The 144,179-nt window shown below is 36.8% G+C and overlaps 6 protein-coding genes across 9 annotated transcripts; 2 read left to right on the top strand and 4 right to left on the bottom strand.

The window, feature by feature from the left end:
* Nucleotides 1–4,736: 4,736 nt before the first annotated feature.
* On the top strand, nucleotides 4,737–6,726 carry LOC306876049 (transcription factor Sp9; the record flags this gene model as incomplete). Its single annotated transcript, XM_079426947.1, has 2 exons — nucleotides 4,737–4,757; nucleotides 5,428–6,726. The coding sequence occupies 2 exons, from the start codon at nucleotides 4,737–4,739 to the stop codon at nucleotides 6,724–6,726; spliced, it is 1,320 nt and encodes a 439-aa protein (XP_079283073.1).
* A 3,328-nt stretch (nucleotides 6,727–10,054) lies between these two features.
* LOC306876149 (corepressor interacting with RBPJ 1-like) lies at nucleotides 10,055–16,518 on the bottom strand. 2 transcript variants are annotated; one of them, XM_079427123.1, is made up of 10 exons: nucleotides 16,326–16,504; nucleotides 15,964–16,058; nucleotides 15,739–15,812; nucleotides 15,456–15,469; nucleotides 15,075–15,127; nucleotides 14,953–15,001; nucleotides 14,710–14,827; nucleotides 12,831–12,937; nucleotides 12,453–12,538; nucleotides 10,055–11,202 (listed from the first exon to the last, which is right to left on the bottom strand). In XM_079427123.1, exons 1-10 carry the CDS (start codon nucleotides 16,395–16,397, stop codon nucleotides 10,521–10,523), a joined length of 1,350 nt encoding a protein of 449 aa, XP_079283249.1. In that variant the 5' UTR covers nucleotides 16,398–16,504; the 3' UTR covers nucleotides 10,055–10,520. The 2 variants fall into 2 exon arrangements, with proteins under 2 accessions (XP_079283249.1, XP_079283250.1); XM_079427124.1 differs by lacking the exon at nucleotides 15,456–15,469 and having other exon boundaries at nucleotides 16,326–16,518.
* A 591-nt stretch (nucleotides 16,519–17,109) lies between these two features.
* Nucleotides 17,110–24,654, top strand: LOC306876148 (secernin-3). The gene is made up of 8 exons (XM_079427122.1): nucleotides 17,110–17,327; nucleotides 17,879–18,035; nucleotides 18,173–18,354; nucleotides 19,893–20,092; nucleotides 20,180–20,392; nucleotides 21,880–22,042; nucleotides 22,944–23,124; nucleotides 23,406–24,654. Exons 2-8 carry the CDS (start codon nucleotides 17,880–17,882, stop codon nucleotides 23,565–23,567), a joined length of 1,257 nt encoding a protein of 418 aa, XP_079283248.1. The 5' UTR covers nucleotides 17,110–17,327; nucleotide 17,879; the 3' UTR covers nucleotides 23,568–24,654.
* Nucleotides 24,655–25,127: 473 nt separating this feature from the next.
* LOC306875694 (lysosomal cholesterol signaling protein-like) lies at nucleotides 25,128–45,400 on the bottom strand. 2 transcript variants are annotated; one of them, XM_079426375.1, is made up of 16 exons: nucleotides 45,197–45,400; nucleotides 43,127–43,621; nucleotides 41,195–41,594; nucleotides 39,269–39,437; nucleotides 38,559–38,714; nucleotides 36,048–36,131; nucleotides 35,758–35,878; nucleotides 34,794–34,878; nucleotides 34,178–34,268; nucleotides 32,257–32,446; nucleotides 30,648–30,728; nucleotides 29,623–29,762; nucleotides 29,143–29,238; nucleotides 28,985–29,049; nucleotides 26,547–26,681; nucleotides 25,128–26,252 (listed from the first exon to the last, which is right to left on the bottom strand). In XM_079426375.1, the coding sequence occupies exons 2-16, from the start codon at nucleotides 43,551–43,553 to the stop codon at nucleotides 26,246–26,248; spliced, it is 2,247 nt and encodes a 748-aa protein (XP_079282501.1). In that variant the 5' UTR covers nucleotides 43,554–43,621; nucleotides 45,197–45,400; the 3' UTR covers nucleotides 25,128–26,245. The 2 variants fall into 2 exon arrangements, with proteins under 2 accessions (XP_079282501.1, XP_079282500.1); XM_079426374.1 differs by having other exon boundaries at nucleotides 25,128–26,226; nucleotides 45,197–45,390.
* A 1,549-nt stretch (nucleotides 45,401–46,949) lies between these two features.
* On the bottom strand, nucleotides 46,950–56,221 carry LOC306876048 (WAS/WASL-interacting protein family member 1-like). Of its 2 annotated transcripts, none has more exons than XM_079426945.1 (8): nucleotides 56,037–56,221; nucleotides 53,692–53,776; nucleotides 52,512–52,641; nucleotides 50,609–50,743; nucleotides 49,173–49,841; nucleotides 48,158–48,343; nucleotides 47,396–47,500; nucleotides 46,950–47,203 (listed from the first exon to the last, which is right to left on the bottom strand). In XM_079426945.1, the coding sequence occupies exons 2-8, from the start codon at nucleotides 53,743–53,745 to the stop codon at nucleotides 47,157–47,159; spliced, it is 1,326 nt and encodes a 441-aa protein (XP_079283071.1). In that variant the 5' UTR covers nucleotides 53,746–53,776; nucleotides 56,037–56,221; the 3' UTR covers nucleotides 46,950–47,156. The 2 variants fall into 2 exon arrangements, with proteins under 2 accessions (XP_079283071.1, XP_079283072.1); XM_079426946.1 differs by having other exon boundaries at nucleotides 49,173–49,838.
* Nucleotides 56,222–76,948: 20,727 nt separating this feature from the next.
* Nucleotides 76,949–141,875, bottom strand: LOC306875693 (N-chimaerin-like). Its single transcript, XM_079426373.1, has 13 exons — nucleotides 141,504–141,875; nucleotides 138,278–138,316; nucleotides 133,616–133,671; nucleotides 120,040–120,071; nucleotides 119,786–119,899; nucleotides 107,727–108,015; nucleotides 91,921–91,998; nucleotides 89,270–89,354; nucleotides 83,678–83,851; nucleotides 83,052–83,129; nucleotides 81,215–81,352; nucleotides 80,635–80,740; nucleotides 76,949–78,754 (listed from the first exon to the last, which is right to left on the bottom strand). Exons 1-13 carry the CDS (start codon nucleotides 141,520–141,522, stop codon nucleotides 78,583–78,585), a joined length of 1,380 nt encoding a protein of 459 aa, XP_079282499.1. The 5' UTR covers nucleotides 141,523–141,875; the 3' UTR covers nucleotides 76,949–78,582.
* Nucleotides 141,876–144,179: the final 2,304 nt, after the last annotated feature.

The following is a 144,179-nucleotide window of genomic DNA, read 5'->3' as shown; positions in this document are numbered from 1 at the left end:
GCTGCCTTGGAGAGCATAAGACACTTCTTATGAAAAAAAACAAAAACATGATACCTTTGCAAATAAAGTACTGTGTTTGTACCATGCTTCATTGATGGTATCAGATGGAAATGCCATGGATTTTCATATACTACTAAAACAGTACTTAAAAAGGTCCTTAAAGAAAATTTAAAAACAGAATTGCCTTTGCCGAGGTAGCATAGCCTACATCTTAATGGCAATACATGGCGCTGTGATGCAGCAACAGCACCTTAGCATCCTCATACACCATGATATTTAAATCGTAACACCACAGTATCATGACAGTGCTCTGTATTTGTAAGGCCTAAGTAAGCAGTTTAATTACATCTTTCTATTTGTAACAATTTCATAGCAAACCGCTCGCGTGTCACGAGATCTCAGACGAGTCCAAACTCAATTGGACAGAGCCGTCAGTCACACGGTCACTACAGAGATGAGCAGTGGTGGACCGCAGCACTTCTCCGCACAACCCATCCCTCTGCGCCAGAAATTACAGGCGACAGCCTCGTCGTGTAGAGTTTGAGCCGCGGCAGCGCCGTGAACCGAGGGATTTTCACTAGTCACCTGTTGGCGCGTGTGTTTATCTGAGCTGGATCCTGACAGAACCAGTAGCCTCTCTTGATTGTGACTGCAATGACAGACACGTTTCAACTCAGAAACGCGACCTAACGTGCTAAATGCATTGCTTGGGGATTTTTTTCTTTCTTATGTTTTGGTAAAGCTACTAATAAAAAAATGCATTTTAAAACAATATTTAAATTCAATATATTTTTTAAATTATTTTAAAAAGAATAAAACTATACTATATAATCTAATTAAAAAATAGCAAGATAGTATCCCGCTGTTACATATCCCAAGACGCCATTAACATTAACAAACACAACAGTAAAAAAATCATATGGCATACATATGCAAATTTCCTAGAAATAGTCGTGCATTAATGTGCGCAGTGTCACTGTTGCTCTATTGTGACAGGCGGAGAATAGCAGATAACATTCACTGGCCACTTAGAACAAACACGACATCCCTCGCCATGACCTGAGCGCGATCCTCCACAGGCTCTTTGTCTGTGAGCAAATTATGAAATCATAATGTGCACGGATAAGATCACTATGTTTGGATACTGAAATGGCCACAGAAGGCTGTAACCCTAGTGATCTGTTCCTCCTGTTTTTAAGATGAAATAATGCTGGGTGATGAGAGAGAGAGAGAGAGAGAGAGAGAGAGAGAGAGAGAGAGAGAGAGAGAGGGATGTGACTAAAACTGTGGGCCCCTAAAATGCACCTGACACTTGACTTCATCTGAAAGTACAGTTTATAAACAATGACCAATTTGACAAGTGTTAGTTTAATACGCGACTGTTTTTTTTTTTTTTGGTTTAATTGCGCAGTGTCAACAGCTAATAGCTGTCATGCACTAAAATCCGACGTCCAGAGGAATTGCAGGTTTACTTGGAAGCGAATGTCACGGCGATCACTTGTTATGCCGGTGACCTGTGCGCTTTCACATCTGCCTAAAAACAATGGCCACGTATCCAACAGAGATGTGTTGTATGAATAAATTAGCGAATTTATTATATGAAGAATCTGCAAATCGAAAACCCACCCATGATTTAATCTGTGTCTTCGTTTGTCTAAATCTACGAACTGAAATAATTGAGGAAAAAATGTTCTGCTTGGAAGCACAAAGGCGTTTCTCTTCACTGCGCTTTGTTTTGCGCCACCAGCGTCAAGACCTTCACAAACCCCTCGTCCTTTTATACGGGTTTATTAAAAAAATAACACAGTTGCACAGATGAAGACTTAGTCCTCAGTGTTTGGTTAGAGCCTCGAATCACAGTGAGCTCATTGAACATGCTTGAACCTGTCTACGGACATAACATGCGTTTGTTTTATTGTCAAAATCATAAAGTGCACAAACACAGGAAATTTTGCTGTTGGCCCCAGAAGAGTTTTTCCAAATAGAGACATTTAATCACAAAACCAACCTGCGAGGTGCTTCGAGAAGTGACATTATTTGCGAAAAAAAGCAACTGAGATGTGAGTTAATATTTGTTGTGACTCTCTTTGAATTGCCAGAGGGAGGAAACCAGGCTGTTTGGGGTGATCAAGTGAAGGACCTGTAGTAGAGAGGGATTTTAAAATGAGCCAGATTAGTTAATTATCCACAAATGCGCTTTTCCTCTTAAGGGTGGGGACAAATTAATCCCAGCGGCAACCGACAAAAATTCTCCTCTGAAAAGCCCTCTCTCCCTGCTTCTGTACGAATGCAGGGCTTCTGGAGCGGGCCAGACCCTTTTAATGAATAGGTCCGGATTAATCATTCATCTTGTGGTGTTTAACGCTTTGATGGATGTATATCGTCACTCAGGCTCAAGACAATAGATGCACAGCGTTTTGTTCTCACCAAATAAATCACTCGCATTGTTTAAGGTACATTGATCAATCTAATGACTTGTAATAGGCTTCTAATTACCACAGAAAAGTGCTCGCAAGCCACCAGCCGGACTGTGCTTTTTTAATACAATTCGAGTTTTAATTTAAATATGCAGAGTGTAAGGTCTGGTTCGTTTTGGTGATCAGAATTACACTGAATTCAAATGATCATAGTATTAATTGACATCTAACTTGCTTCTACTTTAAAACGAAAGACCTGATTTAATTTTTTCTTCTAAAAAACAAACAAAAATAAATTTGGTTTTAACAAATTACAAAACATTTTATATATATATTAAATGTGCCGTTTAATGCTTATTTTCTTTCTGTCTTTATTATAAAATGCAGTTTTCAATAGCTACATTTAGCCTATTTGACACATAAAAGCTGACAGGCGTAATCAATCCACAAATGAAAAGAAACCACTCAAAGTGAATATATGAATTCATATATTAATTGCGAGTAGTCTGTTTAATGGCCTGTTTTCATCAGCGTCTCATATTGGACACATTTCGCCTGACTGGTAAGAAATCCACATCAGATGCCCCAATTTTATTTCATTGGCAGCAGCAGCATCAGCAGCAGTGTGAATAGACATGCAGTACATGCGCATACATACATATCTAAATATGTAACCTAAACATCTCCGAGCCTCAGGCCAATTTGTTTATGCTGAACAGACGTTTAATAGTGTTAATTGTTCCTCCGTCAATTTGCAGTGATTGCGGAAATCAAGCGATTTTCGAGACTCCACCACTTGGATTTGAATAAATTGTTTTATATTCCCTTGCTCTCTCCATAGGAGGGAATTTAAAGCAAAGCGCTTTGGAGTAAATTGCATCCAGCCTGACTGGCAGCGTTCAACCGCTATAATGGAGCATTATTTGGTCATTTTGAATACAGTAATGCACAACGTTTCGGCGGGGCCATTCTCAAGAAAATTGCTTTAACTTTTAAAAGGAGGCGATTCACTCCAAAGCAGGCAATTGTTACATTATGTCATTAGCCTTAAATGTTTTATCAAGCAGCGCAAGACACTGCTATAATGCATTGATCTTTATATATAAAAAAGAATTACTGAGAAAAAATTGTCATAATTAATTATTTGATCTGTTATTTATATATATCCAAAAGGTTTGTATTTATTTTATATTCAATAATTTTTTTTATTTAATTCTACATAATTTAGCGCTCAAACTTTGCATTAAGAATTCATATAGGCCTAAATTATAAGAATAAATATTTTTAACGATTTTCTACGGTTTTTGAGTCATGTGCTCGCGTGTTGTTCTGAAGGCATTTAAAGGAAGCGCGAGGGTGAGCGCGCGCGCGCATTAACACCCCAAACCCTAACATGCGCCCCCCAACATCCCTCCCTCTTTTTCTCTCTCACACTCTCAACAAAAGTCTAACACACCTGTTGTGGGATCAGTGGTGCCCCTGCGTCCTCTTCCTCCAAGATGCATTCTTGCATTTCACCGACTGGTTCTAATTTGAAAGTTCGACATGTTTTTAATATTTGGAATTTTCAAAAAAGTCAAAGCATGACTAAAACATTCTTAAATTTGAAAAAATATACTATTAATAAATAAAAAGAAAAAAAAGAAAATGACTCTGACGTTGCATGATACTTATGATTTTGTATCCTCTCAAAACATGGCTGCGTAATGTCACCTTATAACAACGCTAACGAGACTAAACAGAAATATCGTTATGGTTTTAATCCCTACATCAAATCACAATATAACTACCTACAAAATAGCCAATATAATTAAAATAATATCGGGATTACAGCTGCAAACGGTTACGCGTGTGAACCTTTAATTTTAAGCTCATCCGTTTGCACATCGACACACAAAACAGATATGGATATCATGCATAAAATCAAGATGAGCCGCTTACCATCGGAGGATGCCTATTAAATACCAATATGAGCCGAGCACTATAGTGTGTGCAGATTCTGCGCCTTGATGGCCATATATATATAAAAAAAACGATGAAAAATAGCTGATGGCTTATTGCTTGACAGTGGGATCAGTACCCCAGTCATTGATTGACGTGCAGCTTTAGTATTTCTGTCATGGTCGCGTCGCTTATTGGTCGGACGCGGCCCGTCGCGCGCTCAGATTGGCTGAGTATTGCAGCCAGCTGTACTTCAAAGCACGCGCTCACTATACAACTCGAGTAGAGAGAGTAAAGCTTCAGCGCACTGTCCCTCAGTCACACTGGAACACTGAGTCATTGTTCTCTTCAACTAGCTGTCTAGGAAAGGCCCTGGATATGGCTACGTCTATACTTGGGGTAAGTAAGCACTTCTTTATTTTAATTCGACCTATTTTTTGTTCTTTTAGTTGCATTAATTCCTCTGGTAGTATTGACATTTCAGTGTTGCTTGCTTGCATTCAAACTTTTCAATGGCTTTTATTTACGTTCTTAAAACGAACGATGCCACAAGAGAACCTTTTCGACTTTCACAGAGAGATTTTAATTCTCTAGTTTATATATATATATATATATATATATATATATATATATATATATATACTAGTACTGGTGCTTTAAATTAAGGCTGAAAGCATGCGCTGATCCGAAGAAGATATAATAAAACATTGGAAACTTGAAAACCACGTTCAGCGAAACGATACTTTCTGGAAATAACAGCCTAATAATAAAACATAAAGGAATTAATTTATAATAGTGTATTGATATTCCTTTAGTTAGCCTATTAAAAATGATAATACTACCGTAATGTAAACGTGGAATTCTTTAAGGACTTTAAGACATGACAACTCGTACAACTATTTTGAAAAAAAAAAAAAAATCACAAGTGAAGTAACTAATTTTCGCGCTTGACTCAGTGTTTTGGTTTGATTCGGGCGTTTGGTTTAGACTTGCTGGATTGTTTGATTTTCAAAACAGCCCAACTATGTTTTACAGTCTAATAAAGAGCATAAACTTCTCATCCAAACAGGAAGAGCCGCGGTTTGGAACTACCCCTTTAGCGATGCTGGCTGCAACCTGCAACAAAATTGGCAACACCAGTCCCCTCACGACTCTCCCCGACTCCAGCGCGTTTTCCAAAGGCGGATTTCATCCCTGGAAGAGATCGTCGTCGAGCTGCAACCTGGGCTCCAGCCTGCCCGGATTCACCGTCGCCACAAGCCGCAGCACCTCGGGACTATCGACCAACACCGGCTCGGCAAACAGCGCTTTCTGCCTGGCCTCGACCTCGCCGACCTCCTCCGCGTTCTCCGCCGAATACAGCAGCTTGTTCTCCAACACGGCGAGCGTTTCCTCGCAGGAGTCAGGACAGTCCGCCTTCATTTCCAAAGTGCACTCGTCTGCAGAGACCCTATATCCGCGGGTCGGCATGGCGCACCCGTACGAATCGTGGTACAAGTCCGGCTTTCACTCCACCATCTCTGGCGAAGTGGCCAACGGCGCGTCAACGTGGTGGGACGTGCACACGAACCCAGGCTCGTGGCTCGAGGTGCAAAACCCAGCCGGCAGTTTGCAAAGTTCACTGCACTCCGGAACCCCCCAAGCCATCCACTCGCAGCTTAGCAGCTATAACCCAGACTTCTCCACCCTTACGCACTCCGCGTTCAGCTCCACCGGCATCAGCCCCACTGCGTCCCATCTCCTGTCCACCAGCCAGCACCTGTTGACGCAGGAAGGATTCAAAACCGTGATCCCCACTTACACTGACGCGTCGGCCACAAACGCTATGATCTCCGGCGCCAGCTCGGGCATAGGGACCTCTTCCAGATCCTCCAGGAGATACTCCGGACGCGCCACATGCGACTGCCCAAACTGCCAAGAGGCGGAGCGGCTGGGGCCCGCGGGGGCCAGCCTGCGGAGGAAAGGACTCCATAGCTGTCACATCCCAGGCTGCGGTAAAGTCTACGGGAAAACGTCTCACCTCAAAGCGCACCTGAGGTGGCACACTGGCGAGAGGCCCTTTGTGTGCAACTGGCTTTTTTGCGGCAAACGGTTCACCAGGTCAGACGAGCTCCAGAGGCACCTGCGCACTCACACCGGCGAGAAGCGGTTTGCTTGCCCGGTGTGCAACAAGCGCTTCATGAGGAGCGACCACCTGAGCAAACACATCAAAACGCACACCGCTGGAGGCGGAGGCAAAAAGGGCAGCGACAGTGACACCGACACCAGCAACCTGGAGACGCCCAGGTCCGAGTCGCCCGAACTGATTTTAGAGGGTGTAAACCCACGGGTCACGGTCAAAGATCAGTCTCCGCACCACGAGTCCTGAGCTTGACCTCGAAGGCATTTTCCTCTTTTAGGTGAATCGAGAAAAGGAAACGGGTCTGGAGTATGCGACAAACTCTGACATTGCATTGGAAAGAGCACTTTCAGTGCAACACTGGCTTTTTCTGCTGCGCACAGGCGAACGCTTTTCCTCAGCTTTCAGGACGATGAAGTCTCGTCGAGGCTCAGTGTTTTTAACAGTGGACATTTGCTGCAGAATCGCTGCGGGAACTAAATAACCACGGCAGCCGATTGAGCTAATTGTGTACATATATTCACAAAAAGAACATGTTATTTTTCCTTGTAAATGTTACTTATGATTGTTTTGTGGTGGATCCTGAAATTCAGGGAATTTTCTTTTCCTTTCGACGCACTTTGTGGATGTCAGTATGTATGTTACACAGCTATTTAAAATTCATTTAACCTTTCCTTTACCTTGCTAAAAATATATAAATGTTTAATTGTACAAAGTCACGCTTATAAGGCTTTCATTTTGTAATTAAAGGGATTTAAAATCGAAAGATTGGGTTGTCTGGTGCAAATGTTTTCATCCGGTTCAACCGAGGCTTTGCTAGTCTCAGCTGTGATCGTTTAAAGACCGCGCGTAATTATTACGCACATTTATTTACATTTTGGAAAAATTGAAACACTGCAGACTAAACATCCATGATGTTGCGCTAATGTAGACTCGTTTTCCCCAGTGGGATAAATCAATAGTTAATGCCCCGGAAAGGCATTTTTGTCCAAATGAAAATCTTGTTAAATAGTATTAATTATGACTTGGAGCACATCGCAGCCCCATGTGCCTTGTATTGGCGATTAGGGATTCGTGTCTTATCAAATATCTAATTACTCTCCGAGACATCATTTGTTCAGAAGCTCTTTATCGCACATTTTCCGAGGGGATTCAGTGACAAAGGGCCTCTGAATATTTATTTGAATTGCTCAAATTAACTGCTTAAATTTGCATGTCAAACGGAAAATGTCCATCCAAGAGAGGGCTGAAGGCATAAAGCATCGTTTAGCTTTTATAAAACGCTACACTTGATTTGGTGTTATGGGAACAGTTTCCCCCCCTCTCTTTCTTTCTTGCCTGCCTTTTCTGGATGCCACTTTTGAAAGGGGAAATGGGGAGAGGCCTTATGCAAATGTTGAATTTAAAACGCTCTCGCAGTCAAATGGTCTCTGACTGTTATTTGAATATCAGTGGCCCTGTACTGAAAAGGTTCAAGGATGCTCTCTGACTTCTTTGTGTTTATCCAGTGCAGCGTCCGATCCCACAGAAAACCCGGCGGAATAATTACAGCTCGAGCCCTGCCTGGGAACTCGTTAGGGCTGCGCGTCTGCTCCACGCGCTTTCTGTGCTACAAGGTAAATTGACCAGAAGGCAATAGACTAAAATTATTTTCATTTCCTTTTGTGTGCTGGTGGCCGGTGCAGTACAGGCGGTAGCCTATTCAGGAAAAAAATAATAATAAAAAAAGCACAAATATAGAAAACGGTCCATTATGATTTAATGAAAAACTAATGACACTTTGCAAATAACGAATAAAAAATATTTAATAATAGCCTACTGGTCAAATATCCAAGGTTTTAAATAAGCCTACAACAAAAGGCAATTTCCGTTTTACACCAATTTAGGCAAGTGTTTTCTTCAAATAGGCTAGCAGGTGAACAGAATACAGTTCTCGGTCTTTTAAAAGTTAATGTAGGATGCAACGATTTTATGGCACACAATTCAAAATTTGTGTTACGGAAATGAGCGCTATTTGGGCATGAAGGCATTCACGAGCACGCTTTACAATTATATGGTTCTATTAAGATTTACAAACGGGAGCTTTTACATGGACAAGATCTAAATCCTTTTCAGTCTTTTGGAGGGGAATGATGCGCCTGGGGTGGCGGACAGTGGCGCTGTCACTCACGGCCTTTTGTTCGCGTTTTTCTGGAATGCCCTCTGACTGAGCGCGAGGCAGAAGTCAGCTTTGTTTGCGCGCGGTAATAAAAGAGAGATCAAAGAGGAGCGCCGCTCCGGCCGCGGCGCGGGAAACTCAGCCGTGACGGTAGTGTGAGTTTCCCGCGCTCCTCTTTCATCTCCACTTTAGTCAGAAAATGTCCATCAAGCGCAGATCGTGTTTACAAATTAAATGCTCATTATTATTAATAATAAATCAACCAATTCACTTCAGCGAATGGTAGATGATGTTTCACGGTCACATTCAGCCTTTCATTGGGTTATGTTTTTCTGTGACATACAAAAACAGTAAAGTAGTTAGTATTTGTTCCTGTAATATTAAAAACAAACCGAACTGCAATTAAATCGACTTTTACACAGTACTTCAGCGCCACCCTTGGGTTGGCTTTATTTGAATATTGCTAAATAGGCAACTGAGAGTTATTTCGTGCGAGTTTGTTAATATGGTTATATGCTCGTATTTCAGGCATTAACGTTGATCATTTATGCATATAAATGCGCTCTGAATGAAAAACATTTCGTGCTGGGAATATTTTTGTTGCCGCTTTTCACATGTAGGCCTAACACTTCAACATGAGGAGATGAATCAGTGGATTGTGTATTGATTTATATTAATATATTCAATTACAGTTCAGTTCTGTTGCTTATACTAGAAACTTAAAAAAAAAAATCATTGCACCTAAACACAATAAATAGCCTAATAAAGTCACCCTGAATTTAAATCAAGATACAACAAACTACCAAAATAAAACTCCAAAATTAGTGTAAAAATCATGTAAACAACCATTTTCAGTCGTCTTTGAGATGAAAAATGTTGTATGTGGTTGAGGCTGAAGAGCAACTGAAGTTTTGTGTCACATTCATTATAAATTTATTTGACATATTTTTGAATTTACAAGGACATTTAAGGTGAGGAAGAAGCTAAAAAAAATAAAAAGTTAAATGAACTTGGAACAGGCTGCAAAATAAATCACTGAAGTTATTATGTGAGGAATATATACCCTCTTGTAAAAAGACTCAAAGAGTCAAACAAACGTTACATTTTGGATGGGCTAAACGCTAAAATAAAAGGCAACAAGGACTACAGCAAATTTTGAAAACAATGAATGAGTCAAACATTTTAATCGTGCTCTATAACAGGCTCCATTTCTATATTCTCAGAGCATTCTCTTCTGGAGAAATCCTCAGAGCTGCCTGTAAATGAGCAACACGGAAAATTTCAGATTCCCTCATCATGTATCATCATCATCATCCCTCATGCCGGTCCAAACCCTTATGCATTTAGGAAAGGAAATTAAAAAAATATATACATTTAAACAGCTAATATTTCCACACAACAGCAGTTGTGACATCTATGAAGCTCCAAAATGAAGGAAAAAAAAAACAATTTTGTACTCCGAGTCTTCTGAATATAACTTTATTTGACAAACAGAACACTTTTAAAGTTAATATTCACTGAAAATCTTCCCCTTTCCTGCTCTCAGTACCAATTATTATCAAATGTCAATGGTTCTCAGGTGACCAAGAGATGTTTTAATGAAAGGGGGGAATTTACATGAATAATGACTTGAACTTTGGTTTGTTTGTCACATAAAAAGTATTATATGACTCCAGAAGACGTCTAATACAAGACAAGAACCACAAAGACTCGTCATTTTTGTGTCTTCATTATGATTATTAAAAAAAAAGTAGACCAAAGTATAAAAAAAAAAGAAAAAAAAAAACTCACAGTGTTTAGGGTTTGGAACAACATGAGGGTGAGAAAATTATGTACTGAGTTTGATTTGAAATAATCCTTTAATCAGAGATAAGACAGTGTCCGGCTATTTCCCTCTGCTGTGTTCTGTCCTCTTCTCTGCATCTCTGCTATCACTTCTGCTGCGTTTTTCACTGCCCTTCCCTCGTTCCCGACTGACACTCCTCCTCCTGACATTTCTATCAGAGTTTCTTTCTCTTTCCCGACTTCTGCTTCTTTCCCTCTTGCCCTTGTCACGTTCTCTGCTCCTGTCTCTTCTCTCTCTCCCTCTCTCCCTGCTCGTGCTCCTGTATCTCTCCTTACCTCTCTCTTTCTCATCTCTCCGTCGCTGAGGGCTCCTGCTTTGTTCTCTCCTCCTCTCCCTACTCCTGTGTCTATCTTTACCTTTCTCTTTGTCGTCCCTCCATCTCTCTCTGCTGTGCTTGTTGTCTGGTGACCTCTGAACTCTGTGCTCATTGTGTTTTGAATGTGCGTGTTTGGAGTCCAGACTGTGGGTGCGTTCTTTCTCCTGCTCTCTCTCAGAGCTGCTGTCACTGGTTGAGTTCCTTCTTCTCTTGCTCTTCTTCTTGGCTTTCTTTCCGGAGGGTTTCTCATCCTCAGAGTCACTGCTGCTGTCACTGCTGTCTGATGAGCTGCTGGATGAACTCTCACTCTTGGCTTGTTTCTTTTTCTGCTTCTTTTTGCTCTTCTTTTTCTCCTTTTTACTCTTTTTCTTCTTCTCCTTTTTCTTTTCAAGACGGTCAAGTTTCCTAAAAAGAAGAAGAGGATGAGATTAAACAGACTGCAGACTGATTGGTCATTGTTATAGTATGTTGTGGGCATTTTCCATTTTTTTTTCAAAGCGTTTAAAAGTTTTGGATCAGTAAGTTATTTATTTATTTAAACAAATGAACACTTTTATTCAGCAAGGATGCATAAAATTGTCCAAATGTGACAGTAAAGTCATTTATAATGTTGCAAAAGATTTCTATTTCATATAAATGCTGTTCTTTTGAACTTTACATTCATCAAAGAATCCTGAAATAAAAAAATGAATCATGGTTTCCACAAAAATATTAAGCAGGACACCTGTTTTCAACATTGATAATAATCAGAAATGTTTCTCGAGCAGCGAATCAGTATATTAGAAGGATTTCTGAAGGACTGGAGTAATGATGCTGAAAACAGCTTTGCATCACAGGAATAAATTACATTTTAAAATATATAAAAAAAATGGTTATTTTAAATTAAAATAAGATTAAAGTTAATAAAATCTCACAATATTACTGTATTTACTGTCTTTTTGAACAAATAAGTACAGCCTTGGTGAGCATAATAGACATCTTTCAAAATATTTATTTCAAACTCCAAATATTTCAACTGTAGTATATAACGTGTATATATGACCAATGTGCATTTTGGGCCTTCTTACTTTTTTTGTGTGTGTGTTAATAAATTATTGCAACACAAAAGGAAGGCTAATGCATATTTATGTTAAACAGCTACTTGCTTGCACTGAAATTAGTTTATAAAGAATTTGAAAAAATACAGATATTCTACTTTTCAATCTCCAAAAAAGTTAATAAATAAAAATAAACAATAATAATAATAAAATGTGAAACTAATAATATTACTAACTTTATTTTTCTTTCTATTTCATCTTATTGGTAACACTTTATTTTAAGTTCTCACTATAAACTTGTTGCTTATTAGCATGCATATTACTAGCATTTTGGCTCTTATTAGCACTTATAAATGTTTTATTCTGCACCACCATATTCTAGATCCTTTAATCCACCCCATACCTAAACTTTATAACTGCCTTACTAACTAATAATAGGCAGCAAATTAGTATTTTATTGAGGCAAAGTCGTAGTTAATAGTTAATAGTGAGAAATCGTCCCTAAACTAAAGTGTGACCATTTTATTTATAACGATTTATGTTAATAGTTATTAGACGATCAATTGGATTATTATGAAGACAGCTGGTTGTGTACGTGCAATAAATAATTACTCATACCTAAGCAGTTTCTGCTTTTGTTTAGTAGTCAGAGACTTCAGGAACTCCACCTCAGGGTCATCCTCTTCCTCACTGGCCACAAGCTCCTAAAGCACAAACACAAACACACACACAATCACTAGATCCACTCTCTGACCATACATATACAAGAGGCCAATCAGAAAGGCACTTTTGTGTAGAAGCTCAGTGTGAAATCCAGCATGTCTCATCTCTCTTGCAATTGTAGTTGTTGGTCTCATTAGTTCTAGTCTAACCCTTCAACCGACAGGAATCGCTCATGAGCCATCCGTTCAATAATTGGACGTTTTCCTGCAATCACACGCTGAGCTCCAGACATGGATATCATGGGTCATATTTGGGCAGGGACCTGGAGATTACCTGTGCTGGATCACTCATGGTGCTGTCCCTCCCAAGGACACATTTCTTCAGCGCAAACCCACTGTTTCGCATCTCTGCCATTAACTCGGAGGGGTGCATTGACGGACCTGTTAGGACAAATCACTCTTTCAGAACAAATAATGTGTGATCATGCCCCCCCTCTGAGAGATGTACTCTAGCGGCTTTGTTAACACAAAGACACATCAAACTCCCTCGTCTCCCAGCTGGGTAAGGCGTACACAGTATCATTCGGCAGAAGCAGAGGTTTCATCCAATCAAAACAACAAATAATAACATTTTCCCACCAACACAAGAGTAGTGTCTATCTCCGCTCTGCTGCAACATACATATATTACTGTACTGACTCTCTCAGGAGACACTGCCGCCACATTGCTTTATTTGAATAATAGAAACACAACAACACAAACTGAGAGAAAAGTATCAAAGTACACCACACTTCCTCTACCAACTCTAAGTTAAAGGGACACTTCAGCCAAAAATGAAAATTTTGTGCTTATTTTCCACTTTATGTTGTTTATTATGTCCACTATGGTTTATGTCCACTTTATGATATTTCTCACTATTTTGAGAAATATCAGTGGTTTATTTGTCAAATTCTGTTCAAGTCAGGGTTGTTTGGTTCCCTATGTTCTTAAAAAAAAAAAAAAAACATCTATTTTGCTTTGCTGAATTTCGAAAGAAAGAAGATGTAGCCTAAATGATGAAAGATTATTATTTCTGCTTAAATTTTGGGTGAAGCATCAATGCAATTTTGATTTTATTCTGGAATCAGTGTTATTTTAGAATCACTGACATACTATTATAGATCTTGTTATTATTTCTTTTTTAAAAATTCACTTTGTTTCACTTTAATTGTAATTAAAGTTTTGATTTTGTTGCGTGTTTTTGTCATGTTCATTATTTTTTTTTAAATAGTCTATTTCATTTTAATTTTATTAATAGATATTTATTTGCTTTAGCTCATTTAGTTTTAGTTATTTTAGTACTTCAAGGTAAACTAAATGAAAATTAGAAATGTTGCCTTTTTTTTTGTTTTAATTTGAGTAAAACTATAATAACCCTGTCTGGATTTGAGTTGACATGTTTGGGTAATGATAGTAGTTTGGTGTATGAAATATTCCATCATATTTTTCAAAAGAAATTAAGGCCATCTCATCAAGATTTTTCAGGTTTGTTTGTCAGGTTAGCCTACATAAAAATAAAAATACTTTACCAGCATCACATAAACAAATTAGATTATAGTAGATCATCTAAAATCTTAAAAACATGATATGCACTTATATTTTTGCCTGACTGCCTCAGCTCAGGACAGTCACTACTGAAGGTTAGGGACTGTGTGGGTTCTAATGTCCAAACAGTGTTGTCCTGACATCTGCTTCATATGATGCCATTAGTCACATCATGGCATTGGCTTAAAAACACCTGTATTCAGAACTTATTAACTTGATATGAATGGGAATGTTTTGTCCTGGTATTGTAGAATTTCTAGGTGTATTATTAGACACTACCGCCATCTACAGGTTTGAAAGTGTATATCAGCTCTAATGTAAGAACAGCAAACCTGCATTGGACACTATCCCCCGGTTTCACAGACAAGGTTTAAGCCTTGTCCCAGACCAAAATGTAAGTCTGAGCTGTTTCAACTGAAAGAAACTTGCACCGACTGATCTTAAAATATAGCAATGCCTTTGTTTTGTCTCAAGAGGGACACCAGTAATGTTTTTTTTTTTCCTAAGGCACTTTATAAAAGTTACTTAAATGTCCTAATTCACTATGGCCTAATCCTGGCTTAGTCTAAACCCTGTCTGTGAAACCAGGCCTATATATCATATATTGTATAAGGAAAGAGCACGTTTACCTGCTTCATCACTGGTCATAGAGCTGGCGTTGATTCCTGACAGGCCAAAGAGGGGACACTCACGATCAGTGTTCACGTGACCCCATTTATGACACTTAATGCAGCGCACATTCCGCACCTAAAACAATGGAAGAACATGAAAACAAGCACAATGCCCACATTCACTGCATTTAGACATTTGTGGATAAGCAAACATTGTTAATCTGCATATATGAAAGTGTAGAGCACAGAATGAAACGCCACCTGAATGCCAAAAGGCTGATCTCGAATATTCATGTCATCCTTTGCATACCTGAGAAGATAGAAAATAACCGTAAGAAATGCATGAATGTGCAAATCTGAGAAGTGATGACTAGTGAACTTACTTTTCACGAGGAGCTACTTTCTGCCACTCAAACTTGTACTCAGATTCTCCTTCCTAAGAAGAAGAAAGCGCAAGGTCATTTTAGGTGACAATGTAACTATAAGAAAATAAAAAAATCCACAACTCTGTAAAGCCTAAAAAATTTAAAAATTAAATATGAAATGAAACATTTTACAATTTACACGTTTAGACAAAATTTTAAGTTTTTCAGTAAATGTTTGATCGTGTTGATGATTAAGATGCCTTCAAAAAATTGTGTATCAAATACAATAAATGGGGTTAAACATACTTGACAAGTTTAATATTCATATTTTAAAAGTTTGACAGAGCACAGTCACTAATAATCAACAACAAACTTTAACGTAATGTAAATGAACATTACCTCTTTAGTCTCCTCTAGAGGAAGTTGGTGATGATATAAATAAAAGAAAACAAAACAGGTGAATACATACACTTTCGTTTAGCAATTTTTTCTAACACTTTGAATTTGATCAAAAATCGTATATGTTTTTATGTTCGTGTCATGATTTGGACACAAATGATCAGTTATCATCAGTTACATTCATTTAATGACTTATTCTACAGATTTTTTATTTGATTTTTTTTTTTGGTCCACAACAACATTAAGAATACATGAAGAATGTGGTGAAAAGCAAGATTATAACCTTTAGACGCTCCTGGAGGTGCTTCATACATGAAATTAAGGCCATTCTTCACACGATCATCTCCCATCAGAAGTCTGGAATATAATACATACAAGAGACAAAGTTACAGACCTGATCATTTCCGTAAAATCAGAGGAAACCCTGACTCTTGAGGTTTTCAAAAGCATATTTAATTGAATGAACACATGTGACTGCTGGATCCAGTCCTGTGTCCTCTCCTCTCACCTGTTGTTGTATGTGTCCTGCTCCTTCACGTAAGCCTGCATCAGTTCCTCCTGCTTCTTCTTATCGAAGGTTAATTTTTGCTCTGCGATCCATACCTGAGAATCAGGGTTTAGGAGTTTAACTTAGTAGTTTCTCTCTCAACACACACATTAATGACTGTCTTCATCTGACATTACACTCTGCTTTCTATATGATTAACGTTAGCTGATCAAACTGAAAAAAAAAAACATTATATCATTACAACTATATGATGTGTTTGTGACTAAATATATTTGCGTATCCATTTAGAAAAACAAGTAAAGATCTGAACTAATGTTTACACCATAGCAACAGTAGCTTGCTAGCTAAAACCTCCCGTTTACCTTCTTTATGTTGGATTTTGATGCAGGATGAAAATCTTTCTTGCACATGAAATTAGCAAAAGATTTCCCCATGTTTGACCACCAGCGTAACGATCAAATTGTTATTAAAAACTGTTATTAAAACCGTTTCCGCCAAACGACATCAAAACACCATCAGCGGCGCCTCTCTATGACGCAATAATGACAGCGACGCAAAAAAGCACATCCGGGGTTTGCCATACTGAAATAAAATCAAAACAAGGGTCGAACTGTACCTACAGTATACTATTATACTGCTGTCTGATTAAGCCAAATAACTGCTATGCGTAGATGTAAAGATATAAGTTCAACAATAGCTAAAAACATTATTAGATAAAAAAATGGGAAAGCTGTAAAATGAGCTAATATGTATTTATTTATTATACATACATCCTAGCTGTATTTGTAAATCTTAATAATAATAATATTAAAAAACATATATTAAAAACGTGTTTTTAATACTTTTATTTTAATTTCAAAACGTACAGCGCATGTAGTAATACATCATAATATTTCTTAAATAAACAACAACTGTCAAATCATCTGAATACATTATTATACAAGCGGTTAATTTTATTTTTATCGATTTTCATTATTTTATTTAATTGTGTTTGCACTCCTGTGATGTTTGTTATTTATATTATACGTTTTATATTATGATGATTTATTTGATATGTTCAATGATTTTGCAGTGTTTGCGACAGCGAAATCAAATGCCAATCAGAAACGCTACTGTACAACCATGTGACTGATGCGCTGTTGCCCCGCCCTTTTCCGCTGCTGATTAAACACACACGTGGATCGACTAGACTCACGTGTCAGACAGTTACTGCGGATTGTTTGATTAGTTATGAATCAGATAGCCGTGCATGCGTATTTGTGTCAAAGTCTGAGCGCAGTTTTGTTTATGGAGAAAGGAAAAGGAAAGTAAACACGTTTAATCTCTTCGTATCTGGTATTTGTATATACGCTGAGTTGGACAAGGTAAATCAAATTATTTAAGGCATATTGTAGACGAATGTAACAATTACTGCTAATATTTGGATCAGCTTAAAAGCTACCATATTAGTGCTATAGAATGTTTCATGCAAAGGTCTGTATTAAGAGTTCATGCACGCTGTTGATGTGGTATATTTTGTGTTGAAAAAAAATGACCTATTGTTTCAAGGTCAGTGTTTTGTTATGAATCAATGATTGCCATGTCATCAGTGCATAAATAGAGATCTTGGTTTCATTAATCATATAATAGTTTTTCAGCACATGAACACTGGATGTTATTGGGCAAAAAACTGAGAAATAATTTCCACTTGAATGTTACTGCTTACCAGTGTTGGGAAGCTTACTTTGGAAATGTAATAGGTTACAGATTACAAATTACCCTGTTCAAAATGTAATGCATAGTGTAACTATTTCAATGACTTTATTAAAGTAATGTAACAGATTACAGTTACATTTATGTTGTAATTAAATTACGTAATTCTGCTACATGTAACTAGTTAGTCCCCAACACTGCTGTTTACATCTTTTTATTTCAGGATGTACCCAACCTCCTGCGACACATTTGTAGCCTTGCCTCCATCTACAGAGGGTCAGCGGATAGTCTTCGGGAAGAACTCAGACAGACCCTGCGATGAAGTTCAAGAGGTAGTCTACTTCCCTGCCAAAGACCATGAACCAGAAGAAAAAGTTGAGGTATCTCGAGAACTTCTGATACAGCTGTTTTTTCTTCCACAGGCTTCAAATGAGTGTAGTGATTGGGCTGATTATTAAACATAAAAGCCCCCTGTCTGAGATGGACTATTCATTTATTCTCTTTATCATGTGATCAGTGTACATACATAGAGATAGAGCAGGTGCCTCAGACATATGCAGTGGTTCTGAGTCGTCCCGCCTGGCTGTGGGGGGCAGAGATGGGGGCAAACGAGCATCAGGTGTGCATCGGGAACGAGGCGGTGTGGGGGAAAGAGAGTGTGGATGGTGAAGAGGCTCTACTGGGCATGGATCTCGTCAGGTAATCCAAGAAACTATTTTTCAATTAAGTATTTCATATTCAGAGTTAACTGATATTATTCAACTAGTATAATTCAAATTATGTTGCCTGGTAATTAAAAAAAAAAAGTGTTTTTACGGCACAAACTGGATGTTACATCTCTTTTTTACACATCCTAAAAGTCTATATTAAGTTTGATCAAATTTAAGAGCATAAAAAGTTAATAACCATAAATGGTATATACAAAATGCCTTAATTATAATTTCAGGAGGTCTTAAATTTGGAGACAGAAAAACAGGAATCGTCATACAACCTAATGTCATTATTAAATTCCAAAAGGCTGTGATTTATAGATTTTCTCAGCTGCTTTGTTACGTTTGTCAGATCACAAATGAAATTCTCAAAACGTCAGCATCATCTAGTCACTTGTATACATCATAAATGCAATTTCTCATTATTTTGAACAAACTGCCAATGCAAAGGATGCATTAATGCATTTACATTTAGTCATTTAGCAGACACTTTTATCCAAGGCGACTTACAAATGAGGACAATAGAAGCAATCAAAACCAACAATAGAGCAATAATGCAAATGATGATGTACAGTTGGTGGCTGTTTCCTGCACTTATTTTACTGGTTCTCTGTTGAATATTCTCAAAATGACTAGGCAAAAGAATTAGAAACTGCTTCTATGATGTGTACAAATGACTAGAAGATGATTAAAGAAGCAGTTTTAAGAATTTCAGTTGTGATCTGACAAATGTACTGTAACAAATGAGAAAAACGGTAAAATAAGAGGCCCAGAGCACTTCAGGCTTATTTATAATTAAAAGTATTGCATTATGATGCATTATGTTTATAATTTTTGTTTTGGGGGGGGGTATTATTGGTATTTTGTTACACTGTAAATTGCATTTGGCAATTAATTCAACATAAATTAGTATCAGCACAATAATATGTTCATTTCCTTTCTCTAAACACATTATTATCGTGTCAGTAAAATCTAATAACAATCAGCCTCTAATTTGTGTGTATTTATATATTAGTGCATAAAAAATGGTTACAATACATATGTTGAATAAAATGTGATTTGAGTATTTTAAAATTGCACTTAATCTGTTTTGCAGTAGAATATGGGCCCAATATTTTTAATGAAGTAAAAGAACCCAAGATTGTATGGACTTGTTCTGCATGGTTATACAGTGTTAATTTTATTTGTGCAGGTCTTTAAAAACGTATTGAAGGAATGGTCCACCCGAAAATAAAACAGTCCACCATCATTTACTCATGTTTTTCCAAACTTGCATGACTTACTTTCTTGTGTGAAATGTAGAAGATCTTTTGAAAAATGTTGGTAACCAAACTGTTTTAGTTCCCATTTACTTTCATTGTATGGAAAAAAAAATGACAATGAAAGTCAATGAGAACTAAAACTGTTTGGTTACCAACATTTTTCAAAATATCGTCTTTATCTTCCTCAAAAGAAAGGAACTTGGGTAAACTATGCTTTTAAATGCAATTTTAAACAAAGTGTGGAATGTTGTTTGTCTGTATGTAGGCTGGCTCTGGAGAGGGCCGACACTGCTCAGCGGGCTGTAGATGTGATAACAGATCTGCTGGAGAAATACGGCCAGGGAGGGAACTGTATGGAGGATGAGTGTGGATTCACCTACCATAACAGCTTCCTCATATCAGACCGCACGGAGGCCTGGGTCCTGGAGACTGCTGGGAAATACTGGGCAGCAGAGAGAGTGGAGGGTAAATCCTGAGTCATGCAACATTACAGCTTTAAACTGAAATCAATCAAAGCGTTTAAAAGGTCTGCTGCTGTTTCTCTCTCTTAAGGCGGCTATCGGAACATCTCCAATGAGTACTCCATCACTACTAAGATCAATAGGGAGCACCCGGAGTTGAGGACGTATGCAGAGAAGCAGCGCTGGTGGAACGGAAAGGCTGAGTTCAACTTTGCTAAGGTTTACTCCTACTCCAATACAGCCCGGATTGAGGCCGCAGAGGGCCGCTACTGTGAGGGCCGCAAACTACTGCAGAAGAGCAAAGGTGGCTGTCAGTTTGGTGATAGAAAGTGATCTGCAAATTCATGCAAAGATAATAATATTGCCTTTTTTTTTTACAAATTATAATTTAATGTTTTGGTCTCGGTAAATATGGGAATTCCTTCAGTCTAGACAAATATATATTTTTTAATTTTGATTCATTAGTTGTTTTTTTGTGTAATTTTGACTTTTGATTGACTTCATTTAGAATGAAAATAGTTTATGATTAATTGGATTTATTTGGTTTAAGAATCTGGACAAAGAAGCTGAAAATTAAAGGGGTGGTTGATTGCGATTTCACTTTTTTAACTTTAGTTAGTGTGTAATGTTACTGTTTGAGCATAAACAATATCTGCAAAGTTACGACGCTGAAAGTTCATAATAATAATAATAATAAATTATTCATATATGAATCGTGATTCTGTCTTCTAATGATACTAATGGATTCACAAGTTTCAAAATCAGTGTTCTAAAGCAGCGGTTCTCAATCCTGTTCCTCGCACCCCCTGCTCTGCTCAGCATCTCTCTGTCTATCTCATTCAGATCATCAGCTCCATCAATGAACTGTGTTCCAATAATACACTATATAGACAGACACATATTTTTCGCATAGCTACGAGAAGCGTTAAATATGGCACGCACTTGCCGTGGTAGCGAGCAATACTTGCTGGCAAACGCTTCTTACTGGTACAAAGTAAACAATTACCTTACAAAAATACTACAACGCAATCATGTATTCTGCTGTATTAAAGCTTTAATCAGGATAAAACCGTATATTAGAAGCTAACATAGGCAGTAGCATTTACAAATAACAGCATATCTAAAAGTATGAGACAACAACAAACAAAGAAATGTGCTTGCACTATCCTTTTCACTAATATTCTCTGCGTCTCAATCGGGCTCAAATTCATAAGCAATATTGACGATGCCATTGTTTTCAATACAACCGGAGCGCATTCTGAAGTGAGGACATTTAGACGTGCACTGACGGTTTAGCCAAACACAACACACTGGACCAGCTAACCAATCTGAGCCCATCGCGTATTTCTGAGGGAGGGGCTTCATAAAAACAGGAAGTCATCGGGGACAGAGCGGTGTAGAATGAAGATAAATTATGTGAAAAATAATGTTTTTTTTTAAACGAAGCATTAACACATTTTAGACTGGAACCCATAAACACAATCAAGCCTAAAAAAAAAAAAAACAGCCAACCACCTCTTTAAGAGAATTGATAATTTTGAATGAGCCATGAGTTCCATATATCCCTTTGTGATATTTCATAGTTTTAATGACTTTACTTTTATTTTAATGTAGAAAATGATAATAAAGAACAAATAGATTTGTCTAACTTTTGACTAGTACAGTACCTCGCTGTTAATTGCTATTTATGATTGTAAAGTAGATTATTTATTTTGCATAGATTATTTATGGACCTTTTATAGAATTCTAAACTTGTTAGACAAGTTGTTCTGTCATTATAATGTCTTACAGGCCACATCACAGCAGAGAAAATGATGGAAATTTTGAGAAATAAGGAAAGCGGAATCAACATGGAGGGAATGTTCATGACTACAGGAAGCATGGTGTCTGTAGTCCCAAAAGACCTAAATTTACCCGGCGTCCACTTCTTCACTGCTACTCCAGACCCTGACCGGTACAGTACACCAGAGTCACTGATATTCACAAGAAACAGACCTGCATCAGTGTTTCGTGCTTTATAGGCATGTCACATAACTGCAGATTAGACAAAAGCAATTCTCAAATATTTCCTATGATAATTAAAAATAGTGTATGTATAGTGTAGTGGACAGTGTGCCAACAGATGATGCTATTGCGCTAAGGACGTCACCTCCCCCCCCCCCCCCCCCCCCCCCCCCACTTCACTTCCTGTCTCCTCTGCACTGTCCTAACGTAATAAAGGCAGAAAAACGCCAAAAATAGAACTTTAAAAAAATCATACTTGTATAGTGTGTACACACACACTCACACATATATATGTATAATGGATTTCCATAGTTTAAGATCTAATCTTGTAACACTTTATAAATGGTTCTCATTAGTTAACATTTCTTAATGCATTAATTAACATCAACAATTATTTATTCATCTTTGTTAACATTAGTTAATAAAAATAGAACTAAATACATTGTTAGTTCATATTAGCTCAGGTTCATATTTTAGTAATGTATTTATAAATGTTAAAATTAACATGAAATAAGATTAATACTTAATACTTTACATTGTTAACTAATGTGAAAAATGGAACCTTATTGTAAACGGTTACATTAAATCCTAATATTACTCAAGATTAAACATGATATTTAAGATAAATGATCAATTATTTCCTGTTATGATTTTTAAATATACTTATTAGTTAATAAGTTAATACATTATGACTAAACCTAGTGGCAAACATCACTTTTATTATTGCTTTAAATGTAAATTTATTTGCTATTTTTGCCTGGTGGACAATACAACATTGAATTATAAATTCAAAATTGAATTATGTAAACTGTAACTGTAAACCTGCATAAGTCTTGTTCTTTTGTCTACAGGTCAGTCTTCAAGCCGTTTATTTTTGTAGTGGACATAAAGCAGCTGAAGCATACGTGTTCTCCGTGTTTTGGAGAGGAGGATCCTGTGAAGAAGAAACCCCGTTTCCAGAGCAAACCCAACCGCAAACACCCTCTGTTTCTGAAACACGAGGTGGCCGCCGCCATCATCGACAGCTCCGGGGTGAGCCACAAAATATTACAAAGCACAAAGTGTTTTAATACTGGCAGTATTTATTAAGTAAGCTCTGCTACTAAGTCTGCATGCAGAGAGGTAAGCCAATCATAACAAAGGTCATTAGCATGGAAATCTTAAAGGTACAGGAGCCAAAACTGTTTTAGAGAGAAGGTTATCTTAAAAAACTGAATTACAAATTTAGATTTGTGCAAGAAAAAATGCAGGGAATTTTTAATTTATCTCAAATAATGCTAAACATTTATTATAATTATTGTTTGTTTGTTCAGGAGAGAGGACAGAAGATCGAAGAGACAATGAGAGCTCTGGAGAAGCAGAAGTTGGCAGAGATGGAGGAATATCTAACTAAGGGGATTGAAGATGCAACGCTGCTGGTTCATCTCTTCACAGACACTGTAGATGAGGAGCTTAATATTTATAACAACGCCTGAGACTTAGTTTACAATTAAAAAACATGAGTAGAGTTAATTGGATTGTTGGGTGTTTCTTCAACAATGGGCACTTTTGGACCTGTGGACCCTTAATTACTTTGTCACTAGTTACTAATTGACTGGAGTGGAGGCATAATAAAAATATTCAGCTCACAAGTGATGTGAACAGAATATTCTGACACATCATATGTCTCAAAAATGAAATTTCTAGCTCTTCATTGATGCTAATTGTATTTTATACTGACACTAAACTATATTTATATAACATAAGTCCCTTTTTTCTGATATAATCATAGTTTACCATGTAATTACTCATGGTTTTATAAAGGATTTCCATTGTTTAAGTTTATTCAGTCTGGTAACACTTTACAATAAGGTCCCATTAGTTAATGCATTAGTGTAAAACTAAAATCTATACATATAAACAAATATAAATGAAGGCATGGTTAAGAGTTTTAATGACCTTCATACAGCTTCATATTTAAAAACCTTTCAACCCCTCAGACATAAAAGTCCCCAAAGTTAAATAAACACCCTTATAATGTTGCCAAGAGCTAGTTGGAGATGTCATTCGCACAATCATTTAGGCACTTACTGTATGTTTGGATATTATTTGAAATGATTGTACAGAAGGCAGTAATATATTTGAACTTGTTAATGGTTTAGTCTCGTTGTTCTCATTACTTAAATGTTACTAAAGTTAAACTAATGGTATGGTTTTACCGTTTTATAGTTTATGTCAAAGATCTCAAATGGGAGGTTTAAGTTGTGTCTTTCAAGCCTTATGTCCATGTGTCATGAAATCCAGTGTCGATTACAGTCCTTTTAATTATAGAATGTCTCTATGATGCACAGATATCCTATGCACTCAACAAACACTTAAAGCTAACTAATTAATCCCAAAAGGAGTCGCTTTGAGAAATGTTTGATTGTGTGAACATTAGGTTTCCAGGACCATTAGGTTTCCAGGACCTACTAACTCACCGCTCTATTAAAGTAGATCTATTTAGAAAAGGATCAACACTCAATAAAGTTCACACCACATGCACAATGAGCAAGTCTTTATTATTGTTACGTGGAATTCTGGGCCCGGTTGCATGAAAACCCTTAAGATAAGAAAACCCTTAATTATAAGGTTAAGGACATACTAAGTACTAGAATATTATACATTTGCTGAATTAAATCTAGGGTGTACACATTTCTGCAATCCTTCATTTAAACAAAATTGGCTAATTTACTTATCTTACAGAAAAATATTGGCATATATTTAGTTGTTTTTATTAAGTATATGTTTATTACATTTCAATTTTACCATGTTTCCATGAATAATATCAGTGATCATTAAGAAAATACATATTTTTTATTTATTCAGAGGGGGTGCACTCATTTATCATTTATTAAGATAATGAATCATTTGGAATGAAGCCTATTTGGACAACCACATAAACTACAACAATAATGGAGATGTGACTGCATTTTGACACATTTAGTCTTTGGTATTGTTCACACTTGTACTATTTGTAAAAAAAAAAAGAAGAAAAAAAGACAAGACGCAATAATCACATTATATAATTGTGTTTATTAAATGGGTTGCACATTATTTTACAGTATATGCACTTACCAAATAAAATACTGGTAAGTTCAAATAAGTTCAGGGTTAGTAACTCTTTATTTCCCCAAGTATTACACTATAATGTACTACTACAATAAGTACATAATATGTACAAACAGAACAAGACTGCAAAATAAAGGGCTACCATTACTGAAATAAGATATAGTACATTCAATGAAAGGATAAGCGCAAATGTTTTTTGGGTATTAAACAATATTAATCTCTGAATTATAAAAAAAAATATTTTTATAAAATTGTATCTAAAAAAAATACTAAATGTATGAAGCACGGATATCCCATGCAGTCAAAAAACACTTTCATTGAAGTGCTTTGTAAAGTTAAACAATCCAGAAGCATTCATCTGGAGAAATGTTTTATTGTGGAAACTGTAAGTTGGCAGGACTTAAACATGAAAATAACTCACCAACTGTCCACAAAATAATAATAACATAAAAAAGAAAAATAATCTCATTACAAAACTGCAACAACAGCCAGTGTGGTGCAGAATCAGCTGTAAACCTTAGACTTTACATTCAACTCAATTCTATCTGTTATGGATAAATAAAATTGTGAAATGAATATGTCAGGCAGTTCAATAACAATAATGTGAAAATAATAATAAAATAAACAAAAAACACCAAGAGAAATAAAAGCAGATAAGCAGGATTTCCAGTTACCCCTTTGCCATCCTGTATGTGTGTGAGGTAGCTAAAGTGTTCAAGACCTCATTATAAACAACTACTTTCACATCTGGTTATTGCTATTAGTATGGGTAGAATAAATAATTCACTGAAATGTGCGCTGTGTCATCGGCTAAAATGTGCGTCTGCCAGCCTTAGAAGCGATTGGCTCCTTTATGTGAAGCGGTAGTGCAGAGCTTCATCCTGGAAGCCGTGCTCAAGAGTGATGTGTTGAATGACTCCTCCCTCCAGCAGACGCGAGCCGTACGCCAGAGCCTCCCCTGCGTCGCTGGCCAATCCCACGCTCTGCAGCCATTGCACCATATCACTGCCCAGAAACGTCTCTGTGGTGCTTCTCTGTCCACACCTGCACAGCAGAGCATGCGTCACCGACTACACCCAACCCAATCCAGACCAGACAGACAAGACACAGAGAGACAGGCAGGCAGGCAAGGGTAGCAAGTGGCAGATAAGACAGGAAATGATTAGAAAACAAAAGGAAGAGGTTTGAAAAAATAAATCCAAATTTCATGCTTTAAAACATATTTGCATGAATCTTATGATTTTTTTTTTTTAATGAACATGCAAACATGATGTAACATGCAAAATTAGTCTATCATTTCAAAAAATGCATGCAAATGAATGGTTAATTCAGTGCAAAAAAAACAGGGAGAGCAGTGGAGTCACCTTTTCTTGTGAACGATGTCTCTGACACACTGCTCCTTATGATATGTGAGGAACTGAGTACAGGTCAGTCTGATCTCCTCAGACGCTGCAGAGCCTGTGACCTCCTGACCCCAACCCTGCCACAAGCTCGCTAACCTTTACCAACATACAGAAGAACACCTAATCAGTTTATGTTTATTATTATGCATATTGCATGTGTTATACTTTACTTTTAATTCACATTAAAGAAATAGTTCCCCTGAAAATGAAAACATGCTCACCCTCAGGCCATCCAAGATGTAGATGAGTTTGTTTCTTCACCTGATCAGATTTGGAGAAATGTAGCATTACATCACTTGCTCACCAATGGATCCTCTGCAGTGAATGGGTGCCGTCAGAATAAGAGTCCAAACAGCTGATTAAAACATCACAATAATCCACAAGTAATCTCCAGTACATCAATTAACATCTTGTGAAGTGAAAAGCTGCATTTATGATAAATTCATCATCAAAGTTTTTAACTTCAAACTGCTGCTTCTGGCCAAAATACCAGTCCATAATCCATAATACCGCTTCTTCCAGTGAAACAGTCCATCCCCTGTTTTCCCTCATAAAAAATGTACCCACATATTTGTTTAGAACTGTTTTGGACTCTTTTTGCTCATAAACAGTGTTTGATCTGTACATATTTATCTCCTAATTCAGACGAGACAATGTTTTGACTGGAGAAAGCAATATTATGTATAGAAGATTTCTATATTTAGCCAGAAGCAATGGTTTGAAGTTAAAAACTTCTTAATGATGGATTTGTTTTTTACAAATACACAGCTTTTCACTTCACAAGATATTAATTGATGGATTGAAGTGGTGTGAAGTGGTCCAGCTCTTTGGACTCTCATTCTGACGGCACCCATTCACTGCATAGGATTAATTGCTGAGCAAGTGATGTAATGCTGCATTTCTCCAAATCTGATGAAGAAACAAACTCATCTACATCTTGGATGGCCTGAGGATGAGCACATTTACAGCTATTTTTCATTTTTGGGTGAACTATTAAAAATTATTTTTCTACCTCTTTATAAATAAAAGCTCCTTCCTCTATTCAGACCATTTATTGAAGTTTTCAAAACTGTTTTTGGAAGAAACTTTAACATTACAATGGCATCAAACCAGTAATTTGACTACAAACGCTACAAAAATGTGGATTATGGACATTCAATTGTTTATTAATTTTCCCATATGCCATATGTGCATGCACAATCAGAGACAGCATTTCGCTGCACTGTAAATCTGTGGGATTTCTGTCAGCATTAAAGTTGTTTTTAAATGCTCCATCCTTCAACAACAGCCTTTTTTGCAAAGCTGCATTACACTGTAACAGGATCACAAAGCAATCCTAACTGAAATGTGCCGCTCAAACTATTAGAGGTCAGGGGATCTTGTTCGTCGCTCCAGCCACTGTAATGTTGGGAACTGTCTGCAGAGCAGCAGGTGTAACACACAGCCAGAAACAACACACATTTTACTATTATCATTAGTTCTAGCCATTTAAGTATATACAGCGGGTAAAGTAAGTATTGAACACGTCACCATTTTTCTCAGTAAATATATTTCTAAAGGTGCTGTTGATTTTCATCTTCTATGAACTCTGAGCAATGCACGCGACTAGTTTCTCCATACAGGAGACGTCTTGAAGATGTCATTACCAACAAAGGCTAAAGATAAGTATTAAATACATTTCAGTAGTTCAATACTTTTTCCCTGTCTCATTCCATTTTATTACATATAACTTAATTTGAGAAGTTATTCGGTTTGTTTTCTTTGTATGGATGGATTACTTGGGTTGTTACCGACATCTGGTGAAAATTTCAGGTCAACAGCACCTATTCTTATATTGCCTAACTGTGACTTGGCAGCAGGTAGGTAAAAAGAGGATATGCAATGCATTTATAATGTGCTATTAGCAGTCTTAAAACCTACTTTGACTTGATTGGCCATCTCAATCATTTTGACGAGCACTGTTGGACCCGTGAGGCAAAACAGCCTAAAAAAAGTAACTTTTTGCCATCCTAACAACAAACAGTGCCGCATAATGGAGTGCAGCAGATCAGTGAAAAAGCTTCAAATATTAGAGGTGTACATTTTGGCCCATAAACTAATCATGGAATATCCATTGAACCAAGAACATTTTTGGTATCAAAGCAAGTTAGAAGAATAATTGCATGTATTGTCACGTGTTGATAATGCATTCACATTAATTAATTTGCTCTAAGTTGTGGAAGAAGTATGACACAAGCCATTTTTCAGCTTAATCTCAATAAATGCTCTTCTAGGACTGGAGAGGAAGTTGTAATTTCAGAAAATAACAGTATGCTTTCATAATTTCTCAAAAGATTACGGAAAATTTGATTCATCATCATATGATCCTTTTGATAAAGCTTAAAATTGAGTTTAGTTACCTCTTTTTGAACGGAGAAATAATCAAATGCTTGTCAAGGCCAAAAAACGCAAATGAAATGAGACCCTGCAAGTGGAAAAAGACAATAAGAGACATGTGTTTCAGTAAAAGTTATAGTTAGACTTCAGTACAAGACATGTGACAGGCACACAGATTTACCTGCCCAAAGTTGGCCACAACACAGAAGAACTGCAGCTCCAGATACAGCCGCCCTGGATCTGTATTAAAGAGCCACCACAGACAGCTGGAGAGATTCTACAAAACACACACACGCACAATAAATTCACAGAAGAATGGCTAGACTCTGAATAATAGTGAAACCCCACCCATAGAAAAGAGTGTCATGCATATTGAAATGAGCCAATGTGGTATCATATACAAAGCAAACAAAAACCCCACTTTTATCACTTTTTATGTGGCACAAAAGTATCATGTTCATCATAAAAGAGGTATATTTAAGTCATTGTTTTTGTCCAGATCTATTCATTTTTTCAAATATGAATTAATACAGTACATTGAGACAAAGATTCATCACAATATTGACCCTCATACATTTTTCAAGTAATACCATGGTACTTTTTGTAACAGGTATAATCTCAAAGTCTAAGTTACATGTGCATGCTAAATGACTGTACTCACAGCGAGCAGACTGACGGTCAGTAACAGACACACAAGCACATGTCTCGTCAACTGTATATCTGTGCTCTGACTATCTGCCACTTTCTGTTCCTCTTCGACCAGCAGACAGCTTGTAGATGTACACTGCTGGCTACATTGACCTAAAAACAGCATTCAATATTATGCATATTTTAATGTACATTTGTTCCTTTCAAAATGTATTCCATTGATTTTCAGTGATGTTTTATTGAAGCAGAAGTCATTAAAGAAAGAGTTCATGTCATAATGAAAATTAGATCATAACAGGCACCCAATTTCATTTAAAACTCAGTTTACACAAATTTTCAAGCAACTTTTCCATACATATAATATCATTCATATTATAAAGTACATTTGACCTTGTCTGCTCTGCTCAAAAGGTCTTAAAAGTATCAAAAAAGTGGCCCACATATGAGGAACAGATATCAATTATATCAAAAACGCTTTTCATTCTTCATTTGCAGATGATATTTCAGACATGCTGATGTTCAAGACTGAAACGGACTTCGCATCTGCATTTCATCGCACAATTAACAGAGTTCAAATCTGACATCTGAACATGCACAAAGACCAGAAAGAGATGCTGTAACCACACTGTTAAATTTCTGTGTATAAAGATGAGCCAATGATTGAGAACATGATAAGACAAACTGAGAACTGTGAGATCTGTTTTCAGATATAGTGAGCATGTGAACTAAATATTAATTTCATATAGTGGGCTGGATCAATCTTCTAGATTGACCTAGATTCTTTGAAAGTAATCTTTATAATCAGTTTACCAGCAAACAGTGTGTTTAAAATGTTGATGTGAGCAATTACGAGGAAGATTATTCACTGGATTGGCCAGTTTCAATTTTTTTTTAGGAAATATTAGGAAAACTTACTTATCCATACATCTGCTGTATGTTCTGTTGAGCTCTAGATACAGTAATGCCTCTAAGGAGGACAATGAAGCCATCTCTTATATATCTAGAGTGAGTGAACAGGAACTGAAAGAAAGAGCGAACCTGTTTGGATGGTTGCTTCCTCTTTGCTGCTTGTCATGTCAGGCACAGACTGCAGACGACCACACTCGCACGTCTGACAGTCTGACAAACACACACAAACATCAGTCAAATTCTCTCACAGACTTTATCTTTAGTTATTTTACATGCATTGTTTTTGCAGGCTCTGAATGGCATATACTACCTACTACTTTAGTATTTTCATTCTCAAAGTAGTATGCATTCGGTGTTCACTATGAACATTTCCTGTATTTATGAAACAACTAGATGAACCTAAAATGAGCCGCTTACAACCAGAGCACAGTGTGTGGATAACTTTATCCTGCACTGCAGTACGCGTGAGTTCCATTTCTAATGTCCTGACTGTGTCTTATCTCCTTAACTCAAATGTTCCTAGAAAATTAAATTCAAAATTATTTATTTTTCTGAGATGATATCTGGGTGCCAATTGCTGAACTAAATGTGACATAATGAGATCATGCAACATACTTTTTGGAACATCATTTCACTATAAAATACAGTACTTCATATAGTGTGTATATATATATATATATACACAGTATGGGATAAACAGTATGCTATTATGTATTCAAGTGTCAGATTCACTAAATTCTTCTTGACTACAATTATCCTCTTATTTTCTAACTTTATTCCCAAAACTTTTCTCAAGAATGTTTATATGCATTTATAAGATTGTTCTAAAGACAAAACTTAAGACTATTTGGAATTCCTGAAAATAATGTTCTTAAAAATCACCACATATAACCTCTTAAAGACAGGATAACCTCTAACTTGTCTTAAATACCCAAAGGTAAGATGATGAATTTATTGGGTTGTTTCAAATAGTAAACAAAATATTACAACACAGATAACATAATATAATACATATTACTATTACTAGGGATGTGCACCAATACTCTGAAGTGACACCAGTGATCGATAAATTTAACAATCGGTGAGTTTCTGCTGAAATCGAAATTTGCAAACAAAAACAGATGAGAGAGCACAAATAAAAGCAGCATGCGCTTTAAAATACATGCCACATTTTCTTCTTAAGAAAAAAAAAAAAACATTAAGAAAACGTTCTTTTGAGAACTGCACTTAGGAGCAGTCTTGTGAACGTCTTAGAATCCTGCATGAAAAAATACTATAGTAATTTATAGTAAATACTATAGTGTTTTTTTGGACCATACTATAGTAAAGTACTTGAATTAATTTGTTGTGGTAATTCTATAGTTGCTATGGTAATATAACATCTATAGTAATATAAACAAATTACTTTACCCAATACTGTACTAAGTGTTCTACAACTATAGGGTATATTATACTACAATACACTAGAGTTTACTATAGTAAAAACTAAAGTACACCACAGTATTTATTACAGTTTATCAGTTCACTATAGTTAATAGTACAATATGCTGTAGCATTCATTAACATAGTGTTGTAAATACTATAATACATAAAGTATAATACACTTTTATGGGTCAAAAACACTATAGTATTTTTTTCATGTGGGATCTATTTTCGGAAATTTCTTATCTTCTTTTGTAAGATTTCCATGATTCTCTGTACCCATAGTTTTACAAAGGATGAGTAGTGAGTGTCACACCTGTGTTGATGCTGCCGACAGCACTGGGCTGCTCTGTGTGTGTGTTGTAGGGAAGATCCACGTCCTCCTCGCTGTTAGACAGTGATCCAGGTTCAAGGCTGTGATAGTCTTGAGTTCGTCTGCTGAGTAGTGTGAGCGAGACGCCACACAGAACAATACTCACAAATAACACCACAGATGTGCACATCACCTACAACACACAAACAACCACCAAAACATTACAACAATATTTCAGTACAAATACACTCTGACAGTAAACACATGGTTTATCTATTCTTATTACACGGCTCTCTGGAATGCTTGATTCTGATTGGTCAGTTGAGACATTTGCAGGTACGTTCTTTTCAAATAATAACCGCTCCAAAGTAATAACGCATAGCCGGTACTACTTGTATGTTTAAAATCCCTCCGCGCCAACAAAGATTGCCGTTTGGCGCCATAATTAATGGAAATGTGCAATTTAATACTTGTAAATAAATAAAATACTTATATATATATATTCATATGTAGGTGTTATAAATTGTCTTACTAACGTACATTCGTTTGAATGTTAGTCACGTGGTACTATATCGTTTCGAGGAAGGATAAAAATGTTAATTTAAAAGTGAAGTGACATACGGCCAAGTATGGTGACCCATACTCAGAATTCGTGCCCTGCATTTATCCCATCCAAAGTGCACACACACAGCAGTGAACACACACACACCGTGAACACACACCCGGAGCAGTGGGCAGCCATTTATGCTGCGGCGCCCAGGGAGCAGTTGGGGGTTCGGTGCCTTGCTCAAGGGCACCTCAGTCGTGGTATTGAGGGTGGAGAGAGCGCTGGACATTCACTCCCTCCACCTACAATCCCTGCCGGCCCGAGACTCAAACCCGCAACCTTTGGATTACGAGTCCAACTCTCTAACCATTAGGCCACGACTTCCCACAAACAAATATACCAATAAAATGTTTCAAATTCATATTCATGTCCAGTTTTTTTTTCCTTATGTGGCAAGTAGTCGTGTAATATGTGGGATAATGTACAGGCAGCCTGTAGTTATCGCGAAATAAGCCCCTTCAGTGTGATACAAGACCCTCCGCTTCGCGTCGGGTCCTGATCACACTGTCGGGGCTTATTTCGCGATAACTACCGGCTGCCTGTACATTATCCCTTACAGGATGAATACAGGTCCATTTTCCTAGTTGTTTCAGTTTTTAGGATAACACTAGATGAAAACTGAAATACTAAACATCACAAAACCATTTTGCTCTCAAACATGCAAATGCATGTTATATAAGAGGACTATTTCAAAGTCCATTGTACGTAACACACTCCTGCTGCCAGTTGGAGGCACAACAACACCAACTTGATCTACATAAAGGGGAACACTAGATTAAAATATTTACAAAAAACTTGAAAGATTAATAATTATTAAATATGATAGGCAGAATTAGATAAAACTACACATAGTTCTAGTGTTGTTGTCATTTTTGGGCCTAGTTCACACCGATAGCCCAGTTTTTGTTGCCTGAACACCTACAAAATGTAATGAAATCTGTTTTGTTTTTTGTTTTCTTGCATTTTCGCTACCAGTTCAAGTCATATTAATATGTGGTTTGAAATCCAATAAACATTAGACTGTGTTTGAGTCGGACTATAAAGGTGGAATGGACTTTGTTTTGATCATGAGGACAGATTGTGAATTCAGAGTCACGGACAGTAGTATCTTATGCATAGTTTATGTGATTTTGTGACTTCATGATCAGAGGCAAAACTTCTTTCCATTCTGCACATTTGAACTCGAGAAGAAAGTATCCTGTTTTCATGCTACCTTTACACCATTACTGATCAACCAACTCTGACTGTTTTATCTGAACAGACAGAGCAGACTTGCAAAATAAGAGTGCACAGGGCTTTCTTTCGTCAGTTTTGTACCTGTGTCTTTCCATAAAAGAACGCAGAGTCAATAGTGTTCGGCAATCTTTCCCCTGTCAGGAGGAGGGCACTGACCGCCAGAACAGGGACACTGCAAGAGACAGAGAGAAACAACAGCAGACGTCAGTGTTTTTGGCTTAGAAAGACTCATTTCAGTTGTCTAATAGAGCACAACAGTGACTGCCTGCTTTTTTTAGCAGCCTTGGTTCCAGAAGTATCTTCAGAATTTCTTCAATTAAAAGTTATAAGAACCAAATCATTTAGATCCAAGGCAAAAATCACAATATTACAAAGTCAGAGAGACAATGGTAAAAGCCTGTGTAATTAAATCACTGATTAGAAAATATGTATATTCATTTAATGGGGCTGCTTTCAATTACAACACAACAACAACTTCTCTGACTGGATTATGGGTAATGTCGTTTGACATTATGATCAAATTAATTTTTATTTGTAATAACTAACCAATATATTGACTAACAGTCTCAGACCTCATAGTCAGTTTATACTGCAGTATGTATGCAACATATTATTGAGCATCAATTGATTCTGCCATGTTCATCATATACAGTAACGCAGTTGGTCATTATGTAACTGCGTTAAATGTGCCACTCACCCCCAGCCAGTGATCACAGTGAGCCCTGGCCTGAAGTTCACCTCCTCGTGTTTCCTCATGAGGAGCAGAGACAGAGCGATCAGACCTTCACAACACAATAAATAACATTATTCAAACACAAGTCTGTTACTTTGGAAGAAAATCGAATGAGAGTCTGTTTTTATCATAGTTCTGTCATGACAACTCTTGGAGAGTTTAGCACGGTAATATGCAGGGCAACGTTAATGTGTTTGGTCTTGGTGGAATAGATCTGCTACGCTGCTGCTGCGGCAGAGCAAGTACCAAGACTTGCTACTGCCAACACATCCACAGACATGCTGCTGTGAGCATGTAGGAAATACTGCTGCTGCACATATAACATATATGAAATAACTCCCATATGTAACATACTGTACATAACATTCCACCATGATCTTTACAGGTGGAGCTGGGGGAAGGTGGAGGGTTTCTGAAGCGCACTGCAACTGCTACAGCAAGCACTAGCTAAGTATTTGAATGTTAAGCAGCAAGCCCATTGGCTGCTGATGTGAAAGACCAGTCTGCTGCGCCATGTTAATAATGAGGTAATTAAATCCGATTGAGTTAGAATCGGCCTGCGGCATCTAGAGTTTCATGACAGAACTTTGGCTTAATCCACGTACTAACATAAGAAATGTTTAATTGCTTACATTACAGTTTATTTCTTGTCAGCAGATCTACAATAGATACATCGCATACCCAAACCTGATTAAACTACTGTAAACAAGCCCACTTTCCATTTTTCATGTCCCCAGTTTTTTTTTAATGTTAAATGTTTTGTTTTGTTTTTTGATAGATATTTTTTTCATTTGTAAAAAGTGTCCCAAGTTTTGTTTTTGTTTTTAATGCTGTTGTGTGGACCAGGTAGTGTTTAATGGCGTTGAACCAGATGTTTTGGAACAGGTGATGTTTAGTGATTTTTCAAAGACAAACTCAAATGACTCACCGGGCCAAATATAGGTGCTGTACAGCGAGCCGTACAGTAGAGTAAAGGTCAACACCTGACCCAGGAAGTTATCCTGCTCTGCCACGAAGTTCCACGCTATCATCCCAACACAGGCTAATAGCTACAAACACAGAGCAGTATTAGTTTATACAGAATGTGCAGTGGAAAAATCATCAGGTTGCATTTTGACTGCACTTTAATGTTAACTGAAAGGTTCGGAAACATATTTGTGATATTAATGGAACAGTACAGTGTCTCTAAAACCAAGGAACTACTAATTTTAAGCTCACCTGCGCCACAAAGAGGTTAATGGTGAAAATGTGAGGACTTCTGTGAAACTTTCTGCTCAGTAGCATGACTACAATACTCCACACCTGCAGGGACAGGAAGAAACAAAGCATTTCAGAGAAGTGCAGGCCAGAGTTTGAATACTTTTAGCACAACGTTTTTCCATCCCCTCCACGGCAATGTGAGTTCATAGAGTCTGTATATGCTTGTATGCTTTCATAATTTTGGCTCTGTGTGCCACCAGAATATAATTAAAATGAAACAATCAAGATGAAACTGAAGTGCAGTGTTTAAGCTTTTATTCAAGGGGTTGAATAAAAATATAACAAAATGCTTAGGAATTGCAACCATTTTTATACACAGTCCCCCCATTTTCTGGTTGTCCTCACTGGACGTCCAGGCCTTTTTATGTTGCTGAGCTCACCAGTGCAGAGCTCTCATAATGTACCAAACTGCTGATTTGGCCACTAATGTTCCTGCAATCTCTTTGATGGATTTCCTTTGTTTTTGAAGCTTAACAATTGTCTGTTTACTTGTATGGAGAGATCCTTTGACCGCATGATGTGGGTTCACAGCAACAGCTTTCAAATGCAAATGGCACACTTAGAATCAACTCCAGACCTTTTACCTGCTTTTACCTAATTGATGTAGAAATAACGAAGGAATAACTCACATATAAGGAATACCCTCAAATTAAAGCTCAGAGTATGCACTTTAAGCCCATATTCATTTATATAACTGTAACTTGAATATGTTTTTGTCAGCAGCTAAAATAATGAAAAAAAAATTGTGCCTGTGTCCAAATATATGGACCTAATTGTATAAGCAAAGTTTCTTTTTTCTCTCTCAAACTGAACACAAAGAGGAAGGAAGTGTCAACACAGCTGCATCTAACAACAGCATGACACAATCTGAGATTGGAAACATTGCGTGTCTAGTGAAGATGTTGGTTGCAAACACAGGACCTGCTTGAACCTGGAATGAAGTGTGTAAATTTCAATGATCATAACAACTTAAGATGAAAATGAGTGTTTACATGCATCTTACAATGATTATGCTTAATAACCTGATAACATGTACAGTATGATCATGCAAAAACCAGCAGTTCTTTTCTGATCTGTGCACATTAATTGTTGCCCTTTACCCAAGTTCACTTTGCATGTAAACACTTTTATTGGCATTCTGGTTTGTTTATTCAATGTGTGCATCTTTTGTGCACACGTTTGTTCAAAACCAAAGAAAACGATTGATGTGAAAACAAAAGAAAAATCCACTGTCGATTTTTTTTAAAGTTATATTTTAAAGGATTTTTAATGAGACAGGATAGTGGAGAGCTGACAGGAAAGCATTGGATGAAGAGAGGGGAGTGGGATCGGCAAAGGACCTCGAGACGGGAATCGAACTCAAGCCGCTGTATGTCGGCGCACTAACCACAAGGCTATCGGCGTCATTCACTGTCGATTTCATTTTATAGCTGAATGAACTCTATTTCAGTTTTGATTTATCAGATTTTTCCCTAAATAATCCTGATATGGATTTATTTTATCTGAAATGACAAATAAGGGCATTTAAGACAACAAAAAGGAAAAATCTTTTAATAAAAAGCCAAAAAATTTACTCTCCGTATTCATTTTTGTGTCGCATGGTTTTGAAAAACATTTATGCCGTTTTCAACAAAAGTTAAAATTTAATGACTATGTTTTTCGTGGAATAACCAAGTAATGAAACTTTATTATTTTTTGATTATTTTATATATTTTTTTATTTTTTGCACACATCTTATTCATTATTATTTATTACCTATTTTAAAGCTTTTAAATAATTGTAGAAAAGTATAAATTTTTCCAATATATTTACAAATATCATGAAGTATTATTTAAATTATTTAATAAATTGTGTCACATGACATTTTACAGCTTGAACTAACTTAAAACGGTAAAGATTATGACAAAATTTTGAGATTTTTTTTAAAGAATTTTTATTTTGCTTTTATTTTTAAGAATATTTCTTTTTGATATTCATTATGATACCAGGACAGTTGTACTGTACCACCCTGTACCACTCTCCAACCATTTTTTATTAATTTTAAGTCAGAAAATAAAATCTAGCTAATATATTGCTAGAGTTTTAATACATTTGATGATTTAATAAATTAAAATGTATTTTGAATACATTTATAGACCCAGACAAAAATATGTACACCATATCATTAAATCTTTTTCTCAGTTACCCAAAAAACACAACACAAAACATTATTTTACTTCATTTCAGATTCCCCACAACATGTCCATTAAAATCCATTTAATTCCTGGTTTCCATGGCATCTCCAGCAATACTGATAATAACATGGATTTACCTTCATCTCATAATAATCACCTGCATGAGAGCAGAAGCAAAACCGGTCTCTCACCACCAACAGCAAAACCAACACACTGTTTATGTCTTTAAGAGGAAGCAAAACCAGACAAATTTGGAAGATTGAAAGAAAGAGAAATGAAAACTCTCAACACTCACCAATGCAAAGAGGCTGATAATGCTGATGTTGAAGCTGACGTGCTGCAGCGCTGACGCTAGTGGATCCGAGTCCATCCATGGAATGGTCAACAGCCAGGCAGACACATACATGATGGGAGCAGACAGAAACGTGCCGATCACCATCCCTGAGGTCACCTGAGCGGGACAAATGTTCATCACAAAAATACTGTGACGGTACTTTGATAAACTACATGAGTCAATCGAAATGTAACTAATTAAATAAGGTTCAAATTAAATTAAGTGTGCCATGGGAGTGGTGTCAGGTAAAAAAAAAGATGCAAATGTAGAATAAAATTTCTAATATGCAGACACATACAACCTAAACGGGAAAATTCAAATTCAGCTGGATGTGGATTGAATGACATCAAAAGTTTGAGGTCTATACATTTTTTCTTAAAGTAAAAGGCTTACATTCACCAAGAATACAGTAATGTTTTAGAAAAATGATTACAATCTGAAATAACTGTTTTATGTATTAATATATTTTAAAATGTCATTTATTCCTATTATGCAAAGCTGAATTTTCAGCATTATTACTCCAGTCTTTAGTGTCACATAATCCTTCACAAATCATTGTAATATGCTGATTTAGTGCTCAAAGACTTTACGGTCACTTTTGATCAATTTATTGATTTTTATAAATAAATGAATAAATAAAGGTGCAAAACACATCTGCACAATACACATACCACTTCCAGCTCCATGTTGTAATGTGATGCATATATGGCCACACTGGGGGCAGTGGGAAAGGCTCCATACAGGAAAGCATAGTTTGACAGACTGGTGTGGTTCATCGAGCTTCTGCTTCCACTGTCCAAAACCTCAACCATCCCTCTACAGATCAGAGGCATCACCAGTCTAAAGAGGCCACAGATGAACAGAGTTCTGTGTTATTCAATGAAACCATTAGGAAACCAAGAACTCCAGATTACAGGAACCATTTTTAGCACGGTCAACAACATTGTGTTTAACCTTACTCATCAGTACAAGTAAGAAGAACAGAAAAAGAGTCTGGGAGTTAACTAAATATACAGGACAAACATGAGCAGGTCAAACAGATCACTTGTCATAGACAGTGTTTCTGTCCTCTAACTAAGCTTGTGCGTTTAAAGCAGATGGACGCTCTGAGAAACATTCCCATTGGATCAACACAGTGTTGTACTGCATATTTACAGTTTTCTCACCTTAGTACAACACGCAAAGATCACTCCAAATAATATGGGTGAAGATAAATGTAATCTGATACGCTACTGATGTACAGTTCATCCAAAATTTGGGTTTATTCCTCAGACAAAGCTATCGTATGATTTCAGAAGACTTGGAATTAGTTTTGATTTTGATTTCGGCCTTCAATGATTATAAAAATACAATAGTCAAGATAAAACATTGTGCCCCATTCTGCCCCAACGGTGCGCTTTCGCTCCTCCATAAAAATCCAGTTTCACGTGCAAATCAGTAAAATCATGTAACATGAATTTCGCAAAATGGGACATGCTTGGTTTTATTAAAGTTTATTAGATTGATTCATATTCTTAAAAGCTTGAAATATAATTTGTACTGTGAACATATGTGTAAACTGGATCCGTGCGGCTCTTAAAGAGACAGCGGGCTAATATTCCTGCAACCGACTGTGTGCTTAATATTAATAAAACGACAAAATACAAAGACGTAAACACTCACTGCTCCTGACTGAAGGACTTTTGTAGCTTTAATAAGAAACAAAGCAAGTTTAATTCCTAAAGTGAAGACTATGCTGTTTTATTTTACATTCGATTACTACATTTCTGTAGTAGGCTGTTAGCTGAACACTTTAGACTTGCAAAAAAACTTAAATCACCGTTTAATTTTTTTAATCTTTTTTTTTTTGTCCTTTCCTTGTTTTTTATTGTATTACTGACTGTATAATTATTTTCAATAATTTTTTGAGGATTTTACTTATACGAGTTACCCTAGTAATCTGCTGTGGTGTTGAGAATTGTGAAATGTCGCTGGTATATAAGATGTAGACGGACACCATAGTAACCTTATTTAAAGAAAAAATATATTTGATATATATATTGAAATCTTTAAATAAATCACTCATATAAAGTTTTGGTCATGCGGTCCACTCATAACTGTTTTAAATAATTGTGATTACAATATTGACTAAAATAACGTGATTATGATTTTTGCCATAATTGACCAGCACTAGATTGCACACAAGCCATATGGACTATTGTTATGGTGCTCTTTTGGTCCATTTAGAAGATTAAAGGGATAGTTTGCCTTAAATTTTACATTTTGACATCATTTACTCACCCAAACTTATATGAATTTTCTTCTTAGAAAAAAATACTGTGGAAGTCAACAGCTACCAGCATTCTTCGAAATATCTTCTTTTGCGTTTAACAGAAGAAAGAAATTCATACAGATTTGGAGCAATATGAGGGCAAGTAAATGATTTTTGTTTTTGGGTGAATTGTCCCTTTAACAGTTTGAATGGAAAAGAGCAGCATGGACATTCTGTTAAACTTCTTATCCTGTGTTCGACAGATGAAAGAAAATGAAATTTGGAACCACGAATGATGAAAGAATAGTCCAACTATTACTACTAACAATTTGCATGGTAGACTTACAGTTTTGCTGTGATGAGAAGAATAAGTGCTACCACAGTGGAGCGGGTAAGCTTTTTCAGCTGACCCACCATGGTTAGACCCAGATAAAACAGCGCTGCTCCTCCAAATGAGTTTGCCAGACCATCTACAAACTCCTCCATGAAAGCCGGGATCTTTTGGCACAGCAGGAAGTGAGAAATGACCCCGATCACCACCATAAAGACAATGGGGTTCTTGACCACCTGAAGGATCACCAAACCCAGCACTTTCAGCTTACTCTGCTGGTGAGGTTCTCCAGTCCTCCATCTCTGCACCTCACAGAACGCAAAGCCTAGCGGGTTTAGGACCATGAGGGAGACGGGAGCAACCAGGTAGATGTACTGAAGATATTCAGGATGAGTGTTGCGGTACAGAGCTTCAACTGTGGAGGAGGCAGAGACAATTGATTTCAGATAAAACGAAACTCAACATTTTGCCATTATTTACTCAAACTAATTTGGTTCCAAACCCTTATGACTTTCTTTTTTCACAAAAGGAGATGTTTAGCACAATGTCCAAGGTGTTCTTTTTTTATAAACCAGAAATTTATGAAAGCACCAAACAGCATTGGTATGTGTTTTAAGAGCCATGGCTAAATATGCACAAGCGCTCCACTTTTATTATACTAAAAAGAGCAGCTTGGACATTCTTCTGTGAAGATTCTTGTGTGGAAGACAGAAGATAAAATGGGTTTGGAACAGCAGCATGTGGTGGAAACGAGAAGCAAAGTACACATAAATTCATGTTTCAGTTCCATTTGGCTTTTTGTTTGCACAATTTCTGGGTTAAAGGTTAATGGAACACCGTTTAGGTTACACTATCATCCAATACTATATTTTTTTAAGTGTATTCCCATTCACAGCAAGAATGATAACTATATCTATTAAATTTTATTAATCATTATAATTCTATGAGAACAGTGGAGTTGACACCACTGATATGATGATAATGACACAGAGGAACAACATAATTGGAATCACTATAAAAAAATTTTTTTTTCTGTGGATGAACACTAAAAACATTGACAGCCAATCAGAATCCACTGGACTTTAAAATGCTTGAGCAAAGCAGCAGACAACAGAACTGTGGCACATGCTAATAAATAGAGCATGATTGTGTTTTGGTGTGGATGCTAATATACACTGTAAAAATTATTTTTATGATTAGTTATAACTTAGTCAACTTTTTTAGCGTTTTTTGTTGAGATAAATTAAAAATCAAAAGTTGATTAAGCTTTTTTTTATTATTCATTTATATATTTTTTTTATTATAAACTTTTATTTTTTATTTATTTATATGTTTATAAAAACATACAGTATATTAACATATCAACATTTCTACATTCATCCATGGTTGAATCGCTGATTTTTGTATTTTTTTCCCCGATTTTGCAAATCAATGTTGATATCAAAATGTTGTTTCAACATCTTTTCCACATTTAAATTTTCAACACTGATTTAGAAGTATTTTGGTAACTTTTTCACAACCATTTAGCACTTAATGTTGTTGCAATGTTTTTTCAATATTGAAACAACAACTGACATTTTTTTTTTATGTTGAAGCACGTGCCGACTGAGATGAGGTTTTATGTGAATCATACCAGTACTATGTGCCAAGCCCTGGAAATGCATTCAAGAAAAATGAACCTCAAACTAAACTAACAGGCTGTACAGCATATGGATTGTGTTACCTACGAACTCATAATGCTTGAAGATAACTTTGGGCAAATGAAAGCGAAAGAACATATATGTAGACAGTCAGAAATATCACAGATTCAAGTTTTTCATGATTTTTGGGTTTAGTTTGTTCTATTACCTGTAATATGGAGTTTCCTTATGGTAACAGGTCTATGATACATGCTGTAATTTTTTTTTTTTTACTTATGGCTTGGCTTCCCCTTTATTTTTTACTTACCTATAGGGAACCCCAGAGCAAAGTCATTACTCTGTGTGGCAAATATGGAGAAGAGGCCAGCTTTGGAGAAACGGCTCTCTCTGTCTGCCACCAAAAGTGTGAGGACACACACAAAGAAGAACACAGTCACTTTAGCCACCAATATACTAAAGAAAAAAGGCCAGATTACGTCGCCAAAGTCCAGCAGCACCATGTTTTTGAAAAGCAGAGCTGGAAGCGCAAACTTGGACACAAAGCTGCCCAGTCCTTTAGCTTGTGTCGCTGGGATGATGTTTGTACGGCCTGCAACGTATCCGCAGAGAATGATCCCAAAACACTCGAGCAGGGCTGGAAGGAGCTTGTCGATTGACATGCTGGGAGGGACGGAGGGGGGGTCCGATCCATCCCTGCTGCTGAAGATGGAGCTATTAACTGAGAGATCACCCATCTTCTGTCTGACTACAGGCCCCTCATATCCGGGCAGACGGGTAAACAACTGTAAATTACCAAAACACTCTGAAAGCAAAGAAAAAACAACTTCATTAGTTTATCCAAATGACAGTTTTGTGTTGCTTTTTATTAGAATACAAAATATAACAGTCACACCTATCAAAGTGAATATGTAAATGTGTTTCTAACCAAACATTTTGTAGCACAGTGACTATATGAATATATGCAGATAGTCAAATCCTGGTATAATGGCACTGTCTAGTCGAACCTTTAACCTTATGAAGCCTACTATATCATATTTGATAGATTTGAAGGATCGAAGGCCTCTAAATTATCATCATGATCAAAATTTGGCTAAATAGCCTGCTGTACAAAATATTCTACATGCCTTCTGTTGCCTCATTGATAGTTTTGTACAAATCCAAAGGCCTTTTAATATAATTGTCAAAAAGTTTCCCTTTAGGTTGATGTGCCTCATGATTTTTATAAAGTAAACATAATAATAAAAACGATACATTGACACGGAAGCAACATGCTTTTGAGAAACATTTATTTGTTCGTCTCTTAATCATCATTGTATTGCACTGCATTTTATGTTTTGCTCCCCACGATAAAAACTACAGGGCTTTTCTCATAAAACTAAGCATATAAACATCATCTTACTAAGGCATATTATTAGGAGATATAGACTAGAGTGACAACTGATTTATATGCATTTTATTTAAGTATTCTGCTATATTATTATAAAAATCTAAATTACAAACTATCAGAATTTCATCTTTTTGGCCATATGAATATCAGCTACTGCACCAAATTGCAATCTGAATTAAACTGAGGTGTTTTTCCTCCATGAAGATGAGCTCCATATTGTCATTATATCATACTATATGAGCCATAAAAGCCTGGTGTTTAAAAAATAACACAAACCATAGCACATATGCAAAGACGTTATCATGTAAACCAGTGGTTGTGGAGTATTTTACAAAACTTGAGAGGATTTAAGTTAATCTATAAACATTATTTCATGCATAAAGTAAAAAAAAAGATAGTATTATAATAATTAGCTGGGTTAAATCAACCCTTTATGATGGGTTAAATAAACAACCCAATTTGCTGGGCAAAATGAACCTCAAATGTGTTCTGTCCTATATTTAACATTGGGTTAAAAACAACCCAAATTCTTCAGACACTTTGACCTGAGCATGTTTCAAGTGTTTTTTCTTTAATTGCTAATGCGACCATTATACACCACAGTAAACACCACATGTATTGCATACAGCATCCCAGACTTAAATGGTTAAAAAGGTATCATGATGTATATGTATACTATATATAGACACATGGGAATATGTTTTTAGTCAAACCCTAAACAGCGCTGTAGCATGACACAGTGAATATGGTGATCATTCAGTTGTACCATAGTACTGAATGATTACCATATTTACGTAACGTTAACTATTTACTCCAAGATATCACTAACAATATTACGGTTCTGCCATTGTACTAAATATCCAGTTGTGGCACTTTCTTGTAGCCTAATAGTCAGCTATAATTCCGCATGGTCAAATGATCTGATCAGCACCTGAGTCTACTTTAGGTGTATTTTCTGTATGTACAGTAGTGAGTTGTTGCCAGACTCACCGGATCCGCTGATTCCTGTAAATCCGATCTAGTGTGTGAGAAACACACTTTCACTCATGCTGTCTCATTCAGATGACTTTGAGCAGTGAACTCGGCTCCATGACAGCTCTTCCGGCTCGGGTCTGCTCGCCTATGCTCTCGGCGTAGGTCTGTTATCGCAGGACTAACACACACACACAACGCTGCAGTGAAGTAATCACACACGAGCTTCAGTTTGCAGATAGACTGCGCATGCGCAGAGACCTTTCACGTGGTGCTTTGCATAAACCCAAAACAGACTTGAGAGCTCCAACTCTTTTATTAAAAAGTTAAGAAATCTCTCGATTATATAGGGAATAATATTAACATTAGAACATTAAAATGTATTCATTCTGAAAAACTGAACAATCCATCGTATTATTTTTTTTTTACAGCTTATAAAATACGACCAAGACATGTTCTCGTAATGAACGATAGAGGGCAGCATTTCTCTAAGTGAAAGATTCACAATGTACTGCTAATCTAAAAAAAAAAAAATGTTTAGGATTATTGGTCGAACTGTTTGAAAGCCATTGACTTTGAATCTCTTCTTGGTACATTCAGAATAAAATGGCTTAAAGAGTGCTTAGCAAGGCCTCACTCAATATGATACCATATTCCTAATCATATTTTCAAAAACATTGGTGGCCTTGAATTTGTGTTAAGATGTAATCTTGATCTAATTTAAAATTCCTTTGAAGGTTTTAATTTTTTTAATAAACAAGTACTGCTTTTTTTGGGAAAAGATATTTATCCACAACATTTCCCCTCACAACTCCACTCTTCTGAACAATAGGGCTGTTATTAAGAGGAAGTCTTCATTTAAAAGTGATTGGTATAGTAAAAGCTTTACTTGTATTCATGATTTATACGATGCAAATGTGTATTTCTTATCTCATAATGATTTTAATAAATATGGAGTTTAATACAAATAAAGGCTATGATAAAGAATGCAATGGTTTTTTACGAATAATCCAAAAATATGTAATGAAGATCTCTGTGATAGTAAGTGTAATAACAAACTTATTTATAAAGAGTTTAAATGTATTATCATGGTGGATTATCAGTGCTATTTTTGGGAGATGTTGACGCCTCAGTAAGGCATAAGCTTTATTTTATCTCACATATCCAGTTGCTCCAATGGTTAAGGAGACACAGAATTATGTTTAGGATTTGTTAGCAATTTTATACAGAAAAAACAAAACAAAGAAATTGAGGTGGCTTTTGTTCTTCTTTTCCTGAAACCTATTCTCATCAGATGAGATCACTTATATACCTTTACTGTGAGGTTAGGCTACTTCTAAATTCTGGTTTGATATTCATAGCTGGTTATCAGTAAAAATGGAGACAATTCCCCCATTTGTTTTCCAAGATATTCTCTTTTTTAAGTGTGATTTAAATTCTCATTTTTCAGATGTTCTCAGCATTGTTTTCTTGCTGGGTAAATATAATATTCATACATGCAAATGGAAAAAATATATATAAATATATTTCTTTGTGAGTTTGTGAAAATGTTTCAGAGCTTCAAGTACTTGAAGTACTTGTGCCCTTTCAGCCAATCAGATTGCATCTTTAATAGACTGAGAAAGTAGAACTGTCCAGTTCACACACAGACGTGTGGTTGAAGGGATGACAGTGTGGTGAATTACAGTGGTTTGGTTTCACAGGACATTTCCACATTAGGGAAATGTATAGAATAACATGATGCCATAAATAATTAAAACAAACTTCCTCAAATGATGACAGAATGCACTTTAATCGCCATATCTGGACATACATTTGTACCATGATATAAAATTACCCCCAAAGGATTAAAATGCATGACAAAGTTATTTAAAAAAATGTAACTGAAAAGCTCAAAACAATCATATTTTCACAAATGAGTCCCGAGTCTCATTCAGCAGATGAAAATCCAGCTCACACTATATAATATCAAAGCATTTCATCTGGGAACTGGTGGCAAGGGTGGCGCTCCTCTGTCTCTCATTCCTGGAAAACAAATACAGATAGATATGAATTGATCAAATGGATTATTACGATATTAAAACACTAAAATATTGCATTAAAATGAATGTAAAGGCAGAAGAAAAATGCATTGAGGGTGAATAGCACAACACACACTGAAGAATAACTTTTAAACAATTCTTATTACAATTCTGCACAAAATGCTGCAGTGCTTACCTTTGCTGCCAGCTTTGCTGGGGTAAGACTTGGAGAAGGAGACGTATGGCTCTGGTGGTGGTAATTCAGACAGAGGATGGAAGGAAAACCTCATGCCCCACTCATCTAATGGAAAAGAATACAATAGAATATGTGCAGCCAAACAGAGTCAGTCAGTAACAATTATATTAGCACATAGTTTTTCAATAACTGTTTCATTACCATATTGAGTAAATTTTTATATCGACATGCTGTGTCTGTCCATAGACATTAAAGGGATAGTTCACGCAAAAGGACAATTCTGTCATCATTTACTCAACCTCACATCACTGCAATCCTGACTTTCTTTCTACTGCACAATACAGAAGAAGACGTTGTGAAGAATGTTAGTAATCAAACTGTTTCAGTGCCCATTGACTTCCATTGTATTTTTTGTCCATGCAATGAATTTGTCCTGTTTGATTACCAACGTTTTTCAAAATATCACCTTTTTTACATTTCACAGAAAAAAGAAAGTCATACAAGTTTAGAACAATATGAGGGGGGGCAAATGTCACTTTTGGGGGAATTATTCCTTCAAGATTAAACTGCCCAATAGTATGTTTTCATTTTCTTTTAAAATACTTTCTCTTATCCAAACCTACTTTATTTGCAACTCTCTTTATTGATGGTAGTGATGCAGAAACGCCACTCTTCAGCTTTAAACTCACTGCTTTTTGCATTGTTGACCTATAGGATGCCTCTCTCTCATGAGCAGGTATAAGGTTCCTGTGGCAGTCATACCTGTGGCAGATGGTGGAGGGCACTGGTAGCCATTGATGGTGTCAGGGGGTGGTGGAGGGAAGCTGGGCACTCTGGGAGGGTCTGGGGGTAGAGCGGGTCTGCCTGATCCACCGGGACGATTAGGAGGAGGCACGGGGGGAGCCATTCCTCTGCCTCCTCCTCCAGTGGGTGGAGGTGGTAGAGGACCTGAAGGGGAGGAGCAATCACAAAATAAAATAATTCCTCTCATTCATATACCTCATAACAGTCATCTGAACTGTGTGTCTGAAGGTATTTCCATAAAATGTTATCTGAAAAATGGGGAACACTTTAAAAGCATATTATAGTGAAATTCTTATTTCTACTAATATCTACTCTGGGGTATTTACATTTTTTTTTTTTTTTTTTAAGAAAATAACAATCTTACACACCAAGGACACATTAAATTGATCAAAATGAACAGTAAAGACATGCATAATCTTTAGGATTTTTATTTAAAAAAAAATTAATTCTATTCTGGTTTCTACAAAAATATCAAGCAACTGAAGGCTGCAACCTTAATGAGGATGAGAAACTTTTTTTTTTTCAGAAACAAAAAATCTTAACAATCTCAAACTTTTGAACGACAATGTATGTTTTATTATATAAATACAATATTAACATCAAATATTTAAAGTTTAACATCATATTAGTTAGACATACTAGTTGAATTTCAAATAATGTTGTAATAAGTAAACTATATTATTGCACTGCTCTTTATATAGAGTTGGATATAAAGTATACATAGTATACTGTATGGAAAATCAACTACTTGATTGTTTATATTGCCTATTTTTGCACAGTTCTTTATATTAAGTCGGATATATACAGTAAGTATTCACATTAACAGCATTTTCTGTAAAGCTGCTTTAAAAAAATGTTTGTAAAAAAAAAAATACCTTTGATAAATAAATTGAGTAAAAAACAAACAAAAAAAAAAACGTAATATTGTGACTGTAAAAAATAAACAGCAAAACAGGAATGACCTTGCTCATACCTGACCGTATTGATGGGCTTCTTCCCGATGGAGGCGGCCTCTCATTGGGTGATGGTGGCAGTGGGCTGGACCGTCCAGGAGGCGGTAGAGGTGGAAGGCTGTTTCGCGGAGAGCCTCTAGTGTTGGGCTCGTCCCGTGGGGATGGTGGGATAGGTGGGGCCCCTCCTCTTGCTGGAGGTAAGGATGGAGGTGGATTACCCATAGGCCTCTGAGAACTCATTGGTTTAATCTCATTTGATGGCGGCGGTGGTGGTAGTGGTCCATCTCGAGAAAATGATGTTCTTCTTCCTCCAGTGGGTGGTGGAGGAGGAGGGAGATCATCTGAGGGCCTGCTTGGGATTGTGGGTAATTGTGGCCGGGCACTTGCTGGCATTGGGGGTGGAGGGAAGGAAGATTGGGACTCCCTCAGGGGAGGAGGAAGGCTTGGACGTCTGCCCTGCTGGCTGGGGAGTGGAACAGAAGGTGAGGAACTTGACGGTCGCCCTCCAGGTAGAGGCGGTGGGCCGCTGGGAGAGCTGTGCTGGGGTGAGCGAGATGAGTGTGGTACAGATGGGGGTCCAGCCCTCCCAGGAGAAGGTCGTCCGGCGGTTGGGAGTGGGGGCCTGCTTCCTGTTGTGTTGCTGGGTGCTGGGAATCTCCCCGCTGAAGAAGGCATCGGTGGTCTTACTGCTTTAGTGCCATCATAGAGCAAAGTACATCAAGAAAAGTATAGCACATTTCAGTTTTTGTCACAGGTCAAACAATATAATGATTCAATTAGAATTAGGATTAGGATTATTATAAATGTATAGTATATTAGTATAGTACAGAAACAGAATGAGCTTTAATGCCAGGTATGTTTACACAAACGAGGAATTTGTTTTAGTGAAAGAAGCTCCACAGTGCGACAGAATGACAGTGATGAGACAAGACACCGATAATAAAAAGAATAAAATACAAATATACAAAATAGACAATGTGCAAAATAGCAAAAACACAATATACAAAATAGACAATTTAGTATGTACAGGTATGTCAGGTGCAAATTTGAAATGTAATAGTATTGTATAATAGTATAATATAGTATAGTATAGCATGGTGTAACATGATATAGTAATATTTTGATATACATTTTTATCTCAATGCATAAAATTATAGTAGTAGTAAATATTTTTATTTCAATTTTTGTCACAATGCACATATGATTTAATTATAAATACAATTATAATAATTATTAAATAAATAAGTATAGTATAGTATGTATTTTGTAAGTATGCAAGTTGTTATTATTTTATTTCAATTTTTGTCACAATGCAAAAATAATTGGTTAAAGTAGAATTAGTAGAATTAGTAGTAGTAGTAGTAGTAGTAGTAATATTTTTCTTCTCTAATATTTATTTTAATTTAATTTGTTTATTTAGTTTTTTATAATTATATTTATTTATTTAGAAGATTACCAGTGTTCTCTCTGTTTCCTGATGATCTCAGTCTTGGCATTCCACCCTGAAACAGCCCACCCATTCCACCTGGAGCTCCGCCCCCAAACCCTCCACCTCCACCTCCACCTCCACCTCCTCCGCCACCTTTGGGCTCTGTGTAAATAAAAACATTATCATAAAATATTATGCTTATAAGAATTAATTCCAAAATGTCTTCGGCTGTACACTCTTAAAAATAAAAGATATACACACACTTGCATACACAATATACAGTGCCCTCCATAAGTATTGGAACAATAAAGACAAAATTGCTCTGTTGGCTGTGGAGTCAAGACATTTACAAATATGATTAAAATATGAATATGAGACAAAACTACAGAATGGCACATTTTATTATTGGGTGATTCAACACGTGTTTTACCAGCTAAGAAGTTCAGCACTTTTAGAGTTTCATCCCTCTATCTGATGTGAGCATAAGTATTGGAACAGTTGCCTCACAGGTCTTTCTAAGCTCTGATCAGCTGTGTCCTGTTGCATTAATTCTTCAGATATTAAAAGCAGGGAATGTTTCGTATTAGTTATATCCATTATTTCTGCATTCCGAATCTTGCATTCGATGATGACACACACAAACCAGGATGAAGACAAGGGAGCTGTCTTTAAGAGAAAAGCAAGCAATTTGGATGCTAAAAGAAAAGAAGAAGTCAGTTAGAGCTATAGCAAAAACAAAGGGCATGGAGAAATCAAGAGTTTGGAAACCACCAGCGACACCAGCAACCAACAACTACCTGATCGGCAGAGAAAACAACAGTAGTTGATGACAGACAAATCATAAAAGCTGTGAAAATGAATCCTAAAAGACGTGTCTGTAAAATCACCAACAACTTCCAGAAAGCTGGGGTGATGCTCTGACAATCTACTGTCCTCAGGAGACTTTGACACAGAATTACAGATGCTACACAGCAAGATGCAAACCTTTGACCAGCACCAAAAATAGAAAGGCAAGATTAGAGTTTGCAAAAAAGCACAAAGGTGAGCCAGAAGAGTTTTGGAACTGTGTTTATGGACCGATGAGACAAAGATGAACCTTTATCTAAGTGATGGGAAAGCAAAAATGTGGAGAAAAAAGGGAACTGCAAAGAACCCAAGCATACAGCCTCATCTGTAAAGCATGGTGGAGGTGGTGTCATGGCATGGGCATGCATGGCTGCCTCTGGAACAGGCCCTCTCAACTTTACTGATGACTTAATGTATATGACAACAGTAGCAGAATGAATTTGGAAGGGTACAAAACCATCTTGCCTACCAATATTCAAGAAAATGCCACCAGATTCATTGGGAAGTGCTTCATATTGCATCAGGACAATGACCCAAAACACCCTGCCAGTTCAGTCAAGGAATTTATAAGGGCAAAGAAATGGAAAGTCTTAGATTGCCCAAGTCAATCTCCAGATTTAAATCTGATTGAACATGAATTTCACCAGCTGGAGAGTAAAGGCAGAAACTCCCCAAAACAAGCAACAATTGGAATTGGCTGCATTAAAGGCTGGGAAAATTATTTCAAAGGATGAGACCAAGAGTCTGGTGATGTCTATGGGTCACAGACTCACTGCTGTGATTGTGCGCAAGGGATCTGCAACTAAATAATAGCTTTTAATATTTTATATCTGCCTTATGTTCAACTGTCCCAATACTTGTGCTCACATCAGTGAGTGGGATGAACTCTAAAAGTGCTGTTCTTTTTATTTGGTAAAACATGTATGTGTTGAAACGGCTAATAATAAAATGTGACATTCTGTAGTTTTGTCTCATATTAATCTTTTAATCATATTTGCAAATGTCTTTACTCCACAGCCAACAGAGCAATTTAGTCTTTACTGTTCCAATACTTATGGAGGGCACTGTATATATATGAACTCACTGTCCACCACTGGGGCACTCCGATCATTGGTGACGGCTTTCTTCAGTCGAGCTCCTTTGCCGATATCTGATAGTAAAGCATTTCTCCCTTGCTGCTCAGATCTGTTCAGATTTGGCTTCTCTATGTTTGCCTAGGGATAGTCATTGTAAATTAGACAAGTTCCAAACAACACACATTGCCATCAACTCAAAATAGCTGTTGAGCCTTGAATACCAAGAACTTTGAACAGAATTAAGGTGTATGCTATATAATTACACATGCTACATGTATGCATTTGTGACCACGTGATTTAAATACAGTGTGTGCATAATTATGCAAGCTGATAATCTGGTCATATTCTGGTCAAATAACAATAGGACTACTATACTATACTATACTAGTCCCAACTGGATTTCACATTTAGCTGTCCAGTGGTATTTAATATTATTAAATATTTCTCATGGGCATTTAATAATATTTGACTTTTTTAGTGTGAGTTAAATCTCCTTTTTGGCACATTTTACCTATAAAAGAAAACCTGCTTAATAATTATACACACCTGAGTGTAAGGCATTTTTCACTTCCAGCCCTTATTAACAATTATATTTCATATATAAATTATTAAATACAAAATTAATAGTAGTTATTAAGATTGATGTGGTTTGGAACTGGTAAAATGTGTTTAGAAAAAAATATATAACTAGAATTTCAACTTGCATAATAATTATGCACACACTGTAGAAGTAAAAAAGTAAAGTTGGTATTGCAATTTAGGTTATTTGGTTTCTCGTCATATAACAAGTGTGCCCAGTGCTATTTTCTAGTTATTAGTTATTTGACAACATCAATAAAGACTCGAAGAGAGTCATAATTGCAGCAATTTGTAACAACATGTTCATGAATCTCATCCTCCTGTGGTGGGATTCAACCCAGTAATTTTAGATGGCAAAATACAGTAGCCTTGACAAATGAAATGATATAAAAACCTTTAATTTTCAGGCATAATTGGGACTGTTTTCTGAAAACAAATGAACAAACTGTAGACTCACCAGAACATTTGTTTTATGCAAGATACTATTCTAGCTCATACAAATGAACTAGTAACATAATCAGTACCAAAATAACTGTATTAGGTTCAGTATAAATATTTTGAAAGCTAATCATCAAAATATGTATGTAGATGTGAACAATGCTGTCATACCACTGCAAAGGTTGGGGGAGGGCCAGGAGGGGGCGGTGGTGGCGGTCCAGGCATATTTCCCCTTCTTTCTTTCTAACCTAGAAGACTGAGAGCACACAAATAAAAAATACATACCTATTAAAGGAAGAGTCACATTAGCACATCTTCTGAAGACACATACCTCATCTTCAATAGTTTTTGTTCCAATTTCCAAAGAAACAGACAAAATATCACATGATACACACATATTTACACACATACTTCAAACATACCCTTTTGCAGTTTAATACAACCATATGAAAGTAACAAAACAGCAGGTGTTCACTATAGGGTGACACAAGTAAAGTTAAAAAAACAAGTAATTATTTGCTGCAAATAATTAATATTGCTCAGCATGCTCAGTTTTAACCCTGAATGTATTTTTAGGAAAGCTAAAATAAAACTTTTGGTTGATGTTGTGTTTTCAGCTACAGAAAGACTTTCATAATAAAGGCTATTCATAAGTGAACAGGCGGCAGCTGTGACCTGATTACTCATGTGCATCACTATGGATATTTTACATCGGCAGTAAAATCATGGCATGCAGCGCTGCTCTTGTCTCTTAAATTTAAAGTGGCTTTAAACAGATACTGAAGTACAGTTCCACTCATTTCCTTTTATCAGCAGAACTGCTACTGAAATACACAAGAACCACACAGCAAACCAAAACCACCGCTGGTAGTTAACACTCACTACCAACACCCTAACATCCACCCAGAACAGCCTGTCAGTCAACACTCAGGCAACAAGTCAGTGCACTCTAAAGGGGTCATGAACTTACAAACCAAAATTCCCTTGATCTTTTGATATAAGAGATCATTGTGCTACAAAAACATCCTGTAAGTTTCAAAACTTAAATCTTTCTCGTTAGTCTGAAAACAGCTTATATTGAAGGCAGTTGTGACCTATTTCACACTTAAATACTGTAAGACTATAAGTTGCTAAATAGTTAAAAGGTCTTATCTGCTTCTCAAGTGATCGCACTGAAGCCAATGACTTCCTGACACTAGCAGAAATAAACACGGCTGTGCTGTACAGAGAGCAGCTCACCATTAAACACGCTTCACATCTCTCTCTAGAAAGATGGACCAAACACAGACATACTGCTTAATTTGCACTATCACTGCAAATTATACAATGACCTTCAGATGGTCCATGTACAATCCATTAGATGGTCAATAAAACCCCCTGCGAAGTCAAAGTGGCCTACGTGCAGAACTACAATGCATGTTATTCTAACTGGTGCACATATATAGAAAATCCATTTTTGAGAACAAAATAACTTCAGTCTGATGCGCTTTACAGTTTTTAGTGACCAGTTTAAATGACAATATGAGAGAATGAGAGAACATTTCCTAACATCAGTAAATCATTCTGACTCTCAGTGAAGACAATTCTAAAACTTTTAAAGATTTTAGGTAAGATTTGATAATATTAGAATTTTTTGAAAAAGATTGTTTTAAAAATGTATGATAATCTTGTGAACATGAATGCATCTAAACTAATATACTGCATTAATTTAAGCAGATTAATAATATTTATTTTTTTATAACTTTAGTCAAAAAACATTTCTGCAATAAATAAATGTTTTAGTATTTTAAAATTTGAAAACAATTACACTGCTTAATAGTTTGTGGAAACCATTATACTTTTTTAAGGATGCTTTAAAAAATTAAAAGGTTCAAATGTACAACATTGAAAAATATTTTTTTAATCATTTGTAATCATTTAAAAGCCTTTACTGTCACTTTGAACCATATTTAGTGCATCCTTGCTTTATTTATATATATATATATATATATATATATATATATATGTGTGTGTGTGTGTGTGTGTGTGTGTGTGTGTGTGTGTGAGTGTTACTGACATCCAAAATTTTGAAAGTTATTATTCGACATTGCTCTGTAAAAACAAGTGTGGTACAATATAATTACATTTTTGCTTAATTTATAGACACTATTTGCATTCAAATTCATGTGTATCCTTTTCTCCATTTTAGCGAGTTCAAAGAAGAAGTTATTACACACATTACATCCAATTACATCCATAATTTGCATTGAAAATGCTTTTTGATGATCTGAAATGCATGCTAACACAGCAAGTAAACTGTTATTTTAGTTTTGTTCAGAAGCTGTGTAAAAACCGAGAGAGTGAGCTACATTTCCTCTGTTGAGTTTCCTCTGTGGTTGAGCACTTTTAGAAAAGCAGCAGTTTAAAAAGAAACACCATATTTCATCCAGCAAGGGATGCTCTCTTGCCTGGACAATGCATCGCTCTCTCCCTCACAAGCTTCACTCCTTCATTCCTACACTTAAAGAAAGACTCACCTGTCAGAGCATTTGAAGCCACCAGATCCAAGGTTTTGTAGAAAGTACTGCACTTCCTCTCTGTGACTCCACAGACCTATCAGAGCAAGCAGTGGTGCAGCAAAGGGCTGCTCATGCAACAGAACAAGCTGATGATCGCAGCATGCAAACGATTGTGACCACATGCGTTTCCTCACACAGTGGCTGTGAAAGAGCCAGGCCAGGGCTCTTATGAACTCCAACTACTGAGAACATTAACAGAAACAGGAACTGACTAATTTGGAGAAAATAGATCTGATGCTGGTCTCGCCTGCTGCTCACACTGAGCTTGTTCTTCAAATCGGTCCTCTGTGGACATTTTAGTGCAAATATATTCTGAATCTGTGCATTTGGAGTCATCCGTGATTCAGATATTCTCAGTGTGAATTAATCTAGTGAACAAAACAAGCATGTTTCTGTGAAAGGAAATCGGGGATATGTTTATGACTGAAAAAGAGAAATGTTACAAATAAAACAGATTTACAGCGGTCCCCAAAAATATCTGGACACTCAAAATACCTGAATGTCATTGAATTAGATACTAAATATCAAAGATATCTATGATAAAATATATATATATATATATATATATATATATATATATATATATATATATGTATATGTGCTCAAATAGTGCAGGAGCTTTTCTCAGAACTAACTTCACTTTTCTGAGTTGTTTTGCTCAGTGACTTTTAATAACAAGTGTCAAGTTTGCTTAATTTGGAAAAGCATGCTATAGTATTTGTATCATGCTATTTCAGTTATAGCAATGTTCACACAGTAAAACCACTGGTGTAAAGAATCACACTGTCATTCTAAAGTTTGAGTCTGTAAGATTTTTTTATGTTTATTATTTGACCAAAAATACATGTAATAATATTTCACAATATTGCCGTTATTACTGCAGTAATAACTGCAATATTGTGAAATATTATTACAATTTATAATATCTGTTTTTAATTTTAATTTATTTTAAAACGTAATTGATTTCTGTAACGCAAAGCTGAATTTTTCGCATTATTACTCCAGTCTTCAGTGTCACATGATCCAAATTTAGTATCTTTGATCCTTTTTTAAGTGTGGTTTCAGTGTCTAAATGCTTGTGGGATCATGTCATAACACACTATATAATATTACAGTGATGTAATTTAAGCCCTAACCATTTATGCAGTGGTTAACCATTATACAAATACAATGTACCTGTCTGTAATCCAAAGGTGCTTCTTTAACCCTATAAAGCCTGTTGTATTATATTCGCTACATTTCTAATGTCTCTAAATGATCAACATGATCAAAATTTTGCTGAAAAACTTTGTTGTTGAAAACAATCTGCTGATTTTTATAAAATAAACGTATAACTTTGATATTATATAATTCAAGATGAACATTTCCTGGACAGAAGCCACATTTATTTATTCATTTATTTAAAAAAATCATGTTAAATATACATACGTATACTAAATATGTGACCCTGGACCACAAAACCAGTCTTAAGTCGCTGGGGTATATTTGTAGCATAGCCAAAAATACATTGCATGGGTCAAAATGATTGATTTTTCTTTTATGCCAAAAATAATTAGGACATTAGGTAAAGATCATGTTCCATGAAGGTATTTTGTAAATTTCCTACCGTAAATATATCAAAACTTAATTTTTGCTTAGTAATATGCATTGCTAAGAACTTCATTTGGACAACTTTAAAGGTGATTTTCTCAATATTTAGATTTTTTTGCACCCTCAGATTCCAGGTTTTCATAATAAGTGTACCCATCTCGGCCAAATATTGTCCTATCCTATCAAACCACACATCAATGGAAAGCTTATTTATTCAGCTTTGTATAAATGTATAATTGAAAGATTTACCCTTATGACTGGTTTTATGGTCCAGGGTCACAAATTATATATAAGGCTTTTGAGGAGTGTTTATCTGTTCATTTCTCAGTCATCATTATATTGCATTGCATTATATGTTTTGCCCCCCACAATAAAAACTACAGAGCTTTGATCATAAATTAAGAATTTAAATATAATCTTACATATTATTGGGAGATATTGAGTGACAAATTATATTTACATGTATTTTATGTAAGTAGTCCATTACACCGTTATAAATACATCACTGGTTTACAAGCCATCAGGATTTCATCATATTTTTGGCCATATAAATATCATCAATTTACTAGTTGCATATTTTTTGCTCAGTTTGGGTCTCTGAATGAAACTGAGGTGTTTTTCCACCTAGAATATGACCTCCATATTCTCCTATCAAATCATATTGACACATGACATAGTTGCAAAGTTAGGCTACTTGAATGTTTAAAGTGGGCTATCAAATTAAAGTGTTACTTCACAATCCTTTGGAGTAATCTGAGGCACAATATTGTTCATATTGCTCAACCTTTCTGGTTATAAAGCCTTTCGCTTTAACCTTTACGCCACAACACCCCACTGTTCAGTGTGTGAACTGTAGGTGGCAGCAGTGAGCGAGATATTGCCACTGGGTTGACTTGAGTTGTTCTGCAGACATCAAAACATGTTTAAATCATCTAAAATGGTTTAAATTTACTGTGTGCAGAGGCAAATCTTCACTGCATGTAAAACTGTATCCTACAACGCAGTGCATTCAGTTTTACCTTCAATTTCAAGTGTGATGAATGAACAGGAAGTAACATCAAACATAACGTAAGATGTTTTCTTGACTCATTATTTAGAAAAAGGAGAAATACTACACAAAATTGGATTAAAAAAGCTAAATCACTAACACACCATTAAAGTTTTATAGAACACTGCATACTATTTAATATACTTTAAATTCTAAAAGCGGTAGGGAGCATAGCAGTATGTGTAGTAGCCAAGGCAAGTAGCCTACTGAATTCTGAACCTTGCCTTCTGGATAAGAATAGAATAAAGAAGTGTAGCCTATATATGAGAAGAGAGAGGAGGAAAAGGAGAATGGAGACAAAATGACAGTCTGCCAGGAGCCTGGCTCAACACCACCCTCACTGCAAGCCGTGCCAGCCAACCAGAGAGCCACCAGTGCAGGGCTCACATGCTCAAGAGTCGTCGTCAGGTAGAAAAAGCCCTGAGTGCATGCGCATACTGATGGAGAGACCTCAATTATCCTGATGGAGTCCTCCAGTCCCATACACACCGGACAGAGCTCAACAATACTCGGCAGTGTCTTTTTATGAGAGGGTGATCAAGCTTATTTGGGATCTGATCTTGTCTCCAAATCAAGTCACCAAACTCTCCCGCACTGAACTCTGATCTTCTGGATCCGTCCACATCTTTCCACTGCAGGGATTCACATCCTCCCATTGCTGAAGGGGGCTTTCCTTTAATCACAAAAGATAATAAACACCGTTTTCGGATTTATATATTTAAATTTAGCTTTTAAAAATAAACCATATCAGCTGCTCAAGTATCAGCTAAAACAGATGTCCAATTTAGAGAGATTTGTTTCTGTGTGGAAAACATCAGAATTAGAAAAGTGCCTGAATCACCAACTGTCACAGAGCATAACTTTCACACGTTTGCAGGTTTAGAATTAAACTCAAGCCTTTCTAATGTAGCATGACATAAATGAAAGCATGTCAAAATAATAGATTTTTTTTGTATGTACTGTAATGACTATGCTGTGTATTTTACCCAAGCAAAACTCCAACAAATGCACCATAATTTGGCAAAACTCTCTTACATTTCATCTTTCCTTCACAAGAGAAAAAGGAGGCAGAAAGGTTAACTTGTCCTCTCTTACTCATTCTTTGTCATTCCTCTTGTGGCTGATCTGAGAGCAGTGCTCTGTGGACGCAGTCTGTGCCTTTTTTGATGCCAACTGCTTTGGCGCACCTGCCAGCTGCCAGCAGTCACTACAGATGAAACTGTCATGCACAGTGGCCATACCTCTATAATGTGCTCTCATTTATACTAGTCTTCTGTCTGTTTTAGAACATTCAATATTCTTATATTATACAACGGTTTACAACCCAAATTCCAGAAATGTTGGGACGTTTTTTAAATTTGAATAAAATGAAAACTAAAAGAATTTTAAATCACATGAGCGAACATTTTATTCACAGTAGAACATAGATAACATAATAAATGTTTAAACTGAGAAATTGTACAATTTTTTACACAAAATTAGCTAATTTCTATTTTCATGCCTACTACAGGTCTCAAAATAGTTGGAACGGGGGCATGTTTACCATGGTGTAGCATCTGCTCCTCTTTTCAAAACAGTTTGAAGACACCTGGGCATCGAGATTATGAGTTTCTGGAGATTTGGTGTTGGAATTTGGTCCCATTCTTGCCTGATATAGGTTTCCAGCTGCTGAAGAGTTTGTGGTCATCTTTGATATACTTTTCGTTTAATGATGTGCCAAATGTTCTCTATAGGTGAAAGATCTGGACTGCAGGCAGGCCATTTCACCCGGACTCTTCTACTACAAAGCCATGCTGTTGTAATAGCTGCAGTGCGTGGTTTTGCATTGTTCTGCTGAAATACACAAGGTCTTCCCTGAAATAGATGTCATCTGGAGGGGAGCATATGTTGCTTTAAAACCTTTATATACCTTTCAGCATTCATAGTGCCTTCCAAAACATGCAAGCTGCCCATACTGTATGCACTTATGCATCCCCATACCATCAGAGATGCTGGCTTTTGAACTGAACGCTGATAACACGCTGGAAGGTCTCCCTCCTCTTTAGCCGGAGGACACGGCATCCGTGATTTCCAACAAGAATGTCAAATTTGGACTCATCTGACCATAGAACACTTTTCCACTTTGAAACAGTCCATTTTAAATGAGCCTTGGCCGACAGGACACGATGGCGCTTCTGGACCATGTTCACATATGGCTTCCTTTTTGCATGATAGAGCTTTAGTTGGCATGTGCAGATGGCATGGCGGATTGTGCTTACTGACAGTGGTTTCTGGAAGTATTCCTGGGCCCATTTAGTAATGTCAATGACAGAATCATGCCGATGAGTGATGCAATGTCGTCTGAGGGCCTGAAGACCATGGGCATCCAACAAAGGTCTTCGGCCTTGTCCCTTACGCACAGAAATTTCTCCAGTTTCTCTGAATCTTTTGATAATGTTTTGCAATGTAGGTGATGAGATTTGCAAAGCCATTGCAATTTGATGTTGAGGAACATTGTTTTTAAAGTATTCCACAATCTTTTTACGCACTCTTTCACAGATTGGAGAGCCTCTGCCCATCTTTACTTCTGAGAGACTCTGCCTCTCTAAGACATCCCTTTTATAGCTAATCATGTTACAGACCTGATGTCAACTAACTTAATTAGTTGCTAGATGTTCTCTCAGTTGAATCTTTTCAAATGTTCTTGCTTTTTCAGCCCTTTGTTGCCCCTCGTGCCAACTATTTTGAGACCTGTAGCAGGCATCAAATTTGAAATGAGCTCATTTATTAAAAGTGTCAAAGATAAAAGTGTAAAATTTCTCCATTTAAACATTTGTTATGTTCTCTATTTTCTATTGTGAATAAAATATTGGCTCATGTGATTTGAAAGTCTTTTAGTTTTCATTTCATTCAAATTTAAAAAACGTCCCAACATTGCTGGAGTTTGGGTTGTATATTATACAACTGTATAGTGTTGAATACTGAATTCCTGCTCGATTCTTATTTCTTGCTACCTGATCGGCCCCTGTCCTAAAGCCTACCACAGAGTATGAACATCAGTCCTCACATTTGAATGACTGTGCGGTGATCAAAGAGTGAAATTTCACTTTATTACAATGCTTGTGTTTGTGCATTTCAGTCTGACTGGCAATTTGTGCATTAGAGATTTTTTTTCAGTGACTTTCTGCAGGTTACATCAATACACCAGAAGGTGGCGATAATCGACTGTCTTTGTGTGTAAGTCATTGAATTATTCACTCAACTGATTCATTCAAAACTGTTGAAAAACTGTGAAACTAGTGACTATGGCTGTGTATAAAATTGCATGCTCCCTAAATAGGAACTTATTTTACATAAATAATTAGTTCACAACTATTAATAATATGATGTGATTATGTGACCTACTAGTGTTAGTTGTGTTGCTTCACTGACATTCACAAATCCTCTTCTGTGGCAACATGAGATAGTGACAAGTCCATTGGATGTACACTTCAGAATCTCACCAGAAGCAGTAAGTCATCTGGGTGCTGTTTCATGAATACTGTGAAGCGGACATAGGATTTCATATAATGTTTTTGGTCTACTATGATTTCAGGTGCAGGCACTGTCGTAATGAGTGAGTCACTGAATCATTTACTCAACCAATTCAATTAAAAACGCAGATCCAGTTAGGAATGAAACAAATCATTATCTATGTGAGTGAGTCATTGAATGATTTACTCAACCGATTTGTTCACCTGATTCATTTCATCACTACTGTGTTTTACAGAGATACGCAATGGTTCGTTCTGCTGTGGCATTGTTTGGAACTATTTTATTTAATTGAGACAATGCAGATTAACAGTATTGTATCTAAAATATTAACTCAATATTACCGTTGTTATTATTGTACTGTTCCATGAAAGCAATACCACATTCATTAGGTTTGAGATATTTATCAACTACATAGGTTTGAGGTATTTGGAACAACAATACTCTTATTCATGGTGTGATATTATTGAAGTGATGCATTTGACAAACCATAGTTGTGATGTTACATGTTCAGATAAAGTTATGGTGTAAACAAATCAGGTGTAAATACAAATCTCTTTATTTTTATATATTACATATTTATAAAAAATATATTTTAGATGATGGTGTGCTATGATGGTGGATCTAATCTTCATAAACCAACTTGGATTAGTGTAAAAATATACACTGGTCTGTTCTTTTCAGCACGGTTACCAGAAAAATACTGTGGCGTATGAATATGATAATCATATATATATACACCAGTACAGCACTTTTTGTAAGGGTTTTGTCTTTGCCCTTGTGTGTGAATATATTTATTTGAATGGGTGTGTTTGGCATATAAATGCATTCTCACACACACACACAATCACAGGGCTGAAAATTGTGTGTCCTATTCATTACCCCACAAAGGTGATTGACTGGATTGATTTAGATTTTCCAGATAGCAGCGTCTAACATCCATTTCACCGCCGCCCGCCTCCAACAGATTCAACACAACCTGCCCCCACCCGCAGACCCACTGCCCTTGCTTATACGCCTCCCAAAACCACAATATTGCTGGCTGATGATCCCAGTAAATGCACAGCCCACCACTACAGACTTATATCTATTGCTTTTCACCAGCCAAGCCCCAAATCTCCACAAGGAAAGAACCACCCCCGCCCCTGTGCCGTCTGAAATGCTCCCCCATCCTGCTGAGCTGCTGATGGGGTGAGCGTTCCCCGTTCCTCCCCTTCACAGGACACACTCAACACCATACTTTATTCATCTTACTTAGACCTGGACTGTCACATTTGGCAACCTCTGAATTAAGAGAGATCAGTACTCCACCCGCCCTTCAGCACCCCCACATGTGTCCCCTGCAAATATTAAAGCCATTCGACCTTGACCGAGAGGAGAAGGCCATTCAGAGGAGTCAAACGCAGAGCTTTCTGAAGCGCACCGGCAGAGCCCTGTGTCCCAGCAGGGGCAGACAGTCTGCCCTTTTCTTAATGTGCTTTTTACATTTGATTACCAGGCTTGTAAAAGCTGACTCTAAACATGGGGACCATGCTGAACATCTGTTAGCCATGCTGGGAGAGTGAACTCACCCCCGTGTCCTCTCATGTCCTCAGGCTGGATTAGAGTTTTCTCTCTGGGCATTGGAGTGTAATTGGATATTTTTCATTATTGTTTGTTCTTCTGTCAACAAAGACATGCGTTAGAAAGGCTGCCTGTCAACACCGAGCACTAGGAACATTATATATACATGTTACACATGGCTAAAACCAAAGTACTTAACTGTGTACACCAGGCTATACAGGCTTAGATGCTAAATGTTATATAAAAGTCTGTGTATTACAATACATGCAATGTGTAGGGTTATTACATATAATATTAATATTAATACGTAATTTAAACAAATAGTTTAATTTAGCTCAAAGGGAATCATTTATGATTTTATAGGGATTCGAACAGAATCAGTGTTACGGCGATTCACTGAACGAGCCGTATAACAAACTCTGCACTGGATATTAAAATCCCAAATATAGTGAAAACACTATTAACTAGCACAGTAACGAAATCGACAGATTAAGGCATTAACTTGTGAGCAGAAAACACAAGATACTTCTCTTTTAAAATATAAATCAGATTTTATTTATATAAACCTAAGACATAAACTAATCTAACACATGAACACAAGCATTCACACATTCACACGTTGCAGAAAGAGAGAGAGTGAGGAAAGGATGAGTTTAAGAGAATGAAACGTGAAATCCCAAGTTTACAGCAATAGACCTGAACAACCATCAATCACTTATTTAACCCTCGTTTTGAGTTTCTCAATGAGGCTAAAATTTATATTAAATACACCAATTAGAACCTGTTAGAATCTGGAGGTGTGTTTGCTGGTTTTGCCTGTGTAACGGGTTGTGTCCTCGTTGCAGACAGGGGGTTCCTCGAAGTGTCTGATTCGCTGGAAGTTCAGTAGTCTTTGAAGTGATGTCTCTTGGGCGTTGGCTTGCTGGACGTTTGAAGAAGTGCAGTCGAAGCTTTAACATTAACACACAAAACTCCACGGAAAGAAAAGAAAACCAACGTAAAATAGTAAAATAAAATGATGTAATGAGACTAAGTTGTTTTCCTTCTCATTATGGCACATGAGGCCTTAGCATGCTCAAAGAGCAGCACGCACGCGGTGAGAGGGACGAGAGTTGGAGAGTGATGTAACAGAGAGAGAGATAAGAGAGATGTCCTGAGGTTTTAAACTCAGCTTCTGGACCGTCCCATCTGCACGTATTGACCAATTAGGTATTGTCCTTGCTTAGCTAGGGTGTGTTCTTCACCTCATAAATCAGCCTGTTATCAGTCACATGGTCCGAATTTTACAAGCTTTGGCCAAGTATACCTTTTTGAACATGATTTCATAATAAGACTATGATGCCTTTGACAAAGAATTGATTGGAAGAAACATTCACATCATGGATTTTCGAGCTCATACATACTAAATATGCAATATTTATCTTTAAGGCTCGAGCTATTCAATAATGATTAAAAAGACATACATATTATTTGATTAAAACATGATATGTGGGTACAACATAAAAATGTCCTTTTAGGATGATTTTATGTGCATATGGAAAATAAAGTCTTTGTATAGTTCTAAGGAGAACGAAGGAATGTTCTTTAGACAGGAATGTTGGTTTGTCTTCTATGTGGGGGAGAAGTCAGTCTAAGGAAGCTTGTGAATACAATCGTGGAACCCGTGATGGCCATCTCTTTGACCCTCAGTCTTGATTATTTGCAACAAATTTGACAGTCTCCTTCTTGAATTGGAATTATCAATAAGTGTTCGTTTGTCTCAAGGTTGTAAGCTGTTTGATGAAAGAGGCTTTGCTAAGTTAGGAGTTGCTTCAGCTAGTTGGAGCTAGGACTCCGGACAGATTTATGATATCCTGTTTCTTGGAACCTCTCTTTCTGGAATCTCAGCTTCTCAGGTTTCAGTGTCCTCATGCATCTTAAAAATTGTCTGATTCAGTCTATGATATCCTACATCTCCCCCTTTCGATCGGCGAGGTGTTTAGTTGAAGACGTCGTCGAGCGCTGGAAACACAAAGGCAGAAGAAGCAGACAAGAACACAGCAAACAACAAGACAACACCTCCATAACAGTTACTGTATTGGTGCAGGTCCTCAGGTTATTTGAGGTACAGACGGTTATATTCAATTAGTCAGTATGGTTTAGTAAATTGAACAATTCAATTTGGAAATTGTTGTTCTAATTCGGTTGAATACTTTGATTCTTCGATCAAGTTTTGTGATTAAATTTGTTTGTTCCTTCTAAGTTGTCTTAACTTATGAATGTTCACCTTTAGTTTCTGGTGGCATCATTTGTGGTAAAATGAATTGACCTATCGTGCATGGAGCTCTCTGGCTTCCATTCAGTTTAGAGTGGCTTGCGGATATTAGGTGTGACGAGTCAATCCTAATATCAGACCTTTGACCCTTGCAGGGTGTCTAGGTGTTTCACCTACTAAAGAAAGAGGGGAAGGAAAAGTATAGGTGAGAGAAGAACAAAACAAAACAAAGCTGCTGTGGGTTTTCCTAGCGTGGTTTGCAACTTCTGTTGAGCTAGGATGTCATGTGCAGCTAGGGAGTAATGTACCTTAACTTAGTGTCAGGTGTTCTACCTATTGTGAGGATAGCTGCATGTTTCTTCACGGTGGTGTATGTAACATTGTCATGCTCCAATTTGTATATTCTTACTTGTGAGAAGAATATGTTTGTGGAATGTGTTATCAGTAGATGTGGTTACCTCTGGGTATAGGTAATGTTATGTGTGTTAGTGGTGTAGTGTAGGTGTGGTCAGATCTGTTTCAGTCTGTGTTGTCTCCCCCCTTTTCTGGTATGTCAGTGAAGACTGGCTCTCTGCATCCTTGGCGTGGATGAGGGCGTGTCCATGATCTCATGGGGGTCAGTCCAGCAAGGCAGGAAGTTCTTAAGCAGACAGTCGGAGGTAGTTTGGCATGGCTGTGTGAAGCTGGGATGCAAACTTCGTCTCCTATGTTGCATTCCTCTTGTGCTGCCTTCTGGATGTGGCAGACTTTCTGACCTTCTGTGCTTTGGTGGTTGCTGTTGCACAGACGTGAATGTGGTTCTTGAAGTTTTAGTTCATTTAGCAGTTTGCTAGTGAGTGATGGGTGACTGAGGTGATGTTCTCTGGTACCTCAGTTTTCATCATTGGTTGGCCGTGAGAGACTTGTTCATTCTGGGTGGTTGTTGAACAGGTGCTTGTCATCTCTGATATGGTGTTGTACCATGTGATCACCGGCCTTCCGTTCTGTCGCTGGTCACAGCGAGCATGACTCAATTTTGTAGTCATCCGTGTTCAGCTTATCTTGAAGGAACTCTTTCAGTTGTTTCATGACTTGTTCCATGTCTTCTGATGGTAAGCTGTCTTGCTCTTGTGCATACTCAGCGCTGTGCATGTCTGAGTGGTGCTGAGGTGGGTTTCGTTGTTGCTTACCCACACGAGTCGCTCTTGGATGAGTCCGGCGATTACCTTTGGATGTCTGGTTAGGTTTCCAGTTGTTGTGGTTTCTTGAGAAGCGTGGCTGGTCCCATGGATTTTTCCAGCGGTTGGGCTGATAGCTGTCGTGGACATGGGGGTCACGTTCTCTGTGCTCTTGATAGGGGACTCTGGTGTTGTGATGCAACTGGGTGTCGTCCAGTGCAAAGCTTGAGTCTTTGTTGACAGAGTTCAAGAGTGTGGAGGTTGTGTTACCTTTCTTTGAGGCCATCTTCTGCTTGTTGTGGGCCTTCTGTGTTAGGTCACGCAACTGTTGGATGGTCATGGAGCCTGGACAGGCCATGACGCCTAGATGGTGGCTGACTCCAGGGTGCAGATTTCTTAGGAAGAGGCTTTTGAAGTTCACATCCTCTTCAAGGTCAGGTTTGTTGTGTGCACCGAAGTAGGCTTGTCGGAGTCGGTTGTAGTAAGCTTGTGGAGCCTCTTGTCGACCTTGTTTGGTTTCTAAGGCAGTTAAAAGTCCATGTTCAGATTCATAGTCTGTAAACTCTTTAATCAGGACTTCACGAAGTAGCTGGTAGTCTGACTTCATTCGACTGGGCTGTCGATCTAGAAAGTTTCGTACCTCGGTACTGGACGTGGCTCTAAGGAGGTACAACCTGTCTCTGTCAGTCACATGAGGTCTCATTTCCAGATAGAAGTCGATATCTTGAAGATGGGCCTGAATGGTGTGGCCCTCTGTGGAGTTCGGGTTGAACTTGCTGATGTTTTTAGACAGCTTGTCGAGGTCTTTGATGGTCATCCCATGTGCAGCTCCGAGGTCTGCTTGGATGGGAGGTTTTCTTTCGTTGACAGGAAAGAGTTCTGTGGCGAAGGCAGGTGAGGTTTTGGGTTGTGGCTCTTCGCTTCTTTCGCTGTATACCAGTTCTTGGATGTGGGACTCTGCTCTGCTCAGCAGAGGTGAGGCTGAGAGCTGTTTCTCTCGCCTTGGCTCTTGTTTCTGCTCATTAGCATGTTTAAGTTCTTTTCTGACCATGTAGAGCTGATCGTTGGTATCGTCTATTTGTTGGGTCAGATTGTCTATTTTAGAAATGTACCTTTCAAGGTGGTCTTTCAAGGCACTGATTTCAGCATTCTTGTCGCTGATGTCATGCTTGGCTTTCTCTAGGAGCTGTTCAGCATACTGGAGTCTGTTTACCAGGTCTTTCTGGGCAGCCTTTGCATGTTGTTGGTCGAGCTGAGCTGCTGTCAGGGCTGCTTGGAGCTCCTTAACTTGTTCCGTTGATTCCTGCTCCCTTTCGTTGGGTGCTTTGTGTTGATCTTGAACTTTCACTTCCAGCTTGTCAATGCGGCGTTGAACACGTGCCAGCTCCTCTTGAAGGTGGGTGACGTGCTTGTCGCTCAGTTTCAGCTGGGTTGCGAAGGCATAGCTTAGAGAGCTGGAGATTTTGACTAGCTCCTCGTGGTTGATGTTCTGGCTTGAATCTTGTGTCAGGAATCTTCTCAGGCTTAAGATTATTATTAAAAATAATAACAGTTCAAGGGTCTTGGGGGTGAGGCTGTCTGTCGTGCCTCTCAGCCAAGTGTTCCCATCTTCCCCTTGTGCAAAGGGGTTTGCAGTCTGCGGCATGTTGGCACGCTAGGGAGAAGAGAGACTGACACAGATCTGTGTGGAGTAAAAGCCTATGTGTAGGTGAGGCAACTAAGTGTTGTGTCAGTGATTTTGAACCACTAATGTAGTGTGGTGATGATGACTGTGTTGGTCTCAGAGTGTCTAGGTGGTAGACTAAAGATGTGAAGACTTCGTCACTCTAATGAGGAAGAGGGGAAAGAGAGAAAACAGGTGAAAAGCAAATTCAATTAAAATAAACAATTCCCTTTTTTTTTTCAAATGAGAAATTATTTATTAATTTTTTCTTTCAATTAAATGTTATCAAGAGGCAAACAATATTATTAAATCTCTGTTCTCGACAGATGAATATAATAATAATTCTGATATCTCTTTTTAGTCTGACAGGATTGACAACGTACACCTTACAGTTGGACCGCTCACCAGGGAGGCTGCAAAGGCAACGATTGCTCAAAACTTCTCTATTAAAATTGATCTCAGTGTTGTATGAGATGTTAAAATTTTGATTGCGTTTTTAATGTAGGGAGGTTAGGAAGAACGATTACAATCAAATTCGTAGAGATGATTAGTCCTTTTGACAAGCTTGTGTATCTCATTCACTTAGAATTGATTGATGGTTCTTACAGGTCCCCACAAATGTGAAAAGTGAAGATGAAAGAAAGCAGTAGAGAACAGGAGAGAAGAGAAAGAGACAGTAAATGCTAGTCCACTAGCAAGCAGTTATGCCGACTACGAGTAGAGCGTTGTTTTCAGTTGCTACACAACTTAACAAAAATAAATTTTGGTGAAAGAGATTTGTCTCTTAAATTGATTTGAACTCGTAGTGACGGATAACAATGTCTCCTATTAATGCTCAGGTGAGACAAAGTAAAATTGAAATTAAATAAAAGGAGAAAATCAGTAAATAAAAATAGAAAATAGTGGCTAAGTCTATAACCAAAACAGGAAGAATGAGGGAATAAAACGCAATAAAGTAATGAGTGAGTATAAGTCTGAATAGAATCTATTAATATGGGTAATAAATCAATTAGATAGAATAAGTTTACTTAAACGTTCCAAGTTCAAGACTTATTTGTATCTAAAATGATTAGGCCCAGAAGAGAATAATAGAAGTATTGATCATATGAAATGATCTGAGGGAAATTTGAATGATTCCAAATAAATTTAATGTTTTAATTAAATTTTGAATTTGGCACAATTAATAATTGTGAACTAGTATTTCCCTTTCTAGTAAAATGCAAATAAGTGGTAAGAAGTGAGAAATTAGAGAAATAAGAAAGAGAAAGACCAACAAGTCTATTAGTTGAGAGGTGTTTAAAGGGTTAAACCACTTTAGCTTTTCAAACACACACACTGTATTAAACCACTGGAGGTTAATGCTAACTGCTAACCTTTGAGGCTAATCTTTAGCATAGACTTCAATGTAAACAACCGTTTCGTTAGCTTAGCAACAGCATGAGTTTGTTTACATCAGCATCGATGTGCTGCGCGTTGTGCGCGTGCGCAGTACAAAGTTGCTCCGGAAGTAGGTTAGGACTTCCGTGTCACGATCGTAACTGTGGAAACCAAAACAAACTCTAGTGGATTAGCACATGAATTGTTGCATTCCAGTACAGTTAAGCATGTTACATGAAATGTCAGCGCATTTCAACACTGTACAAATAAACAACACCGCTTTTAGTTGTTCTGCGATGTGGCGCTTAAACTCTCAGTTCGTTCAGAGTTAAACTTATTAAAATAGCAGCTTGGTAACTTACTGCAGGGAAACAGTGCTGTATCAGAATATAACGCATAAACACAACAGGTTTTCTTCGCTGTTGGTTCAAAGTTAAACTTTACTTGATAAAGCTTTAGAAACTCCCATTAAAATCTCCCGGACACACGCAGTGTGGAGCGAGATTAACTTCACTCAGTGAACAGTTACACAAACATACGAGCGTTATTCTCTAATGTTTAACTGAGGGAGTCATAGATGATTTAACAATGGGACACGCACTGCTAATCAAACTATGAATAATAATGGCTCTGATAAATAGGATTGAGGAACACGCTCAAAACTATTCTTTATACACTGATTTATTTCCCGTTTAAATCACTGCAGTTTAGCTTCGTTCTGCTAACAGACTGAGATTCAGGAGAATAGTTACTGACTGACCTGGAACCCGCAGGACATCACTTCAACTATAAATAAAAGGCATTACAGAAAGAGAGGAACACGCTCAATTTCGACCTTATTGTACGATCTCAGATGTTAACTTTAAGTTCACTTACTGCAGTTCGAGAAGCTCTTTTGCTGTCTTCATTCATTCAAGCGGGGCGCGCGCAGCTGACGTCACTCACGCGCACGCGCACACACACACACACTATAGTCTCGTCTCTCATCCGCGGCAACAGAAAAAGATTAAATAACTCGGTTTATGCTCACAATTTAGATTAATCTGCCCGCATTCTCCACCAATAAAAATGTAGGGTTATTACATATAATATTAATATTAATACGTAATTTAAACAAATAGTTTAATTTAGCTCAAAGGGAATCATTTATGATTTTATAGGGATTCGAACAGAATCAGTGTTACGGCGATTCACTGAACGAGCCGTATAACAAACTCTGCACTGGATATTAAAATCCCAAATATAGTGAAAACACTATTAACTAGCACAGTAACGAAATCGACAGATTAAGGCATTAACTTGTGAGCAGAAAACACAAGATACTTCTCTTTTAAAATATAAATCAGATTTTATTTATATAAACCTAAGACATAAACTAATCTAACACATGAACACAAGCATTCACACATTCACACGTTGCAGAAAGAGAGAGAGTGAGGAAAGGATGAGTTTAAGAGAATGAAACGTGAAATCCCAAGTTTACAGCAATAGACCTGAACAACCATCAATCACTTATTTAACCCTCGTTTTGAGTTTCTCAATGAGGCTAAAATTTATATTAAATACACCAATTAGAACCTGTTAGAATCTGGAGGTGTGTTTGCTGGTTTTGCCTGTGTAACGGGTTGTGTCCTCGTTGCAGACAGGGGGTTCCTCGAAGTGTCTGATTCGCTGGAAGTTCAGTAGTCTTTGAAGTGATGTCTCTTGGGCGTTGGCTTGCTGGACGTTTGAAGAAGTGCAGTCGAAGCTTTAACATTAACACACAAAACTCCACGGAAAGAAAAGAAAACCAACGTAAAATAGTAAAATAAAATGATGTAATGAGACTAAGTTGTTTTCCTTCTCATTATGGCACATGAGGCCTTAGCATGCTCAAAGAGCAGCACGCACGCGGTGAGAGGGACGAGAGTTGGAGAGTGATGTAACAGAGAGAGAGATAAGAGAGATGTCCTGAGGTTTTAAACTCAGCTTCTGGACCGTCCCATCTGCACGTATTGACCAATTAGGTATTGTCCTTGCTTAGCTAGGGTGTGTTCTTCACCTCATAAATCAGCCTGTTATCAGTCACATGGTCCGAATTTTACAAGCTTTGGCCAAGTATACCTTTTTGAACATGATTTCATAATAAGACTATGATGCCTTTGACAAAGAATTGATTGGAAGAAACATTCACATCATGGATTTTCGAGCTCATACATACTAAATATGCAATATTTATCTTTAAGGCTCGAGCTATTCAATAATGATTAAAAAGACATACATATTATTTGATTAAAACATGATATGTGGGTACAACATAAAAATGTCCTTTTAGGATGATTTTATGTGCATATGGAAAATAAAGTCTTTGTATAGTTCTAAGGAGAACGAAGGAATGTTCTTTAGACAGGAATGTTGGTTTGTCTTCTATGTGGGGGAGAAGTCAGTCTAAGGAAGCTTGTGAATACAATCGTGGAACCCGTGATGGCCATCTCTTTGACCCTCAGTCTTGATTATTTGCAACAAATTTGACAGTCTCCTTCTTGAATTGGAATTATCAATAAGTGTTCGTTTGTCTCAAGGTTGTAAGCTGTTTGATGAAAGAGGCTTTGCTAAGTTAGGAGTTGCTTCAGCTAGTTGGAGCTAGGACTCCGGACAGATTTATGATATCCTGTTTCTTGGAACCTCTCTTTCTGGAATCTCAGCTTCTCAGGTTTCAGTGTCCTCATGCATCTTAAAAATTGTCTGATTCAGTCTATGATATCCTACAAATGGGTAATTCTCAGAAAGTTATACCTTTTATGACACATTTGTGTTCATGGCTTACTACTGATTTAAATACCCTCAAAATGATCTAAAATTAAAGTTAAAAACTACACTTAAAATGTACTGCTAATACTATTATTAATTAGTAGTAGTATTAATAATAATAACAATATTATTATTAATAATAATATATAAAAAAATATTTATGAAAATAATATTATTAAATTAATCAAAATATTAACTCATAGTAATGATACTATTAATAAATAAAAATGATTATTAAATAAATCAGAATATAAATTAACTTGCACATCCCCACATATATTTTTTTTTTTTAAAAATCTTAAATGTGGATTTTGATTTTAAAACATCAATAACAGTGCTTTCCCTGTCATGATTTTTTTTTCTTATTTAGCAATCTGTACATTACAATACATATATGGGTAATTCTCAGAAATGTACATTTTATGACACATTTGTGTCTCACTGGCTTACTATAAAAACCCTCAAAATGATATACAATTAAAACGAAGAACTAAATTTAAAATTATTATTTATATAATATTATTCTTGTTATTGTTATTACTGTTATTATTATTATTAAACTATTCAAAGATTAATTTGTCTGTCCCCATATAGAAAATAAAATGATTTCTTCTTAAATGTGACTTTCTTTGATATTAAAACACTGTGCTTTTACGGTCAGTGTTGTATTTTTATTTTCTGTTTCTGGATTTTTGGAGAAATGATTCAAGTTTGAATTTTTGGAACACTATATTTGAGGGAGTAACATTATAAAAGTATTTTTTTATCACATGATTTTTCTCTAGCAGAGAAAATCGATTTTTCAGTGTAGCACTTATATTGGCCTTGTCGCATTCAATATTTCCAACATTTTAAAGGGAAAATAAAATCATATTTTCAATATGAATTAATTAAGTTAATAGTGGCACAATGATATTTACTTGCTAGGGCAATAATGTTATATTAGCCATAATGCCCATAACTTTCAACCCTAAGACATTTTGTGCTTTAGAAGGCGCATAGACTCTACCCAGTTATTTCTTTAAATTATTAATATCTGAACTGCAAACATTCATACTCAACAGAGTAGCCTAAAAAATAAATAACATACAGAAGTTTTCAAGGCTGTTTCTATACATTTAGGTTTGTAGGTAATAAAGAATTGATCATTAAAAATAGATTTGTTGATCACTAATGTTATTGTGGGGTGGCTCTTTCTTTTTTCTGTCTTTCTCTTTCTTTCTTTCCTTCCTTTCTTTTTCCAATGGTCTAATTACCTAGAATGGCTCATGTATGCATGTACTGTATGTTGAAGAGTCAAAGGTGTCATTTGAGGTTGAGCATTTGAGGCCACTCAAACACCTCAGGTTATTTCAGTATTCATTGTTAATATTTGCCTAGTAGCACACCATGTGTGGAAAGTCGGAATTAACTTCAATCAGCGCACAGAGAAAGGTCACTTATTTCATGGATCACACACAAGCACAAATACATATTCCATCAAACTGTAATTTCTTTCGCAGCCTTGGTACATGTCTTTTGACACATGTGGAGTGTAAATCAAGCACTGTGCCATCACCTCCACAGCAGCCAGCCGGAAATCACCTTCTTATTCAGCAGTCTGACTTTTTACTTAATGGAGATGGATTACTAATTTACACAATAATTCCCCCATAAATTATACTGTTTTGGTCCATTTTATATGGAGTCAGTGGTGTGAATCAGAACTGTGAATATAATCTGTTCAAACCACAGACAGAAAATGATGCAGTCAGTCTGTTATAAAGCTGGACAGTCTTGTGTCTGAATCTGACTGCAGAATATTTCTAAATAGGAGTCTGATCACTCTCAGATTCATAAATGCCTCTGGTTTTGGCTTTATCTGTGAGAAATACTGAAATTTCATTAAATCAGTTTTGTCAATTGATTCTGGAGTGATTTGGGTATTATATATTTGTTTTACTACAGTACTTTTTTAAATGTTGGGGGTTGGTAAAATTTTATTTTATTTCAGAAAAAATACAGTAAAAACAGTAATATTGTGAAATATTATTCCAATTTGAAATAACTGTTCTATGTCAGTATATTTTAATATGCAATTTATTCCTGTGATTAAAGCTGGATTTTCAGCATCATTACTCCAGTCTGCAGTGTCACATGATCCTTCAGAAATCATTCTAATATACAAATTTGTTGCTCAAGAAGCATTAAAAAAATTATCTTATTATCCATATTATCAGAGATGAAAATAGTTGTGCATCTTAATATGTTTTTGTTGTTTTGGGATTCTTTGTTAAACATAAATTGCAGCATTTATTTGAAATAGATTTTTTTGAAAAAATGTAAACTATTTCCTATTATTTCAAATCAATATAATGCATCCTTGCTCAATAAAAGTATTTAATAAATTCTGAATGTTATATACTAAATATTGCCTGCAGATTTTATTATATATATATATATATAAAATAGCCATAAAAGCTAGTCAAGCTTCATGTATTTTTATGAGTGCAGCTCTGAAGGCCATTCATGGGTACCAGCGAGAAGAATGGGAGATAATTTAATGGAAAATGAAGGCTCTGCAGCTGACAGAAGGGTCACAAATGAAGCAGAGCCATCCGACATGAAACACTGGCTGTCAACTAAAGCCCTGAGCTCAACACACAACCTGCTCTGATATAATGTGATATAAACCCTGGCAGCATTTTTGTTACTGCAGTGAAGCCATGCAAGTCTCCTCTGAAGCGATTTGCATGTACATCTAGCAATTAAAACAGTCGTGAATGTGAAGAGGGTCCGCCGCAGGACCGCTCATGTCTGTGTTCATCTGTAAATAAACCAGCATGATTGAGACAGACCTGCAGGGCTCAGGCCTCTTACATCAGCCGTCACTCCACATATCACACACAAACCCTGCTGCAGCAAACGCATCTATGACTAAAAAACATACAATTACTTGTAATTATTATCAAAATATGCTGCACACAGTAGGGCTCCCACATCTTAAAAAAACCATGTTTTATTTGTTCTCAGAAAAAGGCGTAGAAGGAGGTGGTTTGTTCAGCATAAACTAAATATTATATGAGATGCTTTACTTTCCATTTCTTGAATACTAGGAGTGCAATTTTTCAACCCTGTTACCAAAATTTAGGACAATTTCGAAGTTTAATTTTCATGTGGGATTATTTTCTAAAAATAAACATCAAAGATCAAAATAGAAGGAATTCAATATGAAAAAGTCCGAACAGGTACAGAATTTAAAGGAACACTCCACTTTTTTTGAAAATAGGCTCATTTTACAACTCCCCTAGTTAAAGAGTTGAGTTTCACTGTTTTTGAATCCATTCAGCCGATCTCCGGGTCTGGCGGTAGCACTTTTAGTTTAGCATAGATCATTGAATCGGATTAGACCATTAGCATCTCGCTCAAAAATAACCAAAGAGTTTCGATAATTTCCCTATTTAAAACTTGACACTTCTGTAGTTACATGGTGTACTAAGACCGACAGAAAATGAAAAGTTGCGATTTTCTAGGCTGATATGGCTAGGAACTATACTCTCATTCCGGCGTAATAATCAAGGAACTTTGCTGCTGTACCATGGCTGCAGCTGGCTCAATGATATTACGCAGCGCCTGAAAGTAGTCCCCAGCTATATCATAACTAGTCACCTAGCTGGGGACTACTTTCAGGCGAGATGCTAATGGTCTAATCCGATTCAATGATCTATGCTAAGCTAAGATAAGCTAAAAGTGCTACTGCCAGACCCGGAGATCGACTGAATGGATTCAAAAAAGGTACAACTCAACTGTTGAACTCTAGTGGAGTTGTAAAATGAGTCAATTTTCAAAAAAAGTGGAGTGTTCCTTTAAGTAACAGGTTTATCCTAAATTAAGCATTCAGTAGCAATTATTTAGTTTGCGACCAAATATTTTTTTTTACAAAACTTTTATTTGCCATAAATTATTTTTGCTTACAATAATTTGGGTGACCAGGTTGAGCGGTTTAACTTAACTAATGCATTCAACACAATTTGTGTAAAAATTGAGAAAGTGAACTGCAGTAATCTTTCCATCATGTTGCGGACAGTCTACAATGATGTCACTTCCTGGGTGTCACAATGGAGTTCAACAGTGCCCGCCTCCTTTTTCACTTTCCTTGGATTCTTAACTATTTTTCCCATCTATTTTTTTCAATAGGGATTTTTAAAAAGTCTTTGTCAAATAGTTATAAGCCATGAACCAAACCAACCAGCTATGAGGCGAATCACAATACAAAAATATTTGAAAATCAGCAAGACTGTGTACTTAACAGCCTTCATTAGGGAAACCCTACCATGAAGCACTGCAAAAAACAACAGATCAATATTGATTTAGAGATGTTGTTTGTGCATACTAAAGTTCTTTTGAATCTCTGTTTGCAGAATCATGGGTAATGTAGTTTTTCAAAAGAAATGCCACTGTTAAACATGATTATTTTTAAAAAAAGTATAATGTAGGCTGAAGGCTTAAAGAAACACTCCATTATTTAACAACCTCGCAGCTCACAGTAGGTCTGTCTATAAAAGTTTATCAACTATTGCGAAAAATCAAATCCTCTATTGACAAAATAAATGGGATTTTTTTCTTCTTTTTTTACTTACTGGACTGTTGCACTCCATATTAAGCAATCGTTTTCAAACATTAATTAACAAAAGATAACATTTTTATGGATATATTTGTTTAGAATTAATTGAGCCAGAACACAGTACTAAAAGTAAATTTTAATAAATTAGCGTATTCATGCTGAAATCAAATACAAAAACACAGAACCAAAAAACATCAAGCAGTCATGTGAGCGTAAGAGTGTTTTCTAAAGGCGAGTCTAAGAACAAGGATCCTGAAATGTACATGGACTGTAAATATTCTTCCTGTCTACAGCAGAAGTCATTTTGACTTTCGACATGTGAAGGCAGAGCAGAGTCAGATCAACCTGACGGAAGGAGTAAAAAAACAACCAAAAATAAAAACAAATCACAGATTTTGAAAAACCCCTGGCAACACTTTACCTGCTGAGCCAAGTCAACGACAAACATTCATATACATACATGAATACCAAGCCTCTATGAATGATGACTGAGGATTGTCTGAACAAGAGTTTATATATCATGTGAGGAGATTATTATGCCTGGACAATGTCACCATCTTTATTTATGGCCCATCAGGTAAAGTGTCTCCAAAACTGACAATATCAAATTCACAATGTTTTACAAAACAAAACAAAAACGCCTGTTTGGAACAGAAACCCGGTCTGCCGGACTCCACCGCTTTTGACGCGACAGAGCGATACCATCCCATAATAATGCTGAGGTACGTCACACCCTTCAGCTTCAGCGACCCCCGACAAAAATGGGGAGGAAGACATGCAAGATACAGGAAAAGAACCCATCAGACAGGGAGAAGTGTTAGTAAGTACTGGTCCAAAAATGCACTATAATACAAGAGTCCTTCATGTGGGAGTCCAGACTGAGTCAGAGCAGAAGAGCGCAGCGCAGAGCTGCGGTAAACAGTATGGAGGTGCATTCACGACAGTGATGCTAGAAGAGGATGTCTTCATTCTTGATGAGTAACTCCACCACCTGCCTCTGGTAGCGGATGTCGTTCAGAGCCGTCATGGCGTCCAGATCAGGCGCCCGCATCAAAGTCGGGCCGAACACAATCCCCAGATTCTCAGCATTCATTAGGTTATCCTTCTCGTTCTGAGTTACCCTGCACACACACACACACACGAGTGTCAATAAATATGAACTTTAACTGTACTTTCAATGGTACGACACTGTAAAAGTGCTACACTAAAAACTGTTAAAATGTACAGATTTTGGAAGTTAAAAGTCATTTTGTAATTTACAGCAGAAAACCATAAACGGACATTCCCACACTACATTTAATGGTATTTCGTTTAAATATTATTTCTTGTTATCAGTAATGTACAATAGGGATTATGCTACATCATATGTTAAAGGGACAGTTCAACCAAAAATGAAAATTTGATGTCTACCTGCTTACCCCCAGGGCATCCAAGATGTAGGTGACTTTGTTTCTTCAGTAGAACACAAACCGTTGCAGTCTGTCAGTCATATAATTGCAGTCAATGGAACCCATGGCTTGGAGTAAAAAAAAACATACACAGACAAAACCAAATTAAACCCTGCGGCTCGTGACGATACATTGAGGTCTTAAGACACAAAACGATCGGTCTGTGCACAAAACTGAGCAGTATTTATATTTTTTATCTTTGATAGATTTATATATGTAGATACCTCATTAGTGACTGTTTCTATGGGCCGCTATACATAAGCCGTCCGCCACATAACACACAGTATGGTGAATGACGTCAAGTTGACCATTCCAAGATGGCGGCTGCATCTACATGCCTGGAGCGATTGAATGGGGTATCTATACATTTCTATGCTCTGGCATAGTAGACGCATGCGTGGAAGCAATCTAAACAATGAGTGACATATACACGCAACAGATCGCTTCCACGCCGACTGTTATGAACGCGCTCAGGACACTTAGACATTGTTGTCCTAAAAATTATATAAATATTATTCAGTTTCTTGCACAGACTGATTGTTTCGTGTCTTAAGACCTCAATGTATCGTCATGAGCCACAGGGTTTAATTTGGTTTTGTCTGTGTATGTTTTTTTTTTAATCTCTCAAAGCCATGGATCCCATTGACTGCCATTATATGACTGACAGACAGCAACGGTTTAAGTTAAAAATCTTTGTTTGTGTTTTACTGAAGAGACAAAGTTACCTACATCTTGGATGCCCTGGGGGTAAGCAGATAAACATCAAATTTTCATTTTGGGAGAACTATCCCTTTAAATGAACATTTTTGCAGTATTTTAGTGTCGTGTGTCGATGGTGTTTTGTATTTACACCCATGACACTGTGCAGCTATTATATATCAAAGGAAAACTCCAATATCTTTGAAAATAGGCTCATTTTACAGCTCCCAATTTTATAATGATATTACGCAGTGCCTGAAAGTAGTCCCCAGCTAGGTAACTAGTTATGATATAGCTGGGGACTACTTTCAGGCGCTGCGTAATATCATTGAGCCAGCTGCAGCCACGGTACAGCAGCAAAGTTCCTTGATTAATCCTTGAGAGTATAGTTCCTAGCCATATTGGCCTAGAAAATCGCAACTTTTAATTTTCCATCGGTCGTAGTACACAATGTAACTACAGAAGAGTCCAGTTTTAAATTTGAAAAATATCGAAACTCATTTTGGTCATTCAGCTAGATGCTAATGGTCTAATCCAATTCAATGATCTATGCTAAGCTAAAAGTGCTAACGTAAGACCCGGAGATCGGCTGAATGGATTAAAGAAAAATGGTAAAACTTGACTGTTTAACTCTAGGGGAGTTGTAAAATGAGCCTGTTTTCAAAAAAAGTGGAGTGTTCCTTTAATATATACCTACTCCGCTTGTGGAAAAGCTACTTGTTATAAAATTATTGTGAATTTAACATGTCTCTGATTTACCACCTGCATTATTATGGTGGATATCAATGTAATTTACAGGTACAAAACACATTTTGTTACTTCAGATGGAATATTAATGATTATATAATTCTCACCTCTTCAAATGTGCCATGAGATATCGCAGTGTTTCGCAGTGAGCAGGAGGCATCTGCTTCAGAGCTTCGTGCAGAGCTTCCAAACGCTCATCTGGGTCTGTCAGCTCTGACACAAACAAACAAAAACAGCCAGGTCAAAAACTCTCATCTGTCTCGATACATCTGCAGTGTGATTGTCAAACAGATCTGCAGGCAGCAAAATCTGGATATCAATTCTGGATATTATATGAGCTGCTTTATTTTCTGTTTATTACATTTGAGGTTTGTAGTTTTCTTTAACCCCATACCAAAATTTGGGACAGTTTTGAAGTTTAAAATTCTAATGTGATTATGTTCAAAGAACAAACATTAAATAAACAAACTGCAATTGTACGTACAACAACATGCTTCAAAAAACAGTTCTGGCAATTCTGCCATTGGCACATCACACAGACATGTTCATGCTGTTTTGAGCAAATATCTCTTACTTTTGATGAATTCAGCTTTTTTATTAAATAAAAGGAGGTGAAATATGGGGAAAGAGCCAGAATTGAGTGTCAGGCGCATTGTCTAATGGAGAAATGTGGAGCGTGTGACTCACTGGCAGCCTCGATGAAGCGTGGATATGCATCATACGTGATGACGGGGATCGGCAGGTCCCTGAAGTAGAGTTTAAGAGCACCTGTGATGATGTTGATGTCTTCATAGACGTTCACAGAGATGTCTGCTTTCTCTCCATCTGAACACATTCACACACAAACACATTTCACCCTCAGCTCCAGGGAGAGTCAGTCCTCTGCTACTGGAAGCAATGCTATGGGAACTGCACTCATCCGCACTGACAGCACTCTTGTTTGGCTCCAGGGACTGAGCATGAAGACATTTAGCTAACGTTATCTTATTCTGAGCTTGTGAGAATACTTCTGTACTGTGATGCTGCATGGTGCAGGTGTTTTAGTGTTATTATGCAATATAACTGTTTCTGTATTCCAGACTTCGGTGTTATTTCAGTATTATTTAAAGAGCACTGGTCAAACAGTCATTAAAATTTCTCTGAAGACTGCATTTATTTGAACAAAAATAGAGGTAAATATAGTAAAATTGTGAAAGATTATTACAATTTAAAACTTTAATATATATGAAAATCCAATTTATTCCTATGATGCAAAGCTGAATTTTCAGCAATTATAATCTTTAATCAAGCATCTTTTATCACATGATCATTGAGAAATCATTCTAATATGCTGATTTGCTGCTCAAGAAACATTTCTTCTTTCTTCAGTTGGTGCTGATTGATATTTTTGAGGAAATGGTCATAATGGAATTCATCTTTTCAAAGGAATATTGTAAATTACATTTTATTATTAATATTATTAAAACAAGAAAACTAATTGTAATTTTATAATATTAGTGTTTTTACTCTATTTTGATCAAATACAGGCAGCCTTGGTGAGCAGAAGAGACGTTTCAAAACAATAAAAATCAGAATTATTCAGAATTTCGACTGGTAGTTGGTAGACTGTAGTCGAATAACTACTATAATAATATTTATTAACATTTCTGAACTTCCTTGTATAGCTGTAATCATTGATTTATTTGGTTTTGTTATGTTTACTTATTTATTTTTTTAATATTTACAAAATGTTTTCGTTTTAGTAATTTTAGTACTTCAACTTAAATTTTTTTAGTTTTCATCTATTTATATTTTATATATATATATATATATATATATATATATATATATATATATATATATATATATATATATATATATATATATATATATATATATATATATATTTTGACTAGGTTAAAAATAACAAAAAAAACAACTAACACAATAAAACAAAAACATGATAACAATAAAAAACATGATTTTTGAAAATTAAAAAAACAGAGTTATCTGTTTTTCTGTTTTTGCATATATATATTATCTGAGATTTATTTCAATTAACAAAAAGGAAAAATGGAATAATTAAAAATAAAAATAGTACAAATAATATAAAAACCCTGATGGATCAAATAACTGAATAAACAAATAACTGTCTTTATGAGAACTCTACTTGTACAGAATTGAAATAACACTGCAGCCGTCACAGCGTCCAGTAGAAACCTGTAGAGATCACATGATTTCTTTCTCTCTAGATTGTTCATATCCTCATATCCGGAATGAAAGTCATTATGAAACTGTAATGCATCTGAATACCAACAGATGGGCAAAAATCCTCCTACAAATGTGCCACTTTAACATTTAAGCAGCTCAGACTATTTCACATTACATAAACCCACAGCTCTATACGCAAGACAAAGAGTGACCTAAAAAAGCAGCGATGAGCATGTGTATGCGATTCATCAGGATTACACACACAGATACGCGTGTAGGAATGTGGGGTTGTGACAGATCAGTACTGTACACAATCAGACAAAATGCCACTCACCTCTGTCAAACGATAACTTCACATCTTCAATTAAGTCACTGAATCCAGAGACTCGATAGAGACCCTCCGACTTCAAACCTGAGAGACAAGATGTTTGAAGAATGTGTTATATAGTACATATAATGCTTAGCTGCATCTCTAATGCAATAAAAGCAAAGGTAATCATGTGTAGCACTGTCAAAAACTCTGGACATTTTGCCTGTTAAACGAAAATATTATTTAGTATTAGTAAATGGGCAGAAGAAAACCAAAACAAAACAGAACCCAGAGGTCATAACATTGTTAGTAACATCAGTATAAACGAGCAGTTTTTGTTGATTAAAAAATCTGATCTTGTGAAAACAAATTAAAAACATGAAACAAAAAACAAAAATAAATAAATAAAATAAAATAATAGGGAAAATCAGCATTAGCAAGTAGTTTTATGTTTATTAGAAAAACCACTATCTATCATTGACCATGTTGTGAAAAATAAACAAAAAATAAAAACAAAAAAAAAAACACAACATAAAATATTTATAAAATAATATCAGCCATTGGCCATAACACTGGTCAACAGTACAGGCAAGAAGTTTTATATCTCTGCATCAATGTTTAGTGTAAATCAGAGTCGGTGAGTTAGTTACCTCGTGATTCGATCTCTCGTATGCACATGTCCACCACCATGGGTCGTTTAGCATTATGAGCCTTGACAAGCGTGGTGAGATCACAGCTGTAAACCTTCTTCACATGCTTCAGGTCCGGTTTGCAGTCGTTGGGCACCATTTTAGAGCACTGCTTATGGACATTCAACCCACAATCTGAGAAACACACACAAAACACAAATACACTTCAGCTGACCGAACAAACCCATTCCTAGTCTTTATTTTCATCATTCCTGTCAAAACAATGGCTAAATCAATCAGTAAATCCACTGTGTTCAGTCATACGCTGAAATCACTGAATAAGTATGTTGTGTGTAGAAGGCAGCGGTTTTGACACAGATATTATCGATCCTGAGGAGGATGTGCTTTAGTTAAAATAGAGTCCCCAGCATGCTGAGCTTTCATTCTGCTTAATCAGTGACCTCTCCTGACCTCTGATCAGTGATGACAGCGTTTCTGATTGGCTGATGGGGATTTCAATAGTGTCACCTTGGCGATGACAGAACATGCCAGGAATACAAATGGTGCCTTATAAAATATGCATGAGCAATTCCAGGCACCTAATAGCTTCATAACCCTCAAAAATAAATCTCTGAGAACCTGTGAAAAAATTAAATACGTAAACAATAGCTAATTTAAGGGATGGTTACTGTAAAACTATGTAGTTACCAACATTCTTCAAAATAACATTTTATGTTCTGCAGAAGAAAATAAGTAATGCAGTTTTGAAACGACGTGAAAGCGAAAAAAATAATGACAATTTTAATTTCTGGTGGAACTATAAAACACTTCACCAAATATACATTTCTCCTAATATATAAATAAATGAACGAAAGAACAAACAAACAAACTGTTTTAGGAAACAAAGTAATGTAGTTGTTTTCCTGTAAAAACAAGTAAATGCGAAAATAAAAAGCTGAATCCATCAAACACAAGCGGAATATGTAAATTGTTACAATTTACATAAAATGTGACAATATATGCAAGAATTGTACAAACATTTTACGCAAGAATGAGAAATTTACATAAGAGCTGTAAAATAAAAAATGTATATGAAAATGAGTTTTGCTCTCGTTTAATAAATTATCCTGAATTTCAAAACACAAAACAAAACAGAAAATGTTTGTTTATGGGACAAACAGATAGTCCCGCCCCCAACTCATGTTACTGGTTGAGCCTATGCTGTTATGTTGGGTTTCTTAAACAAACAGCAATACTTTTTGATAATGTTTCACATTCTACCAGGAAATCAATAATAGCTTAAATGGCACACTATCAAAAAAACTAAACAAAAAACCTTTAAATTAGTTCTTTTAAACAGCAAAAACTAACCAACCCCCAACTGCACCCAAGCAAGCAGCCCCCCCCCCCCCCCACACACACACAAACTCGCAAGGCAAATGCAAATTTAGGCAAATTAGCTGATTAATATATAATGTGGCCTACTAAATTGGCCAGCTGCTTCAAAGCAGGTACCAGAGACAGAAAACAGAAAAAAAGAGGAAGAACGCAGAAAAACAGAGACAAGAAGCAGACAAATAAAAGACTGCGCGCTCAGGGCAGATGTGTGGGATGCTCAGTGATCCACACTGAAAACAACGTAACCTGGAGGAAAGAGAGAGAGATATGGAGTGCTACTGCTCTTCAGATCTGTACTCAAACATAATGGTGGAGTGGGCAGTGATTGTCAGTCCTGGGGGCTTCACCAGACCTCATTTCCTGCAATAAATGGGCCAAACGCCTTGCTGCTCTCCTCTCTGACTGCCTGCAAGATTCAAACCCACAAGACTGTCATTCTGAATCATTTCATCAGCCTTTGACTGTCTACTAAAGAGCAATTACAATTAAGGATGATGAAAAGCAAACATCTTAAATCTTAAAATGCATGTGCCACTTTCTTAGAAATATAATATTCATACTTATTCATACTCCGTTTTCATACAAAAAGTTGGATTTAATAACTCTAAAAATGGCAAGTTACACCTTCCTTCGTGAATCTTACTGTACACATCTTTACGTTGAAAAGAAAATGATAAAAAAATTTTTACACAAAAATATTTTGCTGCAAAAAGCATTATTTACATGAAAATTGTAAATCATGAACGATGATTTTATGTAATAAATTTCAATTTTGGGATATTTTCTAGAAACTTTTCTCTCTAAAAAAATTTCTAGACATTTTTCCTCCCAAACATATTTTAGAACTGCTTCATTTTATCTTTTTAAAAAAAAAAAAAAAAATATATATATATATATATATATATATATATATATATATATATATATATATATATATATATATATATATATATATATATATATATATATATATATTTTTTTTTTTTTTACAGAAAGTTGTTTTGTGTAAGCATGCATTTTTAGGTCATAAAGAGCTTAAGAGGGGGTAAAAAAATGAATGTTACATCTTTGACCCCAAATTTTAATCTGTAGCTGGTGGCTGATTTCCCTTTTTTTTTTTTTTTTTTTTTTTTACCTCAAAACAATAATAAGTGATAGTTTTTTTTTTTTCCTTTTGACTCCTGGAATTAGAATGAAGTCTAATGCAAACCCATTGAATGCAAATAATGAATTATTCGCTGACACTTATTGTAAAGATTCTGCGGCGTGTGATTAAAAAACGGCCCCTTGAGCGACTCTGTCGTCTTGAGACTTCAGCCATGCAGAACTGTAATTATTTTTGAAAAAGAAGAGCGAGGTTTATGATAAGTGGAGGAGACAGGCGCTAATGGAGGGCACATCTCTAATGCATTCAATCTGTTAACTCTGGTCTGCCGAGGCCTTGTTCAGCAAAGTGGCGTAGAGGTGACCCCTGGCCCACATGTGGACGCATACATACAACAAACACATCTCCGCTTGAGAATGAGTGCATGTAGTTTAAGCCTTTAGGACGGCTAAAATAGCCAAAAGATTTTCTTTAGAAGCGCTATTAGATGTAAAATGGGTTTTATTTGAAACCGGTATATAAAATTCAATATTACGATATTAAATGACAGTCTTATTTTAGTATCATTGATATATTATCAGAGTTAATATTTTGAATATTTTAGTTGTATATTTTCTGATTTCATTTTAATTTTTGTTGAATTTTTATTAATTTTGCTGTGTTTTTTGTAATTATTATTAGTATTTATTTTACCTATACAGCCTATATAGTCTAGCCTGTCTATATAGTTTTAGTGTATTTAGTGTTGGTTGTTTTATTACTTATAACTACAACTTAAACTAAATGAAAATGAGATGTGTCGCCTTGACAGCGAGTGGAAACAAAATTAAAATAAAAAGTAAAATAAAAACTATTTAGTTAATGTTTGTTATTTGATAATGGTTAATTACAAATTTTATAAATTTTTATTTTATAATTTTTTTTTTTTCTAAGGTTTTAGTTTTGCATTATAATGCACTCACATTTCCTGAGAAGACATGCAATAATCAGCTGTAAATGACTCCGTTCCATTGAATTATTGAAAATTAATGCACACCTGGGTTTGCAATGCATCCTTTGCATGCACATTCCTTTTCAATAATTCAGTGGTCCAGAGTCAATTATTCTGCTTAAACCACAGTTACAACATAGATATGGCAATATAATGCATTTATCTTGAGACATTTTCTGCCTATGCAGAACATGCATAGTTATTTGCCTATGCATGACAAAATTGTGTACAATTTTTTTTTCACTGCACCACAAAGAGTAAAGCATTATGCCTACACTCTTAAAAATAAAGGTGCTTCAAAAGGTTCTTCAAGCGATGCCATAGAAGAACCATTTTTGGTTCCACAAAGAACCATTCAGTTAAAGGTTATTAATTAGGAGCATCCACAACACATCATAAATACAGGCTTTAGTTAACGTGTTACCCAAAGGCATTGTAGAGGCAAATATCTTGAGCTAAATTCAGACGTCTTCTACCATTGTGAGAATGTTTTGAGCGGTTCCTGTATCCTGAAATTCCCTCTCACACTCACTGTGTGACCCAGTGCTGCGACGAGCCCTGCATTTTAATGTGTGTGTGTGTGTAAAGTGGAGCTGGTTGTGAGCTCTCAGCCCCTCTTCTCATTATAAAGACATGCCAGCTTTGTTTTCAGTCTCTGCCATGATGGACTGGGCCGAGGGGGAGGGGGACGCTTTATCCTCTCATGAGGCAATGTGGCACAACATGCCTGGGCACTGGGGCTGGCACGCTGGCAGACACCCAAAATAATAGCTCGGAGTCTCGCTCTCACAGACAAAAAGCAAAAGAAAGAAGAAAGCATGCCAGATCACAACGTTGAATGCAAATCTCTACATCAAATGAGATTTCACTGCCCTAGATTATGCTGGCATCACAGAATGAGAGAGAGAGAGAGAGGGAACGAGAGAGAATGATAGGGTAGAGGTGAGAAAAGGAGGTGGATCCAAGTAGCGTAAAAAGGCTCTCAGAATAAGGGATTTTGAACACAAGCTGCTTTCAAAATAGCTTCATGCATTATTCATGCATTATGAAAACATATGTGTCGCTCACATTATCCTATAAATAAATAATTAAAACAAACAAGCAACCACAATATCATTCCTCAAAGAGAAAACTCTCTTAAAGAGAGATTAGAACGCCTAATACGCATTTTAAAAAATCCTGTTTTGTACAGAAAAAAAAGATGGACATTTTATATCTTACATGATCATGAAAACAAGGACTAATCTATAGTAGCAACAAAATAATCAAATATGAATTAAAACATGATTAAATGAAAGCACTTAAATCACTATTCATGTAAAACTTGCATGCATACATAAAATAAAATGGTTTAATTTCAAATGGCTGAAAGTGGATGGATATTCTTTTAAAATAATGTATCTCTCACTAAGGAATAAAACATAAGTCTTCATCTGTCTGTTATCATCATAATGTTCTCATTTCAGCACTCCACCGGTTTCTTGCAGATGTAGGCCAGTCTACGCTCCCTCCACAGGCTAATGAGCATTCACATACACATCAGCCTGAGCAACACACTGACCTATATGAGCTCTGATCGTGTGTGTGAATAAACACATATTCAATTCTGCATGAGCATCACGCCGAGACATACACAGGAATCCTCACTTCACCCCCTTACAAACCCCCAAATCTGTCCTAATGTCATTAGATGAAGCTATTGAACACTTCAGAAAGGGGTTCAGCGGGTGGAAGTTAATAGCTTTAATGACACACAAATTACATTACATTTACAAACACAAGGGTGAAACAATGTACACCATTATAATCACGGAGAACCCCCCACTTTTACATTTTTTCATGCCAGCATCTCAATTGACTTGAGAAATTGTTTCCTTTTTGAATTGTTTCCTACAGTCTTAAAAATAAAGGTTATTTTTGGCCATCTGTAGTTCCATGAAGAACCTTTAACATCCATAGAACCTTTCCATTCAACACAAGCTTCTTTACTGGTTCTGTAGATTATGAAAATCTTGACACTAAGAAATAATGCATCTTTTATGAATTTCAGTACCTGAAAGGTACTTGGTGGAAAGCATGTTTTCTATAGAGATTTTGCATTGGGTGTGTGTTGATTTACCTGCACATTTGACTCCCTGGGCGATGAGTCCCCACATGAAGTTGGCACAGTACTCACACCAGTGCGGCCCTCTGAAGGTGTGCACCTACAGGACAACATGCAAATACAAATCAACTTCTGCTCCTCTGAGCTGTTTAAACCTGCTAATAAAGATGAATGTGTGATTAGAGACACAAGCAGCGTCAAATCTGGCTGCTGTTGAATCCAATCACAATTAATCAACAGCCAGAGAAAGAGGGTGGGGGGGGGGGGCATTAATCAGGAGGAAAGCCCTGGTAACAGCTCATCCAATCAAACGCGCATAAATGCTCCTGAGGGACGGGCCCCTGGATCTCTGAGAGCCCTTCAGGTCTAGCAGCAGGAACTGGCAGGGTTTACTATCCTAACAGTAGAACCATCTTACAGTAGATGATGAAATAACTGTACATCATACTGACATCAACATGAGAAGTGCCCTATTTACATATAAAAGAGGCCGGAGGAATTTAAATGATTGAATATTTACAGAGCTGGGGGATTTAACAGTTTATGGAAAAGAGGACAAAGAAAAGTATTATGCTTACTGGATCATCAAAAGAAAGCCTTGCTTATTTATGAAATATATATTTATGGAATCATTTATATTACAATGGCTTTCAGGAATACTTTATTCTGATTGGCTAAATGTTATAACTTACTGTTGCCCATGGCAACTGATTTTAAAACTTAAATCAATATTTAATTATTTTATTTATCTAGTAAATAAATTATATATTCTATATTTAAAACATGAAAGAGAAGTTAAATACCACTTAATAAATTCATATATATTTTTTAAATTGTCTAAATTAACAAAAAATATAATAATAAAAAAAAAGGTTCTCATTTTTTTTAATTATTATTCATAATCAAAAATAAGAAATAATGAAATTATATAAAATTATATATTATATATACCCTATATGTACATACACTAGTCAACATTTGAAGTGGATAAAAAAAAATTAATGAAAGATGTCCTAAAAGAAAAAAAGAACGTGTTTTAGGACAACTTTGATGAAAGGTTTTGCTCCACTTCAAATGTTGACTAGTATATAAATATAAATGATTAATAAAACAAAGTAGTTTTATTTAAAAAAAAAAAAAAAAAAAATATATATATATATATATATATATATATATACACACATCTATGAAACATCTATGCAGCATTTTTTAATTATGAATAAAAATAGTATTTTTAATAAAAATTCATAATTAAATATAAAATAATAAAATGATATAATACACATAACAACCCCCAGGTAGCCTTTTTTTTTTGCTAAATAACTAGCTGGCTGTACATTATCCCACTATACCATGTCTACTATACGAATGTGCAGTATAAACACAGATGGTTCTATGTTTCTAACAATAATAACCTGAATCTTTAGTAATTTTCATCTACTGCTGACAAAAGCAGCCACTATCCAGTATCTTAACATCAATTACCATGCGACAACAAGGGAAAAACGCAAGCATGAGAGAAAGCCAGCAGCAGAAAGAGCTCTTTGTGGAGTCAGCAGTCTGTGAGGGTTTGCACACCTCTGTCTCTGGACTCTACAGACAAACTGAAGCTGAGAGGGGGCTGGGGTCTGGGGCGCCACTACCTGCTGATGACAGAAGCCAAATGAGGAAACGCCGTTATGTTTACCAATCCTCTATCAATTCCTAATCTCTCCATCTGTCACCCCAAACAACCTCCCTCGAGCTCCCTTCCTCTCTCTCATGCAAACAGAAGATGTTTTTATTTGATTTGTTTTTCAGAACCTCTGGTTGAACTGCCTCTAAATAACAGACTCGTGGTTTACAGCATCTTAAGTCTTCCAACGTCTCCTGAAACTGCACTCGCTGCCACAGCAACAACACACCCCTCGGGACGTATTTAAATCACATTTGGGGAGAATTTGCATAACATGCTATGACATAGTCGCTCTGAAAGTGAGTCACAACAACACAACACAGTCGACATTTCAATGAATCATAGTCAAAACGAGATGCAAGTGAGACCATTATGCAAAAAAAAAATAAAATAAATAAAAAACAATAAAAAAAACAGTCGATAAACCACAAATAATAATATTACCAAAAATTACCAAAATTTATTTTTCTAATCCCAATAGTTTTTTGCTCTTGTTTAAGCACAAATTTATTCAAAATTAATTCAGCAAGATTTATGCATGAAACAAGAAAGAAATCCAGTATGTACCAATCAAACTTTAAATGATTTGTTTTTTGTTAATTTGACAACACTGTGCAGTATTTCTTCTTTCAAGACAATTAAAATCACAAAAACATAAAACTGACAAAACATTTCAATGACTCATGGCAAAATTGAGGCCAAATTGAAATTTTAAAAATGAAAAAATGTTCAGATTGACCACAAATAATATTACCAATATTATTTACATTATACCAAGAAATATTACCAATATTATCAAACTCACCACAATAAGCTTTATGCATGAAACAAGAACAAAAAATAAATCCAGTCGGGTAACAATAATAAACTTTTTCAGACAATTCTGACAAACAAATTGACAAAAAAAAGGCAAAAGCTTGACATATTCCTTATTTGATTTCTAGTAAGATAATCCCATTAAAGCAGGTCATGAGCCTTTGTGGATCCTTACCTTGAAGTTGTGGATTTTCTCGTACTTGGGCGCCCGTTCGCTCTCCTTCAGTGTGGCTCGACGGACCAGCGATGTGAGCTGCGAATAAGCAAAGAGTTTGAGAGGTTGCCAGAGAGTGGCCGGAGGTTTCTGAGGACTCATCTTCATCCCCAGAGCAGCGGCCACCATCCCCTGCTCCTTGCCCTCTGCCTTGGCCTTGTGCACTAGAGACTTCTCCTCCTTACGGAGAACATAGGACTCGCGAGACGGCATCTCGCACGCTTGAGGAGTTAATCCACACCAAAGACACCAACTAAAGAAAACTTAAGCACAACTCCGAGATCCCCTAACAGACTCTTCTACATCTTTTGCCAGAGATTTGAAGATGCCAAAACAAATCACCAATGTGAACGTCCAACTAGTCCAAACAGAGTTTCTTCAGCGAGTGTGTGAAGCCCCTGCGCCTGGTTCTCTCTGGGCATCTATATGCAGATGAGATGAGTTGTTAAGTTAATCCTGTCCTGTCTGCGAGCAGCAGATATCCTCTCTGGAACGCTGCCTCAAAGAGAGCGCGAGGGGGGCGACTGGGACGAACCAACCACAGTCACACTGAATTACACAGCTCCAATCAGCCAATCCAAGCAGAGTCTGTGAGAGAGCTCGCTCCGCCCCTACAGCAACCAATCCACCGCATGAGTGGGCAGAGAGAGAGAGAGAGAGAGAGAGAGAGAGAGAGAGAGAGAGAGAGCGAGAGAGAGAGCAAGAGAGAGAGCGAGCGAGCGTAGGGGGCGATAAGGAGTGGGACGGTAATGAGAGGTGAATGAGTCATGGATCAGCTCTGAGCTCATACTCCTCTAATAAAAGCACAAAGCCACCACACCAATCCACCATAAACACAACCCACACTGTGTGAGGACTGCACGACTTGATGAAAAAAATTTAAACTGTAATTGCAAATTTGAAAAGAATTACAGGTTTGCTGCTTGTTAGTAAGGCTGCACAATTTGGCTAAAATTTTGTGATTATGTATCAGCTATAAAATATTATCAAATAAAAATTACAATATTTGTTGTAATATTTATGGATGTCAATTTATTCTAAAATATTTAAATATTAAACATCGACAACAATAACAACAATAATAGCTATTATTATTAAATACAAAAGCGTATTTAAGAAAAATATCATTTATTTTATAATTAAGGAACAAAATAAGAAATATTACATTGTAATATTTTGTAATATTACTATTGTAATATTTCACTGTAAAATAAAAAAGTGTGTTTAAGAAAATTAATATAATTTACAACTGTAAAATTGCATTAATAATTATGGATGTCCTAATTAATTTTTAAATGTCAAATATTATTATTTTATTTTTAATTTTGATAAAAAAAACAAATATTTTTTTACAAAAACTAGTAAATTAGTACAATTGTAATATTTCTCTGTAACAGAAAGAGTATTTTATAAAAATGTACTAATTAATATTTTTTTTTTTATATTGCAAGTGTAAGATTACAATACTAATAATTATTCAATTAAATAATTTAAAAAATTTAAATAAAAAATATAAACATGGCTATTACTGAATATTACAAATGGAACACTCAAAAATAATAATAATACGAAGAAGAATACGAAGAATACAAAGACGAAGGTTATTACTACTACTACTGGAAAATTACAATATTTAATACTTACCAATATCAATATCTCTCTTAATTTCTTCTTTTTTAAATGTTAAACTATTAAACTTCAATTTTATATACAGACAGCGTTTGTGTGGAGCAGCATTGACTGTGAACTAATCCGTTCTGAGCTGAAAACACTGGCCGATCTTGAGCTGCTCACGTGTAAATGAACACAGTGCTGCACTTCACTAACACACAGCACAGTGCATATATTCATATCATGATTGAGGTTTCTTAACTGTGTAGCCTTACTATGTATCTTATCACACAGCTCTCTGGAATACTTGACTGTAAATGCTCAACTGAGTAATTGTGTGGTCAAATATTTCTGTAAAATTACGCAAACCTGACCGTTGCCCACAGTTACCAATGTCCTAACTATTTCATTGCTAGTTTCATATCTCTTATCTCGCCAAGCCATATGAATTATACAAGAGAAAGAACATTTTCCTTCACAAGTAATAAAAGAATTTCAACTCAAATCCATTTTTAAAGTCCCATGAATTTATTTACTGTTCAATGAAATGGGTTTTTCATAAAACATTAATAAAACACCAGAAAGAAATGGAGTGAATTTCTATATTGGACACGGGGATTCACCGGGCCTGAACCTGCTCACCGTTTGTGTAATGAAATCAACTTCCTGCTTCATACAGAAGCTCACGAGTCCCTGGTCCCCATCACACACACACACACACACACACACACACATACACACGCACACGTGATCAGATACTGCAATCTGCCTTCATAAATCACAATGTCAGCATCAGCCAAATGACTCTGGATCTTTTCCAAACAGATCAGAAAGAGATTATGTTTAAACACGGTCTCTGTTTGTGTGCTATTATTATACTGCACGTTATACACTGATACACTGATATATTGGCCAGGATGATTAATTGTCTGATATTTGGAAAGGCGTCGGTCAAAAACCGCTTCTGTCTTAAATCCACCTTCACTTCTGTCTGTCCCGAAACCTACCTACAGCTGTCAATCAAAACATGCACTTTGTTTACAAATGCAATTTGTAAACACAATTTTGGGGTAAATCTGAAGTAAAATAAAGTACCATTCAACAGTTTGGGGTCAGTAAGAATTTTTTTTTTATGGTTTTGTAAAAAGCCTCTTTTGCAGACTAAGGTTGCATTCATTTGATACAGTAAAAACTGTAATAATGTGATTTATTATTACAATTCAAAATAATAGTTTTCTATTTTAATATATTGGAAAATGGAAAATTTATTCCTGTGATACAAAGCTGAATTTTCAGCATCATTACTCTAGTCTGTATCATCACATGATCCTTCAAAAATCATTCCAAGTAACATTTCTGATTACTACGATGTGTTTTTCCAATTTTTTCAAACAAAAATCTCACTGACCCCAAACTGCGCACGCACACACACAGGTCTTCCTGCTTAATAAATAAAGTCAACTTAAGATGCATGTTTAAGATGCATATGTTGCAGTAGCATCATTATGCTTTTATTTTCATTTTAAATCTACTTTAAGCTCAAACGATGTATAATAAATCCCAAACACTTGCATTCTCACTAAATTCTATTAGCTTAGTAAAGTTTGCACTAAACCTGGAAGGCTGACTGACCGACGCAGACTTTTAAATTTAGCTTTTAAAAAGATGAGAGCGGTGCCTTCCTGCGCAAGACTCTATTTTTCATTGTTTTATTAATTAACTTCGGCACTAATGTGCCATGCTGCATGTGTGAAGCACTTCAAATGTGTAGTTTGAACTGAATGTTAATTATAATCGAACACACTCTTCCTCTGTCTTTCTCTCTTATCTCAGCTGGACTGTTCATCCTCTTCTGACAGCAGTATGTTGGATCCAGACGTGCCAGCACACACACACACACACACACCATAGGTTTCCCTTTGATCAATACCACATGACTCGATCCTCTCCAGCACCAGTGAGCAAAGTGCCCAAATGGAGGGCTGGATGAGATACCTCCCGCCTGCTGGCTTCCAGATCAATAAGCCAAACCGAGGCAGAGAATATGAAACCGCTGGAGCCGAGATGAAACGCTCAGCGTCAGAGTCAATCTCCTGACAGACTTGAAGGAACCCTCACACCCCGACGGCTACCTGTGCCAGGTGGCTTCACACGGCAGGTCTTTTCATATGTGTGCAGTGCACTCGGCCTGCGTTTGAGGACTGCGGCTCCAGAGCGCAACAGCATGCTGTGTCTGACCAGTCAGTCTGGCAGGAAGTGGGCTTACAGGCCCATCTCTAATTGACAAGATTGATCTTTCTGCTTTCACAAATGCGTTTGGAGCAAAACGCTGGTCATAAATGGGGTGGAGGTGAAGAATGGCTAATTCAAGGCTATTTCCTTTCTTCTCCCAAAACGACACGAACGAGTCCATCTGTTTGTGCAATCACTCATTCAGTCTGACACTCAATACCTGATGGGTTCACAGGAGTTTGACGTTCTCTGAGCCAGATCTCTCAGAGAGAGAAATACACACACACGCACAGACTAACACAATTTGGCCACATCATCTGCTGCTCTATGATGTTGAGTTATTAACAGTTAAATCTGATGTCATTATTTGATGTTTGGCATTACATAGAGCTGACTCCAGTGCTGTGATAACTAACACCTTCAGTCAGTTTGATTGACCAATGGTGGGAGAATTTGGGAATCCTGTTCAAAAACAATTGTATTATTTATTCATTTATTTTCTTTGCCTTTCTGTTTGATGCTATTTATGACACAGAAATGCCACACCTTTAATCCCATAAAGGCATTTAAATGATCAAAACCTGTTGTACACTTATACATGCCTTCTGTTGTCTGATAGTTTAGGAAGTAAAAGATCTTAGTCTAATACAATTATAAGTTTACTTCATAATCCACCCTTTTTTAGCATTGAGTTCATCTCAATCATCATTGTATTGTATTGTATTATATGTTTTGTTCCCCACAATAAAAACTACTGAGATTTGATCATAAAACTAAGCATTCAAAAGTCATCTTACTAAGACATTTTACTAGGAAATATTAAGTGACAGCTGATATTTACATGCATTTTATGCAATTTTTAAGTCTGTTACACTGATTTACATTAAAGGCTATCAGAATTTCATCTTACTTTTTGATCACATAAATATCAGCAACTGCACCATATTACATATTTTGCTCTGTTTGGGCATTTGATTAAAAATGTTCACGTTCAAGCTCCATATTTTACTATATCATACCATATAAATGTATACTATACAAAATGCATATGCAAATTTTCAAAAGGGTTCAATAAATCAAAACAATAGATTTTTCCTACTATTATTTCATATGTCAGGCATTACATGTCTAAACTCAATATTTTCTTCCAATGCAATCTTTACAGCAATATTAAAGGTCAAATACAGCTGATACAGATGATACTCTATCATCATTTGGATTATGCTGTTTTAACTCCAAAATAGTTCTGAAGCTTTTATTTTGAGTATGTAAAAAAAAAAAAAAAAAAAATCTAAATCACATTTGCAGTAACACACGTACACGTAACTATGTTATCCGTTTTTTTTTTCTTCCAAATTAAATTTTTTCCTTTATAAATTTCTGGAAGCCAGACTGACAAGAGTGAGGTGATAAAGGCAAGACGATAACGCAATATTTAGTTTTGTAACAAAATGCAAAAGCGCCTGCTTGACAATATTTAGGATTTTGAAATGCCTGTTGAAGTGTGTGTCTAAAATAAGTGCGTTTGTCATAGTGTTTTGTTTTTGCCCATTCAAGTAATTAACGCCGAATTGCCGCTAATTCGAAAAAAAAAAAAAGTGACAGCAGTAACAAGCTATTTAAAAGTGAAGAAAAAATTGTCACACGTCGATTAACCTGTGGGGAAATTTCCTCACCGTCACAACCCTAATATGAAATACATCATTTTTTTCCCCTTTTTTACCAAATTCGGTGTTTATGTGGTTCGTGGTTCAAAAAACACATTATATTTCACATACTGTACATTATTGTTGCTCCTCTATGCCCCGCCTTTCTGAAAAGCGTTGATTTTTAATAAGCTCATCGTTCTGAGAATCAAGGCGTGCTGCGATTGGCCAGCTATCCAGTGTGTTCTGATTGGTCGAATATCTCAAGCGTGAGATGGAAATGTTACACCCCTTACCGTATTGTGATGGCCTTTCCCGGCGAGACGAGACTAATGCTGCGTCCCAGTGTGCCTACTTATACTAAGCCCTTAAAGTATGTACTCTTTTGGTGAAGAAAAAGTACACACTTTTAAGTGTGTAGTAGAAGAGTAGGAAAGCTTTGGGACATACTATCACGTCACACAACTGCGTCTTTAACGGACCGCTCTGTCGCATCTGTTACACTCACTGTAAATTGGCCTGCATAATGATGCATTTAAAAGTTAACGACCAAATGGATGTTTATAAAAGTTCACATTGCTGTTGCAGATGAAATATAACGCTGATAACAATAAATTCATACTTTTTACCAGGTTAAATGTTGATTATTAGTAACTCAACCCCTTTTTGTAAACCTCTCAAACCGTCGATCGCGCGCATCCGCCATGTTTGTAGTTTTTCTAACACATATTATTCGTGTTTGTAGTTCTGGACTGAATCCTTCTCCAAAGCGCAATGGATTGTGGGCAATTTTAGCCATTAGAGTGTGCACGGATTCACACTTCAAAAATCGACCTGAAATAGTAGACCATCTGGGGACTTTTGGCATACTCTTTTCAATATACTATGCTTTGGGACACACTTATTGTAATCTCCCATACTATTTAGGATGGACAGTATGAACATTGGGACGCAGGGTATAACAATAAAATCCACAAACGAGGCATTTGTTGCATCCAAAAGTGGGGACATAATTACTGATTATAATGACTTATACTGTCTTTTTACATGTACGTTGCATTGCGCCGCTTAAACATTACCATATCTGCATTTGTGATCAGAGAAACGACAAACAACAAGCACTACTCTACACTGCTCAAAACTCACGTTTGAATCGTCAGTAGCAGAAACGTACTTACAGGCTGTGCGTCAGAAGCGTCAGACTGTCCTTGCAAAGTTGGAAATGCCCCACTTTATAGAAACAGTCTTTGTACAAGCCTGCAAGCAAGGCTACTCTCCTGCCAGGTTCAGGAAATAGGCCTCTGTAAAATGCGCTGCACACACTCGAATATTTGGGTTGAACTGTTCTGAAACAGTGTTGTAAATGCAACTTAACCACTGCTTTCTATTTGTGTCCTCTTTTGGAAGCCCAAACAAAGTACTTTCGCTTTCACAACGAAACATATCATCTCCACTAAATGGCGACGGCGGTAGCAACAATACTACAGCGAGAATAAACACCACGTCCCCTTTCTTTGCGTATAAACTTTCTTTAAGTTAAACTGAGCTTTTATTTTGATGGGTTGCTGTGAAGACCTTTAAGTTTCTGTTTGTATATGATATGAAGATAGTTTTTCTCAAAAGAACCGTAAAATGCTCATGAACTGACTCTCAGCACAGCTCTGGAGATTTCTGTTCATGTACCCATATATTGAGGCAGCAGAGGCTGAAAACACACATGAGTTTCAGTAGCTTGTGTGTATTCACAGAGACACGCAGAACATGCCAGATTACATTCTAGTCTTTTTGCAGCTTAATATTCACAGACACTAGTCCATATCGCGTTTTGATTTAAGTGTACCTACTTCTGATTTATACATCTAAAATTTGGCAAATTCCATGACATTCCACATTATAAATGTTTAATACCCAATTAAAGCAATCTAAATCAGTTCTCACCAATGATCTGAAATATTCAAGTATATTCAGAACAAGTCATTTCTGCAGCTAAGTTTCAATAAATGCTCTTTTCTGACTCAAGTTTTGAGCTCTGAAATGTACAGTATGATTCATAGTACAATGAACTCTTTAATTTCAAAAAAGCAAGCGGAATTTGCATCGCCATGAAATCTACTATCACCCACTTCTCATAAACAAAAGCCTCATTTTAGCAAACCCGAACCACGCAGAAACTGGAATGAAATGTTCTGCTTATATAAAATGTTAAATGCGCTGTTCAGTTTGCATGATAACCGTCAGCTACCTGACCTCATTTCCTGTTCATTCCTCCATCCTCTCCTCCCCACCGCTCACTCTCTGCTTTTTCTGAGCAACATACAAATGTCAATAACATCAACATCATGAGTTTCCGTATTTCAACAGGCTTACAATCATCGAAATGTCTTCATTCCATAAGTGCTCTGAAACACACATTTGAGTTTGAGAAAGTTTCTTCAGTCAGAGCTGCAGTGATGTGGGTGGTTATGTTATATAACGTTACATAAGGATGGAGTGATGCATAATCACAGCGCAGGCGATCAAACGGTGCGGCAAACACTCACAGCACCATATATGATGAATGATTGCAGACCGGAACTGGGAGGCAGGTCTCACCACGCACATCATCGTCATCATCCTCATAACACACATAACAACAGGGACGATAAAGCTGGTACAAACCCAGATACAATGCTACTACAGCATCAGAGACGGTTCATATATCACACAACTGCTCATACAAACCCCAACCTGAGCTATGAAAATAATTTTTCAGTTTCATTATAGGTTAAGCTCATTCAACAGCATTTGTGGCATAACGTTGATAGATATAAACAAAAAAATAACTGACTTACCGCTGATTTTCTTTAAAAACATCAAAATGTAGGTTACAGTGAGGCACTTCCAATGGAAGATAAACAATTTTTTTTAAATTCTATTTTAAAAAATGCTGTTCTTCTAAACTTTCTATTCATCAAAGTATCCTGAAAAAAGGTATCATGCATAATATACTAACAACAAAAATATTAAACAACTACTGAAGGATCATGTGACTCTGAAGACTGGAGTAATGAGGCTGAAAATTCAGTTTTGATCACAGAAATAAATGACATTTTAATAATATTACTTTTACTGCATTTTTGATCAAATAAACCCATCATTGGTGAACATAATGAATTTATTTCAAAAACAAACATCTTACGACCCCAAACATTTGAACGGTTGTGTACATTTAAGGCGGGACAAAATATTATAGTGTCTTTGAATGTTTTTTTGTTACTTGGAGCAGCAACCACTTAGAAACCAGCTAATACACTACGACCACAATGCAACACCCTAAAAATATTCATAACACATTAGCAAACGCATAGCAGCACCCTGGCTAATACCCACAGACAGTTTTGCATAGACAAGCACAAAAATCTTTTGACTGAATTTTCATACTTCAATTCCGCACTACAAAAGCAAAACAATAACTGCAGATCGAGTCAAAATTTAGTTATGGGTCTCTTATACTATGATAAGACAGATGGGCGTTCTGTGACAGATGGGTTCGCCTCAACTGATATCCATAACAAAATTAATGATTTGATATCAGTTTCAACATCACAATTGAACCAAAAACATGTTTTTCTCAGCTCCAGTGTTGTTACAGCTACTGTGTTTAGCCTTCGCAGGAAGTGTTGATGTTGTTGATGCTGTACAGCAGTGAAGTACACACTGCCCTTGAGTTTATAGCCGCTTACTTCAGAATTATGAGACACGAGCCCTGCTTCCTTATCTCCATCTCTCTCTCTATCCTAACTTTCTTGTTCACTTCCTTTGACTGTCACACAGTGTACTGCTGATCGATTGCGTTACGCAACTCAGCTACATTCCTGTCGCCCCCGCATGACAGGAGAGCAAGGACAGACACACACTTACACTAGAGACTCGCATGGACCAGAAAAGTGTTTTTAACCCATACCTGTATCACAATGCTTGTTCTGATACAGCTGTAATCCATTTGATGTAGTTGAGATTTCAATTTAGTCAAAAGGACAATCTTTAAAACCTCAACCCTTTGAAATAGTCATGGGGTCTGAAAATGTTCTTCCCAACCACTAAAGTTCAAAACAGTTGACGGTTGTGCTGAGACTAAAGCCTATCAGTGTACAAACAAAAGCCAGCGAATGGAAATCTGATCACTTAATCACTGTATAGATGTCCTGATGAGTTAAAGGATGCACTAAATAGGTGTGAATCTTTAGTTTCAACAGTCAGATCAGATATGTCGCTGCTAATAGGGTGAAGACAATTACTATAGTAATTACTGTGAAACCTGTAAGTGCACATGAATGGCACTTAGAGAAAATGGAGCTATAGGAGAGATCATTTTGCTCATGAAAACTTTCAAATAGAATGTGCTCATATGCTTCTGAAACTAATATTCACTAAATTCTGACTCAAAATCCATTCAGAAATATGTGAAGACCGATAATTTCCAATATTTATTATTAAAAAAAAGATTGAGAACTTTTATTTCACAATTCTTGCTTTATTTCTTTTAATTTGACTATTTCATATACATCACAATCTTATCAGTCTAAAAGTTTAAAAAAGTCAATTGTGAAATATAAACTGCACATTGCACAAAAGAGTTGAAATGTGTTTATTTACAAATTGCAATTGAAGGAACGTCTGAATTGTATCACAGTGTTTTATTGCCACATCAAAAAATACATATATAAAAAGAAGATGACGAGAATAGAGTCTTTTGAGTATAAAGAGAATTATATTGAGAATAAAGTCAAGATTACAAGAAAAAAGTCATAGCAATATGAGAACAAAGTCACAAAAATAACATATTAAAGTTGTAATATTTTGAGAATAAAAGGTAATATTTTGAGTAAAAAAAAATCATAGTACTGCAAAACAACTAAGACTTTATTCTCATTAATTCAACATTGTTATGGTAATTTTGACTGTATTCTCAAAATATTAGGAATTTAATCTCACGATGCTACGACTTTATTTCGTATATTTTGACTTTATTCTTGTAATCATATTTTTATTGTGACACTAAAATGCCATTGTACAACTGTGATATATACTGACAAATCTCAAAGTCTGATAAAGTCAGAATTTAAAGTTACATTTAACTTTAAATAATAATAAAAAAATCTCTAAATTGTGAGAAATTGTTGGATAAAAATATTTTATAGTAAAGATTTTAAAACTTTGGATGTTGGCCCAATTACAGGATGTTATTAACCTCAAACAGGCCAAAAAACCCCAACGGATGAATCACTCTGGCAGATATATCAGTCTATCACTAACCCATGTATATGAGAGCATGCTATTTTTGTAAAATCATCAGAGATTTACGCTATACAGATCACGTCAAGTGCGTCGTGTGCATGTTTCCTGCACGAATGAACAGTGCTTTTCCAGACTGATGAACATCTGCTGTGATTTCTGGAAACTACAGTGCTCCTAAAACTCAAATCCTGCCTGAATCATTCAACCTGATCACACACTGAAACTATTCATCAATCTCAAGTCATACACAACTCCCTCTTCACTGATGCACAGTGTGTATCTGTGTTAGAGAGGATATCTAAACAAGCCAGCTTAATATAGAGCCTCATTCCTGATTCATAATTCGTAAGCACACAACGGAAAATTCTAACGCTTCAGCGCTAATATTTACTGCTGTGCGCAGAGGGTGAGGAGGAAAAAAAACATTAATCAAACAGAATAATACAGCTACAAGTGTAACAGATAAACGGATGTCATGAAGAGCTGGTGTTATTCACATTCAAGGGAACGTCACACAAGTGTGACGTGACCAACACAATATTTCACCAGAGACTATGGCTATGATTATCAGTCAAACTGGGACTTCCCATTGGAGCTGCTTCTGTCCAGTGTGCTCCACAAATGTCAGAGTTCTTTAGCTTGATCTAATGAGCCCTGCGGCTCTCTTACTGCAGCAGTTACGCCGGAAACAAGCCAAAAATAATCATCATGGAGACATATTCACACTCACAGACCTCATTTTGCATACGGAACCTCAGACCACCAGACAATTTTATGCAATATTATGCGTCATAACGCTAGATAGCAGATCTCTGGAGGAAAAAGTTTATAAAATATATAGTGTATAGGGCAATCTAATGCAAACAAAAAGTATTTGGATATTCAAGTCTCACTTTAAGCAAAACTATTTACAAAATTCTTTAGTTTCTCAAACCCTGGTCACAAATATTGTGAAATGTTCATGCCATTTTAACTCTAATAACAATAGCTATGTAAAATAATATGGATAAAAACTTTAAAACGGATAAAAAAATGTTTTTGAAGTAAACATGCAAAGGCTATTCAATTATTAAAATATTTACTTAAATCACATGGGGTACTTCAAGTAAATATATAAAAACATCTGGATTTGCTTTTTACAAACACACAGCTTCTCTTCTTGACCTGACATCAATTGATGGACTGGAGTGGTGTGGATTATTATGTTTTTATCAGCTGTTTGGATTTTCATTCTGACGGCACCCATTCACTGCAGAGCATCCATTTGTGAGCAAGTGATGTAATGCTACATTTCTCCAAATCTGTTCACATGAAGAAACAAACTCATCTACATCTCTGATGGCCTGAGGGTGAGTATATTTATCAAATGTTCAGTTTTTGCTGAACTTTTCCTTTTAGTGTTAAAAGAATAAAAACACTGCTTAAAATGAAGACAAATTGTGACACTTTTACAGTGGTCAAATGTTAGTGCATCATGTTGATAGTTAATGTGATTCTCTACACCTGTGGTTCCTGTGTGAACATGAGGAGAACTGACTATCCACTAAAAATCACCAGCTGATTCAAAGACACAGGATTTTTAAAGTTAGTTCTGAGAAAAGCTTCTTCTAATGCAAAATTCACAAATTCAGCTTAAGTGTCGATATATCTTTTGAGATCAGCTTTGATAAGCAAGGACAGAGAGGTGTGTTGGTTCTTTTTTTAACCATGTGATAATCTTTTAACTAGCCTAATGAGGGTGAATAGAGGATGACTGCTCGAAACTGCCAAGATACACAACCCCCAACCGCCATCAAACAAGCAATCTGCTGTCAGTCACTCACGCAGACTGAATGCTCTGTCTCATTAGCAGAATCTTACTGTCCGTTAAAAAGGCCGGCTCCGTCTCTCTCTCAATGTGATTGTTACACTGCCAAGCAAACACAAAGCAGCTGATTGGTTAAATTCAAACATTCTCAGCCAATCAGAAGGAACTGCAATGTCTTTGTCTGCCCTGGCTGAATAAATGTGTCTTCGATCTCTTGTTGTGTGGTTAGGAACCTGGCCAAATATAGTGAGGTAATAAAGCAGAAGTACGAGCTGTCACACATGCAAAGATATTAGCCAATCATAACAGAGGTAATTTACATATAAACCTCTTAAAGGTACAGCAGTCAAAAAAATAAAAAAGCAGCACAGCAATTCTTAAGCCCAAAGTATATTTCAGTTTTTATGCAAATGCTTAAATTAGTGTTGTCAAATGTACTGACTTCAGTACCAGTCGGCACTGAAGTTTTAAAAAACGTCCATTTCCCACTAAGATCTGAGTGCTGTTGAGCCGATTCTTAAACACTGCTGATTGGCCAATGTGTTTACGCGCTCAACAGATATGACTGTGATTGGCTACAATGATCACACAGAAGCACACAAGAGCGTTTGAAAGCCACGGATCTCTAATATATCTGCACATAGACGGATCTGCTGATAGACGTCTGCATTTAAGGCCAGGACACACCAAGCCAATGGTCAGCCGTCGGTGAGAATCTGTCGGGAGAGTTTGTTTGGTGCACGCACGATTCAACGGGGTGAACTCTGATTGGATGCTCAATTTGGCGAACGAGTCAGTGCCTGAGAATTAAAGCGAAATGTTAAATGAAATCTTTATACAATGTAGCATTTCTTATTTGTTCTGTAGTTTTTTTTTTATGTCCTATTGCTTGTAATTAGTTATTATTTAATTGTTGAGTGTTTACTTGGCTTCAGTGAGCTTGAATTGTTTTGTGATATTTTGACATTCAACTCATGATACAGCTAAAATATGAATGTCTAAAAAATAAGATTAAGTAAGGATCCAAATAGATAAACGGAGTGGTGTTTGAACTTTGGACTGAAAAGTGTGTGAAAAAGTAGAGTGGATAAGCAGTTTTTGTCCTCAATCAATCACGTAATAAAACTTCTCATCCGAGGACTGATATTGAAGGTCAAGGTTCAAAAGCCAGCACTGGACACAGAAAGACTGGCAGAGTTTTTTTTTTTTTTCATTATCTGTGCTCATATTACCAAAGACAGTATGTAAATCATACCTGCTGGCCTCCAGGATATGACTGTCTGTTACTGTAACATACTACAGTTCTGCTGAAGACGTGTTGGTCTGGATACAGTCACTGAACAGACGATCCCACAAACACACTGCACTGGGACATTTATGAAACAAAGCATATCTGTTCAAAACAGACCTGACATCAACAGAACATCACATATCAGATTAATACACAAACACTGTCATCATAATATTTATGCCCTTGAAAATGGCTTTCCCAGGCATTGTGAACAGACTGAGCCTCAGTAAGGACCAGCGGTGAGCTGCTGTGAGTAATTACTGCACGTTTAAATCATCCCTGATTGTCTGATTACATGCATGAATTAATGCAGAGATAAATTCATCTGTCAGCTGCTCTTCATTAACTCAAGACCAATCACAGCTGTACAGAAGGACAAATCACCCACACACCTGCTTAAAGGGACAGTTCACCCAAACATACAAATTCTGTCATCATTTATTCACATTTATTGACTCACTTTCTTCTGAAAAACAAAAAATAAGCTATTTTAAAGACTTTAGGTTCCCATTATATGGTAAAAATACAATGCTAGTCAAAGGGAACAAACACTATTTGGTTACCGACATTTTTCAAAATCTCTTCTTTTGTGTTTTGCAGAAGAAAGTCAGTCAGTCATGTTTGGAACAACATGAGTGTGAATAAATGATGACAGCATTTTCTTTGTTATTTTTTTTGCCATTTTGCTATTCTTATGGGGCAGTTGATGGGGATGGGATCAGGAAATATTGCAAGCTGGACTTAACATTGCATTGCCAGCATGAGCACAAACAGCTTTCAAAAGGCTTTTAAGATGAACATGATCAGTCAGACCACCGTAATCAGCCATTCATCCTAGCTAGAGTGTGCAGTTATCCTCTCCATTACACTTGTCATAGTGGGAAATCTGAAATCTTTCAGGGTTTAGTGTCCTGCTGAAAATTGAAGTGACACTGAATCGTTCCTTTATCTGAAAGCTCACAGCACTATGGGATGTCCTGTCGCCATGACAGCAGCTCTTCAATCACTCACATCCTGCTCTTGTGAGTTAAAACACTGATCATTCTAAATATTATAATAATTATATAGCGCTTTTTAGGGCTGCACAATAAATCGCATGTGATTGTCATGCGCATCTCGTCAGTAAAGCCGGTTCTGTGATCAGTAATAAATCTCCATCACGTGCTTTCAGATAGAGCGGCATTTAATACACAGAGCCGTAGATCGCTGACAATTAAAGTGTGTGCACGTTGGATGGGTTAAATGCAGAGCACGAATTCCGAGTATGGGTCACCATACTTGGCAGTATGTCACTTCACTTCACACTTCACTTCAATATCGCGTTTATAAATCGCAGTTGAATCGCATTCGGTTATGAACGCGATATTGCGTAGCTTGTCAGTGAACGGCTCTGTGTATTAAATGCCACTCCATCTGAAAGCACATGATGGAGATTTACTATTAAACACCATTTCAAATGGGTAGCTTGACTATAGCTGGACAGTATGCTGACATTTAGCATAATGGTGCCAATGAGCAACTCATCTCAAACTTTCAGGCCATAGAGTTAAAAATGATTCTTTTTTAAATCAGAACACCATAAGAAACCACAAGAAAACCGGTGATTAAACACCCTGATATCTGGAGTTTTTTTTTTTTTTTTTGCCAAAGCATATCATTCTGAAAACAACAAAGACAAGCAAACTACAAATTAAATTGGGAGACAGTGTGGTGCACAAGACCAAGATGGCAATGAGGGATCATTTCCACAGTAGAAATCATATTCATAAACACTGAAACTGAACTCTTCACCCCTGTCATACATATGGCTGAAGCAGAGGTCATCTGAAGGAAAAACTCATGAAACCTCATGACAAGACAAACACACAGAGGCATGCTGGGTAACTGCATTGCAGTATCTCACCATCTCCTCCAGGCCGGTCTCTTCTCTGGCGGCGTCCTTCCCGTCGGGTATGTCTATGCAGACGGGCAGGGTTTTCTTCAGCGCCGGCTCGCGGTTCAGGGTGGTGTAGCCCACGTGCTCATAGATGGGGTTGATAGTCATCTTAGATATGTATTCTGCAGCTTTGGTCTCGATGTACAGCGTGATCAGGCCATCCGTTACCAGGTCATGGATGGACTCGAAGCGCTTCTCTCCCACAAAATGCTTCCCATCGTAAAACAGACGGAAGTTTCGCGTCTGATTCCCAAAGCTGCGAGAGAATGAGAAAGTGAGTGTGTGTTGGACTCGAGTGCTGTAACACACAGCTGTGAGACGATCCACAGAGAAATGAGACACGGACACACACACACACACATGCACTGAACATCTCTGGATGTATCAACTTCCTGTACTTTGGTTTGTAGTAGTAATGAATGTGGAGAGTAACGAGCTCATATGTTGATCAATATGAAGACCTGATACCCCCCCCCCCCCCCCACACCCCACACACACACAGAGAGAGAGAGTTCATAGCCCAGTTTACACACACATTTAAACATCTATTCTACATGGTTATCACTGTATTTTGAACCTTTTGACCTATTTTAAGTTTATCTAAGCTTTTGCAACAATGATATTTAATATCCACCCTTCAATATTAATTGATCTGCCACCCAACAGGCTGATTTTGAAACATCTGTTTGTATACGATCTGTGTTATTATTGGCCAGTATTTGAATATTAGTTTAGTTTACAGTCAATCATCTGGGTGGACCAAATGCAGTGTGGTTTGGCTGATTACTATGTCCCATGCAAACCTACTTTTCTTCAATGATGATCATTTAAGGTATTTTTAATACGAAAAAAAAAAAAAAACTCATTCTACTTCATAGGTCACTTTCCCACTGTTTTTAACCCAATATAACTATATAATAATACATTTTTTTAGTGATTTTTACTAAATTGTTTTTTTTTGTTAACAACTGTTTATAGCGTTTTATTCCTTGGAATAGTAGCACAAAACAAAAAGAAACTGTACAAATTAAAAACCCACCCCAACCCATCCCACCCCTTGGTAGACTTAGAAAATAAATAAATAGCATAAAATAAATAATAATAATAATAATAAACACATTAATTAATATTAACACTAGAACTGCCACGGGGTAAATTTTACCCGTAGCTGTTTTTCAAATGTACATAACAGATTTTCAACAAAATATTCAAGTCTCCCTGTCATTGAATTTTACTAAAATTATGTAATTTACAATCCAATGTTGTTAAAAATTAATTAGATAAAACCAGATCAAAAAGAGGAGCATTTATACCTATAAGCGCCGTGCGGGTCAAATTTACCCGCTATATAATGCATGTATTTTCATGCTGTCATATGCTTGCCGCTTATGTTTTAACATATTAGATTTAGATAACATATTAGATAACATATTAGACTTAGCATCTGACGGCTCATCTGACAGTGATCCAGACATCATATTTAGATGTTTTAGCCTAAGGTTACTCATAATTGGTCAAACTTTGGTTTTATTATTTCACATTTTTCTTGCCATATCGTTTATTGTTCGCTACTGTGTTGCTATTTATTCTAGTCTGGCCGTTTCCTGAATAAAAAAAATAAAAACTCTGATCTATGATGCAATGAATAAAATATTTTTTTTGATTACCCGAAGTTTATTGGTGTTGTTCTCTTATTCAAATTATAAATGATATAACTAAACAAATTAATAATTGGGCCTAGGTGAAGCTGTGCGCTTTCATTTGTCATAGCATCATGCTATACAGCGTGGTGAATTATTATTGCTCATTATTGTCTTTTGATAAGTAAATCATATTAATAAATAATAATAAGTAATTTAAATAACATGGGTTATCCTAATATATTGATTAATATATTGACATTGTATTATAATATTACACCACCCAAATATTTACTACCTTCTAATTTTCATTGTCAGAGCAGGCTTTTTTTTTTTAGCTTACTGACCATAATGGATTAGTGTAGGCTGAATTAAAAAGTCTTGAACATAAAACAACAGGGTAAAAATATAGTTGACGACTAGACAATCATTTCATGACTCTAGACACTTCTTTGTGAAGACAGTGGCATAATACAATGAAATAATATGTTCTTTAGCCATATAAAAACAGTTGCCATGCGTGTGGGTAAAATTTACCCGCTAGCGCTTTTAGGTATACAGCGACCTCTGGCGGTTCTAGTGTTAATAGCTAAACAAATAACAATAAAATAATTTTTACAAAGATTTTAGAAATGAAGACAAAATTAAAAGCTGAATGCCATGAATTTACAGTTTTCATGTTAGATCCATGTATATGAGAAGTAGAGAGTTCCATTGGGACAATGTCCAACAAATACACAGTCCAGGTTCTTCTGTCCATTGTGTGAGGAGGATTACAACTGTTGACTAGCAATTTTTTTGCTGCTGTGAGAGCAGCTAACAGTAAAGATCTTTGTTGGACAGACAAGGTGTCCCAAAAGTCATTCATGAAAAAATAGCGTGGAGCCAAACATATCTCAGTACCCAACAAAAATGATAGGTCCTGTGAGAGTCCAAAAAAGTGAGAGAGAGGGGCACTCCCCCCAAAAAAAGCAAAAACGTGGCTAAAACTCCTTGGGAACAGAGGTTACACTTAGGAGAAGACGACAGATTCATATAAAAATGTTTCATTGGAGTCAAGTAAACCCTATGCAGCAATTTCCAATGAATAATTTGGTGATTAGGGTTTTTAGAAGACAATTTAAACATACCCCATACCTGATCGGTAAAATAAAACATGCACATCCTCATTAAGATCCTTAGCCCAAACAGTTGTAATAGATAAAGGTTTGTATGAATGCTCAAGAAGAAAGAGATAGATGACTGAAGCAGAGGAGGGAGATTCCTCGGAAGGATTAGTTTGTGCAAAGGGTGAACAGGCAGTTGAGAGTTCCAAGGCACCCCATATTCCCGTAGGGCCAATCTAATGCGCAAATACAAAAAAGGAGGTGCCTGGCAGATTATATTGAGTTTTAAGATTCTGGAAGGATTTTAAACCACTATCATCATAGATATCTCCCAGAGTGTTTACTTTATTATGAGTCCATTGCGGACAATGAAATGGAGTACTGCCTGACAAAAGGTTATTATTGTGGAAAATAGGCGAATGCCTATGCCATTTTGTAACTAGTTGTGAACGTCTTTCAACATGTGGAGAGGAGATGGGTTACAATGGGACCAAACCGAGATTTACACTGCCTAAGCGGAACTCCCGAAAAAACAAGATGCTTCAATTTATATGGATAAACAATAGATTCCTCAATTGCTCTACAAGACACCGAAGCGTCAGGATCAAACCAAACTGCTAAAGGGTGGAGGGAAAAGACTTGAGCATATAGTCTAAAATTAGGGAAAGAAAGACCTCCATGTAATCTACATTGTTGTAAGGTAGTCAATTTAATACGAGGACGTTTCCCATCCCATATATACAGCGAAACACATGCATCTAGTTTATTCCAGTAGCCAACCGGTGGAGCGAGAGGAATCATGGAAGAAAAGAAATTAATACGTGGGAGAACATTCATTTTAATCACCGATATACGGGCCTGAAAAGAAGTAGGAAGACGAGACCAATTTTCCAAATCTGAGGATACTTTGGCTAGAATACCATTATAAGATTTCCTGCAGGGAAGGAAAAACATCTATCCCCAAGTACTTAAAGTTTTGAACCAATGGAATAGATATAGAAAGGGACATGGAATCAATTTTAGAATTGAGGGGAAGTAAACATGACTTAAGGCCATTGCACACTGAGTCCGAATTTTTCGTCCGAAATTTTTGCACGTTGAAAAATAAATACGACCTCACGTTTTGTCAATCACGTTTGCACACTGCCTCCGAAATTTTCGTCCGTCAAAAAAAAATTCGGATCGGGTTCGATTTTTTGCGTTATTCGCATCCGTATAAAGCATTTTGAGATGCTTTGAGAAGGTGTTTTGACAATTCAGAGCCACCGTACAAGCGAAAGCCAAAATCCAAAATAGTGTCAGACAAATTAATACACTTCGTCTTGCAGCACAGCGCACTTTATGACAAACAAATTGCGGAATACAGAATATAAAGAACTGCTGTAGCCTATTTTTTATGCCTGGCGCGCACACCTTTCCGATGCCGCAGTTCGGTGTGTGTGTGTTCATACCTCAGACAGTCTCTGTTCAGGATAAATTGGTTCACGGAAATTGGTGGTCTTTTTATTATGTGGATTCAGAATCGCTAGCAAAGTATCAAACTGAGGCACTGACATCCTGAAATAAACTTTGAATCTCTCGGGATAATCCCGCAGCTCTTTGATAAGGAGGTGGAACCTTCCTCTGCGCAATCTAAGGATTGGATGGACCCAATATTTCCTTTTTCTTTTTTTAAAAAGAGAGAGGACAACAAAATCATCCTCACTACTTAAAGACATTTTGCATAGTTTTGCGAATTTTTTCGTAACGGATTAATCAAAACGCATCGGACTCAGTGTGCAAGGTCTCTGTGCGTGACAAATTTTTAAGATTGCGAATGCGAAAAAACGCATGCGAAAATTTTGGACTCAGTGTGCAGAGACCTTTACTCCAATTAATTTTAAACCCAGAGAGAGATCCAAAATGGTCAAATAAATTCAACACATGAGGAATAGAATGTGATGGCTTCTCCAAAAACAATAAGATATCATCAGCAAACAAATAAATGATGATGATGAGTATTCCGTATAATTATGGGAGAAATAGTTTCAGATTTTCGGACCGCTTGAGCTAAGGGTTCCAAGGATAGGGCAAATAACAGGCAACTATGACGAGTACTTCGGTGTATAAAGAATGGGTTAGAGCAAACAGCACCTGTGAGAACAGTGGCTGCTGGATTCACATACAGAACTTTTATCATATTTATGAAACTCGATCCCAGACCTAGATGCTGTAGAACCGCCCATAAATAGTTCCATTCTAGCTGGTCGAAAGCTTTCATCGCATCTAGAGATAATACTGCACAGGGGGAGGATAAACTATCATTTGAATTAATAATATGATATAATCTGCGTAAGTTATCCGAAGCTGAGCGAGATCTAATGAATCCTGTTTGGTCATGATGAACTAGCCTATTCATAAATTTCCCTAGATGACGAGATGGTACTTTAGCATATAATTTAAAATCAGTCCCTATCAAACAAAGTGGCCAGTAACTAGAACAGGAAGTCGGATCTTTATCTTTTTTTAACACAAGAGAAATAACAGCTATATTAATAGATGGGTGAAATGAGCCTTGATTAACTGAAAAATGGATCATATCTAACATGAGGCGGCCTAAATCAGACCAAAAATAGTATACAATTCGATTGGAATGCCATCTATGCCTGGGGATTTCCCCTTGTTCATAGATCGAATTGCTGACTCCAGCTCCTGAAGAGAGATCGGTTCAGCCAGGTATTCTGAATCCGAATCTGACAGCCTAGGTAAATCAAGGTTGGACAGAAATGATGCAAAAGTGTCAGGGTCACCATCAGCAGAAGAAGTATAGAGGTTAGAGTAAAAATAGTGAAAGGCCATATTAAATGTCATTTGGGTCTGCCATCATGAGCCCAGATTGGGATTTCACTGCTGAAATATTAGCAAACTTTTCACTGTTGCGTAATCTTAGGGCTAAAAGGTGGCTTGGTCTACTCCCTTGAAAATAATAATTCTGCCTGGATCTTTGGATCAGGAATTCTGCCCTGGATCTCAGCACTGAATTGAGTTTGGACCTAACCGCCATGATTTTACTGAGTGTATTGTCTGAGAAACAACGCTGATTATCTCTAGTCAGATTCTGGAGCTGTGATTCCAGTTCAACTATCTTTTTGTGTCGGGTTTTCTGAAGGAAAGAGGCATATGAGATAACCTGCACAACTTCCATCATGATCCGACAAAGATAAGGAACAGATATCAGCATCACGAACAGCTGAAGATAAAGAAGTAGAAATTAAAATGATCAATTCGCGAATAGGATTTATGAGTCGCAGAAAAGAAAGTGAAAGATTTAGCAGAAAGGTTTAATAAGGATGAGGTTACACATTGCCGAAGTTTGTCAGAACACAAAAGCTTGAGAGTGTGATTCCTTTGGTCCAGATCTATCTAGGATATGTGATATTACAGAATTCGTATCTGCACCCAATACAATTTCAAAATCTGAAAACTTCAAGAGATAGGTTGACAAATCAGAGAAAAAAATTGGGTCAGGAATACAAGGGGCATAAACTGAGAGAAATACAATATTCCTATTCTCCACTATTGTTTTTATGCGTGTTATTCTACCATCTGTATAACAACCTTTATCTAAAATAGTAATATTTAAAGTCCTCCGGACCAATAAAACCAGTTCTACCTTTAAACCACCCCCCTCACCCTCCTCGTTTCCATTAAAAAAAACATAAGCACAATTCCATGAACTATGGCAGATCAAACCAAGAACAAACCTTGATCTGCCAGCACCCCTTAATATGGTCCGTGGTGTTAACAAAAACCTGCACATTACTGAAGCACCAACATTTGGCCCCATAGCCACATATCGACTAGGTAGCATTTCTATATAAAAAAATAAAAATAAATTAATTAATTAAAAAGAAAGAAAAGATAGAAAGAAAGAAAAGAGAGATGTAGAATACAACTAAAACAAATAAAATATCATAATCAGTAAGTGATACTGTTTGCACATTGAAATATGAATTAAAAAGTGAACATTAAAGTGAACAGTGAAAGACACCATCACCTAACCATTTAGAGCATCTCTTCTCCTATTAGACAGCAAATGTCCAGCTGAAGTTCACTGGGAGTTGGTGGATGAAAAGGATCTGAGAAAAACTCTTGCTTCTTCTGGGGAGTGTAGCATTTTAGGTTCACCTTGATTGAGAATGACCTTCAGCACTGCAGGATAAAGGAGAAAATTCTGGATGCCAGCGTCTCTCATCTCCTTCCTAACTGGCGCAAATGCACTTATTTTTGCAGTGACCGGAGAAAAATCTGGAAAGAAAGACAGCGCTACTCCGTAGGAAGTTTTCACCGGGGCATGAAGTCTGGCAGCCCGCAGAATGAGCTCCCTGTCCGAGTACCGCAGCAGATTAAAGATGAAAACCCATGGTTTAGCGCGATCTGAGAAGAGGCTTGTGTACACGCGATACGCTTGCTCCACTTCAATCTCTTTGCCTGCCAGAGACGGAAGCCACGTCGGTAGAGATCTTTTCAAAAAGCCCATAGGGCCGTCCTTTTCGGAACCTTCAGGCAATCCAACCAGACGCAAATTGCTGCGCCTATGGTGATCCTGTAAGTCCACAACCTGTTGCTCGAGCGCGGCAACGCATCTATCGTGATCTGCGACAACTTTCTTTTGTTCTCTCATCTCCCCTGTAAGAAGATCCAGTTTAGAGCATAGCGACTGAACAACTGACATGTGAGAAGCGAACTCGTTATGCATCGCCGTCAATTATAAGAAATAAGAAATATTGCAAAAGCACTGTTAGAAAAATAAAATATATACATCTGTATTTTTTCATTTTCAAAAGGTTAAAAATCAAGCTTTTAGATACCCAAATAAGATTGGCCAATTGTGATAGTAGGCTGCGATTTAATAAAATAAATACAGTTTGCCATTTCAGAGTGAAGCACGGCCCTGTGTTCATTTAGATGTGCACAGCTCATGATACAATGTTTTATGAGTTAAAATTTTCATATCAGGTGACTGGTGAACTGAGATGAGAATGTTGATGCTGAAATCTTTCTACTAGAGACCTCATTGTGGAGGACCAAGTTCCTGAATGCCGAACAGCTGTTGATGTGGTTGGTCATTTATTAATATTTGACATCGCGACCATGTTAATCTTTGAATGAAAATAATCACTAAATTACCAACAGTAATTTATCCAAACTATTCACTTTCTCCCTCACGGTTTGAATTGAAAATATATATTCATAATTGTGACCCTGGAGCACAAAACCAGTCTTAAATCGCTGGGGTATATTTGTAGCAATAGCCAAAAATACATTGTTAAATTATTGATTTTTCTTTTACAACAATTATTAGGAAATTAAGTAAAGATCATGTTCCATGCAGATATTTTGTAAATGTCCTACTGTAAATATATCAAAACTTAATTTTTGATTAGTAATATAAATTGCGAAGAACTTAATTTGGACAACTTTAAAGGTGATTTTCTAAATTTTTTTATTTTTTTGCACCCTCAGATTCCAGATGTTCAAATAGTTGTATCTCGGCCAAATATTTTCCCATCATAACCAACCACACATCAATGGAAAGCTTATTTATTCAGCCTTCAGATGATGTATAAATCTCAATTTCAAAAATTTACCCTTATGACTGGTTTTGTGTTCCAGGGTCACAATTGTGAAAGTAAACAGAGTGGAGATATTTATAAAGCAGCTTTAGCATACATAAAGCAAAGAATGAATGTGCATATGGTGACATAGTAACAGTTTTAGAAAATTTTCCTTTCAGTTTAAATATTTGTATCAAATGGTATCAGAAAACAGCGGTTTGATCCCCGAATCTCTAGGACAATCTATTATAACCTGATCAGAGATGGTAATGCTGTTATGAGCCACTGGAAATCATCACAGCTGAGGTTTTATAATGCATGTGCTTCCTGTTGGAGTTTGATTATGATCCCACAGAGACTCACACACACAAACCTAGACTTGCACACAAGCACACCCAAAATCAGATGCAGACGGATCTGCAAACACTTACAGATACACACAACAGGGAGTTCATATCAGAAGCAGCACGCACACACACACACACACACACACACACACACAGAGGTTTGTGTAACTTTAGAAAGATACACCACACACAGAAACACAAACACATGCACAAAGGCTAATGTCATTAAAGCCTGATGGCAATAGAGCTCTTTGATGTTAAAGCCTTTGTGCACAGGACACAACAGATGCTGTCTCTGAGGAATCACATGCCTGAGGATGAGCACAAGAGATCGGCTGAGAAACACACACACACAGAGAGAGAGAGAGAGAGAGAGAGAGAGAGAGAGAGAGAGAGAGAGAGAGAGAGAGAGAGAGAGAGAGAGAGAGAGAAGAGAGAGAGAGAGAGAGAATTTGGACTAGAAATTCAGCACGTGCAGTATGTGTAGCAGTGTGTGGCCAACCGTCTGCTCAAGCAGGCAGATTAAAAGGGATTATCTCGAGACTTTTTGTTTCTCGGACACACGGACCTCGAACCCTAGTCCTATAACATAGCTTTTACAGCACAATTTTTACATTAACACACTTCGATTCATTGTTTTTGAAAGGACACTTAGGCTCATTAAGGTTGCATTTGTATTATTTGTTTGAAAAAAACTAGTACTGTTAAATTTTATTACAATTTACTATTTGAATATATTGTAAAGTATAATTTGATCCTGTGATCAAAGCTGGATTTTCAGCATCATTACTCCAGTCTTCAGTGTCACATGATCCTTCAGAAATCATTCTAATATGCTAATTTGATGCTCAAGAAACATTTCTTATTATCCATGTTGAAACCAGTTGTGCTGCTAAATATTTTTGGGGGGAGTTGCAATCAAAAGAGAAGTGCTTGTTTGAAATATAAATATTTTGTAATATTATAAATGTCCTTACTGTGAATTTAAAAATATTCTGTGTATAGCCCACATTTACACATCAACAGTTTTTAGTTTGCTAAAAGACACAGAGTCACAATGTGCAGAGTTTAACCAATCATAACAAAGGCTGTTTATACAGAGTATTCATGAAACAAAAGTAAAATTAGTTTATTTAATTCTAGGGGTCAGTGAGGCTGAAATGTGACATTGTCCTAAACCTGAAAAAAGTAAACACTAAAAACGAAAGAAAGAAGGAAAGAAAGAAAGAAAGAAAGAAAGAAAGAAAGAAAGAAAGAGATTATAAACTTGATTTAATGTAAGAAACCTTGACCAATATTACACAAAAATGTAAAACAATGGCCTTTTTAAAACCCTAGTGATGACTCTGAATAGCAAAAAACAGCCAAAGTAAACAAACATCACGCTAATCCAATTAGGAGACAGTCTCTTCAAGGACAGACTTCATTCCATACGCAAAATAATGCTGGACGGATTTCTCAAACCTGTATGCCCTTCTGAAACATCCACTGTGCTGCTCTACATCCAAACAAATCTCTGCTAATACACGTTAGAAGTGATCACACATCAGCCAAATACACTGGGGTCAAGACAAGGTCAAGATACGGCAGAGAGACTGGAGAAAGGGTGGAGATCTAGGTCACAGATGGATGGGATACTAACATGATCATGAGAGGTTACAGGAGCAAAAGTTACAGACACAAATGCTGAGGTAAAATAGAAGAGAGCTGTGAGGTTAGTTTTGCACAGATGAATCTGACAACATTAGCAACCAGTCAGCGAAACCCCTAATAATTTCAATTGCTGCATAGAACATCTTTATAGAGGCATTTACTCACAAAATTTTGAAATGCAAAATTAACTAAAAGAGTAGTCTGAAGACCAATTTTGATGTTGGCTTGACAAAGTCGGGTCAGAAAGTTTAAAATAATTTTTAAAAGCTTAAGTTTGAAGGTCAAAAAATGTTTCTAAGATGTTTTAACATTTTGCTGAATATATATATAATTAATGTGTTAATATATAAAATAAGTATACAGTGGTGTGAAAAAGTGTTGGCCCCCTTCCTTTTTTTTGCATGTTTGTCACACTTTAATGTTTCAGATCATCAATCAAATTTAAATATTAACCATAGATCAAACAGGGCCACACATGGCCATGTGGGTTTGGATTTTGTTTTCCCTTCATAAAAAAACCCTTCATTTAAAAACTGCATGTTGTGTTTACTTGTGTCTTGTGTTATCTCCTCAATTAAAATGTTTTTAAAAAAAGGTCTTTTAAAACAGGTCTATTAGGCTATACAATAAATTATAGTCCTATAATTAAAATATTAACATGCTGTTAGCATATTTCTAGCATTTTGAAAAATGTTCCCTGCTAAAATCAGCAGGGTTAATAATATTTTGTTACATCTTGTAATTTTTACAAATTGTTACAACAAAATCTTGATGTGTCTGATTTAGGTAATTTCAGACCAAGTTGTATTTACTTAACTACATTCTTTTCTGGAATCTAATTCACTATATGATACTTTTCAGTCAGGATTCAGAAAATCCTGAATCGTATCTGCTCTACTGAAAGTTACTAATGACATCATGCTGGCTACAGATAATGGGGGTGCTGTTGCTCTGGTCCTTTTAGATCTCAGCTCAGCTTCCGATATGGTTGATCATACAATTCTTATTTCACGACTGGAAAATCTTGTAGGCATTCAAGGCACCGTTCTAAATTGGTTTCAGTCCTTTTTATCTAACAGGAAGTTTTCTGTATGCATTGGAAAACACTTCCTCAGCAGCACATCTCTCCTGTGGTGTTCCGCAGGGATCTATTCTTGCTCCAACACTGTTCTCTTTATACCTGCTGCCATTGGGTTCCATCTTTTTGAAATATGGAGTATCTTTTCACTTATATGCTGATGACACCCAATTGTACCTGCCCTTTAAACATAATGATTCAAGCTCCATAAAGGTCCTGCTAGCAAGTTTACAGGAAGTTAAATTGTGGCTTATACACAATTTTCTGGCCTTACAGTAGTACTGTTTGATCCAAGTGATTTTTATGACTTAGGTGATCTTGACCTTGACGACTTAAGTTCTTATGTCTCCCCATGTGTGAAAAATCTAGGTGTGTTGTTTGATTCAGGTCTCAAGTTCGATAAACAGATTAATTCGGTTGTTAAGTTTTTATCATTTACGACGTCTCGCAAAAGTTAAATATTTTCTTTCTCTAAAGAACTTTGAAATAGTCATCCATGCATTTATTACTTCATGCCTTGACTACTGCAATTCACTCTATTATGACATCCTGAAGAAGAGGAGGAGTCTGGACAGGTCAGAGGGCAAAGGTGAAGGTTCATGTACCGTAGCGCTAACGTGTATGTGCCCGGCTGTCTCTGGCTCTCTCGGATCAGATAACTTCCCTCAGCCACACTGAGCAGTTGGTCGGCTTCCTCTCTGGAGATCATCCCATGATACCTTCACAGAAAATCAAATCAGAGAGTGAATATTAATAAGATCGCATTAGGTCTGAATCCTGAAACACTGGGGATTCATGTCAGTCCACACCACACCCGTAGAATCTAAACTGGGTCTGTAATGAGTGTAATGAAACTCACTCTCGTCCATAGTACTTCGGCCGGTTTTCCACCTGCAAACACGAGAGAGAGAGAGAGAGAGAGAGAGAGAGAGAGAGTGAGATTACTGATCAGATTTTAATCATTACTGATTAAAAAGTTACGCAATAAAATACTTCATTATTGTTCAGGAACACACACATATAGTATTACTGGAGAACATCATAGTCCACAGCACTATGAGACATTTTATTAAGAGACTAAACTGAGGTAAAGTAACAGCATAATAATAAAACGATAAACATAGTCAGGCAGTCACCATCACACATTAATAAACATAAATAAATGGAATGTTGACTGGAGAATTATTCCAGCACAAAATAAAACTGCAAAATATAGGGCAATGTAGGGAAGACGTCCCTCTTAGGAGCAGTGTGCATTTACTGATAACTGAATATATTTAGGGTGTTAAGCAGGAAGATATGCATCAACAATAAATAATAAATGGAAATATATAAAGGCTAATTTTGCTGTAGTACTTTGTAAACCATAAGAAAGTCTATCTTGTTCCACTACGGGGATGTGATGACCCCTTCCTGGGACAAAAGCCCTCGGGGGGTCAACTCATCCCAGCTGCTTTGGCAGAATATGTAAAATACATCGGATATAATTTTTTATAATTTATGTCTATGGAAAAGGTTCCATTAATGTAAAAGACTAATCCAATATTCTATGTAAAATTATACATTTTGACAGTTCAACTGAATAATTGAATACAGCACGGGCAAATCAAATAATGAAACTCCAGTCAAAAATTTACTTATTCTATGAATTATATATAGACCTTTATTTGTATTTAATGGGAAGTCATAATAGCAATTGACTGTGAATTCTGCTCAGATGGCATGTGGGTTAATAATGAAGATCTTCAAATTGTGTGTACAATTAAAATAATACAATTAAAATAAAACAATTCAATTATTTTTAAATAATACAATAATTACTAAATCAAATAATAAAAATGCCACCAACAACATGCTACTGGAGACCTTCTGATCCAGTTCTCAGGGTGACAGAGTTGACCTAACAAATCTATATGAACTACTGCGTCTACAAATCCCTCATTAACAAACGGATAAACATTTTATGCAGCAAAACAAAAAAAATCTTACAGAATGCCACAACTGGCCAACCAATAACAAGTATTCCAGAGAGCCTTGCTGCTAATCTGGATTTTATTAAGACTAATGTAGTATTAAAGAAATTTAAATATAAGATTTATTTATTTTTAATCTATATGCATTTTTTTTTATCCCATACAGTATATGCATATTTTTTACTGTGAAATCTGCCAGGAGGATGCACAGTTTTACTTGTGCTCGTAAAAACAAGACATATCAAGTAATTTTGCAATAAAAATGCTGTTAAATGCACAGTTTTGGATGTGAAAAGGAACAACTCAAATCTTAAAATTTACAGAGAGAAAAAAAACCAAACTGACATTCCCAGAATTCTTTATTGCATTATTTTAGTGTTATGTGTGTTACCATGATAGTGTTGACTAGTATTTGTGTGAATGACACTGTGTGCTGTTTATATATTAGTATTTTGCTCCTCATTTTGTGGAAAAGCTGCTTTTGATTAACTCAAATTCATCATGTGCCTTTCTCTTAACCACCTCTGTTTTTATGGATATCAGTATGCTATAAAGGTAAAAACTGATTTTAGTCATTTGGTATATTAACATTACATCAGATAATTATTTTTTTTTTTTTACTGTAAGATTTGTAGATTTTTTGTGGCATTTTATTTTTCATTATAAGCTTTTCAATACATACAGCACAACAAAAAAAAAACTACACACAGCCAAAATATTGACATTATAAATCACAGTGTAAAGACAAAATAACAACAACGCCACATGAATACATTTCCCATTATTGTTCGTTGGTGACATTTAACCCGTGATCCGACAATCAGCAGCGTAAAGCCAACACTCAAATAAATTACCATAACAAACCCCACAACACCCTCCTGAATGATTAACCTTGAGCTTACAGAGAATCCAGCAGCACTGAATTCACAAAGCACCCTCATCCTCCTCTCCCTTCCCCCATTCATCTCTTACAGGAAATACAAATGCAGGGCAATGGAACAGTGGTGTGTGTTTGAGTTTATGTGAGCAGGTTTACTATGGGGATTCTGACTAAAATATATTTAACAACATTTAACAACGACATGAGAAAAATCAAAAGTCCTACACAATGGCAAATCCAGATGATCACAGCTACAAAAACAAGAAACATAAGACAGCTGAAATATATACATCCAGGAGGAATAAACCGACCGATGCAGCTTTAAAACGTAATGAAACACAACACCAGACAATGAGAAGTGTCAGTCAGTGAATGAATGACTGTTTCTGGGTAAATGGGATGTGGGATGGAATAACACTGTTTCCTGATGAGAATAAAAGCAGAAAGTGTTTTTGGAAAGCAAGGGTGTGTGTTAATGTGTGTGTGAAGCGCACATGTGTGCGGGTTGTAGGTGAAATGACCGACAGGGTAATAAAACCAGCTAATGATGGGAATCAGCAACACTATAGAGCTAATCAATCACTGAAAGACAAGAGTTTAACAGTCAAAGGGCCTGTGTGTGTGTGTGTGTGTGTGTTTGTGCGTGCGCTGAGTGTGCACTATTTTCTGTATGAAGAATGAGAGCATCTGATTTCTGTCTGGGTTTCTCTATCAGCATCCTTAAATGCTATTATCAGCAATGACCAGGTGACATTGGAAAAATGAGCCAGTTGTTTCACACATTTTCACCCAATTTCTCACCTCATTTATAATATTAATTTCATTACATTTGTTCTCTCCTATTTTGGAAATCAGGAAAAACAAGATATAAAAATTGGCCCAATTTACTAGAATTAATGTTCCTGCTCTTAATGTGCACAATTCATCACTACTTGTTATTCTAAATAGATTTTATTTTTCAAAAATAAGTACATTTACATTTGCAGTTACAGTAAAGCTACTGTAGTTTTTTTTTTATAAATACATAAATATATATATATATATATTTTCAAAGAAGCCTTCTCTGCTCACTAAGGCTGCATTTATTTGATTAGAATACAGTAAACACACTAATATTGTGAAATATTATAACAATTTTAAACAACTTTTTTCTATTAATATATTTTAAAATGTATCCTATTCCTGTGATGCCAAGCTGTATTTTTAGCATCATTACTCCAGCTTTCAGTGTCACATGATCCTTCAGAAATCATTGTAATATGCTTTTGTTGATAAATGAACATTTATTAATATCAGTGTTGAAAACAGTTGTGCTGCTTCATATTTTTGTGGAAACCGATACAGGATTTTTTTTATTAATAGAATATTCAAAAGAACAGAATTTATTTGAAATAGAAATTTATTGTCTTTACTTTTAATAAATTTAATGCATACTTTCTGAATAAATCCCCAAATTATTGTAGGTCAAAAAAAAGAAAAAAATCAATCAACTGTCTGGCATGAATTTAATCTGACTAAAGGAGGTAAACACCAGTGATTGCACCTACTCCTGCAGCTCCACTGAGTTTCAATCAAGTCTGATCAGTTTTTAGAACCTGCCTACAAGAGAAAGAAATCATTGTGACAGCTTTATTAAAAAAAAAATATATTTTCCGTGTCAGAATCGAATGCGTGTTCATGACAGACCACAACATGTACATGTTCTTTCCTCTGCTCATAAACAAGCCTTAGTGCATCCGGGTTCTACATCAGCAGCACCACATGCATGCGCCGCATTACTCTCATGAACGCATGTCAAAATCTGACACGGAAGAGAGGAAATGATTGAATAAAGTCATTATTTTTGTTTTCTTTGTGCACAAAAAGTATTCTCGTAGCTTAACATTACAGTTGAACTACTGATGTCACATGGACTGTTTTACTGAAGTCCTTGCTTTCTGGGCATTGAACGTGGTAGTTACTTTGCAGTCTATGGAGGGTCAGAAAGCTCTCGGATTTCTTCAAAAATATCTTAATTTGTGTTCTAGAGCTGCACGATTAATCGAATGTGATAGTTATGCAAATCTTGTCAGTAAAGCTGGTTCTGTGATTAGTAGTAAATTTCCATCACCTGCTTTCAAATGGAGCAGCATTTACTACACAGAACAGTAGTTCTCTGACAAGTTATGCAAAAAAAAAAAAAAAAAAATTAAAAAAAGAAATTGCGTACGATTATGACAGCTGTTTGCGTAGCTTCTCAGTGAACTACAGCTCTGTTTAGTAAATGCTGCTCCACCTGAAAGCACATGAAAATACCACATTTAATAATATGTTTTTACTTTAAAACTCTAAAAACTTCATAACATCAGCCGAGTGCTTGAAATAAATCCATCTGTGAGATGAAGTGGCTTCTTACACAGAATAAGGCACACAACATATTTCAAAGTATTCTAAGCAGTGATAAAGGCTATGTCGATTAGCATTGCATTATAGATATGCTTTATTATAATGAAAATTATAATAATAAGAACTCAGATAAACCATATATTGCTGTAGTCGTGTGTTTATTAGTCATGTCGAATCAATGAAAGCATGTAAGGCCCTGTCCCAAATGGCACACTTCATGTGCACTTTCGGTCTTGAGGACTTACAATGGCCACGCAGCCACATGTTCGTTAAGTCCATGAGACCGTAGGTTGTCCCATTCATCATTTTAGCGTTCAGAAGGGTGCTCGCAAGCGCCCCCATTGAGGCTGCTATGTGCACTTCTGCTGAGCCCGCAAGTCTGCGAGCTATGCAGCCGACTTCTAAGCGGCAGTCAAAGCGGCATAACGTCACAAAAGTGCAGACTCTGAGGAAGACCATAAGGGTTTAAGGTACCATTTGGGACAGGGCCTAAATACCGCTATAGGGATTTCCTGGGTTTCTTCTGCGTATTTGGAGTTTCCCCAAATACTCTGGCCTTCGGATGGAGATTTACTACTGATCACAGAACCATGTTGCACTGAAAGATATGCATGACAATCGCAGCTTCGGTCTAATCGTGATTTCGATTTCATTTCGATTTATCATGCAGCCCTAACAATTAATCGTTAAAAGATTGTGACTTCGATTTAAATACCCACACAATCTAATTTCTAAATGACAACGATTCGCCCATGTCTATTAAACCTTTGAAAAAAAAATCATACCGGGACATTCAAATCTGCATCCACGCTGCCGCTGACACAGAGAGCAGACAGTTAACATGTTTGGGTAAGAAACAGCTTCATGTCCTTTCAACGCAATTGCGTATTACGTGACGTCACGAACGCGCATCGCAGAACAGAGCAAGGCGAGCATTTGTGCTTATAAAACTTAAACTTTTTTATTTATTTTTGAAACGACCGATCGTTCCGCTAGATAAGACCCTTATTCATCGTCTGGTATCGTTTAAAGCCCTTTGAAGCTGCACTGAAACTGTCATTTGGACCTTGAACCGTTTGGGTCCCATTGAAGTCCATTATATGGAGAAATGTTTTCATCAAAAACCTTAATTTCTTTTCGACTGAAGAAAGAAAGACATGGACATCTTGGATGACATGGGGGTGAGTAAATTATCAGCAAAAGTTTTTTTAAAAGTGAACTAATCCTTTAAAGGGGTGGTTGATTGCAATTTCACTTTTTTAAAGTTAGTTAGTGTGTAATGTTGCTGTTTGAGCATAAACAATATCTGCAAAGTTACGAAGTTGAAAGTTCAATGCAAACGGAGATATCTTTTAAAATTATGGCAGTTTAATGCCTTCAAAAACAGCTCGTAGGGGACTATGAGTAACTTTCCGGGTTCGTGATGTAACAAACCCAGATAAATCCCACTCCTGGGAACACGCAGCAAAGGGGGCGAGGCCATGCTGCGCTGCTTTAGAGAAGAGGAAGAAAAAAATAGCGGTTCTCAATCCTGTTCCTCGCGTCTCCCTGCTCTGCATCTCTCTCTCTCTCTCTCATTCAGATCATCAGCTCAGTGAATAGACTTATTTTCACATAGCTATGAGAAGCGTTATACAAGGACGCGTGTGCGGTTGCTGTACTGTATTAAAGTTTTAATCAGAATACAACCATATATTAAAAGCTAACATAGTAGCATTTACAAATAACAGTGTATCTAAAAGTATGAGACAACAACAAACAAAAACCTTAGGCCTACTATTAAGAGCCGTTCTTGCACAGGTTCTGCATGATCCTCTTCACTAATATCCTCTGCGCCTCAACCGGCCTCAAATTGATAAGAAATATAGGCAACGGTATTGTTTACAATACAAACAGAGCACATGCGGCTTAGCTGAGGGGCAGGACGTTTAGATGTGCACTGGACCAGCTAACCAATCTGAGCCCATCATGTATTTCTGAGGGAGGGGCTTCATAAAACCAGGAAATGATTGGAGTGTTTATCAGAGAAGAGAGAGCGGTGTGGAATAAAAGTAAATTATGTGAAAAATTACTTTTTTTGTTTTTTTAAACGAAGCATTAACACACATTAAGATTGCACCCCGTAAACACAATCAAGCCAAGAAATAAAAAAAATAAAAACAAATAAATAAAAATAAGAGTCAACCTTAAGGTCATTGCACACAGAGTCCGAAATGTTTTTTTTTTTAAATAATTTTTCGCAAGTTAAAAAATAAATATGACCTCACGTTGTGTCAATCACGTTTACACACTGCCTCCGAAACTTTTGTCCTTCATAAAAAAATTTGGATCAGGTTCGATTTTCTGTTTTTGCATCTGTAACAAGCATTTTGATAGGAAATGACGAATACAATTTTTTTTTTTTTTTAAAAAGGCATATGAAAATTTCAGACTCCGTGTGCAATGACCTTTACAGTCATTAATATAATCACAGAAATACTGGGATGAAAGTTTATAGTTCAGATATAAACACTGATGTCTATGGTAGCGATCAAAATAGAGCAAGCCATCTTTTGAAAGTAATTGGCACTTCAAATAGCGTTTCTGTCGATTGCATCGTTTTGCCACTCAGTGGTGACAAGTGACTGTTAAAAAATGTATTTCTCATTGAATCATTCATTCGAGATTAATTCAAAAACGCTGATTCAGCCCGTAATGAAACAAGTGAGGTACGAGTGAGTCATTGAATCATTCATTCAAACCAATTTTTCATCATTTTAAAACTAAAAATTGGTGTATTAAATATATTACATTTTAAATACATATATTTTATAATAAAATATTTAATTCTAAAATAAACTTTAAATAGACTGCAGCAATTAATATTTTGTCACACATTATTTTGTTTAGTTCAGAATCGTGGTAGAATCGTGATCTCTATTTGGAAAAAAACAAAAATAAAATTCACGATTCTCAATTTATCCAGAATTGTGCAGCTCTATCATGTTTCCCGAAGATGAACGGAGGCCTTACGGGTTTGGAAAGACATGAGGGTGAGTAATTAATGACAGAATTTTCATTTTTGGGTAGACTAACCCTTTAAGTTTATTGTTTTAATAATGGTTAGTGTGCATTTCATACCCAAGGAAAAATGGTCCAAAATCAGCCACCATAAATGTCTTGACTGAATATCTAGGTTTACACACATCGTGGTCCTCCTCTCACAGAGATGAATCTCCTCGAAGAGAGAATTACATTTACATTTAGTCATTTGGCAGACGCTTTTATCCAAAGCGACTTACAATTGGGGAATACAAAAAGCGATTCATCTTGAAGAGGCAGTCAGACAGAGGAAGTGCTCGTAACACCAAGTCTCAGTCATTGTTCAAATAAGTACAAGCTAGTAGGTGGAGAGAAAGATAGAGGGAAAGTTTTTTTTTTTTTTTTTTTGAGTTTAGGGTGTCAAGTACTGCCGAAAGAGATGAGTTTTCAGTTGTTGCTTGAAGGTTGCCAGGGATCCGGCGTTCCGGATAGGGGTGGGAAGATTATTCCACCAGCCAGGAATGGTGAACGAGAATGTTCTGGAGAGTGATTTTGAGCCTCTCTGTGATGGTACCACAAGGCGTCGCTCACTAGCAGATCTCAAACTTCTGGAGGGGATGTAGGTTCGTAATAGTGAGTGGAAGTAGGAGGGTGCAGAGCCTGTGGTAGATCTGTACGCAAGCATCAGTGACTTGAACTGGATGCGAGCTGCCACTGGTAGCCAGTGCAAGGAGATGAAGAGAGGTGTAACATGCGCTCTTTTGGGCTCGTTGAAGATCAGTCGTGCCGCTGCATTCTGAATCACTTGTAGAGGTTTGATTGCGTTTGATGGCAGACCAGCCAGAAGAGCATAGCAGTAGTCCAGTCTAGAAACAACAAGGGCCTGGACAAGAAGTTGCGCAGCATGCTCTGTCAGAAAGGGCCTGATCTTTCTGATGTTGTGTAGTGCAAACCTGCAGGAACGAGCAGTCTTTGCAATGTGCTCTTTGAAGGTCAGCTGGTCATCAAAGATTACACCAAGATTTCTGACCGAAGTTGATGGGGTAATCATTGATGAGCCGAACTGAATCGTGAAGTCATGCCGTAGAGTCGCAGTGGCAGGGAAGACCAGAAGTTCCGTCTTTGCCAGGTTGAGCTGTAGGTGATGTTCTTTCATCCATGCCGAGATGTCCGCCAGGCAGCCTGAGATCCGTGCAGCTACCGTTGGGTCATCTGGTTGAAAAGAGAGATAGAGCTGTGCGTCATCGGCGTAGCAGTGATAGGAGAAGCCATGTGCATGTATGATGGGACCCAGCGATGTAGTGTATGTGGAGAAGAGGAGGGGTCCAAGAACCGATCCCTGAGGAACTCCAGTGACCAGCTGATGTGGTTTGGATACCTCCTCTCCCCAGGTCACCCTGAAGGATCTACCGGTGAGATAGGATTCAAACCAGCGAAGTGGAATTCCAGTGATGCCCAGTGATGAGAGTGTAGACAGGAGAATCTGATGATTGACAGTGTCAAAAGCAGCAGAGAGATCCAGCAGAATGAGGACTGACGATTTGGAATCAGCCTTTGCAGTTCGCAGGGCTTCAGTGACTGAGAGTAGCGCAGTCTCTGTTGAATGGCCACTCCTGAAACCTGACTGTTTAGCATCCAGCTTGTAATGTAATGTAATGTAATGTTCAGAATTACATAAGATTCTCACACACAGGGAATGAAGGTTGGGTTTTCCTTCACACATGAATACACATTCTTGAAAAATCAGAAGAAAACCTCTCATATCAAATCTAGCTTCTATCATTTCAGGTGTGTGTGCGTGTGCAGCAGTGGTCCATAGGCTTCATAGTGAACAGAAATCTCTGCAGGAATGTACAGGAACACAGAACCCAACCCAATTCACACACACACACACACACACACAGCCAGACGCTGCACCTCTCTACACCAGGGCTAAAACACAGCCTAAAACACAACATGCCTTAAAACATGGTGAGTACACTGAGAGCACAAAAAAAGCTACACGCTGACATTATACAGTGACCTGACACTCTAGAGTGATTTAAGGTCACAAATTATTATTTTCAATATTGTCACTGGTAAATCATGCTAAATCTATGAAGCATTAATTAGGATTAAGTTGAAGCTCACTGCAATATTCAATTCAAATACAACAAGAAAGGACAAACTCACTCTGCACTAATGAAATCTAATAAGGCGGTCAAATCAAAACCTTAATAGTTTGGTCGCAGACTGAATGAAAGCAGCAGGACAGCAGCATCTGTGAGGGGTAAGGATCATTACTTTATCACTTACATGGAGGGTAGACTGAGGTTCAGATTAAAAAAATATATTATGACATTATTAATATCTGTATTATCTGTGTGAATTAAGTTACTCCAGGTCCAGTGTTAGAATAACAAAATAAACACACTGTAAAATGTTCAGAACCTTTACATTAAAAGTCTACAGTTGAAACCTGATAAAATTGACTGTAACATATGGTGACAAACTGCAAATAGTTTAACATTACATTATGTAAAATTCTACTGTACTACGCTGATTTTTGTTGTTGTTGCACAAGTATAATTTACAGTGAAAAACAATAAAATAACATTTCCAGAAGTCCCTGGAATTGTAGTTTATACGCATATGTTTTGTTTCTTCGACTATTTTTTTTACCGTAGATTTAACAGGACATTTTTATACAGTGTACACTTTAAAACTGTTCCAGAGTAAAAGCAAATATTGTTTTAAAATCGTTGGTACTGTTAATAACACTGTTATCTGGTTCCTAAAATTTGGATCCTGAAGCAAAAGCACTATTTGTCATCAACAATCTTGATAAAAAGCAAACCCAGATGCTTGAGTGAAGTGTCCAGTGAGTTGTGTGCTCTGCTGGACTCGGCTGCAGATTGTGTGTGTGTGTGTGTGTGTGTGTGTGTGCGCGTGCGTGCGTTTGAGGACTCCGATCACTGATTTGCATGCTCTGGATGGTAAAAAAAATTGCGGGGCCTTTTGAAGGGGATTAGACGGGGTTAAACCTCTTGCCACAATAGCCCTCCACCCTGCAAAGGGGTGATGCGCTTTACAGGAGCAGATAAGTGTCCAGCAGCCCAGAGCAAGAAACGCTCCAGAACGAATCCTTAAGAAGCCCTTGAGATAAACATGAAGAGCAGTGTGCATCTGTTTAATGTTAATCCACCATTAATTAATACGCCGTCCAGTCGGCTGGGGTGGGGCGAGGGGGGATGGGGTCCACGTCTGTGGGTAAAATACCTGCTGAATTGTGCTGAACAGCAGGAGACCCCATCCCATCGTCAGCAGATCAACATCTTATTAAAACTCCCTCCACAGACGCAGACGTCTGCGTCTTTGAGAGCTTACTGGCAGGAACATGTTCTTTATCATCAACCACAACATCAAAATATATGAAGCACAGCCACACTAATAGATTTATAGTGATACAGCATTCATAAAGAACAGTTCTAATGTTGTGCCTGCCTGTTTTGCCGTTTCGATATACCGAAAGACGCGATTTACCGGTAGAGATTTTGGATCATCTCTATCGCGGATATATGCTCATGTGATGTTGCTGTACTACATGGTCACAAAATCTTATTTGTATGCATTTTTATGCATTGGAGTTTAAAAACAAGTGATTTTAAGCCGTTGAAACGCAATCAGCAGTGAAAGAGAACTCATTTCGTTATATGTGAACGCTGTCTGAGAGTGTTTCTGAGCGCTGTCAGCGAGGTATTGCTCATTGAGCACGGGAGTATTGAACGGAGTCATTTTTGCCGCTTTATATGTCTTGAACTGTTAAATACACACACTTGTATGTGTCAAAATGCATGTCTTTGCAAGTATCCTCGTAAACAGTAATTTAGGTGTTAAGTGAAAGCAAACAGCTGAGAAAGAAAACAAGTGTAACAGTATATTGTGACAGCAGTCTAATATATTCCTGCCCTCTCTCATTCATGTCAATCAAACAACAAAAGACAGAAAATCTCTCATTGCTCCTGACTAAATTACTTTTGCAACTTTATTAAGTAATTCATATTTAATTTACACAGTGTGCATTATAAATTGTTTTTATACATTTGATTTTACTTTATACAATAAAGCAGCATTTCTTATTTATTTTTTCTACTGTAGTTTTTTGTCCTATTCCTATTCTTATCTAATCACTGATTGTTTACTTGTCTTCAGTGAGCTTGAGATCTGTAAGCAAGTGATTTCTTTTTTTTTTTTTTTTTTTTTTTAGGCTAGTATTAGTTTTTTTTAAATCATAAAAAAAATATGTAAAGCAAAAATACCTATATTGTGATTTAATTTTAATTTAATTAAATTTTTTATTTTTTTATTGAAACCATGAAATAAAATAAGATAATAAATAAGATAAGATTTTGGTCATATCGCCCACCCCAACGCCAATCAACAATTTCAAGAAAAGAGACAATAGTACGGTAGAAAATATAATGGTAGATCTCAAGAAACCTGTCAAGAAATATTCAGGTCCTATTTGATCACAAAACTGAAAGGAAAAAAAAAAAAAAACTGCATTTTGCTTCAAGACAATTAAGCCTATTTTATGATTTTTAAGATTTGTCATGACAATTAAGCACATTTGTTGTGCTGCTGATAATTAATGCTGATTTAAATGAAAAACAAATGTAATACAATTTTTACTGGGGTTAAATGGGTTTATTTGTCAGGAAAAAAAAAAAAGAGTCCTATAAGAGGTTTTAGTATCGTTAGGAAATAAATAAATAAATAAGCAAACCAGTAAAGTATTTGTTGTGCTGCCTATAATTAAAAAATAATGTCACAAAAATCATGAAAATAATGTTGCTATGCAAAAAAAAAAAAAAAAGTTATAAAATAGGCATATTTTAGGCTCCTTTTAGTCATTTTGGTAATGCTTTTGTGAGTTGCATTTACAGTTAAAGGACAGAATTGATTGGATTATTCTCTGCTTCCAGCACAAGCCTTACAGTAAAGAAGATTTTTATCTGAAACCACAGTCCATGGTGTTTCCTTGGATTACAGGTTATAATGCTGTAAATAATGTTTCTTGCACTGAGCAATCATTTCGCTTCATAAGACCTCATTAACATATCGTCAGGAACCACTGATTTTCATTTTTTGTTCCATGATATGCTTTTTTTTAATTCTCAAAAACGTGCTGTCGCTGACTTGCATTTTATGAATCACCACGGACAATGGTTTCAGCTAAAATCGTCTTTACTGTTCAACTAAAGATAAAAAGTCACCTACATCGTGGATAGCCTGAGGGTTAGTAAATTAACAGCAAATTTTCATTTTTGGGTGAATGATCCCATTAATTCTGATTTGGAAAAAAAATAACCTTAATATGATCAAAACCGATATGATCACCAACATATTACGAATCGCTGATATCATCGTCAAATAATCTACCAAACAGCAGCTAATAGTGACCATCAGATTTGATAATAAATGCTTATCTGTTAGGAAGCTGTTGATAAAACACCTGCAGACTGTGAGGGGGAGGGCATGAGTCTAAATGTTTGGCCTCATCTCTAAACGCAGCGCCGGACTGCAGGCAGTTTCCTCCACAAACACAAGATTATCATGATACAGATGAATAATTCAAAAGCACCATCTCTCTCGCTCCTTAATTACTGCCACTAATATCAGCCTGACTAATGGAGCAGCGCTGGGTGCAGACTCTGCTCGGCTGCTTCTCCGGTCTTTATATTGCATCTCGCCTCTGGAGGTTACTGCAAGTCTAGACCATCATGCAATTAAGGGATGCATTTGTAATTCAATGAAGATGGGTGACCTAAATTACATCCTGGCTGAACTTAAAACATTTACAATGCATCATTTTTTTTTTTAAATCAACAAACTATATGAACTAAGGGTTATTACTGAACAAAACAGCACAGGACATGATCAACAGAAGCGTTCTGATTAGAGGAGCCAATCCTGACATACTAAGCTAGCAGGTTACTGGTTTGTAGTCATGCATTTGTTTTCCTCCAGGGGGCGTGTGGAGGCTCAGAAAACAGAAATCAAATTCTCAAGTCAGAGAAATCTGTATGTCCAAAATTTTACATTTATACATTTGTTTAAACCTGCATATTTTATAGCCTATTTATGCTATTTTTCAGTTCTAGCGGCATTATCATGGTAAAGGCTTTATCACTCACCTCAGATATACAGGTGACCCTGCGTGGATGTGGCGCCTCTTGCTGGAGCTGGTACACTATTACAACAAAATACCACAAGCATTTCAGGAGAGGAATATATTCCATTTTATATACAGAAAAAAAAAAGAATTACGGACTGCAACTATTTTGAAAATTACATAAATGGCATCTAAATCCATGTTTCTATATTATATATGGCTTCTTTTTCTTGCAAGATGCAGTTAAGTGAAAAAAGTTAATTTGCTGTACTCTCCAGAGTACAGTCCAGAGACAATCATTTACTTGTCTTAGTCCAGGTGATATGTGAATTTTTTAAAAACTTTTTCATAAAAGCATGAAATTTGGTTCACTTGTATAGTTTGCGGCCCTAAACATTTTCAGAAATGGAGCATCACAGAAACACCTTGTGGTTGCCATGGCGACCATTTTACTTTCCGCCATAACCAAATGATGTATTTTGTGTCATATCTCCCCAACCAAACATGATAACACAGAAAAGGTGATGTCTACCCCTATGTTTTGATGGATTTCAAGGATTACAATGATACCATATACAACAACATAAACTGTTCAAGTGAAGAGTTAATGGTGAAATCAGCAATGAGCATCACAGCATTTACAAAAGTCCATATTATGGCTATTCATTTTTTCTTTCTTGATAATTAACTAATATTTTATTCAATAATACATTAAACATTTTTTTTTCAAGAATACTATCATATATTTCAGAGATATATATAAAAAATCATCTCAGGTAAGTGTATTTCCATTACATTCTTGTTCTCTCTCAACAACGCTCTAACATCACACGCAGACGGCAATGCAATCAGGTGAACAGTTAATGGTTAATTCAGTGACTTTATGAGAAGGATTCAAATGAAATCTCAGAAGATGCAGAATGAAATTTCAAACATATTTCATGTAAATATAATGTACAATCACTCTCTGGGGCCAGAGTTGTCTATTATGTTGTCCACAAGGGGAAAGCCAGAGTCCTACATGCGGGCAGGTACACGCAGGTGAACCGCTAATATTTGATGTAATGGGTGGAATAATATTTATGTGTAGGGTATGGTGCAGGTGCGGGCCCGACGGTGACAAGCACGGGCGGGTTGTTGGTCTAATAACCAAGACTTTTGCGACTTGGTGCAGTACATGTTGAGCAATGTAGCCAATCGCGCTGCCACTGATTGACAGCTGTAGTGATTATATTAAAGGGGGTGAACTTTGCTTGCTTTCTGTATTTCATCTATTCACAATTTGAATAAAAGTTTTAATAAATGAGTTTTTTCTACCTTATGTAGGAGATTTAATGCAGGTGTGGTACGGGCTGCAGTTTTTATGTCAAATGGATCGGGTATAGGATTAAATTAGTGTTGCTGTCAGATAACGTGTCGGGTGTTCTTTTAAGTACTGCAGGTGTTGGATGATCATTTCATCAGCCAGGAAAGGTGAACGAAAATGCCTCTCTATGATGTTACCACAAGGCATCGCTTGCTTACAGATCTCAGGCTTCTGGAGGGGATGTAGATTCGTAAGAGTGAGGAGGAAGCAGGAGGGTGCAGAGCCTGTGGCTGTTCTGTACGCAAACATCAATGTCTTGAACTTGATGCGAGCTGCAACCGGTAGCCAGTGCAGGGAGATAAAGAGAGGTGTGAAGTGGGCCCTTTTGGGCTCATGGAAGACCAGTTGTGCCACTGCATTCTGAAACATTTGTCAAAGTTTGTTCGCACATGATGGAAGTCCAGCTAGAAGAGCACTGCAATTGTCCAACCTAGAAATGACAAGGGCCTGGGCAAGAAGTTGTGCAGCATGCTCTGTTTGGAAGGGCCTGATCCTCCTGATGTTGTGCAATGCAAACATGCATGATCAAGCTGTCTTTGTAATATGGTCCTTGAAGGTCAGCTGGTCACCAAAGAATAATTTTTGATGAACCTAGCAGGATGATGAAATAATGCTATAGAGTCGGAGTGGCAGGGCAAACGAGAACCACAATCTTTGCCAGGTTGAGCTGCAGGTGATGTTCTTTCATCCATGCCGAGATGTTCGCCAGGCAGCCTGAGATCCAGCTACTATTGGATTGTCTGGTTGAAATGAGTGATAGAGCTGTGTGTCATCAATGGTAGAATTTGGTAGGAGAAACCATGTGCTTGTATAATGTGTCCCAGTGATGTAGATTATATGGTGAAGAGGAAGGGTCCAAGAACTGATCCCAGAGGAAACCCTGTGGCCAAGTTGATGTTCTTTGGATACCTCTTCTCCCCCAGGAAACCCTGAAAGGCCTACCTGTGAGATAGGATTCAAACCAGTGGAGTGCAGATCCGGTGATGGTAGACAGGATAATCTGATGATTCACAGTGTCAAAAGTGGCAGATAGATCCAGCAGAATAAGAACTGATGATTTGGAATCAGCTTTCTCTAACTGCAGGGCTACAGTGACCGACAGCAACACAGTCTCAGTTGAACGGCTGCTGCTGAAACCAGATTGGTTAAAGTTCAGGTGGTCATTCTGTGAAAGAAATAATGTAACTGTGCCTATAAAGGTGTGAACCAAATGGTCCATTCTATTAGAATAACAAAGGAACAGCATTCCTCAGGAACGTCTTGTAGATTGCAGGATCTCCAGCGGGAAGGTTCCTAACAGTATTGTTTCTAGCCCTTTTGTCTTCAGGTATAGAATTATATCCCACAGACAGAACTTTGGGAGAAGCTAGGATTCATACAAGGGTTAAGATTGTTTGAAGGAAGACATGCTAGCATCGCTATTGAAGAACTGCTACACTACCATCTTCAATAAATTCTTCTCCCCAAGAAAATTTTGGTCAAGCATACTTAATTTTTTTTATATTAGAGAAATCTATTACATTGGTGAGCCACCCAAAAGACTGCTCAGCAAAAATACAGTAAAAATGACGATACATGGGGCAACTTTTTAGGTTAGAAGAGGTAATATGCACTGGCCTGTCTAGACAGATATTGTCTTGACATGAAGTTAAAGTGGACTAATTGAAAGAGAACAACTGCACACTCACTTAAGCATAATAAATAGCCTATGCTTAAGTCAGTGTGCAGTTGTTCTCTTTCCTTCAACTTGCACCTCTATAGGTGTGTGTTTGCTTTGCCTCACTTGCTCAATGAAGTTAAAGTGGATCATAAAGTGTCACTTGCTGTATTTACATCCAGAGATGAGAAAGGGGTGGGTGAGGGAAGAGAGGATGACACTACAGAGGAAAGATAGAAGGGTGAAAGGAAGCATAGGTTTTGCCTAAACATAACTGGTAGAGGAATTGGTGGCACACAGGTAGTAATATGCATGTTAAATATAATAAAGAAATGAGCAGAGATGTCTAGAGGTTTCACCAATTGTTGTCTGTGATACAACTGCATGTATAAATTAAGTCAAGCTGGTTGCCTGATTTGTTAGTGCTTGTGGTGGTAAGCCATTTCAGATCGAATGAAGCTAGGAGTGGAATTGGAAGCCAGCAGTGCGAGGAAGAGTGGGTTGAGTATTTCCAATTATTAGAAATGAGAAGACCAGTACCCTTCCAACCTGATGGGGGGTGTGAGAGAAAGGGAAGTTGTTTGAGAGAACAGCAGGGGCTGCAGAGTCTTCTGGACAAATACAGGTCACAGTCAAGCCCAAGATACTAAGAGTAGACTGAGAAGCAATGGCCAGAATGAAGTTTGTTGACAGCTGACTGACAATTCCAGAGACCCACAGAAAATGACAGAGGTGCAGCAGAAGAGGTGCAGATAGGATGCAGTTTAGCAAGATTGTGTTGCAATTTGTGTGTGATGTTAGAGCATTGTTGAGAGAGAACAAGAATGTATTGAAACATACTACCACCTACCTACCTTACTCTACCTGAGAGGTAAGGAAAAGTACACTTACTTGAAATTATATTCTTTTATATTTCTGAAATAAATTATTGTATTCTTGAAAACAATCTTTTATTGCACTATTGAATAAAATATTATTTAGCTGGTGTGTGGTGGGCATTCTGGCGCAATATGGCTGCTGTCGCATCATCCAGGTGGATGCTGCACAGTTGAGATTGAGATTCCCCCATCCATGTAAAGTGCTTTGAGTACCCAGAAAAGTGCTAAATGTAATGAATTAATTATTAATTAAAACATCCTTTTATTGTACTATTGAATAAAATATTAGTTCATTATCAAAGAAAGAAAAAAATAATAGCAATAATATGGACTTTTGTAAATGCTGTGATACTCAGATACTGTTATTTCCTTCTTACATTGCTGATTTCACCATTATCTCTTCAACTGAACAGTTTATGTTGTTGTATATGGTATCATTGTAATCCTTGACCATCAAAAACATAGGGGTAGACATCACCTTTTCTGTGTTATGTTTGGTTCAGGAGATATGACAAAAAATACATCATTTGGTTATGGCGGAAAGTAAAATGGTCGCCATGGCAACCACACGGTGTTTTTGCGATGGCTCCATTTCTGAAAATGTTTAGGGTCGCAAACTATACAAGTGTACCAAATTTCATGCTTTTATGAAAAAGTGAACATATCACCCGGACTATCTAGTAGAATGATGTTCACCTGTGAACTATTACATCAAACTAGTTGTTAAAATAAATATTTTATATAAGACTTTTTATATGTTGCTGTAATAAGAAATACACTTACAGTAGGATTTCCACACAGGTGGTCTGTACTCATCATTATCTGGGAGAAATAAGAGACAACATTCAATTAATAAAAATAATTCAAATTCATGAAAATGACACGTTATGTGTTTTGGGAAAAATACACTGTTCCCTGACAGCGCCTAGACAATAACATTAACATTTCAGCAGCTTGACCTTAACTGGATTTATTCATTATTTTAATGGCCGGTGATCTGGCAGCATGTAAGCCTGAGTAAACATAAGCAGTTCCCTTCACATGAACCTCACATATCTATGTATTGGCTGTGTGAGACCGCCATCTGCTGGACAGCAGTAGAATTTGAAGGGGTTTCTTAAAGGGACAATTCACCCAAAAATTAAAATTCTGTCATCATTTACTCATTCTCAAGTAGTTCCAAACCTGTATGAATTTCTTTGTTCTGCTGAACACAAAGGAAGATATTTTGAAGAACGTTTGTAATCAGGCTGTTTTGGGGCACCATTGACTACCATAGCAGGAAAAAAAATATATTAGTCGTGACGTATTGTCAAGTATGGTGACCCATACTCGAAATTGGTGCTCTGCGTTTAACCCATCCAAGTGCACACACACAGCAGTGAGTAGTGAACAAATGCACACACACACACACACACACACACACACACACCGTGAACACACACCCGGAGCAGTGGGCAGCCATGCTGCGGCGCCCGGGGAGCAATTGGGGGTTCGGTGCCTTGCTCAAGGGCACCTCAGTCGTGGTATTGAGGGTGGAGAGAGCGCTGGACATTCACTCCCCCCGTCTACAATCCCTGCCGGCCGGGGACTCGAACCCACAACCTTTCGATTACGAGTCCGACTCTCTAGCCATTAGGCCACGACTTCCCCACATTATGGAAGTCAATGGTGCCCCAGAACTGCTCTGTTTCCCACATTCTTCAGAATACTTAAGGGTGAGTAAATGATGACAGAATTTTCATTTTTGGGTGAACTATCACTTTAAGTAGTTTTGTTGAAGATCTCTTTTTTTTCCATTTTACTTTTTTTTATTTTTGTGTTATGTTTATGACTATTCTATTCCTTTTGTTTTACAATGCAAGTCACAGATGAACTAAATATAAGATCCAAAATGTTATTAGTAATATTATTACAATTAAAAATAACAGTTTTCTATTTTTATATATTTTAAAATGTAATTTATTCCTATGGTCAATGCTGAATTTTAAGCATCAAACCATCACATTAAAATGATTTATGAAGGATCCTGTGACACATTGATGACTAGAGTAATGATGCTGAAAATTCAGCTTTGCATCACACAAATAAATTACATTGTACAACATATTCAAACAGAAAACAGTCATTTTAATTTGTAATAATATTTCACACTATTATCGTTTGTAAGCATGAGACTTTCATTAAAAAAAAAGTAAATAGCACAAACTTTTGACCAGTAACATAATGAACACACTGAAGAACCATCAACATCTTGCTATCAGCCTAACAATATTTTATTCCTACAAATTCAATCAGAAACATATCTGAAGTTTGTATCTTATGCATTATGCAAAGATAAAAACAAATTATGCTATACATTAATACAATATTCTATATTATTTAGCACGACCACACACTTTTCAATGGTGATTCTGAATGAATTTGTTGGAAGAAAATTGTTAAACTGACAGCAAGATGTTGCTGGTTCTTCAGAGTGTTTGTTATAAGATTAATGAACACTAGCAGGAAAACCCTGCTGTAAGCACTTCATGAACAATAGAGCACAGGAGAGGGAGAGGCCCTTCACATTACTACTGACTTCAGAAAAACCTGGCCCCGCTCCACAATACTGCGGTCCTGCTCATTACACCAACTCACTCTCACTTTCTCAGAGGAAAGACCCTCTGACAGCTTCCTCTTCCTTTCACAGAAACATCCAAAATAGAAAAAAAACTCTATTATGTTCATCACAAAAGGTACATCCATTTGTAAAGCATTTGAATAATATTCAAGGCATCTGAAAAGAGCCGTATGAGTGATGGATAACAGTTTAACACCATAAATTCAGATCGATCTTCTTTTAACAGTCACACACTTACTACTGATAATCTGCGTATGATTCAGCACTACATATTAATAGAAAATGGCTGCTTCCTTAACCAGAGATAAGAGCACACATATTTCTTCTCCATGACTTCAACAAGTGTTTGAGGCATATGCTATTGAGCTCAGGCAGTCATATGCTCATATGTGACCCTGGAGCACAAAACCAGTCATAAGTAGCAATAGTCTTTTTCTTTTATGGCAAAAATCATTAGGACATAAGGTAGTTAAAGATCATGTTCCATGAAGATATTTTGTAAATTTCCTACCGTAATTACATCAAAAATTAATTTTTGATTAGTAATATGCATTGCTAAGGACTTCATTTGGCGATTTTCTCAATATTTAGATTTTTTTGCACCCTCAGATTCAATTCAAATAGTTATATCTCAGCCAAATATTGTTCTATCCTAACAAACCATACATCTATGGAAAGCTTAGCTATTTATTCAACTTTCATGATGTATAAATCTCAATTTCACAAAATTGAAACTTATGACTGGTTTTGTGGTCCAGGTTCACATATTTGAGTAGTTGATATGTAACATATCCATTAGATTGATTTCATTTAGGGTTTACCTTAAAATCGAAAGTATTAGTGTAAATTTAGATGCGTTTCATTATTTATTTTATATTAACTTCGCGAGTTTATCTGAAACGTTCTTGCAGTGACAAATTATTTTTAATTACATGTAGGCTATACATATTCGCCTATAATTAATATGAGCTCATAAACAACCTGAATATTAATCGAGTGTTGTTAAATATTTTAGATGAAGCCACAGCATAATGTTCATTTCCGTCACCGTTCTGGTTTAATAATCATTTACTTGTTGCCATGGACGACAATCTGCACTGCATTATTAACAAAGCAAACACTAAAGATGAAGACAAACAAAGAGAAGAATAACCCGTTTGCCTGTTATAACGTCAGAATATACACAAACCGCAGAATTAAGTTATTTTGACCACATGATCTCTGTGTACACGCAATAAAATAAAAACACTGTTCATTTTGACTGAAAATGATGCAATGTTATCAGCCCCAGGGTTAGCGAATATCATTGCATCTCTTTATGAAATCTATTTGTGTTTTGCTTCCACACTCATAAACACACAGCGATCTGTTGTCATCCAAACTCACCGAACACATGGATGGCCATTGCAGTCAGTGATCCAGACGCACAAAGCTTTGAACTACACACACACCTTTTCTCCTAAAATCCACAGCTATTCCATAAGGAAAGAGCCCGATTCTTATATTCTGGAGGAGAAGGGTTTTATGAATCGCTCAATGTTACAAGCTGTCGCCGAGCTAAACTTTCATTCCCACCGCCTCCGACGCCGCGGGAGACGCACGTGCGCTGGGATGAGAGGTGATCCGGTACCGGTGGCTGTTTTGAGCGCTTCTCTGGAGCTCTGATTCACTCTGATTCACATCCCAGCACTGAAGTCGCCATCTTGTGAGACCACATGACCTGATCCACACACGCGCGCACTCTTCCTCAGGGACTGCAGCCTCCTCCATGGCGTTACCATGGAGACCCCCTCTGTGACGACATGATGCCGAGTACGTCACAATACGAGACACTTCTAAAACTTTAGGTGTGTTTGTATAAAGTGTAAAGACAGAGTAACAACAGCGTTATTATATATAAAAAAACTAAATAAGCCTAATTAATAAATGAATGCAGTGTTATGTTTTTCATCATTATTGTATATAGAGAGAATACATAATATACATTGACAAATGGCTTTAAATAGTGTCTTTTCAAGAGGTGAACTTGCTGGTATGTTTCAGATCATTGTCCTGCTGCATAACCCAAGTGCGCTTGAGCTTGAGATCAAACTTGTCATAATTGATGAAACCATGAAATCTACACTATCAGAAAATCCTGAAGGAAAATGTCCGGCTGTCAGTTTGTGACCTCAAGAGCACTTGGGTTATGCATGATCCAAAACATTTTCGATTGAGATGCTGAGGCGTGACCTTAAACAGTCCTTTCATGCTCAAAAACCCTCTGATGTGGCTGAATTAAAACAATTCTGCAAAGAGTGGGCCAAAATTCCTCCACGGCGATGTGAAAGACTCATTGCTGCAAAGGGTGGCACAGCCAGTTATTAGATCATTACTTTTCATGTAGGGCCAGGCTTTTTTCCCCTTAATAAATGAAATCATTATTTCAAAACTGCATTTTGTATTTACTCGGGTTATCTCTGAGTAATATTAAAATGTGTTTGATGATCTGAATCTTTTAAGTGTGACAAATATGCAACCCCCCCCCCCCCCCCCCCCCCCCCCAAAAAAAAAAAACAGGAAGGGGGCTAAAACCTTTTCACGGCACTGTATATAGCCTACACACACACACACACTGTGCTAGGTAATTACAAATTGTAATCCATTACTGATTCCAAATTAGCCTAAATGACAAAAATTGTAGTTAGTAACGTAATCCATTACATTGCACATTTTAATAGCCTATAATCAGGCTACTTTTTGATTACTTTTAACCTAACTCGTTTATCACATTGATTTAAGTAGGATCATATTGTACCACATTGATATTAAAATGGAAATAATACATATTCCATTTGTTGCTATTAACAACATAAATTGAATTAAGCATTAGATTTCAGGGTTTCCCAAGCTGGGGTTTGATGAAGAAACTGTAGGGGTTTTGTGAATGAAAAGCTAATAATTAGGCCTAATGAAGTCATAAAAATGTCAAAAAAGTTTTGTTTACCTGCCTGTCATGTAGGCATTTTAGAAAGGAAAATGTAAAAGGCGAAAAAGAATTAGGGAGAATCAATAAATTATTAACAATTTATTGCTATTTTGTGAATACATAATCAATAAAAAAAAATGTCACCGTAGTCTGATTACAAGTATTTAAAAATGTAATTTAATCTAATTACACGTACTTAATTTTTGAAATCTGATTACTCAATCCAGATTACATGTAATCAGTTACTATCTCTCTCTTACTTACTCCTAAACCCATCCCTTCCTCAGAGGGAAATTGTTTGAAATGAAGATTGTAGCCTACAAATTTTTGCATTCACAACCAGTTTGCAGAAACATAAAATAGATAGGCCTACGAATTATCATGAGAGTATGTTGGATTCAAACAACAGTATGAAAGAATTACTAATACACCCTCAGAATAAAAAGGTACAAAAGCTGTCACTGGGGCATTACTTTTTCAAAAGGTACACTTTTTGTTCCTTTTTAACCCTAAAGGCGCATATAGTACCTAAAATGCACCTAAATAGTAGGCCCCTATCTTTTGAAATACATATTAGTAGTAGTACCTTAATAGTGCATAGTACCTTTTCCCCCCTAAGAATGTACTTCAGATATATGTGTGAATTTTAAGGCTAGATGTTAGTGCTGCAAAATGGTTAAAACATTGCAAAGCAGCATGCAAATATTTATTCGGTGCATTCATATTTTGCCCTTATGTACAAATGTGTAAGAGTAAGAGCAGTCTTACAACATACATGTCTCAGTATGCCTTTCCCAAACAATATCATTATATAATTGCAAAGCCTTGTCTGCTTAGTTGGCCATGTGATCCCAAAGCACCCTTTAAAGCCCTGCGAAAGCTTGTACCTTGCACTGGTTTAAAGTAAAACAAACTCTCCAATATGTTCCCCAGATGGTGGTGTCGCCCTAAACGGACAGAAATTTAAGTGAGTACACACGCTAACAGGAAGTGCACACAATAGCCACCCAGCAGTTCTGTTCAGAGGACATGAGCCCGACACTGCATTTATTGTTCAGCTCTCATTTCCTGCAGTTGAATAAAAGTAAATATAC

Source organism: Barbus barbus, assembly GCF_936440315.1.
Source record: "Barbus barbus genome assembly, chromosome: 10".
Lineage (NCBI taxonomy): Eukaryota > Metazoa > Chordata > Actinopteri > Cypriniformes > Cyprinidae > Barbus > Barbus barbus.
This window is presented reverse-complemented; position numbering and strand designations above follow the sequence as displayed.

Bases quoted from the DNA above. Each gene is read 5' to 3' on its own strand.
- LOC306876149 (XM_079427123.1), bottom strand. From the start codon at position 16,397: ATGGGGAAATCTTTTGCTAATTTCATGTGCAAGAAAGATTTTCATCCT. The intron at 12,938-14,709 runs GTAAACGTGCTC...TTGTCCTAACAG, and splicing joins TATGACCAGTGATGAAGCAG to GTCCGTCAATGCACCCCTCC. The intron at 12,539-12,830 runs GTAATCTCCAGG...TTTGTGCTTTAG, and splicing joins CCATGAGTGATCCAGCACAG to GAGCTTGTGGCCAGTGAGGA.
- LOC306876148 (XM_079427122.1), top strand. From the start codon at position 17,880: ATGTACCCAACCTCCTGCGACACATTTGTAGCCTTGCCTCCATCTACA. The intron at 18,036-18,172 runs GTATCTCGAGAA...TCATGTGATCAG, and splicing joins AACCAGAAGAAAAAGTTGAG to TGTACATACATAGAGATAGA. The intron at 20,093-20,179 runs GTAAATCCTGAG...CTCTCTCTTAAG, and splicing joins GGCAGCAGAGAGAGTGGAGG to GCGGCTATCGGAACATCTCC.
- LOC306875694 (XM_079426374.1), bottom strand. From the start codon at position 43,553: ATGGGTGATCTCTCAGTTAATAGCTCCATCTTCAGCAGCAGGGATGGA. The intron at 39,438-41,194 runs GTAAGTCTACCA...TGGCCTCTTTAG, and splicing joins CTTCTCATCACAGCAAAACT to ACTGGTGATGCCTCTGATCT. The intron at 30,729-32,256 runs GTGTGACACTCA...TGTGTTTGTCAG, and splicing joins TGTCGGCAGCATCAACACAG to ACTGTCAGACGTGCGAGTGT.
- LOC306876048 (XM_079426945.1), bottom strand. From the start codon at position 53,745: ATGCCTGGACCGCCACCACCGCCCCCTCCTGGCCCTCCCCCAACCTTT. The intron at 48,344-49,172 runs GTATGAGCAAGG...CCTCCCCTTCAG, and splicing joins AAGCCCATCAATACGGTCAG to GTCCTCTACCACCTCCACCC. The intron at 47,501-48,157 runs GTATGACTGCCA...CTTTTCCATTAG, and splicing joins CCCTCCACCATCTGCCACAG to ATGAGTGGGGCATGAGGTTT.
- LOC306875693 (XM_079426373.1), bottom strand. The intron at 119,900-120,039 runs GTGAGTTTCATT...TTTTCTGTGAAG, and splicing joins CCGAAGTACTATGGACGAGA to GTATCATGGGATGATCTCCA. The intron at 80,741-81,214 runs GTGAGTCACACG...TGTTTGTGTCAG, and splicing joins ACGCTTCATCGAGGCTGCCA to AGCTGACAGACCCAGATGAG.